The following is a 144179-nucleotide window of genomic DNA, read 5'->3' on the forward strand; positions in this document are numbered from 1 at the left end:
TCTAGCCTGTGACACAGCACGGAACTATGGGGTTTCTGGCAGGCGGCACTCTCTCGGCTACAGCGTGTTCTAGCCTGAGACACGGCACGGAACTATAGGGTTTCTGGCGGGCGACCCTCTCGCTCTGGACCACAGCATGTTCCCACCTGTAAGACACGGCACGGAACTATGGGGTTTATGGCGGGCGACACTCTCTCTCTCTCTCTTGGCTACAGCATGTTCTAGCCTGAGACACGGCACGGAACCATGGGGTTTCTGGCGGGCGACACTCTCTCTCTCGACTACAGTGTGTTTTAGCCTGTGACACGGCACGGAACTATGGGGTTTCTGGCGGGCGACACTCTCTCTCGGCTACAGCGTGTTCTAGCCTGTGACACAGCACGGAACTATGGGGTTTCTGGCGGGCGACACTCTCTCTCTCTCGACTACAGCATGTTCTAGCCTGTGACACAGCACGGAACTATGGGGTTTCTGGCGGGCGACACTCTCTCTCTCTCTTGGCTACAGCGTGTTCCAGCCTGTGACACGGCACGGAACTATGGGGTTTCTGCAAGCGACACTCTCTCTCTCTCTCTCTCGACTACAGCGTGTTCTAGCCTGTGACACAGCATGGAACTATGGGGGTTTCTGGCAGGCGGCACTCTCTCGGCTACAGCGTGTTCTAGCCTGAGACACGGCACGGAACTATAGGGTTTCTGGGGGGCGACCCTCTCGCTCTGGACCACAGCATGTTCCCACCTGTAAGACATGGCACGGAACTATGGGCTTTCTGGCGGGTGACACTCTCTCTCTTGGCTACAGCATGTTCTAGCCTGAGACACGGCACGGAACTATGGGGTTTCTGGCGGGCGACGCACTCTCTCTCTCTCTCGACTACAGCGTGTTCTGGCCTGTGACACAGCACGGAACTATGGGGTTTCTGGCGGGCGACACTCTCTCTCTCTCTTGGCTACAGCGTGTTCCAGCCTGTGACACGGCACGGAACTATAGGGTTTCTGCAAGCGACACTCTCTCTCTCTCGACTACAGCGTGTTCTAGCCTGTGACACAGCACGGAACTATGGGGTTTCTGGCAGGCGGCACTCTCTCAGCTACAGCGTGTTCTAGCCTGAGACACGGCACGGAACTATAGGGTTTCTGGCGGGCGACCCTCTCGCTCTGGACCACAGCATGTTCCCACCTGTAAGACACGGCACGGAACTATGGGTTTCTGGCGGGCGACACTCTCTCTCTCTTGGCTACAGCATGTTCTAGCCTGAGACACGTTACGGAACTATGGGGTTTCTGGCGGGCGACACACTCTCTCTCTCCTCTCTCGGCTACAGCATGTTCTAGCTTGAGACACGGCAGGGAACTATGGGGTTTATGGCGGGCGACACTCTCTCTCTCTCTTTGGCTACAGCATGTTCTAGCCTGAGACACGGCTCGGAACTATGGGGTTTCTGCGGGCGACACACTATCTCTCTCTCTCTCTCCTCTCTCTCTCTCTCTCGCGCTCTCTCTTCTCTCTCTCTCTCTCTCTCTCTTCTCTCTCTCTCTCTCTCTCTCTCTCTCTCTCTCTCTCTCTCTCTCTCTCTCTCTCTCTCTCTCTCTCTCTCTCTCTCTCTCTCTCTCTCTCTCTCTCGGCTACAGCATGTTCTAGCCTGACACACGGCACGGAACTATGGGGTTTCTGGCGGGCGACACCCTCTCTCTCTCGGCTACAGTGTGTTCTAGCCTGTGACACGGCACGGAACTATGGAGTTTCTGGCAGGCGACACTCTCTCTCTCGACTACAGCGTGTTCTAGCCTGTGACACGGCACAGAACTATATGGTTTCTGGCGGGCGACCCTCTCGCTCTGGACCACAGCATGTTCCCACCTGTAAGACAAATAAAAAAATAAATAAATAAATTTCACGGAAGAACCCATAATTGGGGAAACCCGGGCTAAAATAAAGCAGGATTCCCGATTGACTAATAACGACATCACCTATTTGCGCCCGTGCGCACTCGGTCTAGTCTCGCATGGTTCGGACCGTGGCAAGTATCGATGCCATCACGTTCAAATCCCTGCCGGGGGGAAGATGGTTTCATGCTGGGTATCATCTTTTGATAATCCTGCTGTAAATAACAGAAATATACACCAAGGTGGCGCTAGCGGACAACAAGCTATTATCAATAAGCAAACTAGCAATAACTAGGGCATATGGCAATTAGCAACTAAAATGTCCCCTAAACGCTTCCATATGAATCAGCAGCAGTGAATTGGCAGCACCAATTGAATTCTGCGGACTACAATCAGAAAATCAATTCAATACGGATTTTATCACTTCCAAGTTGTTTGAGATCGCGGAATCATTGATGCAGAAACCCGTTATCGCTGCTTTGCAGCTATATTTCTCGTTCCTGAAGATGAATATTAGAATATAGTCGAAACGTAGAATAAACTGCGCAAATCTGAGGAAATATTTTCAGTCATAATATAATTTTGTCGTTATAATTGTGGGATTCTCTACGTGTTTTATCAAGGGTTATAGTTTCATTTCTCTTTATGACAGTTAGATTATTTTGCCATTTTTCACTATCATATCAGTTTATATGATAGTTATTTCATCCTCCGCAGTTTAAGTATTTGAAATTTTATCAGTGCTTCAATTTGTCGGATTATATGAAGTAGCTCTTTGACGCTTGATTGATGGATTACTCCAGACTCGATTTAGATCCTTATTTTTGACATTATTAACAAGTACAGATTGTGAACCCATTCAGGGTAATCTTAAAGCAGGTCACACATTAGCCTCAAAGCCGCTGCAACAACTATGCAGTGACAATTTACCAGCAGCATTGTAGGCGAAAAATTTTCCCGCACACTAGCAACAACAATGCAGCTTCAAGTGCTTCTTTGGTCAGTGTTAAAGGTCAAGTGGCCAATTAATCAATAATATGATCGTGACGCATGCACATAGAAACTAAATCCTGCGGCACTAAGGCAGAATTAGGCGCACCCTTAGGCGAACTTGCGGCTTTGCGTCAAAGAAATGTAGCATGTTAGATATCGGCAAAACACCTAGAAATTGCCCCCGCATAAACCAGGGCCATCACCAAACCAGGGCCATCAACCAAACAGTGAATCTTAGGTCACCAAACCAGGGCCGTGAAACAAAATTTTAATCTTAAATCACCAAACCAGGGCCGTGAACCAAATGTTGACACTTTGGTCACTAAACCGGGGCCAGCAACCAATCTTTGACACTAAAGTCACCAAACCAGAGTCATGAACTAACTTAAAACCTTAGGGACCGAACCAGGGCTGTGAACCAACTTTGATTTGGTCACCAAACCAGGGCTGTGAACAAAGGACTCAAGTCACCAAACTAGGGCCATGAACCAAACTTTGACTCTTAGGTCAACAAAACAGAACCATGGACCAAACGTTGACTGGTCCCCAAACCAGAGCTGTGAACCAAACGTTGACTCTTTGGTCACCAGACCAGGGCCGTGAACCAAGCTTTGACTCTTTGGTCACCAAACCAGGGCCGTGAACCAAGCTTTGACTCTTTGGTCACCAAACCAGGGCCGTGAACCAAGCTTTGACTCTTTGGTCACCAAACCAGGGCCGTGAACCAAACTTTGACTCTTTGGTCACCAAACCAGGGCCGTGAACCAAACTTTGACTCTTTGGTCACCAAACCAGGGCAGTGAACCAAACTTTGACTCTTTGGTCACCAAACCAGGGCCTTGAACCAAACTTTGACTCTTTGGTCACCAAACCAGGGCCGTGAACCAAACTTTGACTCTTTGGTCACTAAACCAGGGCCGTGAACCAAACTTTGACTCTTTGGTCACCAAACCAGGGCCGTGAACCAAACTTTGACTCTGTGGTCACCAAACCAGGGCCGTGAACCAAACTTTGACTCTCTGGTCACCAAACCAGGGCCGTGAACCAAGCTTTGACTCTTTGGTCACTAAACCAGGGCCGTGAACCAAACTTTGACTCTTTGGTCACCAAACCAGGGCTGTGAACCAAACTTTGACTCTTTGGTCACCAAACCAGGGCCGTGAATCAAGCTTTGACTCTTTGGTCACCAAACCAGGGCCGTGAACCAAGCTTTGACTCTTTGGTCACCAAACCAGGGCCGTGGACCAAGCTTTGACTCTTTGGTCACCAAACCAGGGCCGTGAACCAAACTTTGAATCTTTGGTCACCAAACCAGGGCAATGAATGAAATGTCTAAAGCTATCAAAGTCTATAATAACACAATTAACTCTGTTGTCTTCACGAATCTATATTTGAGGTTGAAATGATTTACGTGGAATGGAACTAATGACGTTGTTAATGTAAGAATCATCTGTATACAATATTGTATATCAGTGCTGCTGCTGCTACCGGTTTTATTGGCGCTGTGAGGGATTCTCTAAATCAACAAACATGTTACTGTCATCGATTTATTGCTGCTTTTCTCTACAAGACATATAAATTTGACATATAAACTTGATCCTAGTTGGAACTGGTGAGTGCCGGTGAGAAGACAAATGATAAAATATGAAAAGCCAATAAGAAAAAGCCATATGAAAAGAAAAATATGAAGAGAATGTAAAACAGTATAAAATGCTGGTATAAAGAGTGGAGTCCGAGAGCAATTCGATGGTCTAGGTCCTGCTGGCCTAGATGGCGGGCAGGGGTCTATTCCTACCTCGACTCAAAAGCACAGAGAACAATATGAAGAGTGGGGTCCGAGAGCAATTCGAAGGTTTAGTGTCCTGCTGGCTTAGCGAGCGGGCAGGGGTCTATTCCTACCTCGACTCAAAAAAGATTCTGTGCGCTGAAACAAAAAAGACTGTAAAAGAAAAGAAAAATGGCAAATGATGAAATATGGCTGTATTTTATTCGTTCCGCTGGGTTCAAGTGTAACTTAAAAAGACAATGAAAAAGATTGTTTTTTATCTATTTTGTAACACGTAGACATAGGCAGTTTATAAACATTGATTAATTAATCTTATGAAAAGGATTCCATAAAACAGCTTGCTCATATAAAGCTTCTAACAGCAGTAGTAGTAGAGAGATAGAAAAGTCTAATCTGACTATCAACTGTCATTATTCCACAATGGTTTCATAATGAGAATTATGACATGTAGAATTCGTGAAGCAACATGAATAGCCTTGTTAGTTTTTGATCTATCCGAATCGGCCATCATTCTTGTCCTTGGTTTGTGTTAGCCCTCCACACAGCATTGTAAGTGTAGATGTTTGGTCTGGTTCGGGTGAATCCTTTATACCTCCCACCCTCACAACAATGTTAAGTTTAGTTTCTTTTGGATAATGGTTTGGTTTGGATAATTTAGAGATTAACACCTCTACAACTGAAACTCACCATTTGATAAACGAAACCTATTTACAGCAACATTCCATGAAACTTAAATTGATGTGGACAATCCCCAACATAATACCAGCGTATAGTCATATAACCACTAATTGGACGGCTAAGAAAAACTAGAAAGGAATATTTTGAATAAAGTATAATAAGAGTCAAAGTATGGTTCACGGCCCTGGTTTGGTGACCAATTGAGGAATCATCTATAGAAATGAGGCCTTTTTTTTTCAACCCTGTGATTAGTGTTTGATCATTTGGTATTTGATCATTTGAATTCCTCCATCCCTGAGTTATGTGAATGATGCAATCGATTAAGTATTTATATCTCTTAATTCAAGTGATATGATCGTGAAAAATGGCAAATCGTTTTTGAGGTATTGTAGACAAGAGTGATGACATAGGAGGAGACAAGAGAGTTGAGGAGGCTTGATGGGAGGGCATTGAGGGAGGCTTGGTGGGAGGGCATTGAGGGAGGGCTAGGGGGGAGGCATTGAGGGAGGCTAGGTGGGTGGGCAGGGAGGGCTTGGTGGGTGGGCATTGAGGGAAGGTGGGGTCTGGGAGGGATGGGGGTCTGGGAGGGAGAGCGGGAGGGATGGGGTTTGGGAGGGAAGGAGGGCGGGCGGGGTGGGGTTTGGGGGGAAGGGTGGGAGGGATGGGGTCTGGGAGGGAAGGAATGAGGGTGGGTGGGGTGGGGTGGGGTTTGGGAGTGTGGGAGGGACGGGTCTGGGAGGGCGGGAGGGACGGGGTCTGGGAGGGCGGGAGGGATGGGGTTTGGGAGGGCGGGAGGGATGGGGTCTGGGAGGGCGGGAGGGAAGGGGTCTGGGAGGGCGGGAGGGAAGGGGTCTGGGAGGGCGGGAGGGAAGGGGTCTGGGAGGGTCGGGAGGGATGGGGTTTGGGAGGGCGGGAGGGATGGGGTCTGGGAGGGCGGGAGGGAAGGGGTCTGGGAGGGCGGGAGGGAAGGGGTCTGGGAGGGCGGGAGGGAAGGGGTCTGGGAGGGTCGGGAGGGATGGGGTCTGGGAGGGTCGGGACGGGAGGTTAGGTGAGTTGAAGTGTTACAATGTTTTAGTTAGACAGATGGGAATTGTGAAGATGAGAGAACAAATCACTGTCAAATCACAGGATGGAGTAATGCAGTGATCTATACTCTATATCTGCACACTATGTTACATGTATCTGTAACTGTTCAATCGGTCCAAAATCTACAGCAAAATTGTGAACACATTTATTGTGACGAAGGAACATAATTGATAACAGTTGTTGACAGTTGTTGTTAACTGTTATTGACAATAGAGACCAGTTTCTGATTGATTGAAAACTTTAGAGATGTTACTTATTGCTGCTCTGTTGTCACTGATTATTGTTTCTTTTTCTTTTCAGAATGAAATAAATGCAATAGAATCTACTAAGTTATGTTCAAAGCTAATGACGGATTTCTCTACAGAATTCTCAGGAGTCTCTGTCGACGATTTGAATTATTTTCGAACTAAAAACTGCTGTTTTAATCTCATCTGATGTTTTACTCTCATTTCAGAAATACACAGCAGCAGGTAAAACCTGTTTGGAAATATATCATCAGTATACATTATCTATCTGGTTATTTTTCATATCACAGCAGTTTGAGGTGAGTTTTCAATCATTTAAATCCTGATCGAAGTTGAAATTATCGATGTCTTATGTTTTTCATACATATTTTCAGTGGATGGAGCGATAGAGGTTTTAGTGCCTAACAGCCGACCTCAGATACCGTTAGCTTAAAACATTGAGTAAAATGGTGAGATATGGTTTGAAACTGCTCTTATTTCATGACAACTTCATGTAATGTATGCTTCTCTACAACATTTGTATTTTAGGGGGCAAAATGTAGGTGAACCATTGCAAATCTGCAAACAGTAAACATTGTGTTCTACAAATTAAACACAAGTGGTGAGTGCCAGAATTTACAACTCATAAGACCTGGTTCAAAGTTCACCTCAAACATATTGCTAGATCCTCCTCACATGCATCCTGATAATTCTGCAAACAAGTGAGATGAACGCTGTGAGCCTCAATCTGAAACAGCACTCATTTCATAACAACTTGACTGACAATTGATAGCATTTATGCATTTGTATTTTAGGAGCCAAAATAAGCGGAACCTTTGACAGAATCTGTGAATGCTAACACTAGGAATTCACTGAAGATTTGTAAATGATGGACATTATTTAGATCCTCTCAATTCATAACAAGCATCGGTAAATATCTCTGCAGATTCCAGTCTCTATAAAACTTGCTACTGTTAGACTAAATGTATGAAGTCATTTCCTGATAAAAAGTTTTTCTTTTATGACCATCCATTTCCATAAATAGAACGAATGACTTCTGAGCGAGAAACATTGGAGAATTTGAAATCGTTCTACGAGATTTAAACACCATAGAACTACAGTCAGTTATTAAAATCAGTTAAGGTGAATTTTCAATCACTTCTATCCTGGTAAAAGTTAAGAAATTATGAAGTCAAAATTATGCAACTTTTGTACTTTAGGGGCCAAAATAAAACTGAACCTCAGCTAATATGCATACAGTAGACATTGCAATTGAGTGCTACAAATCAAAACACAAGTCAGAAGTGGTGAGTTTTATTTCAATTGATTGGTGTAATTTGTGGTGATTTATCAGTTATTAACTTTATTTATCATTTTTTGTCCGGTTTCAATAGATATGTCTTCAAATCAAGTCAGGAAAATGTTTTTGGTTTCTGATGGGTCAATTTCAGCAGAAAGATATCAATGCTTTTTGTACATTTTATTTTAGAGTATATTCTATTCAGACGTCTCAGAAATCTGCATATACTCAACATATGGTAGGTTTTCAGTCTAAAGTACACGAACAAGCTACATTTTCTATTTATTTCACTAATTATTTTCTAGTATAATTTCTCTCTTTCCAGAATGCGATGCACCACACACAAATTGCAGCTGGAGAAATTGAGAATATTCACCTTCAAATATTGAAGAAGCTCATTGTTGCTGAAGTTGCTGTTATTTCTATAAGAAGCCAAGTAATTTTCTCCACACGATTCAACCTGGTTTTCGCTTGTTATAAAACTTTGTATTTCAATTATTTGTAAATTCTTTTTTTGTTTTTCAGTAAATCCCTAGTGCTCTTAACTTAATGACATTATGGCTCTTGGAAGTGAAATCCTGCTAGAAATGGAAATGCTATGGTACAACACTTAAAAGACTGCCATCAGATAAACATAAGTTTGAAAATGGTTGGTTTTCTAATAGTATTTAGTCTTAATTTCTGACTGTTAGAGTTTTGTAAATACGATGCTAGTTGTACTCATGGTATGATTTTTTCGCAGCGTGAAATTTGTCCAATAGAACAGTTTGAAAGTTGATCAAAGATTGAATAATGGTGTTTAATTATTTGGAGTTCTATAAGGTAACTATAAAACTCTTATGAAATTCCCAGAGTATCTGAAATCTGTGTCGCGAGATAGACTGATGATGATGAATTATAAGCATTAGGGGTAGGGCAGGGCACTGTCTATGTCGGTTCGGATTTAAGTAAACTCTTAGTCTTAAAATAAATTGTTAGAATTAATAAGAATAATGAACTTTTATTTGTTATACGAACTGGAATATTTGTGAACTCTTGTTGTGGTATATTTGAGCTGTGTGATGCCATGAATTATAAGCAATAATGAACTTTTAATTAGAAATATTAGTGTGATACATTTGAAATGGCCAAAAAAGTGAAGTGGCCGTGGCTGCCACAGCTGCTACGGTCCTGGTCTCTATGGTCAGAAATTCATGCCAGAAAACATGGATCATGCAATGTTATGATTAAATTATTCTCTTATGTATTGTAGGCGGTTTCTGTCTTATCGATTGTAAAATCAGTTGATGAACTGCTTCATCATGTTACGACCAAGCAGGATAAAATATATGGTTGCCCTATTTGTCCCCCAAGCATATTTAAACCAACATTTCTCAACCGGACCAAACGGTATTTTCAGAGTCACATTCGAGCAGGTGTTCATGTGCAAGGTAAGTTCCTAGATATCACACATGAATGTGACACTTTCAGGTTATGAGATTAAATTTTTGTTTAGGAAGACATGACAAGCTGCTCTATGGTCAACAATTATGCCTAGATCATTTTCCCTTATTTTTTCTTAAAGAGCCTATTGGTTGATTTTCCAGGTGAAATAGTTTTAGCCTGCCATTTACCATGCCATTCAAAAGACAGCTCGCATGGTCACTACCACTGCCCCTGATGCAAACGGATCATTCGCAGAAAATCTGACTTTACGACACATGTTCTGAAATGTGAACACGAAAACTTACTAGGGGATATTCTGTCCGAACGTGCAAGACCCGTTGTAGAAGCTCCATCCGAACGTGCGGGACCGGTTGTAGAAGCTTCGTTCGAACGTGCGAGTCTGTCGTAGAAGCTCCGTCCGAATGTGTGAGACCTGTCGTAGAAGCTCCATCCCAACGTGCGAGACCTGTCGTAGAAGCTCCAGCCCAACGTGTGAGACCGGTTGTAGAAGCTTCGTTCGAACGTGCGAGTCTGTCGTAAAAGCTTCGTCCGAATGTGTGAGACCTGTCGTAGAAGCTTCATCCGAACATGCGAGACCGGTTGTAGAAGCTTCGTCTGAACGTGCGAGACTGTCTTAGAAGCTCCATCCGAACGTGTGAGATGGGTTGTAGAAGCTTCGTCCGAACATGCGAGACCTGTCATAGAAGCTCCATCTGAACATGCGAGACCGGTTGTAGAAGCTTCGTCCGAACATTCGAGACCGGTTGTAGAAGCTCCATTCGAACATTCGAGACCGGTTGTAGAAGCTCTGTCCGAATGTATCTTGTTTCACATAGTCTTCATGGTGCTGGACATCCAATCCACGTGCTGATCAAGACAACAGCACTGGCGTTACTTAAATGTGAAAGCGAGAACTGTCAAACTGCAGCAGCAACCAGCACACGAGGTAGAAAGTCGATCAATTCATGGAGACCGAATGACCGATATATATTCATGTCAGTTTATAACGGAACTGTTCATAACTGGGCTTGTTTTGGTAGGTGCATTGTGCAATATGACATAATTAAAGACAAGATTATGTGTAAGTGTTGCTCAGTAATGCGAGGATGTGTTCATAAGACTGTTGCGAAATGGTATTTGAGGCAAGCCGGCATAACTCATACCACTGAACCCTATACAACAGATACGCAAAATAGGGGTATTGACTCGACATATCCACCACGTGAGATCAGTGTAATGGTTGATTATATTAATACCAACAAGCGAATTCCAGCAAATATCTCCCATTACGATTATAGTACCAAGGTTTGGGAATTCAAACCGAAAGAAACGCAATGTGCATGTGGGTCAAAATATTTATGTGAGATGTTGTATTCAATGAATGGGAAGATTGTGGATAAAACCACAATACAAGAAGGTATATTAATTTACACACATCTGTGTACTTGTTCTGTTACTACGTATATATTATTCTGTAGGCACTAATTTAAGCTCATTTTTCTATTTTTTCAGATGTCATGGTATTTGTTAACCCTTTCAGTGCTGACTAATTAATACCCTATAGTGCTGGAGAAAATTTGAAAATTCTAAAAAATTCCACCCTAGTGTGTTGAACAATGGAAATACCACTATAGTGCGTCTACACCGCAGTGCGGTGTATCGTTAGTTACTAGTATTTCACTATGTTTGACACTTGCTGCCATTTTTCAATAGAGATAATTACAAGTTACATCAATACACCGCAGTGCGGTGTACTAGCAAAATCCATCACTGATTTATACACCGCACTGCGGTGTAGACGCACTGAAAGGGTTAAGCAATGTCAGGATTGCTGTACCTTTTATAGATACCAGGAATATACAGATGGGGTACATAATTTCAACGACAGCCTCTTCTTGACTCTAAGACTATGTCTAATGCTTCGATCAGGCTTGAAGGTAATATGATTATGCAAAATTGGTATTGGGCTTAACCAATCAATGATTATAATGACCCACATTTTTTCCAGGAACTGAATTATATTGGGTTTTATTTCAGAACCACTCAGCCATCGGAAGGGTTACATCGATGATTGAAGATATGTTAGATGCTACCCTACATCATCAGAATATTTTAGATGCGTATTTACACTTTGAGGCGCTATGTGAGCATAGCTATGACTTCTTGTGTGTTCAGTGTGGAGACCACCCTGCCATATTAGCGTAAGATGTTTGCAAAAAGGTTTCATTCAAGTTAAATGGTATGTTTCCTTTCGTTCTATGATTGAAATTAGAATATTGGAAGATGTTATTGTATGGTGGTGTTTATGTTTTTAGCGAGTGACTTAACTCCGCCTGCAGACTGCCCGGAGGTTGTAGATATGGACAGATTTTATTCTGCTCTCGGTAATGACGTAGTGTCGGCTGGATTTCTGAAAGGTGAGATTTGTATGTGAATGATGTCTGTGGTGTTCTTTATTTGTTTCTTTTGATTACAGTGGGCAATTATTTCTCTTTGGTATGTTCCAGGTAGCAACCGACCAAGTTTGCAGGCATCATTTAAACACTGGGCACTGTGGATCGGAAAATCGAGGAAAGATGATGGGATGGCTTACAATACTGAATTTGTTAAATGCCATCTTTTAGAAGACATACCACAGTGTGAGGAGCATGACCTTACTGCTGAACACCTGATAGCGTTCATGTGCGATAAAGAGGTAGAATATCCTTGGTATGTACAAAATGCAACTAATACTTAGTTACCATAACGCAAATTATTTGCATCTGGAATGTATTTGTCAATTTGCTTTTCAGTTTAAGGCTGATGATGTCAAGAAAGTTTGCAAGAGTTTAGTACTTAAGTCAGTTCCTTCAAAGATTAATGATAATAAAAATATTCAAAGGAAAGTGTTCGGCAATCATCAGATGATTAAGAGATTTTTAAAGCTTTGGGGTGCATCTGGTGAGCAAATTATTGAATTGATTAACAATTTGAATTGCAATAAACTTCATTCAAATATCTGTTCTGCATTATGCTTTAACAATTGTTACATCATCTGTAATTCAACCTAGAGCTTTGTTTTCAGGTGGCCTTCTGTTAGCTACATGTCCACACAACATCGTTTATGGGATGAAAGTTCTTTTATGAGGTGAAAGCCCGCGGGATCATGTCGACATCCTACTAAGTTTGCAACATCAACCAACGATAGTTTTATGTGATATGGCCCCAATTATTGCCAAGCACGGGAACAGTCGTCAACCTAATATGTTTCGGCCCAACAATGGAAGGCTGGCACCAGCGAATGAACAGACAGTTAAAATGGCGAAGGAGGGACGATTACAGTTTGATCTACCATGCGTGACGTATACGGCTGGTGTCCACAGTACTGGTCATCCTGTTACCGGTAGTTCAAACAAATATGTATTATTCGACCGTTTCCATTAAGGAAACTGTAAATAGGATTCAGAGTTACTGAGGCGCATTACGATTGTCCCTCAGCTAAATGGATGGATCAATTCTCAATCTCAGGAGCAGGTGAATTCATCAATACGGCGTGACAATTACTTCCTGGATTCGCTGGGACCAGGAAAACAGGTATTCATGACAAGATTAATATTGCACCTGTGGAATGAAAAGAAAAACAGGGTTATGACGAAAAAAATGGTCAAGAGATTCGGAGATGTGTGCTTAGATGAATTGGAACGTCCATTGTTTACTGACATCGGTCATTTATCTTTTCAGATGCAGCTAGTGCTTTACTTGATTTAGGGTTAGATGTTATCCATTCTCAGCGAGTCGATGATGCCGCAACTGCATTACTCAATCTGGCCTCAATCGACGAACATAAATCAATGGAAAACACGAGTTCCAAAATCAGGGAATCAAAAATGAAACCATGTAACATAGTAAAGAATGTGTATTCCCTTAGAAAAGACCCACAAAAGGTTAGAAATATGTGCTTATCACTCACCCATATGTAATCCGTACCATCTTACTGTTATTATTATACATGTAAATGTTTTAATCTACAGGCGAAGAAAAAGGATAGCTTTGTGTACACGGATAACTGTAAACCCAGAAAGAAACTGAAAACATGCTCGTCAACACGGTAAATTAGAAAATTGGGATTTTACTCACTGAAAATATTCATTTTTTAGTTGTTTTGTACATAGTTATGTATTTCTTTCTAGTGTGATTAAGGCCACAATGCACCAGGGTAGTTTGGGCTGGCAGATGCAAGTTTTCTCTATTCAAGGACAAAGTGGGGACCAATATGCCATTTGACAGGGACCAGGAAGCCATCTACCTTGAGATTGATATACTGCCACTTACTTCAGACTTCTGCAATTTGAAAGTTTAAAGACAAATGAAAATTTTTATATTGTGCCGGCCAGTACAGACCGGACCTACTGTTGTTCTGTTTGTAATGGTTTCATTGACAGTGAATCATGTATCCATTAAAACAATGGAGTCATCCCCTGATTCGTCGAATCATGTATCCATTAAAACAATGGAGTCATCCCCTGATTCGTCTCATTATGCTGTGCCGTGATTTTTGCTGTAGATAGCCTGTTCACAAACTCTGGCGTAGAAATAGATGATTAGAACCCGCTATATACAGATTTAAAAGATTAGACTAGAATCAGAATCGAAATTAAACTTGCGTAAATGAAGAAATAACTAGAACAACTTATGCACAAAATAACAAACCTCTCAACCTAAGCACTTAACACCCCGCGCTCTACTTTTTCAATTAACTTTTTCTTCCTATTCCTCCTGTTTTAGTTATTTCTTCACACCTGACGATGGTTTCTAGGGAGACTCCAAAACGTTGTGTCTTTTAATTCTTTTAGATTTGTATATAGTGGGTTTTGATCTTATTTTGATTTTTACTGAAAATTGAAATTGAATATTAATGATGGGCTTTCTGAGATGGATCAAGGGCATGAGATATTTTACACACTCCATGTAACTGCATTAGTTTGTAATTGTTTCTACCTCAAAACCCAGTTCCGGGGATGGGTTCCACTGTTCTGGGCATGTTTGTATAAACTTGTATAATACAATAAACCAGCTTAATTCGTATCTCTTGGGACCGTGGTTTTTTTCTACGAATTAGACATTATACGGATTATACATAATTAGTATTTTCTATGAATAAGTGTAATTCGTAGAATTAACTATTTATCTATCAATTCGTATAAACTACGAATAAAAGCCAGCTAAAAATTTTTTCCACTGGCATTGGAACAAACGCCACGGCCACGGCCATTCATTGTTCAGACTTGACTGACTGACAAGTAATTGATAAGCTTGCCAATCACTGCCAGCAATGGGATAGAATTACGCGTCGTATTTTCTTTTGTTTTTAAGAAAAGGGACCTTGGATAAGGCTACGATTTACGAAGTACGAATTAACCGATGGAGATTAAAGGGAATAATGGAGGGAAAAATCGGGACCCGTCTTTTTTATATGAATTAGGTAGTTATACGAATTAAGCAAGGTTGACTCTATTGTAAATGGGCTTATAGTCCCCACAGTCAATAAAAGTTGACAAATATTGACAGGTTTTCTTTTATCTTGGGACTTTGTTTTGTATGAACTGTTGTGATCACTTTATTGTTGTGTTGTGATCCTGTTATTTGAAATAAATGTATATTTTCTCTGTTGTTCCATTTCTGATTCAGACGCCAGCAGTTTCATAGACTGCGTACATGATAAACCTTGCGTAAGCGATAAACCTACATCCCATAGGTTCAGTTTCATAGAAAATGATTTACTCAAAAGATATTCATTGATCAGGAAAATTGAAATTGAATCGAGTTAAGTTTTCTAAGGAACTGAGCCGAAGGTCCATCAATTGCGTTTGAACATATTTTATTTTGAAGAAAAAATCCAAACATTGATTCCTCTATACAGTATGTTAAACGGATCCTGTGGACCCGGTTTCACTAGCATAGTTTAACTTTATCCTAAATCAATTTAGGAGTTTATTGTGAAAATGGACCCTGCAGGGAATGAAATACTCAATCGGTGTATGTGTATGAAACTGCAGGCTACTAAACTGATTAAAACTCCCGCATCATTGACCAATTCCTACCCGGGGTACAGTTCAGGTCCAATCTGTCGCACATGCAGCACAGTGCGCGATAGTCGCAGTTTTCAAGTGTCCTCGAAAAAATATTGGTTTCGGGGAAAGATAAATGAGAGGCACGCTATCTGTGAGCCATTGAATATTAACTGCCTTCCCACTAGGCCTAAACCATAATGCGAATGCAGGGTCCGATCTAAGGAAGAAAGCCACTTGCCCATATTCTGAAATTCCTCTAAAATTGACTTGCCCTATACAGTCCAATTACTGTCAGCACAATCATCTAATATCGATTGCGAAAAGGCTTTGAGAAATAAAATGCGCTAGCCCAATAGGCAAGTGGTAATGATGACCAACTCGTCCCGGACAATCAGATATATGCTTAGATCGGACCCTGGAATTGGAAGCAAACTGAATGTGAAAGAATTGCGTGGGTCTTTGCCTTTTTAAAGTTGATGCCCTTTTTATTTCACTGGTAGTCGTGAAATGGCCCTGGATCCGCCCCTGTAGTTTCACAGGTATGCGATTAACTCCTTTATCAATATTTAAGATGGGCAACCCCATAGTTGGTTCGGCAAACATAATCCTCCTGCTTGTTCAAATAATTGAAACCTGATATGTGAGGGTTTCATTTATTCTTACTCTGGGCTAGGCTCCACAAGAAAACTTCCATATAGATTTTGATTTCTTCATTTCAAGAGTTAAACCGATTTGTGAAACTGTACCCTGGTATGCGAGGGTTTTAATTAATCTTAATATGGAATGCGAGGGTTTTAATTCACCCCGGCGACCCGGGGTCAGGAGCTATAATCTACCTAATCTAATCTGCTCCAGCCCACCCCATCCTCGCTTGCCAGAGGTCCGGTTTAGCTCCCGATCTCGCTTCAAAAATCGGCTTTCCCTTCTTTTGACGTTGAAGATTGGCCAGCTCTCAAATTCCTACAGATCCGATGGTTGTAGTGGTTATTGGCGCCATGCGCATGATGCGTACGTTCAGGCGCGGATCTATTATGAAATATGAAAAAGGGTTTTTTAAATGCCCGCAGGATGAGAAAAAAGCACCGTTTTGCTCCCAGAGGCAGTGTTTCCAATGGTCCTCTTGAAAAGAGTTTGGAAAAACATCATTCTTTGTCCTTTATAAAAAGAAAGTCCTTCCAGATTTCATGTTTATCTATTTTTTGTCGCGAATTAAACAGTTTGAATGGGAATTGAGCTGCAATATGTATTTTACTGGGTGAAGGTATTGGGAAAAATGCTTCTATGGGTCCTCATTTTACTGGAAAGTACTTCTTTCTCGGTCAAATAGTCCTCCTTAACTTGCCGGAAAAGGGGCCGTGCATAAAGTACGTACGCTTGACTTCCGGGTATTTTTAACCCCCCTCCCCTTGAAAGCATATTGTACGTTTTTTTATAACCCCCCTTGCGTACATACTTTTAGGGGTAACCCCCCCCCCCCCCAGTAAAACAGAATTTTCAGGAATAATGGTTTAAAGAAGGCAAAATCCACCCTGATTCAACAGAGTTCCTGCTGACGTTGATCAACGATCTTCCATGGCGACGAAATGAAAGACTGAAAGTTGGGAATTCCCGAGATCCAAATATAATATATTGAATGCAACAAACCCAGGGAGACCGGTTTCGCAATTAAGGCTGTGTTTGCTGTACATTAAAGGAAGACGGGTTTACCCACAGACATAGATGTTTATATTAAAATAATGATCACAATAAAAATAAACTATTGTTTGTTTTATTCTACTACCTATTGAATATAATTATGAACAGATGTATCTATCATTTCAACAAATTTATCTTACACTATAAGATCCGTTTTTATTCTACTGGTTCGGTTTTTACTCGTAACCCCTACAACGTATTAAATTAAACGAATAAGAGTTCATTCTGCATCCTCGCAAGGGTACTGTAATGTCCAATGTGACGAAATAATCCAACAAACTTCAAGTAATATATTCATTTTATTTTCACTAGACACACTTAGGATCGTCGGCAAACGGGGATATTTGTGAAATTCACATTATGTTTCGTGCACAAAGTACGTACTATTAATATTAACCCTCCCCCCTTGGAAAGTATGTACGTTTTTAGCTGACCCCTCTCCTCCCCCTGTACGCTTTTGTACGGATTTTAAGAACCCCCACCCCCTACGGACGTACGTACTTTATGCACGGCCCCAAAGTCCGTCCTTGTCAAAAAGAAGAGTGAGAGATTGTGTTATGCAGTACCGAATAGAGCTGGGGTTTTTTAACGAAATCACGTTGCTAAATAAAAACAAATTCCATTAAATTGCTTGTTTTGTCTATTTTAACCTTCGAAAATGAATGATAAATTACGGCTTGTCTCGTTAGTGCGTTTGATACGATTGAAATGGTTGCCAGTCCCTAAGACCTGTAACCAGTCTATGATCTAGTCAGACCCATCGTGCTGAGGCGCATGTTTGAAATTGGTTTCTATAAAAACCGATTTCAAACAAATGCGCCTTTGGTTCACATGTATTGAGAGTGGAAACTGATCGATTCATTAAGCAGGTTGAAGATAGGACCTGCTTAATTTGTAAGACGAGCACCCCCTGCACTTTTTAATGGCATGCCTTACCCTATCGATGCCCGGCTACCGTCATTGATGCGCTCGCATCGTTCTGTAATTTTCTCAATCATTCTACGGAGCAAAATTACATTTAACCAGACCATAATTGACATGAGTCTGGTTCATCGCTTGAATTAGGTTATCGACGTAGCTAAACAACGATACCAGGAGCGGGTGTTAAATTGAACATGGCTTACACAGTTTTACAGGAGCGATCTTTGGAAGGCGGATGTTTCAGAAACGTCTAATCGAATTTTGCCAAACGAAAGGACTACATTAGTCACGCGAGCGTCTTAGTACACCGTATCATGGAGCGCCGTGAAACCGGCCACTCTCGGGACTGGGTGAACCCGAGTCCTTATTCTCAAGTTGTAACTGGGTCCACGCCGGGGACCTCACGATTCCTGCTAATTCTTTTAACCGCATGCAGCCAGTTTTAGAAAATAAATGTTCACGCCGTTAATCAGTAATTCAATATTCGATAAACATCTATTGCTTCCTAACACTTTTTACTGTTTTGCTTCTATGGATTATCAACTATTTGAAATCTCTACCCAAAAATAGCAATAAGATTTACAAATTTTCGACAAGCACGAACCCGTTGTTCACCAGAGGATCGGACCGGCAGTCATTTGAATTGAATCCGAAGCCGCTGACGTATTTTATTGCAGTCCACATCAAAGCCCAATCCGTGTTTTAATTCTGGTGACTCACAAACACTTCCGGGTTCTAAGATTTTACTAACGCTTTTTTGTTGATTTTCTCTTTGATTTTTAAGTTATCGAGCGTTATTCATACCGTGAAGGGATTTTTCTTACGGGTAAGATGTTGTGCAGGTTTCTTACGATTCTGATGTTGATGTATTCCGCGTCAGAAATAGGTAAGTAATCATAAGTCGTAGCTTTCCGCTGCCTATTTTTGATTGCATTCAAAAATGAGTAAACCGCACCCAACCATTTATGATATGAATTTATAGATGCAGCTCAGCAACAATCTGCCATTACTAAAGAAATAGAGCAGGAAACGAGACGTGCTGGTGATGATGGACAACTCGAATGTACCGTCACTAATCCAGAACAATATCCCGTAAGTCATATTCATAATTCAGTCTGGAGACTAGAAGAAAGCTAGGTTGTCGAACAACAATAAACTTCAAACAATCACTAATCAGGGCCCAGTTTACAAAATAGTTGAACTCAAATTTGTTGTAATTGCCGTTGATTACTTCATATATTCTTCGATCAGGACAACAATTCAAACTTAACCGTTTTAGCCGCTTAACCTTTTTCATGAAACTGGGCCCAGAGCTTCAACAGAAGAGAACACTCAGGAATCTCTTCCCCCGAACAGATGTTAGATCAATCAAATCTGCTCCGGTCCGACACGACACACCCCTGCGACACTTGAGTACGCACTTACGTGAATTTTTGATATCGTCGGAAATCCAGACGCGGTGCCGGCCCCAGTTGCGGCCTCACTGCATTGTTCTATAGACCAATAAGAGTGTTGCGTTATGACATGTTTGGGCTATTGTGACAATCCTCTCGTTGCAGATTATTTAGTATGAGCAGCACTTTCAAAATTCTCTTCAGCTCAATACATTAGGCAAATTCTTATTACTCTTATCCTCAATAAAATACTGACAAACTCGAAGAATTGTACTGACAACATCTTTCTGAGGTTGGCAGCTCTGCTTATTTCAATACGGTGACTTTTCTCCATGGTGGAATCCACGTTGAACAAGGATGGCCACTAACCTCTGAAAATCGTAGAAAGTCTGAGCAATTTCTTCGCTTTAAGAAAGTCAGGGAACTAGATCGCGCGTAAAATCAAACATTCAAATTTATTTTCTATAACCTCAATTGTTGCATTATGTACGATAAGTCAGTTTTGCTCCTTTGTTCCATTATTTGCCACGATTATATCGAGTTTATTGAGTTAAACTAATAATCATTTTCAGTTATTTTACACAAAATTTAATGCCTCTTGTCCTTTCCTATCAGGTAATTAAGTTCGACTGCAATTTTGTTTGTTTATCCAAAGTGACCGCTGAAGTCCTGTCTCCTTCGGCCATAAGGTCAATAATACAGTTTTCTTCAAAAATTTACAGGTTTTCTGGATTCACATGGCGAACAGCGGGCCGAAATACATAAGCGCAGACACGACAATAACGTTGGCGAACTTCGACGTCGGGAACGGTCAATTGAAGTACGAAGTTCGCACGCAGAGAGTCGATTCGAATACTCTATATCGTCTAATCATCAGGGCTCTGAAAGAGGAAGATGCCGGCAAGTACCGCTGTCAAATCGGAGTCCCCGGCACTGATCAACCGTATAAAGACGGTATACTCGTAGTTCAAAGTAAGTTCAGAACAAATGACTGAAAAATCATCTAAAAGGGTGAGCGGCCACTCTATACGAATTCATCATTCTCCCCCAGCAGGGATTTGAACCTGATTCGATCGCTAAACTCGGCCGCGGCACGAAACCCTGTCGCACTAGACCGAGAGCGCAGGTTTGCCGCACGAAAACTTGCAGCGACAATCAGATTGACGGTTGTATATAATCGCTGAGGCAAATTTCTTGGATAAACTATAGCTGGTAAAACCTGGGCTAAAATAAAACAGGATTTCTGATGGGCTAATAATGACATCATCTAACATGCGCATGTAGCTGTGCACTCGGGCTAGTTAAGCAGGGTTTCTGACCGTGGCGAGTCTCGATGCGTGCCATCAGGATGCAAATTCATGGGAATCAGATTTAAGTCGGAGAAATAGATAAACTATGTAGTATTCAGCTAACGAAACAATAGAAAGAAAACTACTGTAATATTCAAATCTTCGTTTTGATTAGATTTTATTTCATGACATTTCGATCAATTTTCTGAGTACTAAAGATAAAGGACAAATGATCAAAATGTTGTGAATAAAAGCTAAATCGTGATGAAGATTTTGATACGTGTACCGCTATTTGCATTCCTATCGTTTGAAATAGATTTGCAATGATTAAAAACTTAATTCATCCTTCAACACAGTATAAATGGATATAAAAATGATGGTTTATTCAGACTGCAGTTTCGCGGGGCGTAATGTGTTCAAAAGATTAAAGAGAAATATCCCAAAATGATTTATCCTGGACTCTAATGAATACACTTTAGTTCTTAATTAGACATTCCACTGTGAAAGGAATGGTAAGCGTTACGTGTCAAATGTAATCTCTACCCTGCTGACATTGGATATCATTATTCCTTTCAGGGTCGCCGAAGATCGACGAGTCTCGCACGTCGAAAGGACCGGTTTATGTGAGAGAAGGCGAGGACTATAATCTGACCTGCGTAGCTGAGGGAACGCCTCAACCGAGAATCACGTGGACTCGTGTTAAAGGAACTGCACTTCCAAATGGTCTTTTCAAAGTTAAGGTAAATGGATGGTCATTTTATTGATTGTAGCTTTAGAAGACAGAGCTGCATGCCGTTCCTGATTTTCACAGTCAACCCCCGATATACCGCCCACATCGGTGCAGAATGATTTGGGCGGTATAGAGAGTATGGCGGTATATCGGGGGTGTTTTACTATGTATTTATATATCTGCCAACAGGGGCTGTTGGCAGACCTGCGAAGAGCATGTCCTTATTTGTAGCAATTTTTTTTTACTTCGTCGTATGTCGAAGAAGTCTTCTTAATGGTTCTGGAGACCTGTCTGGAATGAACTCGCTCACAAAATGCTGTGCATGTTAACTCGTCTTTTGTGCAATACACTTTAATTACGCAATTAGCGCCATTTAAAACTTTACCAAACAAAGATGAAACGGTGTGAAGATAATTTCGTGAAACGCTCCAATTATGCATTAGCTACGTTGACCCTCAACCTGCCCAGCGAGGCGGGACTTGTTCCTTTTCCCAAACTGTCTGGAACTTCCGATTTTCTCGACGAAGTCTCAAGGTTCATGGACCTCTTGTTGTTTTTTTTTTCACGAAATTTATGTAAGAATCTATTTACCTATTTTCAGGGTAATGTTTTTGCGCTGACTAATATAACATTTGATCACCGTGGAGTCTACCGGTGTAACGCCGATAATGATGTACGACCACCGGCGCAACAAGATATCGAAGTAAAAGTCTACTTCCATCCGAGGCCTTACCCGTTCAGAACCAGCGTCGGACAGATGCCTGATAAAAACTATAAGGCTGAATTGGATTGTCTGGTCGAAGGTAGGTTCATAAATCTCGACTTCAGGATTCCTACTACTCCTTGATTACAAATCTAAATTGAAGAATTGTTTCCAAGCACCTTGAACCACCTCTAATTTTGAGAAATCGCTCTAAAACTCCTTGAATTTTGTGAAATCGCTCTCATTTTGTATTGATATTCGTTATATAGGATTCCCCGAACCGGAAATCCAGTGGGCGTACCTCGAGAACGACTTCCGAAAGATGATTACGAAAGATTCGAAACACGATATTTTCGAAACGAAAGCGAAAGGTCCATCGAAAATGAAGGACGGCGACATCTGGTCGACTTTGGTGATACGTAATGTCCAGTCCGGCGATTATGGTACCTACATATGTCAAGCAAAATCGAATCTGGGGACTTATGAAACACGTATTAAACTCTACTGTAAGTACTTCATACTAAAACTATCCATTTGTCAAGCTCATTTGTCAGTTCCTTCATTGGTCTCATATAACACCGCCCAAGATTTTTTAGGTGAATGGGTTGCCACCAGTTTCTTCATTAAGCTAATCAGATGCGCTGTTTCACCGGCAGATTCACTAAAACAACGCATCTGATTGGCTAGGTACGTAAACATATGTATGTATATGGTTGATGGTATATTTTTCAGATACTCCGACCTGTCAAGGAGCGTTGTGTCCGATGGAAACTGTTGGTTTATCGAGCAGCGGCCAGACAACAATTTCTATTCTCATGTTGCTCGCCTCAATCGTTTCCAGCCTGCGTTTCATGTCCGTTTAGAACCCGGCAGTCTAGTATTCTCTAGTTTTTGTACACTCACGAATGAAACATTGTCACCGGTTTTGTTTTGTTGGAATGATGAAAGTATTGTATTTATTCATTCCCAATGGATCATAGGGGATCTGTGGGTAGGCCAGATACACAGTCGTGGAAAACTCTCTGAATTCCAGTAAAAAAGAGTATGGCATGTGTGAAGATTTTTTCATGAAACAATCCAAACATTGTACCTGAGCTTTAGGCCAGTACGTTCACTGGTAAGAGTTGGGTAATACCAAAAATTCATTTAGACTAATAAGTCTTTATGAATTTTTGGTAATACTAATATCGTAAGAGAACGGATACCTTTTTGTCAATAGTCGCATTCACACTACATAACTACATTCTAAATTTACTAGTCTGTTCCAATTTAGAAGCATTCACATGGGTGAAAAGTCCATTCTAAATTAGTCTGTTCCATTTTATATTGGACTGATTTAGACCGACCAAAAGGACCAATCTATGTCTGTTCAAAATATTAGAATGGCCTTCTCTCTGTTTGAATAGTTTGAATTGCCTGTCAATCACAGTGATGTATCTTGCTGGACCAATTATAACGGATGATTTAAAAACTGTGAAGACATTGGTCCTTTTTCAGGTATGGGCCGAATTAGAGCAGACAATAGTGTGAATGAGGCTATTAAATGATGATCGTGGCACTCCCGTCAAGTATGACTAACAACCGTCTGTGCAACTGGCCCATCACAATTTTCAATCATTACCGAAATCAGGTCTATCAATTAATGATCATTGTGATGATCTCATATATTATTGTGAATATAGTCTGTATATACATATACCTTAATTGCAAGGTCTATTGATTATTATAGATTTACACACTGATTTTTGTATTTTACAAATGATAGAAAATTGATACTTTACGTATATTTTAGAAATTACATTCCAATCGGGTAAAATGTCTACGATTACATCAAAATTATTTTATTTGTTTGTATAGTTATTTCATCGTGTAGTTTTTGAAAGAAAAATTTGAACATTCCTGTCAATTTTTAGAACAATGTCCATGCATCTGTCCGTCCTTGGCAGCTTGTATCATATAGTTTCTTCTGCATCGGTTTTCGCAGATACCAGAATGTGATGAAGCTTTATTTATAAGCCATATTATTAGATTTTCCTTGTAAATTAAATTTGGGTGTTACTATTATCTGGCAATACGGAAAACATTGAGTCTTGCTCGTCACTTTTCTGTAAATTTATAAATTGAAGATTAGGAATTGTGTTTTACAGCGTATTTTAAGTTCATCATAACTCATAATTTTTCAAGCCAATGACCAGACTAAGACAATCGTTTTGTACTCGTAACTTGTTTCTGTAAGTGAGTTTTGAAGTTCCATCAATCTAATCATCAGATAAGAACATATTCGGTGAGAAAATTCTTCTCCAATATAATAGGCCCAAGATTACAACGCGTACTGCCCCTATTTTTCTGCATACCTTTTAATCTATACTGGTCAGTTTAGAATGCCATAGAATGCCATTTTCAAGCTTTAAATGTTTTAATTAAATTCTATATAACAACTGAATGTGTGGCTATTCATTTTATAATGTATGTTAAATGCAGTTGGGATATTTACGTATTTATTTCGCATATTTTACTTTGTATAGACTACTTGCATTCCATTATGTTTTACGGTGAGCATTTTATTCCTATAATCCCTCCGTATGATTTTTCAAAAGGATCCTCTCCGATTGTGAGGGAAATCCAGTATAAGATATACCTTCATTCTTTTACGTATCGAAATCTGTCCAATGATGATATCTTGTATTTTATACGAATAAATTATTTAATAAAAATAAAGCTATTATAACAAATATGTATACGTCGTGGTGTTTTTGGTTCGAAGTTGTATAGTGTTTATACAACTTTCAATGATATTTGCATTTTCATGGTCTACTTTCTTTAAGCAAGTTTACGAAGTAATACCTTTAGTATGATGAAGCTAAGCCCTGATTTGTGCTTTCTTTTCACAAAAATATCAAAATGTGCTGATAAGTGCTACTGATGATTAACAAGTTATCTAAAAATAAGTTGATTGAAGTACACAAGTGAGTGTAGTTACTGTATTGATCAAGGCAATTAACAAAAGTGAAATTTATTGGTCAGTTAAAATCCCGGGAACGTGCAAACAACAGTGTTAGTAGAATATTGACTAAAAGTGGTCTCAAAGATCTGTAATAAGATCTTGTGAATAATATTTGATATGTTTTAATTCTACCTGTGGCATGTGAGTCTGCCGCTTTACCTGATGCTAATACATTCGCCGAAAAGATAGTTCTATTAAAAGTAGCTTGGAAATAGATTATAAAAGCAAATTTCCCTTAAACAAAACTTTGAAGTTGAACAAATTATGCATTTTAATCTAACTAGTGTCGAGTAATGAATGAAATCTGCCTTAGAAAAAATAGCTATATTCCTCACATGCCACAGTAGAACAATGCGGCTGTGCTAGATCGATTACGATTACGATTACGATTTATTTACACTCCAACCATTTACATGGTATATGGAGGAAAACTATTACACATGTATATACAAATATTTACAAAACAACACTAAAGTGATTAAAATTTAGAGAATGAAAACGTAACGAAATATATATATACATCAACTATTTACAATACTATATATACTATTGGAGGGATCTTAACTCTTTAGTGCTGCCCCTATATATAACGATAGCGGAATTTCTGTGAACTAAAATAGCAGCTCGTATTTTCCACCGGAATCCAATCTAATAATTGAATGATATCGCCATATTCTTTTAGCTAAATATATTCTACTTCATAACCACAATGTAACTGTTAATGGGGTCACGAAGCCGGACAATGGAATGGTAAAAAGGCACAAACCTGGGAAAATGATTCCCCGGCCGCGTTTGATAAGAAAAAACACGCCGGGTCAATATCTCTGGGTCTCAAAAATAACGACTATCAGATTTTCTGTAATCCTTCAGTAATCGACCTTAAATCATCACTTGAAAAAGAGCGGCCCCTGGTTAACGGTTACCTGGTATTGAGTTCCCTCCTCGCATGGTGACATAAGAAGTACAAATATCTTCCCACTTTATCTATTGCAAAGTGATCTTGAATATTTGGCACATTAAATTCCACCCCTTTCAAATTTGCATCATGCTCAGAATCGGACCAAGCATTTGGCCATGGCAAGCATAGATGTAGTATTATTTTCTAGGCCCTCTAAAGGCTACTCGGTCCAGTTGCATTTTGGAGTAGGCCTAACAATTATCGACTGAATGATGTCCTCATTAGTTGTAAATGAATAGATACATCAATAGATTATTGATGGCAGTAAATTATAACGAAATACTGAAAACGCTGCCATTGCACCACAGATTTTCGCATTTGCCCCACATCTTCCATTACCTTCTGCTGTAGTTAGACACGTCACTCAGAAATGATTTTAATTGCAGCCCGGGTATAGAAATGATTTTAATTGCAGATAAAATCTCCCTTTTTGAAAAATCTTTGATTTCGGAGATGGAAAAATTCATTTTAACTGCAGATTTTACGATGTCAAGTCATTTTTGCCGAAACGAATTAGGGCTATCCATTAGATCGTTTGGAATTCAGACTATAGTAGGAGCCACTGCTGTCAAATAGAAATAACTGAAAGCGCGTTATAACAGTACCAGTAGACACAGTTCTCGGTATGGAGCCATGGTGAACCCAGTAAAACCATGCTATTACGCCGTGATCAATGGATTGGATTTATAATTCTGTTGATCTCGTGTACGATCGGTAAGTAGATTAAGTAACTGAAAACACGATAAATGTACATTATCAGAAAAAATAGCGGTAGAAATCTAACACAAGGAATTATACACTGGCAATTTTTTCTCTGAAAAGAATACTTCAATATTTTTTTGGTAGTATACGACATTTTTTGCATCAACCATGAAAACAATTTTCATATAAAAAAAGGTCTCTTCGATCGAAAATTACCTTAATTAACACGCGGAATCATTCATATGAAAAGCTATCGTTGTTATTCATAGTATTGCAGAATAAGACATGGAAGAACTTTAACGAATATTCATCAGATTTTTCACGCATGCTTTTAGTAATTGATACAATTATACAGATAAAGTAATCGCACTTCTAGCAGCCGACATTTGATGCTGTGTTTAGTGGTGGTCGCTGGAATTTATTCAATCAATTGAAGTGTTTATACCCATTTGTCAAGAAAAATCTCGCTTATTAGTTGACTTGTATATGTATAACGTTTGGTGGTTTGACTGTTTGTTCAAAAACATGTAAACACGTCCGGAGGAATGTTGTACGATTGAGCACACGAAAAAACAAATGACTGCGGATGATTTTTCCGAACCATCCGACCAAAAATGATGGCACATTATTCCCACGCGCGGAATGTTCCCTTTAGATTTTTCGAAAGCCTTTAGGAATTTTTGTAGCAGCCAAATTTGTGATTATTACCCCGGGTAAAGATCCCCTTGTTTCTACTACGATGTTCAACCGAATACTGACTGTATGTTTCACATCCTGACATTTTCGATTGAGAAAAAAAGACTTTTGGTTTGTTACGTACGTCCAATGTATACACTTCCATTGCGTGCAATCGTTGCGTGGGGATACAAGCTCTGTTCTCAAGAACAATTCAGTTGTTTCAATAATTACCGGTATCCGAAATATCTTATTGATGTTACGGACGCCGTGTACGTATCTCTCCAGACAGAAAGAGAGGCATAGAAAGAAAAAAGAGACGAAAAACAACCTTGTTGTTTATCTGGCAAATAGTTCCTAAGTATATTTCTCACATCCCAACGATGAGCTGTGTACAAACGAACATTACTGAGTTTATCCGATGTTATTAATAAAACCTCGGCTACAAGAGTGTCTATAGTTCAAGGAATTGCCGGGGCAGTGGGTTATTTGATTTATGCTTTTCATAATTGAATTTTTCAGATTCTATAAATTTCTGGCTAACGCGCGTGTTTTGCGTAACAACTCAGCCGTAGTCGTCTGCACTAAAACACGTGGCGGTTGTTATCCGGGAAACGAAGCGATCGTCGAAATCTTCTCCACATAAAGCCAACATTAACCATAAGCCTTCGATTTTGTGAGCAGGACACCAAAATATAAGAAAAAATAGAAACTTTAATGTGCCTTGAATAAGAAGTAAGGTCCTGTGTCAATGTCTGGATGCCTGAATGATACGATACAGTGAATTTTGCTATATATTTCGGAGAATTTCGAATGGACCAACCTTACTCCGGCATCAGTTTCGAATAAGAATTCCAACGTAAATCACTCCATCCAATTAACATAACAAAATAACGTATACGGCGATATTGAATATACATATATTATGCCTCGGGGTATAGGTAATAAAGTGAACTCTCTCTCTCGACTTGGGGACAATTTTCGCCAATTGAGAGTAACAAGTAATAATTCATAGGTTGTAAATTATCCGGCTTATTATCTATAGACCTCATTTCCCACCCAGTCATCAGGGCTGCGCTGTTACACCGCAAACTACACGACTCGTAATAATCGGCCGTCAATTTTAGTGACAAGCATTGGCGGAAATTATGCCTCCAAATTTTTGCGCTTTGAATACGCAGTTTTCTCGTGTATCTTCAGTTCCGGGGTTAGTTCGGTGAAGTATTCGAATGCTACACATTAGTTAGCTATATAAATATCGATCATCTGTCATGAAGCAGGAAGACTTTATTTTGTTACTGAGAAATTATCAGTTATTTTGAAAACGCGGGAGGTCGGAGTATGGAATCTAACATATTTTACAAGAACCCATGGTGCACAGAAAATTGAGTATCTGATTATTTTGTGTCTGTTACGACAGATTGATGCAAATGACGCAAAGAAAAAATGGGTTTAGGTTAAAAAAAATTGATACATTGTTTCCATTTCCGCGGAGGTTAAAAGTTGACCCGGCCGGCCACCTAGGTATAAACCCTGTACATTTCTTTTTTTGAAATCATGATCAAGCTAACAGACCTGGAAGCTATAGAATTTCATTGGAGTTAACAAAATGACCCGACCGATTTGGAGAAACAAGATGTCGTTTTTTAGCCTTATGATATGATTTTGATATGATATGATATGATATGGTTTATTTTCATGTAAATTTTTTACAGAATTAATGAATAAACAAATATTAAAAATGAAATGATATTAAATGAAGAACTTCTTTGAAGCAACATTCTTACGCGTGGAGAGCTATAGACGAATTTCCTTAGTAACTCCCTCTTACGTATATAGCCATATGGATTATACTAATCGATTTAGATATATATATATATATATATATACGTGAAGACATACCTTGATTAGCGTTTACATACAGGGTACACATTATATACATACATACACAAATTATTACGATATTATAAACATTTATAATGGGTATAGCCCCGAGCTTAAATGAATAGACCAGACACAACATAGGGTCGTTAATAAAATATTTGGACAAAGTGCCTAATACAGTCTGTATATACATGTATCATATATCGTCGTGTTTGCGTTACCAGATAACGTTGTTACTGCGCTAATTAGATGCGTTTTCGGTTTTCAGGTGCCACTTTTTCTAAAAATAGACAATGACAATAGATTTTTTCAAATCGCTTGATGTATATATACAATTAAACTTGTTACAGCACTGCCGAGAAAACGGTTTGTGAATGTGGCATTTTGTGTAAGTGTAATCGAGAAATCGTTAAGAAAATCGTGTAATTACAAAGAATACTATTACTTATCGCGATTGAATGAGTAACACCCCAAAATAGATACATAAACAATTACACAAAATAACGAATTTACACGGACTGAGAAAGAAAATGATCTTTAACGAAGTTTATATCGCCAAATTCAAAAGGACGATACACCCACTTAACGCGTGACAACCCGTCGAGTTTACAACGCGCTGCGTGACAGAACAAAAATGCATCCCGGGGCTATCTGAGCACGAAAAATATGTTAAGGGTTTCAGGAACAATGATTGACTCAGAGCGTAAAATCAAAGACAGTTATTTCGCAATTCAATGGGAACAAATACGAAGAACATACGGTATGCGCGTAGGAGACAATCAATATCCTTGAAGAAAGAATTTTACAGATCCAAATTGACGATATTGAAAACTATCTCACTCGCGTCCATACGTGTATTAACGATTCAACTCTAAAATTCAAAAATTAAGATTTGAATTTCTTATGCGTTGAGGCACAAAATCGTGCGCTACATTTCATATTAGTTTCTGGCGATAATCAACTGATCGTCAGATCTACATCCCAACGCACACATAGTGTAACGCGGAAACTCAGAAACACGGAAACAAACATGTTTGATCTCGAAAACGTTGTTCCCGAAACCATGTTTCTCGTTTCTCGTAAACGCATCCGACACAGGGAAACGCTAGGAAACGTATATTCATATCTCCTGTTTTCCTGTTTCCTCCTGCATCTGCGTTTGTTGATCATTCATAATTCATTTCATTTCAAAAAATGAAAAAATACGAAACCTGAAATTTACTCCGGCAAGGTTCGATCTCGAGTCGGCCAATTAGTGAATGCAAGGGAAATAGGGAAATACTACATGGGAGCATGGAGCAATTAGTCAGAATGATTTCCCATTGTGGAAGTCACTTCAATGGCTTGTCATTTTTTCAGTTGGAGAAAGAATTCGCCGCATAATTAGTATAATATATATTTATAATCGATAATATGTACGTTTGTTTTTTTTTTAGGGTTATGCAACGACGACGCTAATGGAGGCAAATTCCACGGAGCGTATCAAACGTTATGCAGGGTATGCAGAAATGCGAAATCGTTCGAAGACTGCGAAAAAACAGGCTCTTATATAACCTGTCCCGAAAATAAGGTAAATAGTTTGTAGAGAGTTTTTTTTGTAGATAATTTCAGTAAACTATTGCTTAAAAGATTTAGATATCGTTGTATGTCATATCTAGATTTTGGTAACGTGCCATATCAAAGATGTAGTGTTAGATACGAAGGACGGGTGGCGCCTAATGTTAGCGTTACTTAGATCCCCAGTTCATGAGATAAAAAAAAGGTGAAAAAATATCAACAAAACCAGGGAGGCAGGTGGGGAGTCGGCCCTCCCCAAAAATTTTGGAAAACGTAATAAATTGTGGTCTTTTTGCAAATTTTATTGTTATATAAAATAGAGCTGCCTTTTTCGGCGTACTCTGTCTCCCACAACCCCCAAAAACTACAATTTCTATGTACGGCCCTGAAAATGAAAAACCCCGCGGAACTGAGTGCGTTCAAACACACTGGCGTCTGTGATGCTCCTCGTTTTATCTCCGGATATTTTGTTGGGAGATTTTCTACTGACCGGCGCCTCTGGTTCGCTCACACAGAAATTGATGTCCCCCGTGTCGACCTTGGCGACTGATTACTCTAGGCGACGGTAGACACGAAGCAGGTGCTTTTATGATGGCGTAAGACAAATTACAAGCTCGCCATATTTCCGGACAGAACAGAGTGCTTACATAAACAAATGCACGTTTTTCATTCTCAGACGACATGTATGACTGATATACACGTTAAGGCAAGCGGCAAATTTATCATCAACAGAAGATGTGTTCGTAAAAAGGTTCGTTCAGTTGCATTAAATCAGACCGAGTGTATTCTTTTTTCACAAAACTAGGCGGTAATTTGAAATTGTTGAGATATTTTCCCCGTATCGCATAAGTTGAATGATCGCTCCCCAAAAAGCAGACGTCCGCGGATTGAGCCGCGTATGGTCTACAAAAATTCGACATCATTAGAAATCTCCCATGTATTTTTACATGTAGTACAAAATAATGTCATACACAAAATAAACTTCATTACGATCTGCGCGGACGACTATTCAGTTCTCCATCTCCATTGGCGACTAAATTATAAACGAGACCCGCGGGATTACTTATCCACGGATTCGCACGCACGCAGACGCACAATATAGATAGTCGTCACAGTGAAAAAATACATCATGCACAAAATGAATGTAGCGCTGTTATAGATGATCCATATCAGAGCTATAAAAGTTATCGCAAAATGGGCAAAAATGCAAATCTATATGGCATCAAAACTCCACTAAAGCAGCGTTAGTGGCTGTCTATAAAAGACGTTCAAATAAAATTGCATAATGTTGACCCCCTCTCCCATGTCCACAGAATTTCACTAAACCCCTGCCTCTGTCCATAGGACAAAACGCAATTAAAGACATCGGATATCAAGTCATGTAAACTATTCATGTGAACTATTTCTCCCCTAATTCGAGGTTGCAGTCATCATCCATGTAATGCAGGAAGAAGAAAGATGTCCACAATCAAACAACCCCGCTCCTCCTTGTCCACAAAAGTCAAAAGTTCACAAGCCCCCTCAGCCTATTTCATGGGCATCCCCTTAAACCCTAATTAATTTCGATTCGTTGAAACTTAAGTGGAATTGAGCTCCAGATGACCATACGAGCCTTTTCATGATTGTTATGCTATGCTGCAATACTGTTAAAGTCTGTTCACAGTGTTAGTTTACAAACTATTCGTTGTACTTTTCTGTTGCAGTATTGCCACAGGAAACGTAAAACTAGTGACACGGAATGTTCCAGCGGTTATGTACGGAAACAATGTAGATTCTGTTGTCAAGGTTACGACTGTGATAGAAGCGTTCCGAAAATACGACTACCAAGTAGGTTTTAAGTGCACGCATCAATTGCCAGGGGTGCGCTTACGTTCAAAATATCGAGTTGCGTAATAATCTTGATTTAGCTCAAATTGGCCGTACTGGTCTTATGGCCAGTCGCAGATTATTAGTTACTGGTCGTTCATTCTATCTTCAGGGTCAAATTTAAGAGGTTGTCTCGGGGGTCCGCTCATCCTCTCGCAACTTGCATCTTTTCGGGTGTATTTCGTCGAAAATACCCAACACCTAGGGTAGGACCCACTTGTAGCCTTGGGCGTGGCTGCTTTATCCGAGAAATGCTTTATCCTTTTCTTTTTTTCTGGAGCCCGCACCTTCAAATTTTCCGAGATCCGCCCCTGATTTTGGAAATTCTAAGTGAAACGGTTTGAAATGTTCCCTCCGCAAAAATCATCAATTCCCACTAAATCTGAAGCTGTCGTGCAAGAGATCATTAAGTCGGCGCTCGTAGTTTATTTCGGATATTGTAATTTAACTGTCAGATTGTATAAAGCGAGTGTATATCAAATCATGCAAATCTGTATGAGAACGACAGAAAAGCAATTCCTTTTCGCATAGTTATCGGCATTTTCCATGAAGAATGATACTCTCGTAACAGTCTCTTAAAGAGCGGGAGGGTTAGGAGTGAAGGCGGTTGAATGCGAGGTAAAGGGTCTATACTGTAGTTCACGTGCATCGCAGCGTATCATTTGGCTGTAAGCTGAAAACTAACATGGAAATCTGACGTAGGAATCAAGATATTAGAACTAAAATGAGTTGCTTTGTTGATGCGCCTCTCTGAATCGACGGTGAATCCGCGCTCGCATGCCACAAGTAGAATCTTTCATTACCAGACGATTGCACTGTCAGGAAACGACTGTATAACACATACGTAAAAGTAAATGATGGATAATATACTCTTTTGTGCGCGTATTCGGCATTCCAATATTTGTTTTACGTCAAGCTGAATAGCAAAATTGCCCACTCAATAACTACCGATACTCCGACAACAACGAAGGAATTGGGTAACATTTCCCATTCATATTGATTAATGTAAATATTTGAGAACATACACAATGTTCAGAGTATCATCTATACATATAACGCGTCAAAAAATATATTTCTATGAATAAAAGTGCGAAATATGCCGTCTCCAGGCCAAAGACTAGGTTTAACTCTAGTTCATGGACGTATAAACTAGAATTTCTCTGATTTTATACTTCGATGGGTCACCTAAGATAGTCAGGTTTCTCAGTATATTCGTTGTATTGGTGTGAATTAGTTGAGTCCATATTCTGCCGACGTGCGTAAACGAATAAGATAATCTTAGCTAACCCTCCTTATATTTGTAAATGATAACATGTTGAAGTTTCCATAAGTGTCATACCAAACGATTGGTTTCGGTTAGCGAAGGAAGGTGATTGACAAATATACGTCGAACTAACGGGTAGACTCTTTAACGGGGTTACGGTGGCCGATTCGGGCCGCGCCAACATTTTTGAACGAGAAAATACTGGAAAAAAACTGATAACGAGAAAAATACGCCATACAATGTAAATATATTTTGTCTGCTTTTACAGAAGATTGCGCAGCGTGGGGAAATTGGACTCGCTGCGATAACGCGTGCAAAGGCAGAAAGCGACGGAAGCGTGACTGCACGAAATACGAAATAACACCTGATGGGAACATGATACATTTCACCCCCGTCCGACCGAAATTATTACTCAACGATACGTTCAACTTTATCTCCGATAGTTATATAATGACGAAAAAGAAATTAGAAAGACAAAGTGAACGGTGTTGGCATCCGTTAGTGTGTAATGGTGAGTTCAGGTTTTTAAGTTCAATTTCGAACTTATTTCACGGAAAGTACATGGCAGGCTATATACATAGATAATAAATTGAACAGCGGTGAGGTGAGACAGGCCTATGCACATTCGTCGAAAATAGTGTGGAAAAGGGGAAAATGATAATAAATATAGCTGCAAAGCAGCGAAGAGATTTTCAGCACCAAAAAAAACAAAAAATAAGACAAACAATTTTTCATCAAGTACAATTATTCAAACAGAGAAAGAAAAGTAGCATTTCGTATGCGCACTGCACTCAAAACTGATTAAGAAAATGTCATGGAATAGTACAGAACCCGTTGTTTATTCTTAGGAACAGAAGCCAACGCACCGAAAGCAACCGAGGAAAGTAAGAATTCCCAAGTCAAAGACGACACTCAGAAGGCGGTGAACGAAACCTCCGTTCTAACTGACAAATCAGAAAATTGTCTAACTTTGTAAGTTTGGCTTGATTGCGTTAAACACACATTATTCTTTTCGATTTACATATCGCCCCCGCTGTATACGCGAGATGAGTTCTTAATGATGTTCTCTACTTCTTAATGATTTTCTAGGAAAGGAAAATCATTGACGGATGGTGGAACCAATGTTAATGATAATTCGACATATTCTACGCTTTGTACGGGTGAAGTTACAGAGAATCGAAAGTCGAACTGTTGCATTTTGCTCGGTAGCAATCTTGTATTTAAAGGTTTATTTGTAATATGGACTGTCGTTTATATCCTGTTGTAAATGTTCGCGTCTTGCGGCGTTTTATGTGTACATGTTTTAATGTATTTAAAAAGATATGATTTTTATCAATAAATAAAGGATTTACTGAAATCTACTCTTTGCGCTAAAAATCATTCTGGACGGAGCGAATATTTATCTACTCTAAAATGCTTTTTCGCTTTTCAATGGACGCACTAGGGATTTCGATTAGTTGGGAGTAAAGGGGGTTCGAACCTACGCAAATCTACGAGACACGAACGATGAAATACTCGACGAGAACCGATGCGTTCTTGTATTTGTGTTGTCGACCAAAAGACGATGGCGTTTAGTGGAGGTTTTAATGTGAAAAACATGTAATATGCCCGCCTTGTCAAAAATTCTTCAAACAATCTACGAGGACCTTCGAGTTTGAAAAGGATGTCGATGTTAGTAATTGAAATACGATGGAACAGGGTGGAACTCTTCCAGATGGTAGTTGTCGAATATCTCCCATTATTATGGACCCTTAACTCGCTGAACAGATATTTAATTATTGTTCCCAAATACTTCAGCTACATATATCATACATAGCGTCAGCCGCTTGACACTCAATCCGTCATCTATTCTGGACCAATGATGATCACAATTAATAAACCGGGTTCAAACTTGGGACACCCACATCATCAACTCTCAGGTTCAGTGATGTATAGTGGGACATCCATTTTCGTCCTCTATCCATCACCGCACCACTCGTGTTTCTTTTGCTTTGAATGGTGGAAGAATAGCCATACTCTGACGCGGAGAACAGATGATTAGTTCAAATCTACTTTATACAAAATTCAATTGAATAGTACTAAACATTAAACTAAATTAACAAAAAGGATGTTTTAGTGAATAACCAACATTTTCATGCTATTTTCTGAAATATTTTGTTGAAGCACGAATTAATTCACCATCCTCGACTGCCATGTAGCATTCCCACCTAACTCCACGACTTAACTGAATAATAACCAGTGCGCAAGTTAAATATCTCTCCAGATCAGAAATCGTAGAGAAATACAAAAACCTCTCGAAATAGAAACAAGAAGCATTTGAAATACATCTATGAATTCAAAACTGTTCAATTTACATTTGATTGAATTAGTAAATAAGGCAACGTAAATGATTTTTCTATCGTTATCGAACTTGTGTAGAAACGAAAGAATATGGTTCTACGTCTATATCATATTTGTTTGACAGTCGTTTCTATACGAATCGATGAACTTGGCCCATAGATACCACATGCCCATGGCGAGTGCCAGAAAAATCCGATCAAAATTCTAGGACTAGAAACAATTTGGAACAAAATTTAGCGAACGACATGTCCTGTTTGTATGGCCATTTTATCCTGTGCGCGTTTGATCAGGTTAACAGGTACGGATCCAAGCTGGATGAAAGGGGGAGTTCATCTCATATGAAAAGAGCACTTTTAAGTCGTGGTCCCGGTTCACCGGCGAGCGCTGCAGACACAAAGTGCTAGTAGAGAAGTCTGGGGCCCTCCCCGGAATGATTTTGAAAATCCAGGTACATTTTTTTGCAATTTTAGTGCATATCATACCAAAATCAGTACAGGGGCTAAGAAGCCTATATCATTTGGTTTTTCAAATGAGTTACTTGGTCAGAGAGGGGAGATTTAACCCCCTCCCCTCCCCCTTTGGATCTACCACTGGTGTAGTTCATTAATAAAATGCGCCGAGATGATCCAAAATGTATTTTGTATAGTTAACCCATGAGACACCGTCCAGACTTGGAAAGTGGTCACCTGCTCATTAGGAGACACCGGCCAGAAAATCGTCTCCTACGCATATGAGGACAGACAGACACACTTTCTTTTGGTCTCCTATGCCCGAGATAGTCCGGTCGGTTTATTTTATAATTGGCTCACGAGAATCATTTGATAGTTCAGCAAAATTCCAATAGATGGCGAAAATGTCGCAATTAGTAGCTATCACCTATACTCAAATCAGGACCTCTCTGGATCAGTATCAGTAATTTCTGGGTTCGAATCTGGGACATCCATTCAGCATATGGACCAGTCATATTCACTATCGATAATAATGATTGATCCTGATCGTTTGATCCTTGGACACCGCGTGGCAATCATCTAATCTAGACCACACAGATTCTGAATCAATAAAATTACTGGCTTCAATCATTGCAAGACGTCCTGGTTCATCCTCTCTCTGGACCAGTGGGAATCACAATCAGCAATGACTAGCTTCAAACCTAGGTCACCAATATTCTCCTCAGAGTCTAAACAAGTCGAAACTATCCTTCATTTCAGTGAAAACAGACAAATTCGTATCTAAGTTCTGATAAACAATATGTATATTTCTTTATTTAAATTACACGCATTATTCCTAAAACTTCTACATCCGCATGTATAATTAGTTTACATGAATACGATATTCTGTAGTAACAATAATCATTTTTCAACAATAGAACCAACCACTCCTACTACAAACATAACTATCCTTTAGTTAAATCAATAGAGATGAAAGGATGTTCTTGACCTCCTCCCTGATAGACACTACCATTAAGGATTGCCACCCTCAAAAATGTCCTATGACCTTATATGGCTAAAAAAAAGTGTTTCTCATTTCTGCTGAGCTTAAAAGGTTGACCTGGCCAGCCGCCTATCTACCCTGTACACAACTTCTTTTTAAAATTTGAGTCATGATCATGATTTTTCTTTAGCCTTATACTGCCTAACAGCGATTTACTCTATAGACACTTTAAACAGAAACATAGCCGTGAAAAGATCACTAGTGACATCATACAGGGACTTTAGGCAGCCATGCATTCAAGGAAGGGTCTAATAGCACTTTCTAAACAAGTCACAAAAATAACAGAAGTGATTGATGCGGCACGCTTTCAAGTATCGCCAGGCAGTTGATCGAGCATTATCGACGAGATTGCCGCTTGAGTCTCACTTGCCATAGTCATAGCAACAGAACTGTTTGGTTGTTGTATTACATTTACACCGGCAGCGGGGGCCGCTAATCGAACAGTCTGACCGATACCGGGTGGTGGTGTTATTATCCGAGCGTACACGGGTCCAGTTTTTGATTTCGCCGCGCCAGATGCCGGTGGAGACTTGCCCTTCGATGGTAGAGGCGGAGTCGGCACTTGACGGACAGCTGTCGTTTGGCCACCAGCCTGCGTAATGAGGAATGTTGTCTGAGCTGGTTTACCTCCCGGCTGCGTTAACACCGTTTTCACTAGTTGAATATTCTGAGCTGGCTTTCCTCCTGAAATATCGATGAAATGAGACATATTTTAACTCCCTCTAGTGCTGGAGATAATTTGGAAATTATAAAACATTCTAACCCTATGTGTTGAGTAACAGGCGTATCGCTATAATGTGCCCTCACTGCATTGCAGTGTATTGTCAGTTACAAATATTTAAATGTTCGACAAGTATAGCTATCTTCATCAGAGATAACATCTAATTACTAATTACATCTAAACGTCAAAATGCGATGTAGTAGCAAAATCTATCCCCGATTTATACACCACACTGCAGTGTAGACACACCGAAAAATATTTTTTACTATGAGCCAGATTTTCATTATGTTTACAATAGACTCCTTACTCGGAAACAGTCCAACTCACAAAACTGCCTTTTTTGTGAAGATTTTTCACTTTCAACCGATTCTGCGCAGGTCAACTCGTTAATGCCCCTACCTGAGGTTATTTGTTGAGGTCGCACTAGTTTAGCCGCTTGTGCCTGTGCTGCTGCCTGTTGAACCAGTAGGTGCGCTGGTATTGCGCCTCCCTGACTCGACACCAATTTAACACCCGTTGATGCGGCCGCTGCTGCAGCTGGTGGATGAAAACGAATTGTGATTAAATGGATTATCGACTTTGTTTACAAGTCAAGTCGAGCAGATACGCAATTAAATGAGATGAATATATGAGAATTCAGCCAAAGATATAAAGTTCTAGAGTAGAAGGTTTATATATCGAGTGATATTTTGGCTTAAGACTATTATAGCCATCATCAGGCGCTCTTGTGATGGCTAATAGTCTCTTGCCAAAACTTTGCTCAATTTATGAATCTTCTACTCCAGAACTTCACATCACTGGCTGAATTAATTTTTTGTTTACAACATTTATCCATATCATTCTAAAGCAAAAACTGACCTTGTTTTAACGCGAGGCCGCTTTGACCAACTTGATGAACAACCAGACCACCCTGTCCGCCTTGACCGACGATCTTAGCTCCCGGTGAGCCAGGGGGCGTAGCCGTGCGGCCGGCTTGTAATATTTGACTAATTACTCCCGATGCTGAAACAAAAGTGATTCATATTCAGCATTACATGCTGCTCCAGATTTAAGTGGGGTCTAGTTTTTATCTCGTAAACTTACCCGAACTGGTTGAAGCTGGAATCGTGGTGCCTCCTTTTGTAACGACGCTTATTTTGCCCGTAGATGCTCCGTGTATCCCACCCGATGTCGGCTTACCACCGGCGGATAACGTCAGAGTCTTATTCGTGCCGACCGACATCGGCTTTCCACCAGTCGCCATCGCAACAGCTTTCCCTCCGGCGACGATAACGGGTTTTCCCCCAATTGACATGGACAATGGTTTACCACCAGCCATAGACAGCGGTTTTCCAGTGGTCGTCATGGACACAGGCTTACCGCCGACGACGGACAGCGGCTTTCCAGTTGTTGCCATTGAAACAGGCTTGCCGCCGACGATTGACATGGGCTTCCCACCGATCAGAGATACTGGCTTACCGCCGGCAGCCATTGTTACCGGTTTGCCGCTTATAGCCATAGAAACAGGCTTCCCACTAATCATAGAATGCTGAGACGTTGCGCTAGTAGCCATCGTTACGGGTTTTCCTCCTGAAATAAACAACTCATACTTTGAACCTCTAGCAATTGTTCTAAAAGAGAGAGTGAGAGCCAATAGTGTAATAACAGAGTATCCAATGATCATCAGATACGCATGAAATGAATTAATCTCCGTTAACTGAAACAATCAATAGGCAGGAACAGTTCTCGGGCTCAGGCTCCAACTCAACTCAGAAATTACTATGCCTTAAATCCCATTGCATTATGGATAAGATGTATCTAGGGCCAATAGCTTAATTTTGTAAAGGCAAAGAATATATCAAGACAAAGAAAAAAAAGTTTCCGTCGATGATAATTTTTATCAATGTTGACTAAAGGTTAATTTTTCAAATATTTGATGGGTGGGATGAAATCTTCAATTTCATTTCACAAAACTTTCCCTAAAAAGTTGTGAGTCAGCACTTATACCGTAAGCGAAGACTTTATGAGTAGTTAATGCTGTGTCAAATTTCAAAATCTACCTATTTTGATTGTCTGTAGCTGTTGGCCGTGTTTATGCGTCGCGTTGACGGTGTTCGCCAGTAGATTTCCCATCGTCACCATTTGCGGCTGTTGTTGCACCAGTCGCGCCATAACCGGTTTGGAAATCGGTGGAGTGCCCGGTTTTGGATTCGTCGCTGGTATGGAAGTCACTTTCGGACTCACGGCCCGACCCGCCTGAAAGAAACGAGGGTTGAAAGGTACATTTAACGATCAGAGACCGGGTCAATGTTGTTTTAGGTTTAACGCTTTTACAGGTATCAAATGGCAGTCCTGAATGATGCAGACAAACTGAGGGTTGACTGTGATTGAGATGAAAGATAAACACCAGACATAAGACATTTTATCACCACTGTTAAAGGTGGATATCCAGGCTGCATGCTTCATTTGTGAATGCTTTAAGGGGGAAAGCATCAGCGCATAGGACGAGAACTCCACAAGTCGCCCGTAGCAATCAACGAACTTCCCTCTGGCAACAGTACGCCAACGGTCTATGAATTGAGAACTTACCTGTGATTCATTGGTGGAAGACAACACTGTCGCAGATTTTGAGCCGGCGCTAGAAATGACGACCGATTCCGATTGCTGAGGCTGTTGTTGTTGTTGCTGTTGTTGAATGATACTAAATGCTACAGGTTTACTACCGGCTGTCAGGTGTCGTGGGCTGTTTGGCTGTACGAACGTAAATGCCATCGGTTTGCCACCGGATTGATTAAACATCAGACGTTGACCTAACATCGTCGCTTGCTGCAAAGCTGCCGCTGCGGTCGCTGGCTTACCGACTTGTACGCTAGTCGGCATCAACCCTTCTTTACTTATAGCTTGTGCCTGCTACAAGAAATAGAAATTTCATTCAGTGAAGGTAGGTTTGAGTAGAGTACAGTAAATTAATCCGCATATTATTTGTGGTTCCCTAAACATGAATTTATGTAAAATGCGATGTTTAATCTATTCTCATAGACCAGATTATTTTCATCTTTTAGTCCCAAATGATTCACAAAAAGTCAGTCATTTTGGCAGCGAACAAAACAGAAAGCTTTCATCAACAGGGTGTGGCCCCTAACATTCACTTATCTATGAATTTATATAAAGTGATGACAAAAGACTCCCTGAGTGAATCTGCAGGTAAATAGGTGAAATTATTCTCAAAATGTTGAAATTAATTCTTAAATCTTTCATGAACTACGTATTGATAAAGAAAAATCTCGTCAATAACATATCCAAGTTTCCAAGGTTTTCAGCTAATAGCAAAATTTGTTCAGTTTCCTGATTTCTGAATCTTGAGTTCGCTGATTTCTAAAGTTTTCCAGGTCAGTGGCCACTCTGATTAAATCGTCGATCACAACTCACCTGTAATAATCCAGCGACACTAACTTTAGGACTAGCAGACGCGCGCGACGTTGTCACACGAGATGACGACGTAACGCTGAGCGATCGACCGAGGGCCGGAGCTCCGATCAGCGCCGATACACGCGGCGTCGTCGGTGCGCTCAATATTTTCCCCGAACTGGTGGTGGCGGGTGGTAGCGTTTTTACAGCGGCACTGGCACTGGACGCGGCCATGTTTAATACGCTGGACACCGAACGAGTAGGTGTCAGTTTCGTCAGCGACGTTACCGGAGACGACTTGCTGATTTGTTGCGACAGTAAGGCTGTATCGAGTATACAATCGGCATCTTTCTTCATCTGCAAAAACAGAAGATTGAGCAATAGTTAACCACGCTTAAATCAGAGACATTGCCAACTTAAGACTTTTGACTGGGATTAAAACAAAATCATTTTCTGACTTTCCTATCCGTAACATGAAATTTTGCTTAACTCTGATTAATTCTGCCAGTCTCAGTGCGTCCAGGTTAGGCAGTTTACTGTAGTTGCCCCTGATATTACAGTTAACCTCAATTGATGTGGTTCACTTGATACTAGTTCGTTCAATCCAGATTAAACCAGATAACTAATATACAGTTATGTATCAAGGATAAGAACAAAATGCCTATCAACTCATCCAGATTAAGTGAGACGAATGCTTAGACAATTTGTACCTTCGGTGGTCTGGGTTGTTTTTGAGTAAGGGCCTTCTTGGCTTTTACGGCAGCTCCTTGGGCTTGGTGTATCCGTTCTACAGAAAATTTAAAACATATAAAGTCAAATGTTGTATCCACTCTTCCGACATAGTGTGGCATGCAAGGGCACACGTCGCCTCGCCGATCTTGATTTCCAAGCTTAAGACAAATTCTTACCGAATTCCGTTTCAATGCGATTTCTGTGTAGATAAATCCACAGTTTTCGATTGACGTCGTATTTTACACACGGGTCTTTCTCGTAGTGCAGCCGATCCAAAGCACCGCTAACTACTGTATTTATCTGCAGGAACAAACGAAATACCGGGGTAAAACTAGGGGTACAGAGGTGCTGAGCCTTCTTGGAAACTGGGGAAATGCTCGACCCAATCGGACAATTACGATATCCAACACCCCTGGTGTTCATTTACAGAAATCAATGAATTTCAGAACAATCACAGAACAAGACATGGGCTGCCATTTTGGTAACTAATCATACATAAGTGCCCATATGAGGCTATTTCAACGTCCCCTAAAGGAGAAAACAATATGTTCAACTATATACCAATCCAGCAACTGTATCCTATGTAAGTGCTCGGTCACGAGTGGAAGTCAACAAACTAACCTGAGAATCTGTGACCCCCGGTGCAATGAACAGCGAATCTTTCAACAGTTCACAGATATCGCTCCGAGTTCCTTCCCCATTCGGCAGACGCGCCGCAGCATCCCTGACTGTAGAAAAATGTAAATGATAATCACCTGATTAAATCCGAGGAATTTCTTGGTTTAAAATGTCACCATTTATTCATTTTTATTGAATATCGTATTGATAAAGGGACGCGTGGTCAATTGCATTATCCAAATTCCCTGAATTTTCCAGAGGTTCCCCCAAATTTTCTGATCCTCTGATTTTAACAGGATAGAGGCCACCCTGATTTTCTTTCGTATTAAAATCCAAGTGTTCTTCTTTTACGTACCTAGAGTGAGTATGGTTACGTAAGCCGGTCGATCGCCGATCAGCAAAGCGTGTTCCCGCGCTTTATTCATAGCGCCGTCTTTCGTATAGACGCCTTTCACCGGTCCGACGACCGCCTCGTAGCCGTGCATTCGATACGTAAATGCTTTGTGCGGATTCTCGAACCGTTGTTTCTCTTGTACGCGGAATATTCGTCGTTCGTCTTCCGTTGTATGCCGTACTACGAAAGATGTCCGTCTGCAAGAAAATTTCATTTTTTTCTGAAGACATTTTCAAGATAGTCTGCTTTGATATTTATCAGGGTGTTACCGGTTTCCCTACTTCATTTTCCATAACTTAAACATAAATTTTCCATAACAGCCTATAACCTAGAACAGGCAATGCAGACCCATTCTAAGTAAATAATTGCTAATAGTCAATACCATCAACTAAGTGCTTTCATAAAGTATAAAGTTTGTTATCAAATATGTAGTAAGACATTTAGGTATAATGCCTAAAATAGAAGGAAAATTTCCTTTTCTGCCTTTGCCTATCCGTACCATAAACAAAGAAAATGATATTTCCATATCATTTCCCAGGCCTGGTATTAATTCCCATTTTCAAACTTTCCAAGACTTTCCAAACCACGTAATAACCCTAATTTGTTAATCATTGGATCGAAAATTTGATCGGGGAATTCATTCGATTCATTGTATCATTCTCATCAACTTACACTCTAGGTGGTGGAGGTGAACCTTCGCGATTATCCGTCAAGTCAGATGAAGCAGCACCTTTCAGCTGCATCCAATGCCGACACAACGGAATCAGCGCGGCGTCATCATCACGGCCTTGGCCAATCCATTTCCACAGTTGGGCCCGTTCCTTATAATCGACCAGTGGAACAAAGTTATCCAGAGTTAAGCCTGAAATTAAACACGAACACTCAGCGTTTGAACCCATCTCCTCCTGATAGAATCTTTCTAAGACTAGTAGTAGGAGCAAGGAAATTGAATCTTCAAAAGATCTGAATTCCCTGTGTTTCATAAGTAAGAGGTTAGATTCCTTGATTTTCCCAGCAGGAATTTTTTAATCCTGATTTTTCCTGATCCGTACAAACCCGATCTTTTTAACGAAATTCTAACTTATGTAACCAGAACTTCTGTAATAAGATCAACGAAAGTGCAGACTCACCTAAAATGTCCCCGGAGAAGAACTTGAGTGCCGGACTGACCAACTCCATCCAATTAATATCCGTCGAAAACCAAGTATTAGTCGCGCTAAATGCCGTGTCCTGCCACTGTCTTACTTTCTCCTCCAACTACAAAAATAAACGTGACAACATTTTATATCTGTAGGTAAACTAACACGCTGTAACCCTCTCAATAGTCCTTCACCTATAACATTTTAAGAAGTACTCTAGGCGATGCGCTGTGAGCATATGTACCCCCTAGGCCTAAGTCCTCACACATCTTCGGATATTTGTCATTGGTCTATCTATTTGAATAATTATTGCACTACATATAATATCTGTTGTCCACTGTCCTATATTTTGACGCTATGTATCCATAAACTGTAAAGTCTGTCAAGACATTTTACTAAACAAACCGTATTTAAATATCATTATTATTATTATCATTATCATAATTATTTGTGAAACATACTTTTGCTGTCGACACTCTGCCCTCCGGCGCTTCGCAGATCAAATCTTTCAGTAAACTGAAGAAGCATGCGTGTTGTCCGTAAACGAGCGGTTTCACGCGCAGTGACGCCGACGATTCGTTCGTAGCCTCGCTGTCGTATTCATCGGCTTCCTGTTTGACGCCCTCTAGTGCCGTTGCTGCGAGACTGTCCTCTTCATCGTTATGAGACGAAGTTGATGCCAATTTCTCTTTGATTTTTTTCCTTCGAAATGCGTCTTTCGTCCGCACTCTCTTCTTAGCCGTTGAGACATTTGCCGTCCCACCTTAATCAATAGATCAAAAAGCAATTGTATGTACTCATTTATTGATGTAATCCTCCAATGCCTCATGCAGAAAATATCCAATGACATCTGCTATGATCAGTGGAAATCAGAAGCTAGGTCGGGTATACCGTACCACCCAACCTGTCCAAAAGTCTGTGAGATTCGAGAACATTAGCAGGAATCACCACGTGATGCTTTTAAGGCTCAGGTTGCAACACTTCCCCACTTAAGGCTTCCTCCACAGATTTAATCTGGAGGACGATTCAGCCTCCCTTTTGTGTTGAGCAGCTGAGGAAGGAAACAATCGACCACCTCTTTTCCTAACTGTTCAGAACACTGACTGAAAAGCGGACATTCGACCCTCAACTGGGTCTTGAAATTATCCTGAAAACCCATAACAACGAACGGACGTCATTGTGCGAAATAGTCAAGGAGAGACGACGACGGATCCATGCTAGGGCCATGCTGCCGGATGTATGAATTTTCAAGTTTCAAGTACAATTTAATGATATATTTAGTAAAAGGAACAAGGAATCATGAACTCAATAGTGTCAGAGATTGCGTAGACCTACCTTTATCAGCGGCGGTGGCTGGTTCGGTTGTAGGTGGTGTTTTCGGTGGAAGTTTTTTGACATTGTGAACTCTTTCGATGATATCCTGTAACGTAATACCGGTCGTATCCAGTTCCGGATGTTCCTGAAAGTATGGCGAACGAAGTGAACCGACGACGATTATTGCGTTATTGCCTATTTCAACTCACGAAGAGGATTACAAACTCCGAATATTCAGTTTATGAATGATATTCACCTCCATGTCTATTTTACGTTTTTTATGTTTGATTAACATGTTCATGTAGTCGTCGTCTGTGACTTCGAATGGACTGGCGGGACCGGAATCTAGTAATATTTGACAATACAGATGATCGGATAAAATTTCTGATGAAAGCGAGAATCATCGTAAAAATTATCAAAACGTTTTTAGACGAGTCTTACCGGACAAATCACCATTGATGGCGCTTTGAGGCATTAATGTCGATACGACAGAAGGAGGGGTAGCCTCGACGCTTGGTTCTGAGTAAAGTTTCCTCTTTTCACCAGCAGATGATATCAGATCTGAATATGAAATAGACAATTGTGAACAGCATTACTTTGGTAATACTGCAGTCAGACCCAAATAGTCCAGCTTTCGCTCTAATTTCGTACAGTCCACTTAAACATGGATGTAAATATATACATGTATAACGTTTGTAAAATGTTTGATCATATTATTACATTCTCAGTGCATTTACTGTTAACAAAAAATGGATTAAAACAATTCTATCCAGATCGAAAACATATTTCGGCAAACCTTGTATGAGGTGTTCTTCGTCAGATGATGTGTCTGGTTCCCCACATTCTTCACGAAGTTCATGTAAAATCCTGGAAACCAACGAAATAAGTCATTATAGTTAATGCATTATAGGGTTTTTTGCCAACATAGAAGTGTCTACTGAAGACATACCTGAGATATTTTTTGCGAACGCGTTTCTCCAAACCGAGCTCTTGAAGTTGCGGAGGTGGACGGCGAAAGCGTAGCGGTTCGTCGTTAGGAGTCGTTTGTCCGAGTTGACTGAATATCGACTGGATAGAAAAGAAGGTATTTCTCAAACAGTTTTCATAACACTGAACCGAATGATAATAATCTATGAACAACATAAGAGTTCAAATGCAAGAACATTTTTCATTTAACCACATACATCATTAGTAGGTCGCAACCATAGTGGATTTCAAAACATTTCTATACTACATTTCCACTGTTTCCAGTTCAACTAGATTCTTGACTTAAACAGTTAACTTTCTAAGCTTGAAATTCTTAAAACCAAGACTTATATGACATTAACTAACCGACCATGGTTGGTTGCCTAACAGTTCATGAGACATATGGGGCCCTGCATAAAGTACGTACGCTTGACTTCCGGGTATTTTTAACCCCCCCTCCCCCTTGTACGCTCATTGTACGTTTTTTTATAACCCCCCCCTTGCGTACATACTTTTAGGGGTAACCCCCCCCCAGCAAAACAGAATTTTCAGGAATAATGGTTTAAAGAAGGCAAAATCTACCCTGATTCAACAGAGTTCCTGCTGACGTTGATCAACGATCTTCCATGGCGACGGCAAACGGGGATATTTGTGAAATTCACATTATGTTTCGTGCACAAAGTACGTACTATTAATATTAACCCTCCCCCCTTGGAAAGTATGTACGTTTTTAGCTGACCCCTCCCCTCCCCCTGTATGCTTTTGTACGGATTTTAAGTACCCCCCACCCCCCCTACGGACGTACGTACTTTAGGCACGGCCCCTATCACAAATCTGTTAGGCAATGCTGACCATGGCGTTTATTAAGATGATTAATGATTACCATATGATTTGTATTAGATGGTCTTTTGGTTTGCTAATCTAAGAGAGCCCATCTAAACACCCATCGCTCGACAAACAATTCCAACTGATTATAAATTCCTACCTGTCTGCACACGAGTATTTCTTTCAATAACTTAGTGTAATAGCGCTGTTGTTGATAGTGATATTCTCGGAGTTTAGCTTTCTTGCACAATACGGAATATTTCGCGATATCCGGAGAATACATGCCACCTATAATTACAAAATATCAGCACAAAATAAATGCAATTTCACAAAAACCTTCAACACGGTGACCACTTTTATTTGACTCGCTGTTCTCGCGACCTTTCCCTGCACATTGTTTTCCTCGACTTGATCTGCTTAGAATACAACCAATTAACACTGTCTCAAATACATAAGGCATAGACTGCGTGATTTTACGCGCAATCCATCAATCTCAACAAATGTCCTTGCCCTTTTAGCTATTTTACAAAATTCCTAGACTTTACTAAAAAAAAAGAAGAAATTTCTCCGACTTTTCCGGGTAAGTGGCCTCCCAGTTAAATATTGCAGCAAAGACAGACTCCCCCTCAAGACCCAGCATTACTTAACAGAAGGAAATACTGCAAAACCGACAGATCATTTGGTACTGATAAAATTCCTCGGAATTTTGCAGGAATCCCGATAGCCTGGATTGTTGTATCCAGACTATGGTTAGCCTTAGTATATAAAGGCTATATTTTAAGTTCTGTGAAAAAAAAAACATTTGGATCTTTTACTTGATTTAAATTCATCTCATATCAAACTCACCACGCAGATTTGCATGCATAGCCTGGACTGGATTTCCGAACTTCACATTTTCCCAGTTCAATAACATTCTAGGCATGAGTAGAAGAAATTCAAGAAATCAATTCATCAGGAAATATTATTTCAAAGTTTACAGCATTTCGCGTTTATTTTGGAGAAATATATATCGGAGTAACACTCACTTCACAGTTGTATTTCGTTCCGATTCGTTGTTTTCCGGGAAATCTGGAAGAAATTTCTGTAATCGAAAAAGAAATTCTTATTGAATAATAGGATCTATGATCAAAAATCTTTGTAAGGCTTAGTCATTTCCCAAACGAAGAACAGCAATGAGTTAAGCCTGTATATCTTACTTCTAGGTGACGTCTCTGTTCAGCTGTAAGTACCGTGTCCCAAGTTTTCTTGCTAAGAACCTCCTTAAAAACATTATCCTGAAATAAAGACACAAGTGATTAAAGAAAAGCACAAACTTGAAGCAGGATTGATAAAACTGAATGGAGCGGGGATGGGGTCCTGTTACACATGCAAAAAGGAATAATGCTTTCATGGATGTGGACCACACGATGGCTGCTGCGGAAGCAAGGCTTTCAATCCCCCAAAAAATTTAAGCTCAATTTTGGTGTAATCTTCTATTTCTGGTAGGGGCAGCAGTAAGGGGCTGGCTGATTTTCAGAGGTTTGGATGAAAAAATGAAAGGGATGGCTGCCAAAGGGATGGCCGCCCCTCTCAAACCTGTTGTGGAGATTACTGGTTTTCGGATGTGAAATAAGTCCTTCAAAATTGGCCTCTGGATCCGCCCCAGCACCGTTTAAGACAAACTTAAAATAGCAAAAAGATTTTTTTCTTACGTATTCAAGGAGTGCTTGTGGCAATTCTACAATTTCATTGCCAAGTAGACATTTCTCCTTCTCGCTGTCAGAGAGACAAACCTCCATCATCTACTAAAAAACGGATTATTTGGAATATTCAACATAGAGTTCTATTCGATAAGACAAAACGAGAAAAACACAAATAACACACAAATAGATTCAATAAAATATTGTGAATTTTGATTGATTGCCGAATCGACTTATTTTACAGAATTTCAAACGGTAAATGGTCAAAGTTCTTACCTGTAACTGATTTCAATCTATCTGTTCTGCTATTATCAATCGTGAAAACGATATAATAAATAGATGTAGATAGTTTAACAGTTTTTTTCTGTTTTTGGTTCCCATAAATATGAATGTGCGGTATACAACGCGTATTAGATATCGGACTGTAAACCACCGGGCTCGGAACCGGACTCAGACTCGCGTGCCACAGTAAGAATTAATTTCTAGTTTAGGCCTATTTACAATCAAATAAATAACCATTCCAAAAATAAATTAAACTCACTGAAAAATGGCTGATGTGATAGAATGCTTTACTAAGGGGATCCGTTATAAATGGAGTATACGTATTGAATATATATTACGCAAAATAGATCAGAATCAGTCTACCTAGTGTACGCATATCGTTAATTTGGTTAAATGACCACAGCTATGTGCGTAGATCTAACTTAATGAATAGTCTCCTATTACATGACTGACACCTTGACGAGCGGTGTACGGTCTCAGCGAGGAGTCCATGACTCCACGAGGAGAGAGCTTTCCATTGCTGTGCCGGGGTCTCCTGGCCAGGTTCAACCATACCAGACAAGTCTAGGGGTTGAGGCCAGACGAAGATCAGTCGTTTCCAAATTTCTCAATCTGCCACAATTACGTGTCCATTTTTTTCTACATGTATTTCGTAGTATCTCAACCTACTGGCATTGTGTTATCGGTAGGAAGATATGATTGTTGTCCAAGAATATTACACAAGTACATTATAAATACACTATAGTTGATATGATAGAATGCTTGATATACTTTGTGAGATATATACATTCTTTGATGAATTGTCGTCAAGCGTCGTTTGATTTTCAAAGGCCTGATTTTTTCGGTTTTTTTATTAAGAGATAGTAATATTACGTTGGAATATACAATTTGTTGGAAATTATTGTAATAAGTATGACTATAGAATGTTGACGTTGTTGTTGCAACATTTTCACGATTAAATCATGTAAAGTTTTTTGGTAATCCCAAGTTATTTGTTAGTATTAAGCATGATTTAAACCTCTATTTATGATAATGAAACACGAGTTTTACTGGTTTCATTGAGTCTGGGGTTATATCCATGCTTAAGATTAAGTATAAAGGTGTTCCAATAAATAAAGTGTGTTCTTAATATAGTTCTTTGTTTTGAATCGGTTCCAAACAGGACCGCATTTAGGAGAAATAATGGATACGTATCCGGGATACGCATTAAGTGCCCTTTTCTCAAATATTTTATTCCTATATGCTATACGGAACTGTCCTTTTTCTGGGTTCTCTGCTCCCTCTCCCTTGCCACCTCTAAAACAAGAATGCTAGACTGAGGTACGGCCCTGGGTGATACTTCTCCGCAGTCGGATGCTTTTAGCTGCCGGGTTATGATTAAGTCTGATCATTATTTTTTTTTAAAGTAATGTCGGTCGAATCTGTGAACTAACTTTTCCCGCGTGCCACAGTAAGAATATTGAGCCGTCGAGTTAGTTCATATATTCGCTGTCAATAGAATATATAGCGGCAGCACCTGATAGTCAAATGAATCTTGACGCAGTTGTCGGCGTTCCGGACTCTTAACTGCCTATACGCCCTAATGAATGTAACCCACCCTGGCATATAACTCCTAAACATTCTATCATTGCGGTATAACAACGTGCAATCATAAAGGTCTGGCTTATGTCGACAAGCGACGCGACGCCTACCGACTCCTACCCGGATGCCTGAGACTCAAACCGGCGATCCTCGCAGCCGGCCGCTTTGACCTTGGAGACTCCAAGCTTTGACTGTCCTCCGATTCCCAGTAACCTACGGGCAATCATCTCAATGCGATGATATTGAGATGATCGCTCGTAGCAGCAACTGAGCTCGACTAGCGGGATACGAGATCCGCCCAGTTGCTCCCCTGCTTATGTTGGTTACGATTACAGGCAACTGCACCGGCTCAGATGGTCACGTGATAAGCGTTTTGAGAATACATTTAAATTGTTTGGAATTATTGGGAAATGCATTTCCAGTTGAAAAGCAATTTCTTTTCATTTTTGTCCAGATACTTAGCCAAATTGTATTCAGCAGTGCCGATCATCGAAACTACAGGTCTGAAAGGAAAGTTATCTTTATAAACTTTACATAAACTTAAGGCTTAAGCAATTTGCCAACATTAAGTTTCATTTTATGATGCATTTTTGATGCATTTTTTACATAAACTTAAGACTTCAGCAATTGGCAAACATCTGTCAAATTGCCATGACTGTCAGGTCTCGTTTAGTGAAAAGAATTTCAAATCTTCTGATTCAGATTGCAAAATTGGAGAAGCACTTTTTATCAAAACTCAACACGTATTTCGTTCTGTCTAGTTTTAAATCAGATGTAACCACGTATTACATTTTACGTCTGCTGACCAAAGCGATAACATGTTGCTGTTGGGTTTTGCTGTTGCGAAGTCTGGAAGATTTATCGACGGACTGCTTGAGTTTGGTGAACACGTTTATTATCTTGACAGGAGTGATTTTATTGGTCCAATTCTCAAACGCCATGCAGGTATGGTGCAATAAATTTTCAAAATGATCAGAAATCAACTAACGATGCTGATAAGTTTAGAGCGATTAACAGTCGTGTTCTTTCCATTAAAGTCTAACATCATTTGCACTAAAACAGCGTGTAACGTGTGTTTAATGTTTATAGTTATTCTGACTCTTACCACCCAAGGCTGGCAGTATTTCACGAGAGATATTAAACTAATGAATGCTTTTTGTCCATTTAGACGAAACCTGCTGGTCGTAGTTTTTTTTTATAATCCAATTTATTAACATCAAACTGATATACGATACAAAAGAAAGACACCTGTCACACGGGAATAACCCATTATGGACAGGTTGTGGTGGCTCGTCGTAGTGCGCCCCCTCCTCGAATTAGAAAAAAGCAATGAGCCTGATACACTTATTAGGCATACTTGTGCCATTCTTTGGTATAGCTCTTGCAAATATAATTCTAGTGTTTTTCTCTGAATAAAGCGTCTAAAAGACGCTCGGAAATGAGCACTCAAAAATGAATGATAATCAAGCTATAGTACTAGCGGTTTCGGTAATAACAACTTTCGCTTTATTCGAAATGCCAATAGCCGGTCACAAGTTGCTTAATAGATTTTTTTTCTATTTCAAAGGTTTTATCCCAAATCTTAATTTCTACTATGCGGCAGCTCTGTTTGTTCAGCTTGATTCCTCTGTTAATTTTGTTGTTTATTGTTTGTCAAATGGGCAAAAGACCCGTGGAAACAACGGATGTTATTCAAACTTACTTCAAACTTACTTGAGACTCCCTTTCTAAAAAAGGAGATTCATCTTTGATAAAGTTTTACTCTTGATAGATATCTGAACGAACATGTTACTAGAATGAAAATAGATTAAAAATGGATTCATAACTAGCGTGCCACAGTAGGGACGTCAGATCTAAGCTGTTACGTGCTGCCCCATTACATATCATTGGCGGTGACATCCTCCCTCTGCAGGGAATCGAACCTGATGGCATCGCTACACTCAGCCACGGCACGAACCCCTGCATCAGTAGACCGGGTGCGCAGGTACATGCGCAGCTTTCCGAACGAAAACTGGCGGCACCAATCAGATTGCTCGTTGTATAATCGTTGAGGCAAATTTCAAGGAAGAACTATAAATGGGAAAACCCGGGCTAAAATAAAACGGGATTTCTGATTGGCTAAAAATCACATCATCTGAACTGCGCATGTATCTGCGCACACGGTCGATTATGGCAGGGTTTCGTGCCGTGGCAATCTCGATGCCATCAGGTTCGAATCCCTGCCGGGGGAGGATGTGGCGGTGATTATGTGAACTAACTTATTACTCGCATGCCACAGTTAGTAATTCTTGCTATTGGATTAGTTCGCATATTTACCGTTAATGTTATATATAGGGGCAGCACTTGATGGTCATGATCTGACACCATCTGATTGCAGGCCGGGTCCACTGATGCAATTCTTTAAAAATCTTTCTTGTCATTTTCTACATCAACTAGACGTGAATCAAATGATTACTCTAACCAATTATGACCAACCCCTCCCGGGTCAGGAGTGATGCGTACTAAAAACTTTCTAGCACAGTATCAAAAGATTGCTTTAGTCCATGCAAGAGCCATTAGAAGTGGGGGTCAAGAAGAACACACATTTTAAAGCAAATAGTTTTATTTCCAATGGTGACAATTCGTTTTGCTTGGGACAGTATACTATTTTCAAAATAACTTATTTCTCGCGTACCATATAATAATTGCTAATATTATCGTTGCCATTGGTAAAGCATCTTTTCTGATAGATAATTTTGAATCTAAGATGTTTTTTGTTTTGCTGGTTTTCCACTGAATATACAACGACAGATGCAAGTTATCAAAGCATAGATAACAATAACAGAAAATACAATAGCAACGAAAGCAATAGCTATAAGGTCTAAAAACAGAAATTCAAAGATAGACATCTTGTTCGCCGGTGTTTGCAAATGTTCGCTGCCATATTCGATGACGTGTTCGACCCATCGAGCAGCTTTATCCCGTGGCGGTTCCTCCATACGGAACAACTTACTCATTCGTAGCACGTTTGCTTTGTACGTCTGGACTTCGATCACCCGTCGGATTTTCGTCACGAGATCATCGACATCGAACTCGATCACATTCATGCATTCGGCGAAACCTTTTACTTTCGCTCGGAAACAATTGTAATGTTGGTCGGCGTGCATCGGAAAACCAATCATAGGTACGGCATTATACAATGCTTCGGCCTGTCCATTAGTCCCGCAGTGCGTTAGAAAAAGTTTTGTATTTGGATGCGCTAGGAGGTCACTTTGCGGCAACCAGTTCAACAGTTTGACATTTTTTGGCACAACGAACTTCTTCTTTTGAGAATCGTTGAGGCTAAGTCGCCAGACTACTTGTTGCGGTATCTGACCCAGAGCTGTAAAGAATTTCTCCAATGCGTAATCGGGCAGAGAACTGAATAGAGATCCGAATGAAAAAACAATAGCTCCTTGCTTCGAATTGTCCATCAACGATTGTAGGTCGTTTGAAAGTAATTTCGGAGGTCGGGATGCCAAACCTCCAACGTAAATTACATTTGGCATTGACATACGTGCGCAGTCCATGTATGGACTCTGGTTTTGCAACCAGATTGCTGATTTCATTGCTATATCTCTAAGCGAGTTAATCTCCGTGTGTCCTTTTCTGTGAAGGAAATCGATGAACTTCTCCTCTTCGACGAAAAACTCGGGCAATGAATGCAGAATAGCTGACCATTTCAGTATTTCGAACCTGGTTTGAATATTGTTGCCTTCGTGTAGAAGCATACACGGCAATACCGAACTGTAAGGATGCATTCGTAGCATGTACGTGTAAAGTTGAGTGCTTAAACCTGCGAACGGAATCCCGAGCCTGAACGGAATGATGTGATATGCGAAGAACAGACTGTCACAGACGGCGAAATCGAATTTCATCGCTTTCAACTTGGCAAACAGCTTTTCATCGGTTACAGCGCTGTACGAATCGTAGTGAAGTTTCGGTTTGAACGCGCTCTGGGCCATCTCAGCTTCGTTTTTCTGCGCAAAAATTCCGGATCGAATTTCTTCTTCCATGACATCCGGCTGAGCCATCGTCGCATTTGGCGAGTAATAGTGTACATACTTAAGTTCTGCGAGGTATTTCAACTGAGGTGGTTGTTTGTAATGCGTGTCCGTAAGGATGTACACTTCGTGGCCTCGTTTAATTAAACCATCTGCCACGGCTGCATGCTCAGCTAGGTGACCGCCAACAGTCATCGGCATCATTAGGACACGCGCACCATTTACAGCAACATTGCTTAGCGACAACAACAACAACAACAACGACAACGACAACGACAACACGGCAAACATCGAAATCCTCATCTGAAAATTCATGAATATTCCCCTTATTAAATTCTGTGTTATTTCGTCAAGATATGAACTAAACTGAACTGAAATGCCCTTAAGTATTGTCGTAGTAGACACGACCGAATGAACGCACTGGACTCCAGTTTGGAGAATTAATTATGCCTTTGTCCCTTAAACCATTCATTATCTGGGCAGAGATATGTAGGGCTACTGTAAATCTAAGATTTCACAGATTTACTTTAAAGCCTTTCAATAAAACTGTAGAGCTTAATTAAATGCAGATTTACTCACACGGAGCAAGCAATAGCAAACTGTTTGTACATCTACCAGAATATCTTACAAAAAAAGACAATTTAGACATCTTGAGCGATGTGTAGCTGGTGAAAATTATTCTCAACTTACCTTGCAGCCCTAGTTCACTCTGTACACTATTTGCATGGAATAAATCCACACTAATAATATAGCATTCAATTCATCGACTATTCTCTAGTCTTAGAAACGACTATTATCGTAGAAACCACAGGTGTCAAAGGTGTTTTGCCAATACCATCCATATGTAGTAGAGCATGTATAACAATCGACAGATAGTTAAGTTATTATTAGATTTAATTGGGAAATAGTTGTAGATACTAGATTTTCCACTATACATAGTCTAATCGTTTGTAATGCCTGCCAATGATCAGGATGTATGCCCGACACAATTTACATTGATAAAGTCTTGCCATTCTTCAAATGCCAGGTCTTAGTCCTATAAGTGGCATAAAGAATTATTGTATGGATTGTACCAACCTGAAATACATATCTCAAAAAACATATCTTGCTTGGAAAACACAATGTCCTCAGTTTCCTTGGGATCCATTTTTAATCAATAAATAAACGCTATGTAAAAGAGGATTCGAAAATTGGTTCTATGTGCTTTTGGAGGTTACCAAATGTTAACTTGCAGTGGCGTTGTAGTGGAGCGACTGCAGCCGCATAAGCCGTGGCAATTATCTACTGTTTGACGTTTTTCTCTTTGAATACTATGTTTTTGACAAAATATCATAATCTGTCAAAAATCAGCAATTGGTCATGGCATTCAAAAATTGCTTGCAACACGCCTGACTTGGGTAGTAGGTACACAGGACTATAAACAAATTGTGGCAGCCAATCAAGCTGCTGCAGAACTCTATCAAAAAACAACACAAATACATTAAGAGAATCTTAGATTTTAAGCATCAGTTTCATCATTTATTATTGAAATGATAATACCAGTTATACTATTGTGTTAGTTGGTATAAAATTCTTTTTATTTACACGCTTATCTGTTTCTCAGATGACCCATATAATCATCGTTGTCTTATCAAATTTGATGTGGTGACGTAGGTAAATGCTTCAGAGGAGAAATGCTCATTTTCATTGTAAAATTTGAGGAAATTAGGCTAGCACAGGTACTTGTTACATAGAGCATGCCCGCAATATGGACACCTTGCATGCATTTGAGTCATAGCACCAGCTTCAACTAGCGGACACAAAAACATGAAATAGTTCTAAGTTCCGATGAATAGTCATCTCGCAATTGTTGTGACTGAAAATGAGCATTGTTAAAAAAAAGACTAGAAAGTATCAACAACTAGTACTTGAATTATCATAGGATTGATGATTCCTTTAAAATCAGCCTTTGAACTAGAATATTCATTCGTGACTAGAGCCATGTGAATCCGCGTTGAGACAATGAAAAATCTACTGCAAATTGCATGAATGCGTGTCTATGCGAACTGGTATTCATCACACAGGTGTCAGTAGCGTAGTGTAGCATAGCGTGGTAGCATAGCTGATGAAAATTGATTGGCGTAAAAAATTACATTCATATTTCAAATATTCCATCGAAATCGTCGTAATTAAAAATTGTGTAGAATACTGCATCTTACATAGAGCTTCATAATAGTTTATAATCAAGTTATAGCCTTCGAACCTTATCAAAACGATATATGTTTATATAGTTGTTGACAACCTTTTTTCAGTAGCTCTGAACATATTAAATCTGTTTAGTGCATATGCAATTTAAAAACTACCTCTTTGGTGTTGTTTAGTCACATCGGTGGTGTGACTGGGCAAATTACATCGTTTCTGTCACTGCAGCAATTCAGATACTTTTAACCATGTCATGTAGCATGTGAAATAACAATTTAATACATAGTTAAACAACTCCATTTAAAAATCTTGATTTTAAGGGCATACACACGTATTCATAAAACTCTTACTGCTTAAATCCGAACTGGTTAACAATTGAAAGACATATAAAAAACCTTTGGCCCATTTTCTCAACTTCACAGCATAATTCATCAACTCAATCATCAGCAAATAGTTGGCACAGGACCATAATTATTCAACTTATTACAGATATAATCGATTACTTTTCAAGACAGGTCAAGGGCTTGCTATAGTATGCCTATGCTTACATCATAATACAGTCAATTGCCAGAAATAAATGTGTAAAGATTGCATGCAAACTTGCATTAGACATGAGAAATAGTTGTACATTAACAAATATTCAGACTTATAGCCTATGTCAGTAAAAGCTTGCTTTCATAGGGAGAAGGGGCATGGTTATTGCATGTATGGCGAGGACTTATTCTCATATGGTATAATGCAGGATACATGCCTTTCAAAGAGCTAAAATCCACATCAACACGTGAATCAGTGCATACCACATAAGCATGCCGAGCACAAAGCGGGATGGTTCTGCTTGGCAGCATTTACGAAACTACTTACAAAAATTAATTTTCTTAAGCAAACTGCATTTGAGATGTCCCTAAAAATGTTCTTAAGCTAATACGTTCTGCAACCCCAACGCTAAAAACCTATATGACAACGATATAGAATATCCTCTGATACATCAACGAGGTATAAAGATGACCAATTTTACCCGTTTTGAATTGTTTTCAGCATGTAAAGCTTCGTATTACTTTCGTACACACATTTTAGAAGTTCTCGCAGCACAAATGCCCTATCGCTTTAGTTTTAAGAAGAAATATCACGCAAATGCAGATACACAATGTTCAAAGCTTAAAATACACAATTCTATATATATATAGATATGTACATAGTATGTACATGAATGGTATATTAGTTTATCTCCATGCACACATCATCTTCATCGTACGTATTTCCAAATATTCAAGAGGTCGTAATTTTCCAAAAAAATATCTATGTAAATATCCGCTTTTTAATTGTTGTTCGCGTAAATAATATGATACATTCCCGCGGCGTTTTTGGTCCATTCTAGAATTGTGTGTAACCCTCGGCGCCGCTGAAAATCACATCGATCCAGATACGCATCGCTTCCGGACTCGGCGCGACGAAAAAGTACGTTCGATCCCACGTTTTTACGCAGAACGTCAATTTCGGGTTGGGACTTTTCACCGTTTTCATGTGATCGACGAACACGTCTTCGATCGATTGAAAGTATATTCCGCCTTTCGGCTTCGCTTCGTCTTTGTCGTTGAAATAGACAAGCGTTCGTTTCATGCGGTCGAACAGGAACCAACGTTTGTGCCACGAACGGAATTTGCCGCCCATTTTGTTCAAGTATCCGCGACACGTCGTCGGCGTGATCGACACGTGCGTGCACAAGTCCAGATTGTGTCCGGCGGATTCGATGTGCGCTTTCAAATCGAAGCTCGGATCACGTACGGGAAGATACCGCGTCAGAGGACGAGACTGAAATAAATGAAGAAATCGATGATTACTAATGATGAGTAGATAGATCCAGTTTAAGTCTTTAGCCAGTTTCATACAATTCCCAGAGGCTGATCCACGGGGAACTTATGTGACGTCCATCAAATTTTTTTGATGAGTGTCTTTTTTCATCATGTCTCTGAAGACAATTGATGCCTTTCAGTGCAAGAGTACACCTGATATCACCTTTTTCAAAATGGAAAACGAACTAATTTTAACATAGACAAACTTCACAGAAAAATTATGTTTCATGACAAACCTGTTTGTTTCCTTTTTCAGTCTGTCGTAGTTTAACTTCTTGTTGTATGATTTCCTCTCGTCGCGCCATCTCGTCCTTGAGCTGTTTCTCTAGTTCTTCCCGCCGATGTTTTTCCGCTTGTAACGCTATAGCATTTGCTTCCTGTCCGTGCACCTAAAAAATAGCAAATTGAAATTACGTAAGACACTTTGTAACAATCAAAAGTTTCCCACTTGTCTGTCAATAAGCACAGTATGTAATAATCTAGAGAATGCATATTTTATGACAATTTTACATCTTCCAGTAAAGAAAACTAGCGCAAACCTACTAAAAAACCATACAAATATGACAATCCAAGCTGTATGATGAACATACATGGCAGTAGTATGAGACCAGTGCAACAGGCAAGCAATCAACCGATTCGCATAGAAAACAATGCATTATGTATGAATTCTCCTGAAACATTTCAATCAATGAACTCAACAACTACTGTTACATAAATGTTAATGGGGTAACGAACTGTAATGCATGCATATCTAGGTATAAATGGCCTTAAATAGACAGCTGTTGTCTCCACAGTTGTTATTGTTGAATATATACGTTTATGAAGCATTATTTTGTCTACAATTTGTTGTACGTTTGATAATAGATATAAGCTAAATATCAATCATTTCGTAGAATCCCAAAAAGATTTTCAATTGAACGCTGCCAAGTCTGGTATTCTGATAAGAACCAATGGTAGAGCATCAGTGATGCGGATTTGCACAATCCCTATTCCAGAATTCTGAATACGAGCGTTAAACAGGTGAAACTGGATAATTTTGTACATAAACCCGAGTCCCTCTCTAATAGTCGTCCAACACAGATTTCGAGAGCTCTTTTAATCAATCTTTTGTCTCCGTGAGAAAAGACAAGATCAAGTTTCAGTCTGTCTCCATCAAATATAGATGAAATTCCGAACCTATAAACGGCGTTTACTGCTTTTGCTTTCGCACAACCTTACCTTCTTTCTGGCCATTAACCTCGAACGCAATGATTTCCTATTTGGCCAACAACCTGCCATTTCAAGCCTCCTTCAATTATTCCGGTGAAATGCACGCTATTTATTAATGCACAATGAAGCAAAATCCGAGCATTCAAACACAGGCTAACTGATCAAATCAACCTCCAGTAAAAGCCGTGCCATACAATTTCGATCAAAGCACAAATCCACGCACAAAGACTCGATAATATCTCACTAGCCACAATATCTGAAAGTTATGCTTAAGTCCTCTATGAAGGTACTACAAGACTGACTGACTGTCTGCGTAGTAGTGATCCCTTTAGTTAACTCCCGCCGGTGACAGCTGCAAGTGATCCCACCAATTCCTATAGATCCATATTCGATGAGAGCCAATACCTGGCAGCAACAGGTTTCAAAACTAACCCGTTCCAGGCACTAAATCCGAACTACCCTGATCGAGCCCGCTATCTATAAACTAGGTTCGAGCACATTCCAATGATCGCTCTCATACCTAATAAAGACTTTTATATCATCTCCTATCTCTTTCCATGTACAATTGAAACTATACCAACCACTTCTCGGAAGAAGATAAACATTTCCGACCTTTGTTGTTATAAGTCTTCAGAGCTATGTGCACAGGAAACGCGCTAAGATATGTATGTGTGCGTAAGTGTTTAGTTGACATTCGCTACATAGGATATCCTGATCGATGAAAATTTCTAAATGATTTCAATCACGTCATGAAGTTTAAACAGTTCTCGTCGTGGAGTAAGCCACCAAACTAGTTAGAATGTCCAGGCAGTGGATTTTTCAAATTTCAAAAGAATGAATTATAAATCTCTAGCACTTATGGCAATGGATATGAGCTTAATGATTCCGAATGACATTTCTATACCTTTTATCTACTTATTGCACATATATTCTTATACTGTCACCTCCAACATGAATATATTCCAATTCAACTGAATTCTCAATCGAATCCCGGTATCAGTATGCATCGCATCTCTTTTATTCTGTACAGAGCATCTTGTATCGTACAAGTATCGTACTGTATTGCCAAATGAACTATCGCTATCCTCACCGCAAAAGCATTATACTGCGAACACCAGCTCAAAACACCTGCAACTGAGTAAAACTTATACACCACGCCAAACCCAAGGTAACCAAAAGCCAACACTCACATAGACTAAATATTTAGATAACCACTTAATTCTAAACTGATCCTATACAGTGTTAAAACCTACGTTCTATGAACACAGCATGGCAAGGCTTAATAATGGCACTTTTGGATCCGAGCTAATAGAATTTCTACAGCCGACTATTTCATTATTTTTGCGTTACTCATCCTCCAATGCGCGCAACCCCTCTGGGACAACGCATTACTGTCAAGTACAATAAAAATATCCGTATCTTTCCGTATTCGGATACTATCGATGTCATTTCATCAAACGGAATGAATCTTACGACAATATATGCAGATGTCAAAACGTACATCATCTCGATGCAGTTTGGGAATATGAAATTTTCTGAATTAGCAAGCGACGACACGATTGCAACTAAGACAATCAATCTAATGCAATTTCTTTGTAGGTAATTGGCAAAACCTAACACATTAGCATATTCTTACTACCGCCCAATATCATCTTAATTTTACCATAAAACTTGCTGTTTGAAATCCTAGCGATCACCAGTTCTGCGCATTGATATAATCTATGCACATAGTTACACCACTAGAATCATCATTGAAGCATTGATTGAAATAAATACTAATTTATACCCAAGAGGACAAGGTCATTTCAGTTGGTGACACCTTTGAATTATACCAAGCTGTGCAAAACATCGGTCTCAATTGACAGTATGATTGTTTAGTTTGTATTGAACTGTGGTCTGCAAAGGTTTGACAAATTAGTGTCACTCAATAATGAGTCATTATTGTGTATTTTGTAATTGTGCTGTTATTTGTTTGCAGTAGTGTAAAACATAGATATGAGAATACATTCATTATCAGGGCAAATCAATGAATCAGCTATATAACTTTTAGAAAATAGGAAAAAGGTCATATCTACGCTTTTCATTTGTTTGGACTTTGCTACCAAAAAATATGCATTATGTTATTACAAATAGAAACAAGAAAACTAACTCGAAAAATGACACATATATCGATTAGTATTGTGGACAGTAAATGATCTAATATAAATTATATGCAATTAGGGATCAATAAAGTTATTTTGAATATGAATATATCGATCATTGAATTGAATTGACCGGCAACCAGTCCAGCCCTTATGTATATTGATGACATAATGCACATTTCTTTCAAATATAATTAAAAAAATTTTTCAAAATTACAATAATTTATGAAATATTCAATTACAAAATAAACGCCAAAATTCGCAATCATAATTGTTATAATCATAAACACATACTATGTGTCAATGAGTGTAAACATTATTGTAACATTTTTTACGGCGTCAAAAAACATCCATGGGATCTCTGAATGAAGCATAGTTCAAAATACAAATATATACCAAAAAGTGACCAAAAAATATGAGTTTTTCAACAGTTATATAACAGAAATAAACAGTACTGGATGTGTTAACACCCATTTCAATTCACTGATTATCTTAACTTCTGAACTCAAAGATTAAAAGCTAATATCAAGCTAATGCCACGTAGCGTAATTCCAAATATTCTCAAATCCAACTTTATTGATTATTCAGCATAAACAGGCGTAAAACAAGTGTTTTATGAGAGAAGATGCGCAGAGTCATAAATTCCTAGACATTTATTAGTTGCGTAATCTAATATATTGTGGTGTGAAGGTGAATGTTAAACCAGATAGTGTGTGTTTTTATCACTTGTTTACATATACAACACACTCCTCAACAGGTGTAGCTTGTTCACCAAAAAAAGCACTAAGATCGTAAAAACTGTTCTTCATTAAGAAAAGCCAAGAATACATAGCTGCATACAGGTATCTGCAACCCAGACTCAACTCTTCAGACATTCGATACTTTATCACCGTTTTGTTCTTCGATCGCCAGGGCTTCACCTGGACTTCAGACATTTTTATTTGCATTGATGAAAAGAAAATGGAGTAAAAGCACCAGACATTCGAAATTTTATCACCCCACTTTCATAAAGTGATCGTAAAGACTTTAAGTCACAATAGTGAATGTCTGAAGGCAGTGGTTCATCGTTGCGGGTAACCTGTATTTTGGGATTAGAATACAGAACTAAATCGTGCAAAATAAAAAACATCAAGCAAGCTGTGAATTTTGCAATAATTCCTGAGGGTTAGAGGTGAAGAGGGCAGCGGTGAAGTGTTCATGTTATACGGTTGTGATACATTACGTATCTTTTTTTGGTTATATAGATATGTATGTATATGTATATATATTATATAGTTAGAACTACAGGTACCTGGGTCTCCAATAATTTTAGTTTTTCAGCTTGGGCCTGGGCTATTAAACGTTCCATTTCCAAAATTTTGTCATGGGGGTCGTCGGAACTACTAATACTGAAATAAAGAATAAGAACACAACACAATAGAAAAGTGTGCATGCTATGTTCACGGGGTAGGGGGTGGTAATTCTTACGGTATACACGTGGGAGGAAAGACACTCAAAGGCTCAAAAGCGCAATAAGCTAAAACTATTAGCATCATCTGGAAAAATAGTGAAACTGAATTGTGCGGGACTTATAATGATGGACCAAGATCCGGCGTTGTGACAGAAAATCAGTTATTTCAACTCGTTTGTAAAACTCATGATCACAAGCGTGGAAATGGATCCTGATTTGCAGTATGAAATACTTAAACTGAATACATTGACATAATAAAAGAAAGTTATAATATGGAAACGACTAAACGACACAGCAGTTCATTCCCTTTGTTTCATTTGAATCTTTTCTCCCAGGCCATGCTACCGTTTTTTTCTGTAATATGCTATTCTGTTAGTAAGTCTGTAAAATGATCATGTTTTTGTTTATTTTTACCTTGCTTTACATCGTTTAGGATCTAGGTTTTGTGCCAATAAAAGGTTATATTCCTAGTGAAGGACTTGAACATGGCTAACTCAAACATGGCCAACATAAGATGCAGTGAGAAGGATGCAGTAGGTAGAAAAGATTTCGCTCGCAAACGCTGGGAAAGAACTTTTTTCATTAATCGAGTTGAAAACTACCTCATTTCTTTCTCTGACGGAGTGTCACTGCTACTTGCGATACTCGAATCCTCTGATTCAAGGGAATTAAAGCTTTTACAGTTTGTCTCGCGTTGCTTGCGTTCTTCCCACTGAGCCCGACCTTCGGTCGCGGCGCGTTGTTTCAACTCGTGGAGACGTTTTTTCTGTTCTTCGATCACAGTATCACCTGCAATGAAAGCCAAGTGAACTCATCGAATCTCATTCTACTGATTAAAATCGTCTAAAGATCTCAACAAAATAATTCCAAATTTCCGATAATTGCCTCTTGGTTCAGTTTTTGATGTCTTTTGAATGATAAATATTTCAAAATCTGTATAGTATAGTTTGAAGTTTTATCAGCAGATGGCCCCTCAGTGGCTCTTGCATCATATTATATGGAGTAGGTAATTTTATGGTCGAGTTACGCTATTATTAGTTATTACTGGTTGTTCAACGCTTAAGTAGATCTTGTATTATCCTATTATAACAGTCATTGCAACCGAAATATTGCCGGCATCGTAAACATAACACTCATTTGCGCTAACAGGCTATTCTGTGGTGGTAATGAACACTGGTTTCTCAAATAATCTGCCAGTTTTCCATTTCCAATAAGAGCATATTGCCTATCCGCATCCAGAAGCAATTGGGTGCCTACCCTGATAAAGATGACACTCAAGTAGAGAAACAGCTGAGGAATTACCGGTACCTCTCCACGGAGACATGACTGGGCTAGGGCAGAATTTTTGGCTGGGGAATGAGAAAAAACAAAAGCAAACAAATTTGAGCAGATTGGAGCCACGATCACACAAGCGTTTTTGGACCAGAACAACCATTCACATGGGTGCCAAATGGACCCAGGTTAGGTCCGAGTAAAATTTGGCCCATGCCCAACTACATAGCGCGAACTCAGGTCTGAACTGGTCATTGCAGCTTTGAGCTCAATTTCATCGAGGACGCCACCACTCTATATATATATATATGGCTCCTGTGTGTTTGAAATCGGATGTACCTTGTTGTTCAAGGATCAGCAGTCTATTCTTCTCTACTTCTATCATACCCGCCGACATTTTCCTGTCGGGACTCATCGATTCCGATCGAATCTTTTCGATCAGTTCCGTGCTGCGATTGTGCGCCGAGTTTTCAGATTTCGCTGGACATTCATCGCACGACTGCTTACTCTGAAAAATAAAACGACGAAAAAACTCGATTATCGATGGAAGGTCTTATAGGTTATTCGCAGTCATCTCATAGCCGACGGCTACTAACATGACAGTCATCGTAGTGACTGGTGTGGTCTATACAAAAGTTTGGTAACATCTCAAATTGTTTCCAGGGTTCGAGTACGGTATACAGACGCGATAAATGGATTCTGCGAAAAACATTTCCATTATGCCACCGATGTGACGAGTTGATAAGATCTACATTTTTTCCGGAGTCGAGCCGCGATGGTATATATTCACAATACAAATCTATCAATCCCGACCAAGCAATTACGCGTACGAAAACCAGTGGTCAATGCCGGACGACGTTGCGACGGCACCCGCGGCTAAAATTGCCGGCTTGTACAAACAGGACAGTTAATTTGGCATCTCGTTTCGCGCTGCGCAGATTCACGAATGTTCGATGACCACCGCTGCGTTGTGGCCAGACGGAATAACATGCGAGATATTGCAAAATCAATTCTTCTAGGCGTCTTGGAGGTAATATTAGCAAACATTCGCACTTTCGGCATTCAATTTCACAGCATTCCATTCACAACGTGAGAGTCTTGACCGAAACCATGTGCAGATCCATACTATCTGTTACAGCATAGAGTAACAATGCTGCATCAGCCCGAAATGCGTATGGCCGCAATTTTGAAAATTTTTCTGGGGAGGATCCAGATTTTTTGTCAGAAACTTGATCCGCATTGAACAAGATAAAACCACAGTTTACATTCATGAAACATCCAACAAAATTCACATTTTCTTTTCAGGTTCAGAACGATTTTTGTGGTTCATATTACTAATCATATCCCTGAAAGTTTTACCACCGTGGGAAAGAAGTTTGTCTTTTTCTTTCGATTCTCAGTTGCACAGTCGGATATGTCGTCTGAATGAACTCCGCGCTAGACAACATTGTGAATCGAAGATCCAATCATCTGGGAATCAAATGTCTTCTCATTCTTGGCACGTTTTCCGTAACAGCAGAGGCAATTACTATACGCAACATACAGCAGCCGACGCGACAACACTAAACTAGACACAATTATTACGAGCGGCATTCTGTATTCATCACTACGGGTATCAAAAATGATTTTCCATCAACAATGACTTCCGACTCTCAACCGGTATCATTGAGACTTAAGATAAGCCAGGGCCAGCAACATCTCGAAAGCGCTATTGTCTGTCACGAACTGATACATTTTGAGAAGAACGTTTCAATGTTATTCAGTAATCAAGGGCAAAACTTCCACAAGTGTGCACATCAAATCAGTATTATTCAGGCAAACGTGTAACAAATAAAGAAAGTAGACATTTGATCCCTCTACGTAGACAGGTTTAAAAAGCTTTTCAATAATTTATGTTGATAATTTCTAATTTGGATTAACTTCAATCAAGCTGGGACAGCTCGAATAACTGATGACCGTCTGTTCTTCCCGCGTGCTTTAAAGCATAAAAGCCTGCAACACGATGCGACGACGAGTTTCTCGATCTATTTCTGGTCTTCGAGAAGGAAATCGGATTAAAAACAGTATCTGTGTTCATCATTAGTTGGAGCTTTTAAATTCGAGACGATGATGATGATGATGCAGCCATTGTTAATGTTCTCCAATACATCAAACGTAAGCTGATTATGTAATCAATTATTATCGTTGAAAACGCGCAGCCAAATGTTTCCAGTTTGCAATAGCTTTTAAAAAATTCATCTGTACAAGGAATGATTTGATTAGTCTGTTACGACATTCAACCCCTTTTAGATAGATTTTTAATATCACAGCCTAAAAGTTTAATATCGAAGATTCCAGATTAGAGATGATGAATAATCCTGTATGGCAGGTTTATATCTATGAGGAATTTTTTGAATAATCCTCAAAAAGTGTTGAGGTAGTTTTCAATACGTTTTGTACATATGTTTAACCCTGCAATATCGAGTAAATAAAATGAAGGTGCAGACCCAGGCATGTATTCTGGAAAATATAACAGCGATTGAAAAACTGACAATTCTACAATAAGATTTCCGTAAAAAGGTGCCCTGTGAAATAAAGCGCCTTCCTAATTCCTGTATACAGAGTCAAATGAGTACTGGATCTACTGCTGAAATTAAAGTATATATCAGCAAAAAATTGATATATGAACTATGTGATCAATCCAGGTTACTCTTCAATGGGCTGATCTCAATATGAATATATACATGAACTGTAAAACCTGAACAGCAGTTCCGGGCTTAGATAAGACCATGGACTCTAAAACGAGAGTCCATGATAAGACTAACACCTACACCGTACCTCACAGTCGGATGAACGTGAACTGCAACTGATCTCGTTGTTATTTTCTAGTTCACACGTCGTGCATAGATTCGATAATTCCCTGATGCGTCGCTCTGTCGACAGCAAGCGCATTTTTTCGCGACGGAAATCTTCGAGAAGCTTCTGTCGCTTTTTCTCCAGTCCCTCGATATCGAGTTTGGCCTGCGCCAGCATCTCCTTTTGTTGCTCATCAATTTGTTGTAAGCGGTCCTTAAAAAAAACTTAGAATGATTAGTATTTTAAACATTCACACAGGTACTATTTGCAAGATGACTATGGTTTGAAGCAGATACAGATGTACCTGGACCCAGTTATTTCCAAAAGAAAATTCATTCCCTTCACAGTTCATTTTGGATAACTCAACCCAATAATCAAATCTTAGAAACAGATTCCTTAGTTTAATTATCTTGGACACGTTATGGCAAGTGAATACTCCTAGTTCAACCAGGGGGCCTCCTTTATAGACTGGTATTATCTTTAACCCTGGGGGTTTAACTCAATTGAAAATTAATTGAGTTAGCCCCCCCCCCCCCGGGTTAGAAGATAATAACAGAAGTCTATAAAACATAATATTTCCGGAGTAAAATAAAAGGTTTCAATGTATCTTTCGTTTCATTTACTGTACCTCTCGAATACGATATCTATCGAGGAGATCACTTTGTTCCTTCAGCAGTTCGGCTGCGACTCTTTCGCGGTCTTCCTCAAATCTTGTTTCCATCTTCGTGAACAAAAAAAGAGTTTTTAATGTCAATTCAGTTCAAATGAGAATATAGCAACACTAGAAAATGGCTTTAAAAACAAATAAAATGTAGATGAGTTAAGTTCAAGTTCACAAACTTTTTTGATTTCATAAAGAATTCAGATTTTTTTTTCTAAACCCAATGGATAAAAGGCATGCAAGATGAACCCTCTCCCAGTTGAAATCAATATTGCCTTCCGCAGACATTCTTCGCAAGACTATATTCAATTAGTCGGACGAATTGTAAACACGAGAAAGGAGAAAATAAATATTAGTTCTTATGTTATTTGATCAGCTTAAAACATCGCGCGATGACTTCGGATTGTGAGGAACAAGCACGCTTGAAAGGAAGAGGAAGCAAGAGAATGGGGCGGACATAGGTAGGGAGGTCGGGAGAGGTATGGACGCATGGAGATGGAGAATGGACATAGAAGAAGAGAAGGGAGACAAAGATGGAGATAAAAGGGAGAATAGAGAGGGAGAATAGAGAGGAAGAAAGAGAGGATGAAAGAGCAGACATAGAACTGAAAATAGATTTCTAGTGGCACTCATACTAATACATGATTAGCCAATGTACCTCTAGTTGCTGGAACTCCAGATCATCGAAAATCTTCTTTTGAACTTCTAGTTGTTCTCGCAGCTGCGTATACTGATGCGTTAATGCCGGTTCTTCCGATACTTGACAGTTATCTAGTTGAAGATAGACAGTCTGCAGTAATTTGTCCAAGTCGTGCAGTTTCTGTTTCTCGATTTCGATCTTATCTTGTTCCTGCGAAGACAACAAAACAAAACTACAGCAACTATATGAAACATTCACGGTCAAAACCATCAATCTCCGGGTCATTTCCAATATCTCGTCAAATCGTCGTATAGATTCTGTCTATTTCCAAGGCAACATCATCTAAGACCATATCATATTTGGGAAATGAATTACCCTATAAATTGTATACATACATAACGAGGAAATTCTCATCAACATTCCCGCTTAAGGTGTCTATACCACTAACAATTAGCTGAATGAAAAGCAAATGAAAGCAGCTAGGAGCACCAGTATTTTGCCAGCAAAAAACTAATTTCAACAAATTATCTTCAAACGTTTCTACTGCAATGAATAATAATTATCTATGTAATAATAGAAGGTTGGAGAGAGAGCATGAAGAGCCAGGATGAATCTAGAAGATGGTGCGCATTATGGTCATTTCATTAGCGAGTAACGAATTAACATGTTTACCCCTATCAATCTACAATGAATCGAATCAGAAAACTCCTGTGAAGTTCATGCATATTCAGCGATACATCCACCGCCACACGCAAAAAATGACTGGCTATCTCTTTATATCAAAGAATTATTACTCGGATACGAAGCGAATTAGTTGAAATATAGGCCTATGTGTGTCTGTGCGTGCTTGGAAATCCTATTACAGAACAGCCGTTATGTGTACATACAGCGAACAGTCGGAAAAGGTATTGGAAAACTACATTATTAACATCCCTGTTGTTTTACGACGAGACGAGCTGAGACTCGATCCGTCGAGAGAGTCGACGAAATGGAATAAATTTTCATTACGCACTCCTCGATTTGCATATCCGCACACGGACTAAGGAACAAATATTTTCTATCTAACGAGAATGACACGCGAGTTTCCGAAGCCTAGCAAAAACGCAGCGAGAAATTAACCGTAAACATGAAACCGGCTCTTTAAGATTCGGTTCACCCACTGTCACATCAAAACATCGAAACGAACCTATGGCACAAGCGTTGCGAAAAGTAGTAATTGTATCACGTGGTATCAAAACTACGATGATAGGCATTGGATTATGTTAAATTTCAGTGAGTTTTAGGCAAAATGGTCAAACTTGTGTTAAAATAGCCCTAACGAATGTCGAATAAGTGTATTTGATTTTAAAACGAAAGCGTAGACAATGTATCGGATCAGTGGAATGGGATTTTTAACTGGAACCTTACTTTTCATCGTCTAACTGATATTAATGAGCTAAAATAATGAGCGAAAGATCCAAAAGAAACCAAAACTTGATTTCCCAAGATATACGGCTACCGGTAATACTGATAAGAACGGGATGTTTTGCAGAACGAGACGAAAAAGAAACGCGCCGAATGTTTGAATACGAGCAGGAAATCTCTGGAAAATCCTTCAGCGGAATCATTCCTCCAGGAAACTTCTGTCTACTTAGCTACTTTTGTTATTCATAGACGACCATGCCGTATTGCCCATTGTAATGGATAATCACGATTCTGGATATTTGACAAATTGGCCATTTACATCACCAGCAACTGAATGGCATCCTTGAGAAAGCGACATGGGTTGACGGAGGAGCTGACGTAGACGGAATGAGATGACCGCCAAAAGCGTGCAGAGACCACACGCCAACAACGACGCAACCAAAACGATCAGAATTAACCATTTTCGTCATGGTAGCTGTCGGCGCAGACATGTTAGCCGAGCGAAGAATTAATACTGAAGACAGCAATAATTCACCCCTGACAAAAGGCCAAACATTACTCTGGGGATTCGACAAGGAGATGCTAGTTATTTGCCATACCAGTATGTTGATTGTCATCATTATCATTGAAACAATTGAGATTAACCCCACCCATTGTACCAGGCAGTCGCCTGCCGGTTCAGCCTGGTTGGAAGATTGTTTAAATTAACCGGAAGCACAGTTTCCCTATTATGTACTTCGATATAAACAAACAATTCTGTAAATGCAACTGTTGATCAAACAACTATATCTGCATGTACTTTGATTTCCAATTTAAAATTCAAACCCCCTGTTTCGTTCGCGGCAGATATGGTTGGTCTGTAAGGGACACCAATCAAATCAAACGAAATCTTCCTATCAAATGAATAACAGCATCAATCCCTATTTTAAGATCAGAAAACTCTGCTGAAGTTAAATCCAAGGAACTGGTATCATCCTTCAACTTGCGATATTTGCTAACAAAAGATTTTTCTCTACTTTCTATAGATGAAGTATCTATATATATGAACATGTATGTACCATTTTGGGAATTGGACAGATTTTCAATCCAAAAAGACGTGACTAGAATCACAAGGAACTTACAGGGATGGGCAAAGCAGGTCGTGATAGTTCATTTACGCGGTATTCAATCAAATTTAATCAAATTTATCCGCATTTAAAAACCGGATATGAGCCAAGATGTTCATTAACAATGCACTCCAGTAAATATCCCTGCAACCAACAGCTGTTGCATTGTTCAATAAGGCACCGATAATAATGACGACGTAATACGCACAATTTTAATAATTCCGCGATAAAATTGCATTGTATTGTCGCCATCTCTTCGTTGTCGGTAATGTAAAGGAAAATTTGAATTCGATGCCGCGAACAGCTGGATGAAACATGATAATGCATTCATGCTGATATCGATATCAATATCAGTACGAAGCAGCTTAGTAGTGAAGAACGAAGATGTCCTTAAAGCCTGGCAGGTGAAACTAGCAGAATCTGCACTCATGATTCGGTTTTCCAACCATCGCATAAGGGGACACAAGTTTCTTGTTCAGCTACTCATAACATCGCACACAGCTATCGAAATAGTGTTTTGATAAACTGAGTTTCATGTCTCGGAGCAAGGGACACAGTCACACCTTCATGGAACAAACCAGAAAAATGTTTCGTGTTTATTTCATGCTAGGAGCGTGCTAGACTTTGTAGACATGCGCCAATGGGTTATTAGTTAAGTTGGTTACCCTGACATCAATTTCTCCTGGTTAAATATCCAGTTTTATTTCTGTTGCGAGCTGAGAAATTGCAGGTGTTTTTATAATGAAAATGTGCCGCGTAAGTGGTTTGCTTGGCAGCGCTGGAAGTGTAAAAAGTGTCGGGTAATCCACGTTTCGACTCTGAGAACAAACACATGTGTGCTGTGAAAGTAAATACTACTTTTTTAAGGTATGGAGAGGTTTTACACCAATTTGCACTCAAGTTTCGTCTGATACTTAGTTCCGATCGATCCGTTCCAAAATGTAATCCGTTTGATAATTTTTGGCCTAAAATACCCCCGCAATACTCTCCCCCTGGAAGCCATGGACCACATATCTGCATATCTACATATCTTCATTATGAAAATCTGTTTCGTTTAGAACTTAATCCTAAATCGTCTTTTTTCATGCATTCAGCACCCCCTAGTAGCCGAATGAAGAATCTTGTGACCTTGAAAGTTTTTTCACAGGGGCGTATATTTCCATAGGCTGCATATCTGCAACATATCTTTGTAATGAAATATGTTTCATTTACAAGGTGACCTGGAATTGTTACTTTTTCAAGTATTCAGCACCCCCTGGTGGCCACATGGAATATCATATGCTTATCATTCCACATCAAATCTGCTTCATTAAAAGTTACATGAAAGCCAGTAGTTTAAAAGGAAATCTCCGGACAAGATTGTGTCCATGGACGGACGATGGGCAAGCTGATTCCAGTATTCCCCTACCCCTGTATGCTGTTGCAGGGGTAGGAGGGTGGCGTATGGGTTATAATAACGAGTACATGCAGATTTCCAGCACAATGCAGCCACATGATGAATGTATGCAATAACGAAATTTCGAATTACAGCAAAATAACATGACCCAATCAACGTCGAATCTGGTTATCTAAAATAAATTCCATCTCATACACAGAAGCAACGTGGTCGAAGTGAAGCAATTTATTTGCCGGGTATATGTCGACATCATCGCGCAAGTCGACAGAAATGATTTGCGGCCATATGTCTAATGCCATTTTTGTAGCCGCTCGCTGTTGTATAAAGCTGACAATACACGGTTAGCGCATGATTTGATTTGCTGCGTTGGTACGCAATCAGAATAGTGTCTGGCGCAATACCATACGCCATATACCACCAGCGTACAGTCGGTACCGAGTCCGCTGACAGAACGACGCGAAGAATATACTCCCAGCTGAATCAGCGAATACGAGAATTTGAAGTCATTTCAGCTATATGCGCGTATACAGAATACAAAACTATGATCGACAGATCAGAATTCATATAGTCATATACATGGATATAGGAAAATAGAATTATAGGAAATATGAATGTTGACGTTAATACAATAATTCTGTAGTATCTCGTTTCCAATATATCAGTCACTGATGAAATTGAATCCATTCCATGGCTTAGTAGGTTTAGAGTAGTTTTAGTATTTTTTGAAGAAATATGACATATAAAGTAATAAGGGAGTTAATTTTAACATCCCTCATTTATTATGCCTATTTCAGTTATCGGGAGACCAAGCCCACTTGAATATATGTACCTGCCAACCTTTAAAAAGTGCTATCAGTAACTAATCCAATTTTTTTCAGTCATGTTGCATTGAAGTATCAAAGAAATTGTTCAAATTAATGAATAGCAAACAGTTAGACCCCCAGTGACATCTTTCATATTTCTGTACGCATCAAACAAATCAAATCAGTATTTCTCTTTATAAAATAGTAACAAATACTGAAAACCAGGAACAGTTGGCGGCTATGTGTACATCTACCAGGTATTATGTCACAGTAATTTCCGATTTCTAAGTCAGAAAATCTTATTCATCCAAGAAAAGAAATGAAGATGCTTTAAAAGCATGACATACAGCGAAAATATTGCATGTCAATTTCAATGGTGGAAGAACATGATATTTCAAACTTCTTTATATGCGTTGTCATGTGTCATTATAACTACCCGGGCTTCTAAGTGTGCATGGTGATCGAGGAAAATGTCAAGCATACAGTACAAAACCCATTTTTAAGTAAACATGCAACAAAATGGTGTTTCAATAATGCTTAGAATATAACCATTGATAAAACACTATATCAAAAATACATAAGAGTCCTCTTTATGTATTTTTGACTATATCCATGTAATGACAATAGTCTACTAGCTTGAGGAAACATTTCCGGACTTTACTTTAAGACAGAAGAGAGGTTAAGAAATGAATAGCTCTGCATCTATTTCCTAATTAATGAATCAAATATACTTGACCATGACTTGATCAAGGCATTAACACCATTGTAGGCCATAGAGTGGTCAATGATAAATTTTATTTCATTATGATTATAATAATATTGCCTGCTAATCACGACATACATAGCAGTACTTAAATAATCTTTATAAAAGAAAATCATTGTATATGTTTGACGACAAAGTAATATTCTAGTGAATCAAAGACTAGAGGCATTCATTACATTTGATCACACGGCTAAAGTGCGTACGCGCCAGTGACCATGTTTACTTCTCAGCTAGTCATATCTGTGGACTCTGGATTCGAGATTTATTCAGAATTACGTGTCAAAATTTTTTCGCTTTAAATTTCATGACTCCTTTCTAAAGAAAATTAGTCATATCGCGTCCAACACTACTCCGCACCCTCTACGCACTACAAGTATGTGTACATGTAGATTATTAAGGGATTGTTGCGTGCATATTCATACTGAGAGGTGACCCTTCACAAATCTATTCTTCTGTCTAACCTACGTTTTTATTTACTATAAAATAAACTGAAGAAGAGTCATGTTGATTTATTCGTAGGCGTCACAAAAGCATTTGAAAAACCTGTCGTATAGTAATAGGATTAAGGCTCAATGCTGGGTAAAAAAAACAAATACAGGAATAGGGAATTCAAATAAGTAGGCCGACAGTGTGCTACTTTTGGTAGTTTGACTTGAATCTTTAAAAAAAAAACTGCTGCCAATAACTGAACTATTATGTCATGACAAGAATTTTAAAAAAATCAAACAAGATTTCTCAACGGGAAAACAATAGAACCGAGGGTCTACTTCACAGACTGACTTAACATTTCATTTAAGTGTCACTCCTACTATAACTTATGAAACTTTAATTTGTTTTATGAAACAACATTCAGGACTTCAGATAAATAGATAGATAGATTCAAACGCAGATAAATGTGTCAAAAAGTTCATCAAATATTTCCCCTGGAATATTTCATTCTGGAACAACTGTTGTGATAACATTTGGTTGGGTAAACTTCGTCACTTTCGATTTTCTGTTCAAGGCAAAGTCCAATCGGACATGGAGCCCACAAACTGGCAGATTTGCAAAAAGATAATACCAGGATATTGATGAATCATACGAAAAGCCACATAAAAATTTCATGGCGTACAAGAATGCAGCTAATTCACATTGTCAGAATAACCCATACTTAGTATGGCAATTTTTTCCAGGCTAATAGCAACTCACCAATATATAGAAGTTATTGATAAGACTGACGAGTTCTTCAATGTCTTTATCCTCCATGTTTTTCCCGTTTACAGCTTATACATAAGTTATTTTCGCCGATAACAATGCAGCAACGAAGCGGTAACCGGAATAGTTGCTAGTTTCTGGTTATTCTAATAATTGATGGTTATGCTCTTTGTGTAATTTTTTTTCAATTTTCTCCCAAGTCTCAGCACTAAAAATAGATCTGCATTGCTTAAAACTGTAACCTTTAAGATGCTAATTTAATTACAGTTGCCGGCTCATTCCGCCATTAAATCTAATTAATTTCCTTACGTCTTGATCAAAAAAGCTTGTTGTTGTTACGCGTTGCGCCGAGCTGTACCCGGCGTTCGATTCATCAAAGGAATATTGTATAACGTGCGTCTGCAACCTTCAAATTCCGAGTTGGATTTCAGGAAAAAAATGTCGCTACTCGCAGTCTTAACCGAATGAACAGTTGTTATTCACGAAAATCGCGTTAATCATGAGCGCACCTATAAGATCCTGCGCACTTCCTGTTTCATCTTGTTGGATATATGTATATATGTAAAAGGTCCTAACGCTGAAAACCGTTCACACCGAACGCCACAAAATGATTAATCATATCAAAAACGTCCTTATTTACGGCATACAAATATATACACATAACCAACGCATATCCATACATTCCCTCTACAGTCCGTATGATAACGGCCTTAATCACCGGCAAAATGAGGTCAGTTTTCCTGGCTTCAGTTGAGGCCTCTAACGGGACGAGCTTTATTCAAAGCTGTTCATAGATAATTGAATATAATTGGCAAATTGGCCTCTTTAAATGTCTAATTATAACCCGACTTCACAGGAACGAGTCAACGGTCTTATGTGTAACGAAGCGCCTTTGATTTGTTCTTAGAACGTATATCTTTGTATACGCCGGAACATTGTTGCTTATAAGTCGCGCTTTGTTCGTCCTCATTATAAGAGAGTTGAAATGAATGGAGGAATTTTTATTTTACGATGAAAATAACTCTTGTCGCAGACCAGATAGACTGAATTTCTGAGATTGGTATTATCCCGTATTGAAAGTTGACGATGATTCGGATGACTTAGATTCAAAGGACTTACGTTATTTTTTTTATATTGATATTTGTCGCAGATTTCATTTATGTCGGAATTAAGAGCAACTGTATATGTAAATCATGTTAAACTGAAATTCATAAAAAGATCAGTATAATACAGACCAATCAATCTTGAAATCGAATCGATCATTCAATCAATTAATCATGCTCCTGTTTAAACTAATAAGAACGAAGCAAGCAGCTAATAAAGGATTCAATAAATTTGATTCAAATTATGATGAGTTGCTTATTACGACAATCAGCCATCTTTGAATCTGAAATACTGTATAATCAGCAACTTGACTCCAGACAAGTATCGAGGTCTAAAACTGTGCTCGCAGAGAAGACAGAATGGGAACAAGCTTCACAAACCCTGCCGTCAAATCAACTTCTCTCCAGTGAAAATTGGCTCTGAATTATCCTATGTATCACCTGCATCACTATGTATCTTCCTGCATTTTATCACGGAGAGCCATTTCAAGCTAAATAATCATCAAGGCATTTTAGTGGGCAGGTGGTACTGCATATGAAATAATAATATAACACTCTCTAAGTCGCAAACGAACTGACTAATGTGAAATATAGATAAAGCTATCCGGAGAAAAATTCATTCTCTATTCAATTATCCCGATAAATTACGTTGATATACGTGACTGTATTCCGGGGACACGCCTTGATTCCTATTCATCCGGAAACAATAGGCACCTGTCTTCTTGTACATCATTTACAATCGCAATTCCACCACCTGAATTTCGATGATCAAAAGTGAAATTCTATTCATCGAAATTTCTTTCATCTCTGATAAAGTTTTCGCCCTATTTTTAAAATGGAAAAAGACCCATACCACATCTATCGCGCCCATGAAGATCCTCATCGAATGCGCAACGCTCGTGACTTAATTTGCCAGCTGACCTATCATATATAAACATGATTTCAGGATTTATGGTGTCCTTTACGTGATAGTAAAGTGTCTGAAAAACATTGTCAAATTGTTCGAAAATGGATAAGTAAGGGGCGGATCGGGTTGAGAATTTTAAGGGGAGGGTGCAGCCCTGACAGGACACTGTTACTTGTGGAGCAATAAACTGGCCAGTAGGCAAGCACCAGGGTTCTGAAACAACACCGATTTTGTTGGAATTTTCTGCTGTTCGGATCAAAAATGGCCGATTAGAAAATTTCACCCTTGCACCCCTGGAGAATGAAGACACTATTCATTCCATTTGATCAATTCAGAGAAATGGTTCTTAATCATATCAGAATCATGCTTATTGATAATTGCAGGTTTCTGATTATTTATTCATTGGATCAAGCTAATAGCCACATGCCGAGGTGGGATATAAATGTGCATCAACCGATGAAGGAGGAAGGCATGGCCCTCAGCGGGAACAGTATCAAACAAACGTGCATATTCAATATTTCCGTTTGGAAGCGCAGAATTTGGAGGAAATTTCTTCAAAACAATTTTTTCTCAGAAGCCATATCTTGATATCATAGTGAAAAGCGAAGAAACCTTTGAATTATTTTCATATATCTTACCTTCAGCCTCCTCTGTTGCAGGCAGATAAAAACAAAAAATAGGTTTTTAAAAATGTGTTTGTCTATAATAAGCATTCGTTTGTATCAGTAAAAACGCTTAGTTTCATCCTGTACATCATAATCAAAAGAAAGAGGTCACTATGGCAGCCATCACGGATACCATCGATATTTGGAAACCGATGGAAGACCCATCATCACCACCACAGCGCTTACGAGATCGATATTGAAAATGAGTTTTTCAATAACCATTATTAAGGTAAGCGCTCACCTTTTCCCGTTCGATGGTTGCTATGTCGATTTGTTCCCACTGTTTATGTTTTAATCCGTTTATCGTCTCCTGGTCGTGTTGAAGCTCCGACATTTCCAGTCGGTGTTCACCTTCCAATAAAGCACGTTCGACCTCGAGCTGCAATAATTAGATAGTCGATTAAGACTGAGACACTTAAGAAGATGATAATGAATATTGCAATCCACGCAATTGAATGAGCGCTCAGCAGACAGTAGCACAGGGCTGCCAACCTCTGAAAAGTACTAGCAGTAACAAATTTAATTTTTTTTTCAGTAACATTTAGGAAAGCAAATGTTCAAATTAATCAGTAATCAACAGTAAGACCCTCAGTAACATCTTTTATATTTCTGTATGCATCAAATCAAATGTACAAATAAAATCAGTATTTCTTGTTATAAAGAAGTTACAAATACCGAAAATCCAAATTGAATCAAACGTATTCCAAGCTCCTTTAGAATTGAATCATTACGATAGACCCTCCATGAAAGTCAAGACCCTCCCTAATTCACTATGACATCATCAAATGACCTACTGGTGATTGGATCTTTTCCCAGCTATGTTTTTATGTCTCAATAAAAGTAGGCAATTTGGATGACTTCACAGGGGGGATTATTAAGAGGCGACCATTTCTAACGGATCATTCGCTGTAATCGAGATTCAACTCAGAAGTAGCTGTTATGATGTATGACTGAAACTGGTTACAGAGGGACTACCATTACTATAGCTGCGATCGAGCAAAGCCAAATTTGTTCACATGGGTGCTAAATAGGCCTGTGCCTGACCAAAAAGGCCAGACAAGGCCCAAGGCAAATTCTAGCACGGGTCCAATGGGTCTGCAAATGGTTCCAGAAGTGACTCACTTCATTTTGTTTAAGGATGGTTTAGTATCAAGTGAGTGGTTTACGAGTGATCGCGCTTTCTAATTGGCATGAGCTAAATTTGACTCGGGCCTGATCTGTGCTAAAATTTGGCCCAGGCCAAATCGTCTCTGTGCTTATCATACTACTCATATAAATACTATTGGAATCTTGGTTCATATGGACACATACTTCGCGTATGGCTTCCTCTTGTTGTGACTCGATCTCAACGATCAGTTGTTTCAAATGCGAAATCTTATGCATCATTTCCGTACGATTTCTACACAGTTTCATCACAGCCTTCTGTATATCGGACTCCTGAAATAATCATACAAAACAATACATCATTTTTTACTTGAGTGGAGTTTGAGCTAAAACCTTGAACTCGGCATGTTTTCAACCTCGTAATAATACACAATATCTGACTGCTCAACAATCGATATACCTAGGTATCAAGTATCTGCACACACTTTTTAAATGCGTTAAAATATAAACGATTTGGCAGAAACCCAACGCGTGAAGTGCTTTCCTCTTGTTGTGGTTATAATCAATATGAAGATTGTGCAACTGGGCATTTGCTGCTAACTATGTACAATCTTCTTACATTCAAAGGCATTCTTCTAGATTCAAAGGCATTTATGGCTTTTGTAACATATGGAGTGCAGGGAGTTAGAGAATATGTCGTAATATCAGGTATTCACAGAAATGTGTATCTCATCTCGAATCTCAGTTTCTACATCGAGCCGTATAATCCTACCTCTATTTGATCAATGGATTTGCCTTGCAAAAGACTGCTTAGATCTCCGGCACCTTCGCTCGATACGGAAACGTCACTGTTGCCATGTCGCGGCGACCGGTGTAACCGCGGTGATCGCGACGGCGAACCGTGTTGTAGGCGGTGCAGTCGCGGAGACGTAGCCGGCGATTTCGGAATGTTTACTTTCAGTTCGTTCATGACTTCCAGTTTGTCTTTCGGAGGACGATGAACGACGGCCTGCGTTCGAATCTGAAAAAACAATTTAAGGGATATGGTTGTTTCGCCCACAATATAAATTCAACAAACAGTTCTTATAATTTACGGTCTGACGTTTCGGGAGGATTACTTCCAACCATCTTCAGAGATTTATTTGAAAATACGATTCAAATAATTATTTTCAAATATAAATCTCTGAAGATGGGTGGAAGTTATCCTCTGAAACTTCAGAACAAAAGGAATAAGTTTGTTGAATTTATATCATGGGTGAAACAACTATATATCGAGATTGAAAATAGTCTCAACTATCTACAATAAAAGGGATCTTCGAAGAGCACAATCTTTTTGAATAACAATGGAGCTATAATTTACATCAATGCGCAGAGACCCATTCAATTTACAATTCTAAATGCTACATAATACTGATTCAAGTCAAGACACAAAAATCTGCCTGAATAAAAAGCTCTGAATAAGCGGTCACGCATAATTAATTAGATCGACAACAATTTCCCTTTTTCTGAGGGTTTTTATGGATGAGTTGCGTTCGTGGTATGGATTTTCTCTTGATTACACACAGCAAGGGAAATATTCAATTGATGACTTGTGGGGTTTTAATATTGACACAGGATCAGCTAGCCGTATTCACAATAGTCGGCTGAATGCACTGTGCATGCTTCATTAACTATTGCTGCCTTCTAAAGCCCCTATGACATCATCAAATAACCTACAAGCTCAGATTGGAAGATTTCTAAGCCATGTATCTGGAAGTGTCTATTGATCGAATCGAGTTGTTTTGGGATGCAGCTGCAATCTTTAAAGGAAGGGTCTATTCAATAACGAAAGTACTTACCTGAGATGGCGACTTCGGTGGTGCATCGCTGGCTACGGGAACGATGATATGACAGTCGGTACTTGTTGAAGCAGTGGCGCCCTCTTTTGTTTCATTATTCCGATGCGATTTAGTTTTCTCCGTTTTTGGTTCAGGCACCGCATCCTGAGTGGTGACCGATTTAGCATTACGGCGGTCGACCGATCCGAATGCCCGCTGTCCCATCAACGGCGATTTGGGTATCTTATGCCCTTGTAGGTCCGACTGTCGAAACGACTGATGATGAACTTCGACTTGAGTTTTATTACCGTCTTTAAGTTTTTGCGACAAAGACGCGATATGTTTGTGTTCGGATTCGGGCGTCGGCGTAGATTTCGTGTCGGCTATCGCCGCGTCGCAGCCGCCGTTATTGAAATCAGACGAAATGTTCGTCGGTCGACGTTTAATCGTGCCCGAATCCGAACTACCGAATTCGTCATCCTCAGACGCCGACGACGTTGACCCTTGCCGACGATGTTTGAACTCGAAAACGGTGCCGTCTTTATTCGTCAAACTCGGAGAACCGACTTTGTTAAACGAGCCGTTGGTTTTGATTGTTGTCTTCGTCCTACGCTCGAGTGAATTCGCGATATCCGATTTTTCTTCGTGCACGGCTGCGTTCCGCGCGATGATCTCAGACGGCGGTTGTTGTCGCTGCGGCTGTTGTTGTGTTTCTTTTCGACCCATCGTTTTTTCGTATTCAGCGCACATGTTCAATATCTCTTCGAGGCGTTGCTTTTCCGCTCTCTCGAGTTCCTGTTCGTGTTTTCGCGCACGGACGATCACGCGGTGTTTCTCCGACAAATCAATCTGACTCGACGTCAGCTCTGCGGGATCCAGACCGATAACGGAACTGCGACTCATTTCCAATTCATCCACCGAACTGTAACTGCTGTCAGCGCTTTCGACGTCACCGTTATTGCGTCTGTCTATTAAGGTCACTTGATTTTCAGTAGTTTGAGGCGACGGTACGTCTGGCTCCGGTTTTAATTCATCAACCGTTGACACGTGATCCGTAGAAGTCTCTAGTTTACGTTCTTGTTTCGCCTCTGCGGGAAGCTCGGGCAAAGCTGTGTTCTTCGTTTTTGAATGTTTGGCTTGGCCTTTCATTTCATGACTTTTACCTAAACTCAGATTCTGATTGGTAAGATTAGGTTTCGGTTTTAACGGGGGAGGAGCGGGAGCGGATTTACTTTTGTCTTTCGACTCCTTCGAATTAGGCAGCTTGGGTAATGGGCGCGAACTGATTTCGGAAATGTCTTCCGTCGGTAGAGGCGGTAACTTTCGAGTTGGCGACGTCATTTGCTTTCGTGCCGGTGATTCTGGCAACTGACGAGTCAGCGATATGACTCTTAGCTGAATGTCATCGCTCGGAACGTCGGGTAGTTTCCTCGTAGGTGATTTCACCTTCGGCGACGGCACGGAATCGTAATCAGACTCGAGGCATTGTTGCACGTCACTGACGGGTGATATGGGAACGGCGTGTTTTGGCACAGGCGGCGGCACAGGCGACGCGCTCAAATTTTTTCGCGTTTGATGATTGTCTTTCGAACTTTTTCGCGAACTGTCCGTGCTGTGAACGGAGCTCGTACTGCTCGTAATCGAGTTCAACGATGTTAAACTACTGGAAGTGCTATGCGGATTGTCGCCGTTCGACGTTATGGAACTATTATTGCGTGCGTTCGATGAACTCGACTCGGGTCTTGCTTGCGGCGCGTTGTTAACCGATGGCGACGGCGTGCGAGGCCCTTCGACTATACCACACATCGACACCCGCGTTACAGCAGTATTTCTCGTGAACAGTTTTTCGCCGCTGTGTTTTGCATATAAATCACCAGAAGATGCGTCCGTACAAACCTGTTGTTGCTGACCGAGGTCTTGATTATTTTCACTAACAATAGAACTACCACGCGATTCCGATGACGAATTTGTATTTTTCGGAGACTTTTGCGAATTACTGGGACACACATTTTGCGGCGTTTCTAAATTCGCAGATGAGCCTCGCTCTAGAATTTTAGAATCAACTGAATGCGATGGTGATTTGGCACCGACTTCCAATAATCTTTTTGTACCCGACGATTTATCCTCGATTTGCGGGGCCGTTCTACTACGTTCGCTGGCTTCCCACGGTTTAACGCCCTCTGGTGGAGTATCCGGCCCGTTCATCAGACTGTTCAGCGGACTGTGTTTTATAATAGCCATCTCTTTTTCCACAGACCGCCGCGGCGACGGATCGCGTTGCATCATCGAGTCTTTTGTTTTCATCCACTGTTCGAAGCGCGATACTTTATCGGTAAAACCGACGTTTTCCAAACTATCACGATGCACAATAAAACCGATATCGGCCCCTGTTAACTGTTCTCCGTACGCTGCTTTCACATCTAAACGCGGACTCGCTCTGTTATCGCTATTACTACTAGGCACATTGTTGTGAATTATCACTTTTGTTTGGTTTGTGGATTCAAAAACGTTATCACCTACATTATGAGCACCAGCTTTAGACTCCGGCTGATTTTCAGTTGCATTTTTCGATAAAGCGACTGTCCCGACGAATTCAGATTGCGTTTTAGCACCTTTCGTAATCATCGACGGAGACAAAGGTCCATTTTCAGCGATTGCCGGTTTTCGATCGGCTTCATCGGCAATCTCTTCTAGTTTTTGTATTTCTCGACGTTGATTCGCGTTATTGGACAATTCTAAAAAACAAAAATCAATACATCATCAGAAATGTCGCTGAAATATTTTCATCTAACCCAGCATCAATCGATGAGAACAATTTGTTCAAAAATTGTTAAAAAGTAGGACAGTAAATCTGCAATTAATATTTTTTGAAACCGCTGCATGGTTTCAATGATTTTAAACCAGTGCATACTAAGCATGCGACCACTTCATAGTTCAAGATACCGTTATTGCAATGTCATGTTCAAATAGACGCTGTTTTTACAGGTACAACAACAGTTTGCACAGCCTAAAACACTTGGTTAATGGAAATCGAAGCTATTTAAACCTCGATGTGTATTTCTGAACATTTCGCCGTTAACATGGAAACTATTGGCCGATTCCGTAATGATTCATTAATCATGGCGTCTTAATTCGATTCGCCGTCCCCGCCGTCGTAGAAGTTGATTGGCACGGCTTGGTTTATCGCAACTGAAATTCAAAACTCCTAAGAGTAAAGTAACCGGGCAGACGGAATAGCGATGATTTCTTTCAGTTTCAGGCAATTAACGAAGACGACTTTGATGTCGATCGTCTGAAGTGAAAATCGAAACTAAACACAGGTCGGTTTTACCGTAGGCAAGGCAGATGAATAAATCTCAATTAACTTCTTCATATTCCCTCATTACTCCGCTAGAAATGGCAAACGCGTAGGGGATGGAATCACGGCATATTGAATCGGAAATCATCTATTTGATAGGTTAGAAATGTACGAGCAGATCTCTGAAGTACCATCATACAATATATCCTGAAAACCGTAGAAAATTACTCGGCCGAAAATTATAGACCCGAAATTGAACCACAGCCCTGAGATCGTATCAAAGAATGATGGTTTATTAATATTTGCCCGAGCGACTCTTCGCTGTCTTCTATCAATGATATTAAAACCTCATATCAACCAACGACCAATTTATCGAGGTAGGGCTGCATAAATACTTCGAGATTCTCTTCGGAGTAGTAATGACGAAAGTGATTCGCTTCAACTAGTCGAAACAGCGCTGCTCAAATAAAAACCGTACGCAAAAGTGAAATCGTTGAGTAGGTTACTGCTTATATCTTCCAACTTAACCCCTTTGATTGATATTAGCTGATACAGCAAATACTCTTGCTGTCTGCATCCCTCAGACATAGAGGTACATACGGATTCCTTCGGGTTACGATTCACAAAAACTGTCTGAGCTTAAAAATGCTTGATGAGTTTTGTATCAATAGTATTTACGGACTAAAGGTGATAAACAGGACAAACATCTCAAGAATCCTGAGTCTAGACTTAATTTCAGGGTTCCAATTCGTTTTGAAATCTAATCAAAACTAGTTATGCCCATTGGCCTAAAATACCACCTGCAATACACTCTCCCCCAGGATGCCATGGACTACATATCTGCTACAAATAATTGCAAAAATCTGCTTCATTTAGAAGTAAATCCAAAACCGTCTCTTTTTCACATATTCAGCGTCTCCTGGTGGCCAAATGAAAAATCATGTGACCTTGAAAAATTGCACAGGAGCATATCAATCCATGGGCTGCATATCTGCAACATATCTTGAAATATGTTTCATTTGCGATGTGATTTGAAATTGTCACTTTTTCGAACTGGTGGCCACATGGAATATCATGTGACCTTAAAGCTTTGCCCAGCTTATCATTCTACCAACTTTATGTCTGCAACACATCCTCATTATCAAACCTGCTTCATTTAGAAGTTTATCTGACATCATGTTTTTCATGTATTAATCGTCCAAGAAAACAAATATAGCTGCCAGTCAGCCATCTTGGATCCAGCCACAAAATAAAACGCAGGTGCACAAGTACATATCAAAACAAACGTGTGTGTAAAGTTACAAGAAGAGAGCTGGTAGTTTAGGATACCTCCGGACACGATCGTGTCCAAGGATGGAGGACATATGAGCTGACACAAGTTTACCCATACACTTCATTGCAGGGAGTTTAATTGTCGCCCACCAGGAAGACAAATCTAATTCACAACTGGTGAACTGACTTGAACATATCAAAAACTAATAGAATAGTTATCTATTTAATTTTGCGAAATTCCACATTTTATTTTAAGACTGGTGAAATGTCATCCGCTAATCCTGACGCGACGGCTGTAATCATGCTGACGCCAAAAATGATAAATACGTATTTGATACGTTTTCACATCATACAGCGACGACGGCCGATACGTAATCGCATTCCATGATCATTCACGTTCTATAAAGAAAGCTTAAACACGCCTCTGCGAATAACTATCGATTTCGAATCGGTTTTAAAATCCCGACAACGTTGACAACTATAACGCAAAGCGATTCGAACGAATGGCAATGTTCTCTCAATCGGTTAGGTTGGAATTGAATAAATGTGATACGTCACCGGCCGCGAATGACGAAGGAAATTATTCCTCGTCGTAAACAGATTTCCGGCAAAAAACTAACGCATTTAAAAGCAAAACCATCTGCTTTCCGCTCGAACAATTTTCGCTCGCGGCGAAGACATCGTTTCGCCATTTTCCGGGTATCAGTTACGAGAGAGCGCGGCAATGTCTATACACGGGCGCTCGATCCCTTTGTACGCAGTGTGAAGAAACTTCCTGAGTGTCACTATATACAGGATATTGGCTATGAAGTTATAAAACGGTAATGAACCTGGCGCGTCTTTTGATGCCTACGAGTCGTCAAGTAATACGGTTGAAGTTTGCGGCGACAACCGAAGGCAACAAATTCGATATTACTAGAAGCTAGTTTTTCAAGACCATATCTTGGCAGTCGAAAAATACTGCTAATTGGAAAGGCTTCGCTGCTTACGACTTTCCCGCTTCTTGCATTACGTACGAGCCTTAACTAACTTCGCCGATCAGAAAAAGACGATGCATCAAAGAGACCAATTTTTATCGACGACGATGGATGAAAAAGTCTATCACTGGGAAAACAGATATGAATCGGTATAACCGCGCTGCCGCCGGAAATAGAATCGCGACGTTCCACGAGGCCGGGTCGCCACCGTATCTTGATATTTCCTTCCGGCTCCCGCAATACAGACCCTACCGACGAGCACAATTGGGAAATTTCACGGCCTATTACTGTTGACCTATCGTGAGAATAATTCATACAAATGAATGCCGCCGTCGACGTCGTAACGCGGGTGCATAGTTTACAGCTCGTCGGTAGCGTGGGTTCGGTACGTTTGAATCCCCCGATGATGCAGAAGTTAGCATTTATCAGACGTATGGCGTGTCACCTGAAGATGATAGATCACAGCATCTCCAGGGGGATGCAAATACCGTTTTCCGACGCAGGTCCCGCACAACCGGAGCAGGAAATAAAATGACTTCCTCGAACGAACCCGACGCGACCATTTTATAATGAGAGCCTCTTCCATAACGTTAACTTACTTAATTCAGTTCCTGGCCATCCATCAGGTTATAAAGGTGATGCTAGATCTTGCCAGTAACACAACAACGAATACCAAATGAGGCAGATGTCGTGGATAAACTATAATTGGAAAAACCCGGGCTAAAATAAAACAGGAGTTATGATTGGCTAATAACGGCATCATCTAAGGCGCGCATGTAGCTGCACGTTCAGGCTAGTGTGGCAGGGTTTCATAGCATCAGGTTCGAATCCCCGCCGAGGGAGGATGCTATATCGCATGCCTTGGGCTGAAAGTTACCCCACTCATGGCTAGAGTGGCCTCAAAAGATTGCATCCCAGTCAAAATTGACTTATACAGCACACGTGTTCTCTAGACTTTCTGCCCCACGAGACCAAACTATGTTGAGCAGAACGCTTACAATTGATGAGAAATAATTCATTCCTCAGACAAACCTAAACACACTATTCGAATAGAAAATTGGGTATCGTCATCGTCCGTAATGGAATTTGTGTCATGTGATACGCGGTACAGTTTCACGCCAGATTTTCTGAAAAATTAATTATCTCTCGAACCGCGCGACGACTGTAAATCGCATAACGAGAAACTTTTCAATTATTCGTCTCGCGCAACGAAAAAAACTTTTATTTAATCAAACGTAACGCTAAGTGGCTTTGTCACTTAAACACGCGAGATAATGTGGTGACACCCGGAAGCGCGAGGGGGAACTTCGATTCATTATATTCGCTGTCTCCAGCCGCGGGCCCGTAAATTCGTCGCTTAAAAATTAACGATTCAAAGTTGCCATTTTGTAAAGAGGAACATACATGCTTTATGGATTTCTCCTCGGGGTAGTACGATAGTTACTTAATGTCTGGGATGGCTTTTGCTCGATTTGGCTTGTGACTTTTTATATAGGCTTTATAGAGAATGGTTGCACTTCAATAATGCAACGTTTTCAATATCGCCCAAAGAAACAGCTGATTTAACTGAAAAACAAAGTAGAATTTCGTACTCGGTTCATGAAGACTGGCGATGGTGAAACACACGACCTAACGTTGCTCTTGGTATCTCATGTTGTATAAGTGATTGATCAGCCTGATAAGGACAATATCGCTAATTGCGCGGATGAACTTTTATCACATTTCCTGAAATTCCCTTCAACAGAAACGCCTACTGAATAACGCCGTCATCAGCTATAACCTACATGTCAGTCCGATGAAAAAGAAATGCTTAAGCCGACTAATTGGGCTGCAAACCTATCGACATTAACAAGTTGACAACAAGCTACGTTCAAAAATGCATGCACTGAAAAGTAAGTGGTGACAAATTGGAGAAGGTTTCAGAAAGTAATGCAACACATCCTAATAAACCATATCTGACATTTCGAAAGAGGCCAAATCCGACACGCGTTATCTGTATATCCTTTTGAAAATCATAACTCGCAATTCCGGCCGACGTTTTAGTATACCGTTTACTACAGGTATGTTCTGATGTCCTCATAACCCGAAAAGCAATATAGATAACGATAAATACCGATCAATAACTATCGAAGTGATTATAAATTGAACGCCGCAAACAGTATTGATAACTGATAAGTGAGAGCGGCAAGCGGGAATGCGACTAGCAGATCTGTCAGACACTCTCTCCACCTCCTCCTCACGCGCCGTTTGCTCTATATTCAATTTCTTTATATCGATCGTTTATTGCTTCGGATGACGATTATTGAGAATTGCGATTTTCAATTCATTCAATCATTCACTTTCGTATTCGATTTATTCGGCGGCGAATTAGAATGCGACCCGCAGCGTGCGCGCAGCCCGCTAAGCCCGGCGGGAGCATTGTCTCGTCCGTTATTAGCATCTCAATGATCGCATATTCGGAGTCGATGCTATGAAAACGCGGTTACCCAGATCCGAGACAACAGCGTCTCAAACAGTTGGGATATAAACGCATAATCCACATCACTCGTGACTATTCAAACTATTCATCCAAGACAGAATTCATTATTCAAAGTGTATGCATTTATACATTTAGAAACACAGCCAGTGGCTCAACGATTGGTTTATATTGATGGATCAGACCAGAATCGGAATTCGAACTGATCCAGATTTCCGAAAAGTAGATTCGTTAGCCTAATTCGATTTTTTTCATTTTTTTCATTCTATCATTTTTAACAATCTGGTTTGCCTTGTGCATAAATTCTCCCCAAATCATCATTTATGGCTCTCTTGGCCAAGTTTGCCTTGCACGCTTTTCGTTCATATCTTCGACAGATATCCACGCGATCATTAGCTAATTTCAAAGGCAGCAAAAACATCCAATGCATATTGAAAAAAATTAATCGCTCTTATATCTCAATCCGTCCGCGTGGATTTAGTCTGATGTCCGTTAACCTTCTTGATCAATCATACGATGAATATCCGTCGTTATTTGTATTTTATTGATTATGTTTGATGGTAGACTGAACGATATTCGTGCCAATTGCTCGGTATTCGCCGAGGATCACGATTCCGGAGCTGCCTCCACTTATAGTTGCGTGGATGGTGAAGATAGTCAGCAATGATCTGCTGCGCCATTATTCAGATGAATGTTGTTACACGGCATCGTTTGTGGGTGGTGTATGCGGGGGTGTATCATAGGGGGAAGGGGGTGGGTGGGTTTGTGGTGTTGCGGGGGAGTGAACACCTGTCCTGAAAGTGACCTCTTCAAACTTGACGCAGTCATCGGCTGAGTGCGCGAGATTATACCGGACATTATCAATCGAGTCATTTATCTAGGGGCGTGGGTGCTGCGTTAGAGCTGCTATAAATAATTCACAATACTGCAGTGCACTGAGATTTAAAAAGGTCGCGAGAGGCTTTATCAATTATCAACCGCATCCGATTGTGGTTAGTCCCCGGGTGAGGTGGCGTGGAGCGCCGAGCGGTAGCCCGCAGCGACTGTAACGACGACGACAGTCATTAATGAAGTAAAGCTATGTTTTATTCAGTAGGGTGCACACCATTCTCTATACCCATACGTGTTATATACAACAGGTCATTAACGAGTTAACTGTCATCAATTTCATCACAAGCAAGTGTCTCCCGACCAAACAGCAAATGTATATAACATATCACTAAGCGAAACGAGAATAACCAAGTAGCATCGATAACTGAACATGACAAACCTGACAAACCGTCAGTTTCGGCACATGAATGTATTGCGTTTATCCAGCTATTATTATGTACGAATCAATTGCTTGTTGAGGCCGTTAAAGAAACAGTTCATAAAGTATGTTTATATTTCTGGTTGGAAATTTGACATTTCATTGTAAATAACTTTGAAAACATGAGCACATAGAGGAGGGTTGAAATCAACTATTGATTATGAGCGGTTTGATACCAAAGATACCAATGAAATAATAACAATAATAAAAATAATGATAATAATAATAATAAGTGCTTGTATAGCATTTTTCCATAGAAAGTATGCACAAAGCGTTCATCTCTCCAACAGGTGCCATTAAAAAACTTTTTAACTGTGTTTCAAAACTGTCAGGGGATGGAGAAATTCTAACTAAGGTTGCTGAACTATTTCAGTTTTTGGCCGGAAACAGTTAGTGCAATTCACAACAAATGAGATTGAATCTTGTAGATCTCGTAGATCGGGTTTGTGTAACAGAGTTCTGCAAATACTGATGCGCTTAACACATTGAAGCACATTGAAGGAGAGCACATTGAACCCAAATACTGGTTCATCATTTTATTATCGAATCATGCGTATATAATAACATGTGTTTTAAACAGATACCGCATAGCTTTTCATTGGTTCATCAGTGTATATCGAATATTGAAAAAAAATATATATCATTTCGCTGTGCATGTCAATTACGTAAATTCATTTTTCAGTTACTACGCGATGTTTTGCGCGAGGAAATAATGACAAAAAAACTCCCCTCCATATATCCACGATGAAGAACGGCATTACCGAACGAAACATGAAAATCGATGAAAGACGATCGCTACGTAGGCTCCTTCAACCAGCGTCCTATATCGGGGAAAGGCTCTGATATCAGTCGGGCAGATCTCAGGGAGAAGCGTTCATCAATATTTGCTATTACAAGGTCGAGACGTGTTGCAACCGATCGATGGTTCGCTCTTGATGGAAATGCGAGTGTTGAATGTAGTGCGACGAAGTGAGGAGATCCTCCAGAGGGGAGAGGAGAGGGCGCCGAGAGAGAGAGAGGAGACGGGGAGGAAAGGCATATACAAGGACTCATCACATTACACATCATCGTCGATAGATGCACGGCAGTAGTTTCATTCGGGTGACACATCATCAATACAGAATGCGCTAAATAATTCAACCTCGTCTCACTTCAGTTATCGGAGTACTTACATCGATATAAAACTTATTAACATTACAGCTTAAGTCGAAACCCAATTCGATTAATTTTGACGAGGAGCTCACAATGTTCATAGAACTATGGCCAAAAACTCAAAAAGATCTGTGTAGCTGCTGATACAGAGTAATGATAGATAGTAACTAGTTTTAACTGCTTTTTGGTAAGTTTTCTTCTGGTACAGTGTAAGAACTTTACTGTAAACTTAATACAAGTCATAGGCGACAACAGTTCTCGGGCTCAGGCTTAAACTCTGCCATTCCCATGTCATCTTCAAGGCCATGTTGCTGAAAAACAGTTTTTGTGCCTAGTTCTGCCACAAGATGGCGCACTGGGCCCATTCTTTGCACTGCATAACTAGACCCCATACTCACATTGTATCCAAGTTTCATCAAGAACGACCCACTATCAACAAATCAATGAAAGACAAATACCCAGACCCACAGACAGACAGTAAGAGAATAAGGGTCTCATGAAAGCCCATGGATACTTGCCCTTTTCATTTCTTTGTGATCAAGTCAAAGTCTGCCTCTGGATTCCACCGCTGAATATCAACTAATGTTTAGAAAGTGAATCCCAACAATGGAACTTCCATGAATGTTGCCTGACCTTGGGAAAGAATATCCGACTAAAACCACCTACTCACTCACTGTAGTCGTGGCCTTGACTAACATCAAGCATCCTTCTACCATGGATTCTTTTGACAAGCGGCTGTTTGTATGTGGGCGACGTCAATTAAATGAGTTCATTGATCAAATCAGGCATCAATGCCAGATTGGCTTGACAGCTTCAGTAGATCAGTCTCTTGCAACTGATCATCTGATGTATATAAAGGTGTTCATTTTGGTAATCTGATTCGAACTACAGTAATAGATGATCCAAATCAGGATTTTTATATCAATTTGATTTTCTGTTTCAAAGGTAGGCCTACCTACTGTTAATATTCCAAAGTAGACCTATGTGCCTGAAGACCTTTATCAGCAAGATGCATTTCGTGTAATCAGATTGAAAGTAAATTCAACTTTCCATCAACTACCGCATTCGGTATAAAAGTCTTCTTTCTATGTGACAGTCAATATTTCAGCTTTATCAACGCGCTGAACAATATACCACCTGAGCCGTCTTTGTAGAGATTTCAATAAACCTAGATCGATGAAGGCCCATTTTCTACACGGAATCAGTGGATGGCGTTCGGATTAAGTTATATGAACTCTGGTTACAAACAAGGCTGACGGAATGCGTGCTTTAGAAAGATTGTACACCATCCAGCCCTCCGTATATGTGGAAGATGGTCTTATTCAATGACTGTGTAATCAGATACGAGAAAGTGAGAATTGCACATACCCGATGATGATATCTCTCTCACAGAAAGATTAAATATCCATTCACAAGGTGCACTGCTACATTAATCCCGTTGATGCAAAGCGATCAGCGTAGAATGTACCGTAATATAGGCTGCACCGCGTACTACATGCAGCAGCAGAGCAACAGATGCCTGCTACAACAACTCCCATCATCCGTAGTCGTCGTTGTTGGTTGTTGCGGTGAATAAATCAATTCAAACCTCAATCGCTGACTGGCGAATCTAATCAAAACTGTATTATAAAGCTGATGAAATGTCCTATCTTCTTTCACTCGTGTATCCGCGCAGAAAGGTGGCCGAACATCGCGGTGTCTATAACCGTATCACACCTTTCTCAGTTCACTACCGTTCACGTTTTCTGGATTTTATACGTTTTTGATTGCCTTGGTGCGCGGCAGCAACAGCGCCGAGAGTATATATACACGCTATAGTAAATTATCTAATAGTTAATATAGACAGTACAATGAAATATGCCCTGCGGCACAGCTGATTGCATGTAAACATAATACTCTTCAAAATCGATCAAATTCTTATTTTGCGCAATATTCATCTAGGACATACCGGTAACAGGGCATAACAGATACGTTGTGCGCAATATTCATCTAGGACATAACAGGGCATAACAGATACGTTTCATCTACCATTTCAAAGGCAAATTTCCATTGGGAGCACAGCTTGCCTTTCTACACTACGACTGCTCCGAAAAAATTGAAACCGAATATGCCGTCATGGAAAATTCTATCAGTATGGAACCATGCAAGTAATGGCCAAATCAGTGAAGCTTTATTTTAAACTTATACTTGGAACCCACTATCTAAATGAACCCTTTGAGTCGGTTATACATTTCTCTTTTCTTTTTTTTCTGTTTGGTGTTTTGCTTCCTATACATTTCCTTATTACTATTTCATAGCAATTTACATAAATCTGTACAATGGTTCCCGCTATGAAAAACCCTGAAATTAGTCATTTCCATTTCGCAGCTTCATAATTTATACATTTTGTACTGATTTACAGGAAATAAAGTTAATAAAGTAACAACGATAAAGTGTTTTTACTCGTCAAGAAATTGTCAGCGTTTCTCAGAAACTGTTGCTATCTTCGCTATGGATCTTTCACCGCATTGACGTGGCTGCACAGACTAATCTAGTGTCAAAAAATTGTATTGTCGCTCAGTAAGCATCCAGGGCTTATAGTAATAGAAGCTTTCAGAATTATAACACTTGGATAGATGAGAGCACTTCACCCATGTAGCAACGAATGTTTCCAGTACATGTGAAATAAAAGCGATTTTATGTGTTCAGTGAAAAGATATATACGGTATACAGCCTTGTGTTATTGAATTTGTGCAAACAAAAAATTGTACATGGAACTATGTAAAATTGTTAAGTCACATGATCTAAAAGTGCAAACGCGTTGTCATCCACTATTCATAATTGAGGCTATACATGTGTTGTGGTGACTTTTAGAATACAATTCTTACAACTTTCTCATAAAAAGATTTGCAACATGAATATTTCACAACGAATAACATACTCGACAGATTTAAACTGGATGGCAATATTGTGTAAGGGGGTGGTGGTCATTATTATTAAGGCCCAAATATATCTTTATCTTTATAACTAGTCATCATGATATGCAGAAGGGAATGTATACATGTGCATTAGATGCTACGCTGTGTGTGCATTATTTTCAAATACATATTCAATTGGTGGGCCTATATTATGGATGAACTACACCATGACCATATTCATTTCATACCAAAGTGACATACTAAGCAGTACTGTAAATACTGTAAATCAGGGATGGAGCCGAGTTCATTACTGGCCTTGGTCATCACTTTCATTAATGCTACTATACAACTAGGTAAAACCTCATAAGTGACTTATTAATGAACCATTTAGATCTGCTCAATATTTCTCAGAGGATGTCCCCCCAGCTATTCCGTCCATGTTTTCCCATCCATTTTGTATCACAACCAAATGAACTTCATCGGTGAGTTCAGTACTCTTACAGGGCTCAACATAGGATATAACTATTTTTTGAGTTGGTTACCATTTTTCAACGATATTTTTCAGTGACATTTCATCGAAATATGAAAGAAAATGTTCAAATTAATCAGTAATCAACAGTATGACCCGCAGTAACATCTTTCATATATCTGTATGCATCAAACAAATCGAATCAGTATTTCTCGTTATAAGATAGTAACTAATACTGAAAATCACTAACAGTTAGCAGCTCTGTAATATCTATCTCACAGTTAAATCCAACTATCGACTACGAGAATGGCCGTCAATTCTATGGGTCTGGTTCAGTGAAAAATGATACGATTTTTCCATGGAATCATAGAAGAAAATTCATCGCATTACTGCTTGGACTGCGGAAGCTGCAGTGGTTGCAGAGGCGTATATCGGAAAACCCATTATATTTACGCGTTCGAACATTTGTCTCGGTGAAATGAAGTGTTCTATTCACGTCATAATTCACCTGGACACACGCATTGCATACGAAAATGAAAGCCATCAATTTCAGTACACAGGGGAAGATAGAAGGTGAACGCGAGCAAACATCGCGATCAATGATCAATGCGACCACTTTCCATCTAGACTTCAAGGCAATCAAATGAATTTGATAAGTCAATGTACATAATGACTAGCTATGAAATGGTTTACCTGCTAAGCTTCTGTTAGTTTTTTAATATCCAGCATATAAAGAAAAGATGCTCCATGCTCAAGTATCTAACAGTTTTAGTACCGTTATCACAAGTAGTATTTTGAGTGGCCATTTCGTCAATAGTTGTGCCGAAATGATTAAGAGTAATGTTTTTGGATATAATTGGCAATAATTACGAATCCAACCACACACTCTCGTCACGATATCTTTGGACCAGTATGCGAGTTGGATGGTGTATACTTCATATATAAGGTTAAGAAAGATGTCTCAACATACATATACGAATTGAACAGTTTTACCGGACTCAGTCAGACCCAACTTGCGCAGAGTCTGATATCTAATCGACACGCACATACACAGTTAGAAATGTAAAGAAAAAATTCTGTATATTCGACCAACCATCCAAATATATCTATGCTTCAATTTCCAATTTCAAAATCAAACCAATCAAGCATAAAATGAAATCGATCGAATAAAGGGGAAATCATTCTAAATGGCAAGAAATGCAAAGAACTCATACAGAGCAAGGTCCAACAAAAACGACACATTTTTAGAATTTTAAATAACCGATCTTGAACCCGAAAACCTATTTTAAGATGACCTACCCATATTTGCATATGTATATATATATATCTATATCCCGCTGAAGACGCTAAGCTATCCTAACTCCATCGGCACTCCGGTCGTGTGTTATATTCCACTGCGTCGCGTCTCGTCTATGCCGCTGTCGCATGCGTATGTGAGGACGCGAGGAAACGACCACGACGAGTGGTTCGCATATACTCATTCACAGCAGCAGCACGCATGGAACGAGCGAACGAGACACAAGCAAATTTACGATCTTGTCCGTCATCGTCATCGTCGTCGTATAGCCGCAGCCGCATTTCTCGTATATACACGATACTCAACTGGGCATCGCTCAGATATCAACATCAGCCCCATCGACTAGTAGAGAGACGCTCGAGAGAAAGAGCGCGCGCGCATGGATTAAGCGTCAATGACACCGGAAGAAGATTCATCGGTTCGCGTGTATCCGTTAATCCGACTACCCGATGAATTCAAAACTGAAAATCTTCATCGTCGCAAAAGAACACCGCACATCGTCAGCGTCGTGATGCAACGTCCATATATATATAATATATATATATATATATATATATATATATATATATATATATATATATATATATATATATATATATATATAAGGGAATGAATATTTGATGAAGAACTGGGCAGTCTACCGGTGTCATGCGACTAACGAGACAAGACAGAACTCACAGCTCGTTATCCGATCCGTGATATACATCCGAGCATTTGATCTCTTCGTTTAACTTGAAATCAACGATGGAGACAAAACATAATAACAGATACAGTGATTCTTTACTTATCTACAAGCAAAATGACATGTTTCGCTAATGATCAAAAGAAGCATTCGGATGATCCACATTTTGCTTATGATCAAAATGATCATAGCCTCATAAGATCTGGGAAATGATCCAATAGATCAATGCTTTCATCTAATTAAGATATGATCTTTAACGCATGATCGTAGTCAAGAGTAATCAAACCGGAGTTTGTTCTACATTTGAGAAATCAAAATGAAGGGCCTTTTTCATTGAAATGCGTTTCATCACCAACCAATCTTTTTTCCATATGACAGTGAAAATGATAACCTAGTATGACTAACAGGCTACTATCACCTGCCCCGATTGCACAAAATTCAAGGTCATTATGATCAACAGGGGTCGATCGAGCCAGAGGTACTTGAGAAACTTGTTAAGTCCATCAAATTTTATCCCTTATTTATTTGTCAACAAAGTAAATTGATAAATTTCAGTGTTGGAGTGCATCTAATATTCCCTTCTTTGACATCGAAGTGCCCATTTGGCATGAGACAAGTTCTTCAAAATCAGCCCCAGGTCAAAGATCTGGATCATAAATGTAGACTTGATTGTCAAGTTCGTGATACTGCAAAGATGACCTGACGTAACAATCAACGAATTGTGAGTTGATGGAATCTGATTAAACACAACTACGAAAGAACTATCGGGACTGCACAATGCCGGCTGTAGCCAAGCAACTTTTATTCCGTACAGTCCTCGGGAAAAGCGACGTCATATTCAGTGCGGGGATTACGCCGAAATAAGCCGGACTCCGGAGGGATAAGAGGCACTAACGGTACAATACCAACACGACATCCATTACTCGCGCGGTGTGAATAGACAATGGATGCATTTTTTATTCGCTTTTTGCGTGTCCGATTAATTCCCATTTGGATTAGAGAACTGATATTGCCGCTGCGAGACGCACCGCGCGAAGCCCATCTACCCCCTTCTCTGCTGCGCTGAGCTGATTACCTTAAATCTTCTAGAACTGTGCAGTGACAATAATCCACGACCCGGAGAGCGTTTTTTAAACGAAAGATCTGCCAGATCACAAGTCACTGCCTCCGGGATACAATCAGTCGGAATGTGTCTAGAGGAATTTCGCCAATCAGTGCGATCATCTGCGGCAGTTAAGATGAATTTATTTCTTTGATGACTGTTTTGAAATCTTTCCAATTATGCAAAAGTTTTCGATGATGTCTGATGATGCGATACTGGGAAAAATCGTCGATCTCGTCGCGTTCGAAAATAGAAATATGTGTCAATCGAAATAAATAACACAGAAGACTTCTAAAGTAAGTACATACTGTGAAAGAGATTTCTAGTCGGGTGTGAGCTAGGTTTACTGCAACTGGCGTCCAAGATGAATGAATATTCATCAGCCCTAAATTATCCACCATTAATTCTATCATAACCGGTGTTGATGCGGGAAGATGCAGAGGGATGTTTCTAGTGCTGTAATAACGCCGGGGACTGCATCTTCATCGCAGTTTATCTGTCAGCAATTAGTTTATAGCTCTCTAACTCGACGGAGCTGTCCGGCGGCGAGATTATTGATTCGCAGGCACGCTTCCCGTAATTTCGGGAGCATTGTAATTTCAGGAGGCGCTCGCTATGATCACTAGTTATTAATAACGACAATTAATTGATATCTGTCGATAAATACGAGATGTCATTTGATGCTAGATATCGTTCAGTGCTACTCTCTGCGTGCCTCGGAAAAGCAGAAATTACTTCATCACAATGAAAGTAATACGACGTATGAAAATCGTGGTTCGATCGAAAATTTAGATATTCTGACTTCGAGAGGTATTTCATTATTGTTGGAAGTAGTTGAGCTCTTTAAAAATGCGTAGAAACTTTGCTCTCAAATAGTAGTCATAGTCTGGTGTGTAGACGTGATTCGATGATTCAATGATCTGAAGCGAAGTTTAAGTTAGCAGTGGTCGACAGGCGTCACAAAATCCAAACCACTGACCCATTAAAGCCTGCCCCACAACGTTAGAGCTTGCCCTACTAAGAATCTTTCATCAGGTAAACATATCCCAGAACCTAAATCCTAATCCTAATCCCAAACTGGAATCCTAACCCTCTGTTCAAAAAGAATATCGCGGTAGGTTATTTACAAATAACACCGTTACGGGTTTAGTGTAATCCTAACCATTCCTAGAACCTACGATTAAAGGAGATACCAACGCGCACATGTAATAGCGATGATGTTGGAATCGGAATCGACATCAAATTGAGCATGAAATATGGATTTTCAGCATGAGACGCATTAAAGCAGCCGTATTATATCAGCTTGCGCGCCTTGTGCTCGTTCGCCAGATTAACATCATCATCGTTCCGCGAACCTATAACTGATCCGCGTGAGGTAATTTTCTCCATACGAAACCGTCTCGATGCGGACACCGAAACGACGACGAGGATGATAACGAGGACGATATTTTCATCATCATCAGCGTCATCATCATCATCATCATTCATTCGTGATAAGTGCTTCGAATCGACGAAGATTTTATTCATTTTATCGTGGCGCGATCAGTCGGTGGTCAACTCAACGATGTCAATAAAACCTGAGTGATCAAAGATAATTGCGTGCATATCGCGTTACTAAACGTGTTTGACTAACTGGTCGCTTTTTTGTGTCCACTGCATCGCGCCAATCGAAGCTGTATGATTCTATGAGGGGTTGCAGCATTTAGGCCCTCGTCTAAACCATTAGAATAAGCGAGTCGAGTAGTAGGGTTAGCTTTAATGGAGGCGCACGCACGACGATGCTCTGCTGGATCGATGTCATCAATGATATGACGAACTGAATCTAGATTGACGTCAAGATCAGCAACGGTCCTTGCACAAGATAGAGACAGATCAGCTCTCAATGCATATAAACACGAATACGCATTTTTGACTCGTGCCAAATTTGATTCATACCAGATTATGCCGGGCTATTCACACTGGGGTTTTTACATGCTTGTTCTGCAAGGGCCAAGTTTGGTCTGACCTAAAACGTCGGACAAAAGGCCTGTGCCAAACTTTAGCATGGGTTAAAAGGCACGGATTGAATATGACTCGGACCTGATCTGGGGCAAGTTGACCCAGGCTAAATCATCTCCATATGATCAGGGTTTATGGAGGCGCACCATGCATACGCGATGACATACTGAACCTAGGTTGACAACTTGATGATACACCGGTCCTTGTGCATGACCATCCCCAGTGTAAATAAGATCAATTCCCCAGACCAGCTCTCAATGTATATCTGAACCTATCTACTGAAAGTGTGGTGGTAGTGACAAAAATATGCGAGTCACATAGCCACGTCAGATGTACCTTAATTTATCTGTAACCGAGTTTTTGAAGACACTTCAGTCGGAGTTATATATTTACGGGGTAGCTTTTTTCGATACCACGTGGCGAGACCATTTGCGCTGTCAGTTGACGGTGACGTTGGTGCATCGTATATAGGTTTTTTATTTATAGATTTTTTATTCATAATCGCCAGCTATGGGATTTACATAACACGCCACATTCTAGTCTCTTGTCGGGATGACGTCGGGTCAGCTTCGGAGAGCCTATCTGCTCTGTATAATACGGAACTACGTCGTCATGAATACTAACTACCCCCCTCAGAGACCCTTCGCAGCGCGAAACGGGGTGAAGTACATCCATGTACGGCGATATCTGACAACAAATCAAACAAATGCTGAATTCAAGAGCCATAAAACAATGATTGCATTATACATATGTCTGGGAAGCAGTGCTTTTAAGAAGGTACAGCCCCGGTAACGACGGCTCTGATGATAATTATTCCATTATTAAGTGAAATGTAGATGCAGTAATATAAAGTGTATATGTCTTATTCGCTAGGACTGACATTGAGTCCTGCACGTGCCCGCAGGTTTGTGCGAGGTAGATATCTCAAAGTGTGCACAGGGCTTGACTGTTTCACAATTTTCAGTCAGTCAAAGTCGGTCAAAATGCAATCATTTTCTTCTACCGTTCTAGAATTATTTCTACAATTCCATTGGCTCATCTTGCTGCAATACAACAATATAATCTCCCGCAAGAACATTTTTTCAATACTGTAAATCATCAGAATAATAATTTTGATGAAAGCCATCTTCTCGATGACTTCTCATAGCAGATCAGGCAATTTATTGACTAAACGTAAATACTCGAACAGTGGGGAAACCGTGGTGAAGATGGCAATAAATAAGCTAGATGGCATGAGAATGTGATGAATAATTAAATGCCAAGTCATGCTGAAAGTCAATATCCCACTACTGTAAGGCCTAATGATATAGATCTTGGGTTTCTTCCTCCACAAATAATGTGTTGGTCTCCATCTCAGGACATTATGCTGAAGAAAAATTGTCAAATCATGTTTACATTGACCAATTTTAATAGAAATGGCACCAGACCATCAAAGCCTCAACAAGATCAGATACTTATAAAATCATTAAGCTAAATATGGGGCAGGAAATATGTTCACTGGCACTACCTAAGGACAAATTTGATACATTTCGTTGTCCTAACCACATATAACCTATGGAAACAGGGAGATATGAAAATATCTCGAAATTCTATGTTCAGCATTCAATCTTTTCAAACATTCAGGTAATTGGTGAGCACTGAAAGTACTGGTACTTATTTGTAATTCATACTTTACGACTTTTAACTGCACCATTTGCCGAACCTGGAAGACCTCATGCTCGCTAAAGTATTCCCAGTACCCTCTTCCCATTATTTATGCAGGAAACGCCAAATGATTTCATCTATTCGACTGTCACGGAACAAAGGTTTCTCTGAAGTGTCGATGTTAAATATTTATGATTTCCTCATCAACCAATAATAGCCAGGCGGGCATTACCGCAGCCACCAACAAAGACCATAAAAGCATCATTTTATCTCCTTTCACATTTTGTCTGCCGGTTATGTCATTTCATCAGAATTGATCAGATTGTGGATGAAAAATGCAAGCAACACATTTATCCACGAGAAAGACTTGCACTCAGGTGACACCCCATCCGTCAATGTGCTCTTATCTCATCTTCCATTGCACTTATATTAGGCCCATACTGAAATTTTCACATACAAGGAATTCACAAGCCTTGATCACACGAGCAGTATTGGCCCGTGCCAAATTAGGCCTGCGTGTGCCAAAAGGGTCTGTACCTGCTTGGCCCGACCAAAAACATCGGACCAGATCCAAACCAAATTTTAGCATGGGTCAAACTATCACATGTGAACTCGTTCTCTTATTAGGCACAAGCCAAATTTGACTCAGGCCTGATTTGTGCCAATTCAGTCCAATGTGATCGCCGCTATAATCCCAAATGATTCATAAATTTCAAGACCAAATAGGGATACTAGAGATACAATATTAAGAATAGCACACATAAAACAAAGGGTTAAACCCAATTAAACCAGCACACTGAAAACTGAGGGTTAAACTTCATTAAACCAGTACACAACACTCATACACAACTCCTTATTAAACCGAGTACCTTCAGGACAAATAACGTCTCTTCTACTCGTAATTAAATTTGGCAATGTCACAATAAACAATTAGTGCGAATTCATGCTATATCCGTTTGCATGTCATTGTGTACGTTTTCAGTGTATCAATGCTAGAGATGAGATCTCTTATTTCTATAATCGATCATGGCTTTCTTCAGTTCTATTCATCATAGGCTGGAAAAACCTTTTAGGCAATGCCTTAAAATCAAAGAAAAGGAAGCATAGGTTAATTCATACGGGAAACACCACAAAGAACGATCAACGTAATGCGGATGGACGTAAAGTTCATTAAAAAGATCTTCAGCTGACCACCATACAACTTTGCATACTCAAGTTCAGCTTAAATATTGTATGAATAGATTAAGTTTGGTACACTTTTATCATTGCCTGGTCCCCATTGAGTGATTGAACTTTAGCCATATAGATGGCAACACTGTAAAATAGCAATGCCCGATACAGACAGCTCTGGTAAACAAAAAGCTGCGGGATAGTTGCGTGCGTTTGTTTTTTTCTATTTCGTTCATACAATTTAGTCAGAACAGATTAAGAGTAATTCTGTATAGCGACACCCGCAGATATACCAGATAAAACAGCAACATGTTATCCGTGTGTAGCAGCAAAAGCTAGCTTTTCACGAAAATGCCACCTCACTCCATCGCTGCTTAATCTGCCCATCACAACATTCCAGTTCTTAACAGCATAATCTTTATGTGAAAATGGATGTCACTTGTTGGCTGTCTACGGTGGCCAGAAGTAATAGTCGCCTCCACAGATGATTAGCATTCCTGTGTGCACTTTTTACAGTCCTGAGGGTATGCCAAATAAAGTGGCTTTGAATTTCTTGAATGTTTCAAACCAATTCTAAAGCAACTGCTAATAAAAAAAAAATGAGCACCGGTGACTTTATTTACTCAGGTCAAATTTGAAAAAACTCTTCACACTGGTACCAACTAGGTCACTGGCTGTTTGACATGGGCCAAATTTGGCCTGACCAAAAACGTTGGACTCACCTCACTTGCCACTGCATCATTTGGAGAGCATTTGCAGTAACAAGTAAGCGAGTTAGTTGCAACTGCGCCGGCCAATTGGACTTATCTGGGCCAAATCATCTCTGTGTAATCGCTTCTACTGCATACATTGGCCAGTTTTCAGCAGTTCAGGTGATGCCAATAGTCGAGCTGGTATAAAGTAGAACAGGGTTGGGAGATTTTCTGATCATAATTTCAAGAAAAAAAAGATTTTAAGGAATCACTTAATGAAGAAAGCTGCGTCGTTTTCACGTCAGCAGGCCTAGCTACAAACAACCAGCAACTTTGCCTCAATCAGCGACTGAAATTGCATAGTTTATCCCTGTCGATGGCTATTCATCAAGTTAAGAGAAAATCTGTCGAACAAGGGATATAAAAATTTAATGCACTCCACTAAAAACAAAACATCATACGCCTACTGTATATAATGAATGATGGCATATACCATACATAATATAGATAACAGTTATCTAGATAATTAGATAATCAGCGACATATTCGGTAATTAATGTGCTAGTTCTACTAATTAATCACTCAGAATACAACGAGTTATCTCGTTTAATACGACTAGATAACCTATTTAATACCACGTATAGCACAACATAAAATACATAAGATGGAAGACAAAAATGTTTACATGGCAAGGAGAGCAACGCTTTTTATGCGGCCAATGTCTACAGAAAACCGGTTAGAATAATCATTCATGCATTCCTTGAGAAATCCCCCGCAGAATTAATTGGGCTTTTATTCGGTAAAACGGGTGCTTACCCTATTTTACATGGACCTTGAATGAAATGTCTATTTGCGAGAGGGTTTAACTTAATTATCAGACAATATACTAGAAAATGAGCGCTTTCTTCGCCATGGGAAAATAAACATGTCGGAATTCAGTGGTGTATTGAGATGGATCAGTGGAAGTCGTCGGCCAAAATGAAGATGGTCTTTCATTTTTTAGGCAAACCGCGCCTTTCTGTCTTTTTATACACAACTCAAAAAATATTGCGTCTTCATCTGGACTTCGAGTTTTCCTCAACTGAAGCACACACCCTTCTATACTCATTACCTTTTGGGACTCAGGCAAGAAAGAATTTTTTGAGGCGTTTCAACGAAAAAAAAAAAATTAAAAAAAAAAGGCAATCTTGGCATGGTAAAATCACTCAAGTGGTTTCACCCGGTCTTCAGTCTATCAATTGCGATATTAGTAAAATAAATCTTTTCATAAGATTGTCAATATGTTCCAGGCATCAGTGAGCTTTTATAAATAACCAGTTCGGACTCAACAATCTACAACTTATACTTTCTTATCCTCAAAATGTTGTAAATATTCATCGTACCAAATCATAATCGGTGAAAATCATTCGATTTGAAATAACATCACATTATAAAATTCTTACCTTGCATGAAATCGCTAAAATCTGCATTAATTTCAGCCATTAAAGCATCGATATCCATTGATTTGCACTTAGCCATTGTTGTTACAGTTGTTTCGCGTGTAGGAACGTTAACGATATCATATATCCATATATATGTAGCCGAAAATAATATTTACTCGTTGCGTCTGATTCGATTCTCACATTCTGTAGTGTGCCGTGTTCGTGCCATATTGTTCGCGGAATGCGGCAGATACGAAAATGTCAAACGCTACTTATAGGTCCAAACAGACACACAATCGTATATACTCCCACTGTGGGATGATGGTTGAAATGAATTACACGTGAAATTGCCATCATAAAGCAGGATTAAATCAAGTTAAATCCTTTATGAAAGATGAAATCAATTAACTTTTATCGCTAATAACAAGGTTTATATCCTGTTTTATGATGCAATTCTTTGTTGGCATTATGTTAAGTAATAATATTTAGCTAATGAAAGATGACTTCCTTTCAGAAGCGAAGTTGAACTCTGAAGATGGCCCCTGGCATCATTTTAGTTCTATCTAACGTCCTTTTTATCATCCAAATATCGAATGAACCCTTCGTAAGAACACTTTTTCGTAGTCTCCTTTGAACTTTTTTACAATTTACTATTTCATCTCTTGATTTGTATCCACTACAATTACGAGCTAGCGTCATACTAAAAAGCTGACAAAACATCATATCTCCCAAGACATTCTTTCTATTATTATCATAATACCGGAATTAATGCAATCCATATGCGGCGTGATTCTAGATTCCAGTCTTTACATAATCACCATTTCCCAGCACGCGTTTTTTTTTCATTTCAGTAATTGGCAATATCAAAAAAGCACTCCTACAAAGCAGTATCATTTTCAAATGTCAAGATCTATTCTTCAAGACTCTCAACGCCTTCTGTAGTCTAGCATACATCTCATGGCCAATACCTTCATAAGGAATTCAACTTCAGTGTATGATTTTATACATATAGTGCTAAAAGCAGTAGCCCTTATGGTAGAAGTATCAAGGCAAATGACTTCTAATAATGTTTAACCTGTTCAAATAATCAACTCCCAGCAAGTAATAAAGGTAAAGATACCGAAGTCATGAAAAAAGCAGCACTAGTTAACTGTCATGGAAGTTGTAACAGTATTCAGTAGAAAGTATTTCAAGTATATCGGACTCAAAACTCACAGCGACAATCACAGAAAGTGTTTGTTGTCGAAAGTTCAAGTGGTGTTTGTATTATTTGATAGATTCGTATTCAACAATTTATGAGGCGAGTAACAAACCTATTACATGAATATTTAACTACACAGCCCATACCTATGAGCAATATATCAGTCGCATAGAGAACTAAGATAACTAAAAGCTACTAACTGAACCTCGAGACTAAATCTAGCACGGATCATCCGTTTGGATTTATGCTTCAATAATTCATTTTATGTCGACGGAATCGTCATAATACAAACATGGGCCTATTACATCAAAGTCTTCAACATCTTTGATTAGATAAATAAAATACGAACTCTAAATCGATACCTCTGAATGAATATTATCTGGAAAAAGCGACACACGCCGGTTTTCATCATATCGTCATCATCATCATCATCATCGTCGATGTCGTTCACAATACATACCGGTAAGAGAATCATCTCGAAATAAAGAGCGAAGAAAACAGACGGACAGACGCATAAAAGAAATAGGCAACATCGAAAATCTAATCAAATCAATTACGGCTTCGTATCGATTCAGTTTGCGAGCGAGTGAGCTGAGTGTGTGTGTGTGAAATATGAAAATTAATCAAGTTTTCTACGAATGCCGAACTGCGTTTGTCAACTGAAATTCGCCGATGATTGTTTTTCCCATTGGAAACTTTATGAATAATTACGCGTGCTGCCAGATGTAATGAATTTTCTCCCCACATACGCCGTACGTTCTCGAGTCAGTCAATATTTCTTCCGACCGACGACGAATGATATATTCATTTCAAACATGGAATCCGTTTGAAAATCTTCGTCAATGATTTTAAACGCCGAGACGTCGATGCGACTCGCAGGCCCAGTTTTGAGAGAAGGTTTAAACAAAATCTCATCCATTTCTAATTCAAACTACTCGCGCCATATTTGACCGACGGATTTAGTTTCAAATGCAAAAGCAAAACAATCTTTTTCCACAGTAAATGATCATCGATTTAACTGCAGATTTCTTCATTCTTGATGACGTTATGGTTAAACATCAAAAGGGACTTGAATGTAATTCATGAATACAGTAAACCGCATCTAACTCGGACAAACTGGGACGAAATTAGCAAAGTCCAAAGGATAGGAAAATACGTTAGGCAGTTAGAAAACTTATTTCGTTTTTGTCGGGAGTTTGTTAGGTTGGGCATGTTGCAAGGTTTACTGTAAAACCCCTTGTTTGATAGTGTATTCAAGTGTTCACAACTATTTGAAGTAAAACATTACACAGTTTCTCAGAACGCTATGCATTATTTACTGAAATTTTCCGGTGCTTACGGCTTCTTCGACTTCCGCAGTCTGTGTGGTACTCTGCGAAGTCCCACGAGTCTACCCCTGCAGAGTCGATCGAATCACTCATATCTGAAATTGTTCTCCTTAAAACAGCAAGTGATAAACTCTCTTAAGAGTTCACAGCGAGCAAACTCGTCACCAAACAGTTTTTATCTATCAGCCCGCGATGCTCTCTCCCCGCGGAGTTCAAAGCCGACAATTTTAATTCTGGGTATACGCGCGTCGTGCGGCGCGCCAGTAGGGAATTCTCGTGCCGGGGAAAGTGATGAAAGAAATGATGTCTTCCTGTTTGTCAGAAGAAAAGCGCAAACGACTCAAACGAATAAAGGATGCTTCAATTATGAAAATTTGAGAAACTGCTTTAGTTTTAGAGCGCCCTAACCGAAAAAAGGTATGCCCCATTCAATATGCTACATAGTGTCTATGAAAAAGATTGGACTCGATTTATTTAATTCTCTACTCATTAGTTTGTAGGGGTACTTAGGTAGGAAAAGCTTCTGAAAACTTTTCCTAATTTCCATTTAACTACTATCTGATCATGGAGCAACGTACCAGCTGGTACCTTCATTACATACAAATGCTGGGAAAAAAAAGTAACATTATTGACGATCATGGATAAGAAAGACTATGATCATACCTGTCGACATTAAATTGAAGGGCAATGGGACAGTAGAGCAAACTGGCATTATGAAGGAAAACCAGATATTTTTGAATGGAGAAAAAAAATATCATAGGCCCCTCACAGGGAGACAGAACAGACAGATGTGGAATAACAAATGAATGGAAATCGTTAATGATATACAATACCAAGACATATGAACTGAGAAATGAGGTGGACAGGGACAGCTGGTACTGACAATTATCAGGTGATGACGAATTGAATACTCCATCAGCCTGTGCGCAATTTAAGTGTTATTTCAGTTTCAGGTTTATACGCATATGTGAACGAACAAGTGAATAAGTACTTCATTATTGAATTTGCTGTAAAAAAACAGCGTTTCGCTTAATTTCCTTTTCATACATTCAGTCATAACCTACAACGAAATGTCGATAAGGTTGTACTGAAATCATCGCAGTTGAAATGACATCGATAAAAGGTGGAAGAGACATAGAGCAAGAACGGCAAGAACGAGTGGGAGTATATGATATAAACAACCTAAAGATGATGTCAATACATCTATATGAATTGGCAGGGCAATTGCCAAAATGGGAAAGTTATCAGAAATATAGAGGATGAAATTTTTAATATTTTCAAGACTATGCTATTAACTATGTAGATTAATGGTTTATCTTTGGAAGGGATGATGCACGCAACGAGCGGAAATTGAAGATATTAATCAAATGAAAAAGTCGTGTATCATCCTCATCAACGTTCGCAATTTTCATCATCAAACTGACTTTATCAATTCAAGACTCATCCATCTAATATAGGCGAAGTCTGAACTCGGGAAGCAGTGACGTTTAATTACAGCAGCAATTCTGTTTAGTCTGAAAACGCATTTCCAACCAGTTCACACCTGATTAGCAGATTTTAATGTGTTGTGCAGACATGATGAGGAAATTAAATTGCAACAGGCATTATGAATATTGCCTGAACTTTCATCTCAAACTTTTAGAGGAAATTCAATAAAATATGTGATTCTATGATATCTTCAAGACATGCTATTTGAGCTGACTGAATGCTACAATTGACAGTCAAAGTCGCTGTTTATGAACTGGTAGTTCGAATCTACTCAAAATCTTTCAAAATATGATGCATGTATTGAATTTTGTATTTTAGATAATTTCGCTGACACCAACAGTTTATCGAAAGCCTTCAGTCATATAAAATAATGTGACTCCGTGTATGGACTGGCTTTGTACTCAAAATCAGCAGTCCAGTATTTTTAGACTTTTAGATTTGTGAAAAAGTATTTTATCTCTCAGCCCACACAAGCATATCTACGAGCTTCACACCAATGTCTGTACCTATTTACATATTTGCTAGTACTTGACTTCTGGAACACGGGCATAAAAGAAGAATATTTGACAAACGTTTTCAGAATACATAATACTACATAAACAAGTTACTATTATTGGATATGTACATAAACAAACAACACCTGTACGTGATAAACATAATAGACACAGGTATAGATCTGTACATATTGGATATGAATATTCCCTCCAGGGCTATATCATGTGTACACAGGTGCGTTGACTATGATACTCACTGTCTTGCTACCTTACGACTTTCAAAAAAAAATCTTACTACAGTCAGGTGATATTTGCGCTGTCGTAAAAATGATAAGCGCTCGGGCGTCTACCTTGCTGCGAAAATCCATTTCCTAATGAGAAAACAAATTCGATTTCGAGCCTGTTTCCTTTTAATCTGCTGTCGCCAAAGAAAAAAAGATCTGAAAAATTCCCGCATTACTCTTAAAATTCTATTCTATGAACACAACACTTAACCGCTTAAACTCTGAACAATGCTAGTGGTTACGAGCGATGATTGGTATGCTTTGATGAAGGTATGAACAGTCGACTATTCCCTTTCTATGCTATTATTACCAGTATTTCTCCCCCTTTCCTGCGACCGATTGACCGATATCTAAGAGCCTTTCATCTTTCTGAAGAAACCGAATCCATGAAGATCAAACATTCATCAGAAACTACAGTAAGATCTATACGCGAATGTCCTATCGAAGACGATTAACATTAATAATTCCCCCAGCCATATGTCCCCTGTGCTTTATCAAGTCGAAATCTTAACAAAAAAAAACAATAACTGAAATCTTTTACATAGGTTGCGTAACGATTCGCAAAAAAACTTTTCAGGGATTAAACATTTCTTGAATGATCACAATAAATCTTTTTAAGTGCTATTTGTAATACAAGTATGATATATGGTTTTGTGTCTCACTACGCCTGCTATAAATCTTATTCTAAACCTCCTCTATCAAATATGTGAGATGCATCTAAATCTAAATACATACATGAAGATAATCCACCAACGATACATTAACCAGCCGAGCGATAAAACATGATTTCTAATCGGTGTCCGAAATGAAATCTGACTTAATAATCCAAGTATCGAAACGGTTATCCACACATTCCGCTGGCAAGTGACAAAAACGCATTTAAAACTGATAATCCAAACAAACGGCAAACGCGAAATTTCACACGCTCTCTCTGGAGGGCTGGTATACCTTTAATGTGTGAGCACAATAGACCGACAAGCTAAGAAGCTTTAGATATAGGTAGGTACTACTCTCTCGGATATAGGTGGCCCGACAACACACATGCGCTGAAGAACATATGCTGTTCATAAAACACCAAGAAAACAACATATGATGCTATAACAGTCACAGGGAACAGCTCAGAAGCTAAGTCTCAGGGCGTTTCGCATTGCAGGAGATAAGATTATTTCTTTTGGTGAGAAATGAACCAAAACCAACAGAAATATCCTAATCTAAAGTGTATTACTTCATGCCTTGCTTACTGCTAATTACCTACTTACTCAATTAATCTGTTCTCCCTGTACATACGAATACCCCTTGTTTTTAGATATTCCGATGATCTTTAGTGAGAGTTTGAAACGTTGGCATCTAATTTTTTGGATTGATGAATTCTTGGTTTCAAACCTTCGAATCTGTACATAGTGGGTTTCTATTGTGTCATCTATTGAGCTTGAGTGTGTGGTTATTCCACTGTCATCATCAAGTATCGATGCAACTAAGAAATCATTCCAAAAACTCACCCAGTTTATATTAAGAGATTACTGTATTACTACTAATGATTAATTAGCCTATATGATCAATAACAAATGAAATTGAATGCAATTTTGCTGAAAAGCAGAAGACGATGACAAATCTGAGGCCAGCGGTGACATAGATAATGAGCATTACTCCTGAAAAATGTCGCAAAAGGTATATTGGATGATGGATGAGGGTTTTCCAATTAGAACTTGCTCTATTTTTGACACCGGGATGGAAAATCTATTCATCGTGGATTTTATGGCTGAAAATTTGGTTTAAGAATTAGAATTAATGGGATTTCATTTTTTAGAACGCGGGAAATAGCACACATGGCACTTCTATTTTTTTTTAAGCGGCCATCACAAGCATTTGATAGAGATCGAGTTTATCGTATTTTCACTTTTTTCTTTTTGAAACTACATGCACATAAGTGACAAACATGAGATGTAAGTAAATGTGAATGGTATAAGATTTGTAGCTATCTACTCAGCTTCAGCTGATGAAAAAACCGAACCCTACGTAACAGGATCTATTTCTGTCTGGAGAAGAGATCCATCAATTAAAGTGAAGAACCAGGGAGAAACTGGTGCTGATTTCATCACTTATCGATGAAATTCTCTTGAGAACAGGTTGTCAAGTGTAAACTAACAGAAACGAAATCAGTTTCAGGGGACTGTCAAATAATTCCGGTACGAACATGAACATTTGTCCGGATACTGAAAACCTGAGCGAAAAAGCTGAAAATATGAAATTCTCCCTAATCTCAGGTAAAAAGTTGACTGGGCGCTGATGACTGCTATTAATTACTGCAAGCAGCTGCAGTAACTAGAAAATATTGATACATCATCGCTTCATGAGTCACTTCAGAGTCATTAAAAACTTTTACAGTTTCTGAGATGTGATTGAAGAAGTGAAATAGTGTTACTGCATCCAGATATCAATGTAAAGCTGATCTGCTGGCATATCTACAGCACTTCTACCAGGCCAAGACAATCTTCTTCACTCACAACAACAATATTTGCTTTAACAAAGATGTAGTGCTAATGACCCAACTTCAGGACTAGCATATTTTCGTTAAAAACTCATACGACAAAGTTGTCTCCATAAAAATTTATCACGAGAGTGAGATTTCCATCCTGTATGCACGTGCTTGTCATAACGTAAGCTGACTTCAAAAAGTCACCTTTCTTTTTATGAACCAGTCAAAAGTCACCAACTTGTGTGCATATTTCTTTTGATCGCTTACCAAAAAGAAAAAACCCGATAACAAATGTTTGGCTTGACATAAAAATAATCACCATGAATTCATACAAGTACATCGCGACGCAAAGCGTTCAGACATGATCTGCTGGCCCGTTGTTGTTCCCAGAAAAGTCACATATATCAATTCTCAATGCGGCTAAACAAATAATACAGCAATAAAAGCGATTTCAATCATTTCAGACAGGACAACATTAATATCAGATATGTATCGTATAGAAATAATATCAATACGTCGAGATCAGACTAATTGATGTTATGTAGAAGTGAAATCCACCATCATAAGAAATTCTTTGAAGACGGGGAGAAGTGATCCGCCTGAAAGGTCAGGAACAATAAGTTTGTCCTTCTTATGATGCAGTCAAACTCCGTCTAACTTGGACATTGCCACTCGGACTTTCGACCAACTCAGACAAAAACAAAATCATTTTGATGATTTCCTACTTGTAAACATCACGTTAAGAATATTATATGTATATATTGGATATTATATTATGTTGTTTCTCTTTTTCCGTTATTGTTTTATTGTTCACACTTTTTGTTTTTTCGTTTTTTTCTTCATTCTCAATCATACACTCGTGATTTATTATGAATAGATTGATTTGAATTTGAATCAACTTATCTTTCCTATCCTTAACTTGGACTTTGCTTACCTCAGACAAATTTTGTCTGTCCCAGTTTGTCCAAGTTAGGCGAGGTTTATTGTAATTGGTTTCACTTATCAAGCTTTTCTACCCTTTTGCAGAAAACCCTTTTGTGATTCTCTTAGTTATTATCATCATTTCATATTTCCCACTTCTTTACGTTCATAAAATTCATCTATCAAATGTGGCTACAAATGTCATGAAACACATTGCAAACGCTGACAGAAATATAACAATCTATGTGAACTTGTTGGATCCCCTTGCAGTAATGCACTTCAAATTAATCTTGCAAAAATAAATGCTAATAGCACCGACTACAATAAAGGAGTCGTCATCAGTTAATAATAAGTCCATTCTGCAAATACCTACAAACCTTACGCAACGACCTTCAAATTCTTCTGTGTTCAAAAAGAGAATTGCTCCAATAATGTGTCATAAAGAGGATTGCTCTGAGAACACAACCAGTAACATTTTGCGAAGAATTCTCTTCAATTTCTCAATGTGAAATATATGCACTATATATGAAGAAAACATGTTATCGCTGCTTTACAGCTATATCTATTTACTAATTTCAGAGATTCAAGTTGGAATGATACCACAAGCAAGAAAGAACTCTACAATCAGAAACTTCTCCCAAGACCAGTCATGTAGATACTGTCATGTATTTTGTTGATATTTGAAATTATGAACCGACTTCAAAGATGATGAATAGCCCTTCATTGGTGAATTCGCAAAAAGAGGCAGAATGCTTTCACGTCAAGTCGTATGGTAGAATGAAAATAGCAAGGAGGGGGTAGCTTATCTGCCACAAACACAGACTAAAGTGTTTCCCACCAGTAAAACAAACTCTATATCTGCATCAAGTCAATAAATCTAAGTGGTTCTTATGAATTTTTGGTAAGTAACGTCTGAGAGTCATCTGAGCAGTACAGAAGCCATTTTTTCATCTTGAGCTGAACCAAAAAGTTAACGTCTCGCTTGTTGCAAGATCGCACATTTCTTCCGGTCTATAAAATCACTCCCGATTGGTAGTTGCTGCAACCGGGGATCAATCGTCACCCGTCTAGGCTAAAGCTGAGCAACAAATCAGATCAGTCACAAGCGAGGCGAGTACCCCACACACAATGAAAACCAGACAGTTGTGCAACTGCACGTAGTATGCCAATTTCAATATAAACATTACGTGCATTGGCGGCAACTAGGATTATGTTATTTAGCAAAAATCTTAAGGCCATCCTGTAAGTCAGATATCATTTTCTTGCTTTGCTTTAGTCACATGAGCGTCAGTTGTGCCATGTGTTGCTGATTATGGAGGGCAAATATTGCCAAATCTGAGTACAACAAGTTGCTGAAAAGTAGAGCATGAGCAACAGACCGCAACTGGAGATAGATCATTGTTCATCAGTTGCAAGCTGCATGCATCAACATATTCCAGTAACTGGTTGGATGGGCTCACTGTTACTCCAGCAACTGGTTGTCCCCAGTTATCGATGTACGCTTAGCTTAATGTCTTAAAATATGCTAGTAAATAGAAAATTTCATCAAAAAAATGATTTTTCAACCATTGTTTTACGATGGCGTGACTACAAAAAGCTATATCAAATTCTTCGAATAACGTGACTATTGCATTTCGTCGGTACTAACAATGCAGCACAGTAAACAGTCTTTTATGACCCTGAATTTGTTAGTTTAACGGGACAAAGACCTGGCTATTAATTATTATTGTCAATACGGCACTGTCAAACATCCAGATTTTTGTGTCATATCGAGCATTAACCCAAAGAAGAATTGGCACCATTCATTTGGTCCTTTCTGCAATGTGCACACGCACTGTCTGAGGTGACAGCGCCATTTTTCTAAAATTCCGCAAAATTATTTCAAATATTACAACAATACTTCAGATGATGACACATCGCAATTAGACAGCGAAAAAATAAGAGTCCACTAACTATTCTTCTGAAGCCCGAGTTAATATACAAAAATGATTTTAGCTTACCTTGTAACTCGGAGAGACAAGCAGCCGCAGTGAAGGACGCTACCTCCAAGTCCATTTCCATCTCCAATTCGTCCATGTTATCCTCAAGCGAAAGTGACATCTTCAATAAAATATCTCTTAATGCCACTCTGAACGGAAGCAAATCATCTATTCCATCCGAGCATTACTGATACCACACAACTAACCGGTCAGATATCCAATGATGACCTTCGTAGCACAGCTCAGTGTCCTTTGACAAGCCAATACTGATATACAAATTCTTCACTGAACGCTTGATATATGTATAATGAAGAGATGTATATGTTCCGGCTTCCTTAATTTGTTTTATTGCCAGCCAATTTGATCAGTAGTCGGAGTTGCAGCTGATTATGGCGACTACATGAAATAATGTAATGTCACTAGTTCTTGGCGGCGTATAATAATAAAGTGTCGTTATTCCATCGTAGATTTCAGAAAATCAGATTTTCGAATCAGCGTTTTGTTTAAATATTTCTTTTAATGCGCTTAATAAATCCACAATTCAAACGAAGCTCTTGAAACTCAAATACAACGAGCACTCTCGTGTACACAACGGAAGAAACTCCCTCGCAGCACTTTCCCTGGATAAAGAAATTAAAGACCTAAGCAAATATTTTGGACAAACCGCGAGAGTCGGAATTTGAATTGAACATAGCACTTCACGCGATTTACCGATCCCCTTGTACTAATAGTTATGGGATTAAACAAGATAAAGCGTTTTATTGGGAACGTGTCCAACTGAGAACTAATTAACAGTAGCGATCATCGTCAGGTGGTTGCGCCTGATGATGATCTCTAGTGTAAGATCAAAAGGTCGTGTCTTCTTGAATTAATTTTTCGATTGAATGAATTCTCGATTTTAAAACTTTTTGTCTGTATATAGTGGGTTTTTATCTTACTATCAGAAAACCTATTGTCCTGACCAGCGATAAAAGACTTTTAGATCCTATTACCTCTGAATGTGAAATGGTTTGAATATCCTGACATCAAAGTATAACCAAATCCAAATACCGATATACCCACGTTCAAAATCAATCCTCGTATTTAGTCATTCAACGTTTTATATTTCAATAGAAACCCAGATGTAGTTAACTCAACAGGAGTAAGATGATCAGACTGATGCCACATTCAATCAATCACACAACGCCCTCCTGTTCGGTCCAAATTCCGAATGACATTTTTTGCTGTATTATTTCAGCTAAAATTTCTTACATTCTTCTCCGGCATCAGGGGATGATATTGCTATAGGCCATTATTTATACTCCTAGCCGCGGAATGCTCATCAGCGAATAAACACTGCCTAAATAGACATTCATCAATATTCATCAGATGTTTCATGTCCAGTCCGTTTCCAGAGAGAATGGCTGCTAACGCTGGAATAAATTCCTATTAATTAAGTAATTAGGGCGAATTATTATCTAAAAATAGCTTTCAAAACAGTTTGTTACGAGCATTCATATATACCACAATATAATTCCATAACAGACAATTCATAACGATGCTTCAATGTCATTTTCCTGAATGACATTTGAATGTTTTTTTTTTTTAACTTTCGCAAATATCAACTTTCAAATCTACGATTTCTAGTTTCTATTTCTATAACCATATGATCGAGAACATCAAAGTCAAATGCTTTCATTTCTTTGTCAAATTAATTTGGAGTTCAAGCAATACAAAGTTACATCATCCATATACTAGCAAAGACCCTGTGGAAACCACAGCGTTCTTCAAGCCAGAATTTAAAACTTTTCAATTCATTTTATAATGTATCTTATTTTATAAATTCATCATGTTTCAGCTAAAACCATTAATTTCATCCTAATTGCTGTTTACCCCAACTAATGCTGACCATGAACTAAACTTCGCAGTATATCGTACATCTTGTAACCAGAAAATCGATTCAGCTTTAAAAAACCTGTTTGATCCCCATCGGCGTTAATCCTTATCTAACAGATGGCATATCGGATATTTCTTCGCCGTTCGATAACATGCGAATCCCACGAAATCCTATCCTTCATAACCGATCGATAGTCCTTAAACAAAGTTGAACCTTTCGTCAAAAATCTCAAGATACGATTTCGTTAATGTCGCAAAAAGCTGCCAAAATATCTAATAGGTAAAGACTGTAACCCTATCTTAAAGCTGCAGATTTTCTTTACTGAATGCAGACAACCAAGTTCATGAAGAAAGTAGATAAGATCCCGCAGACTGTCCAACATTACGTCTGATCACTTACATCATTACATACCGTACAAACAGCCAAATAAAAAACACTTATCTCTTTATGACAATCTAACTGCTAATAATTGGATCATTTCTGTCGAAATTGATGTAACCCGAATAACAATCCCTAGTCTTAATCATCATTTCATAAAATGTATGTAATACATATCTATTGTTACCGGAAAAAGCTTCTCGATCGGTTCACAGTTTTTGATAACAGCGACGAAAAGTAAGCCAACCGAAGGATGGACATTTTTTCTTCGAGGTGAAAATAATGGAAATTTTTCGCTTCGTTAAAACGTCTCGTGCCGGAGAAACGTGTCGGATTAGCCGAGATTCTGCGAACTTGACTGAAATCATCGCGATGAATGATCGTTCGATTTAACGAAACGTCAAATTCCTCACGATCGATCATCTTACGTATTACGGCTTCTACGCGACAACCTTCAAACCGTCGGGCACGATTTGCAGCACTTGACGTAGTTTCTAGAGCGATCGGATCTAAAATTACGGGCCCAATCTTAATGTCATACCCAAGGTTCATTCACCTATTCATCAATTCAATTAACCAATAAACAGGTTTTATAGAATGGTATTGAATTTAAACAGTAACCCTGCGACTGCCAGCAACGATCGTGTGGCAATGACCCCTATCCCCCTTGAAACTGCCTCACGACTGCTAGTAGCATTACCAGTCACGATGTGTTGCACATGTTCTAATTCCTGCAATGTGACCATCTCTTCCAATCGTAGCCGATGCACATCATCACTGACAATTGAGGCGCAGTCGACCTATGCGCCTATTTGTGACCAGTCATGATCTATTGCGTCCCAAGGCCGATCTACGCCCACCTTAAAAACTGGCCACAGTAACACCTTTCTATTTTCCATTTACATCTCTATCTGACTATTTCGAATCATTATCAGAACCATTATCAGAGATATGGTCGATGATTTTTATCTTCCACTGACTATTATTCTATCCTTCCGTGGGTGAACAAACGAGAGGCGATGGTCGTAAATACGAATGTTACAAAAACAGGCGTCTAATTCACCATAATATAGTAAGCGCGCATAATATCATATATAATTATACTATAAACATATCTATGACCTTGAATAGGCCTCGTTATTAGTGATCTATCTAAAAAACCAGACCTGCCTAGTTTGATAAATGGTGTTTTTCATGAGAATATACCTTGGTTTGCTATATGGACAAGAAAAGCCAAGCGATTCCTTCGTCCTGTCCTGGTCGCGTATCTGTTTGAATGCAGCTATCCAACTAACTTACATACTACACATTTGATTATAGATTTATGGTTTTTCCAACCAATCGTGCTTTGCGTTTCGATACAATAGAAAAATTCCTTCTAAACACTTGATTTGTCGAAATCGTTATCACCTGGGTCACTATCTCCGTACTACGTATGTTAAACATCATTTTCTAAATAGGTGAAAAAAGCTATTTCGTTATCAAGAGAAACGTTTGATGATATCGTGACTAGAATTCTTTCGACATTATGTTCACACTAAATCATTTTACAAACGACTTTAAGGTGGCAATAAGAATCTTAAGGTGCGGGAATTCAGATGATCAACACTTCTTTTGACATAGAAATAATTGTTACACGCACTTTTAACATCACCCAATTACTAGCACAAGTTTGTCACCTAATCAACTCAATTAGATAGCAAGATTAAAGGACAATTCTTACTTAAATCTCACAATTTCTGTGATGCCTGTAACTAATTCCAAAACCCTCTGGTTAATCTTAACTAATCATCTCACTTATTCCTTATTAATGAAGCTATAAGACAAACTAACACCATATTTGAGGATTAAACAGATGGAAGCAAGATCATTACTTTGGACTTAATATCATTTCCTTTATATAGCTCTATACTTCCTTCATAGCTCTTTACCTTTCACTTAAGCCTAACAACTATAGAAGTCTAAATATACGGTGATAAATATTTGCTCAGGATGTAGGTGGGACTATTTTCAAGAAAATGTTTAATTGCTATTCGTTACTAGGTTATGTTTTCAATGAGGACTTCAAACTAAACCATTTAAAGCTTAAACTTAAGACGTGAAGCTAGTCCCAGGTTCTAAATGTTATATCTACCTCCAATTTTCAGGACTCTAAACTCATCCGATCTCACATTCAACGTTGACAATCCACAATAACACCGGAGATGAAAATTCCGTAGGTGATAACTAACACAATAACAGAGGGATCTCAAATATCTATTCGGCATTTGCTGTCCATCTTCGCAAACCAGGATGCAACATTATCACCAAATAACTCTTCTCTCAACTTGAAGTCATCAACTTGACCCCCCACCTCTCTGAATGTCACCTCTCTGAATGTTGTTTCCAAGTATTCCGAAAGCAGCTGAATTTCAACTACATTCATTTACAGAATGTAGCGTTCATGGACAACGTATTCATGAACCATAAAAGCAACCTTTATACGTGACAAGAATTAACGATATAAAAGTACATTCTCCATTGCCACTCGAGAATCATCCAATCCCAAATCATCTGCCGGGTGTGTAATGAGAGAGAAATTCCTCGACATTTCGATACCTCGCATTCGCTCACCCTATCACAAAAAAGCTCACGATATACGCGGAAAAATCAGCGCGTTTCAAAACATCTGCCAGCATTTCCAACGACGAGAACGACGAAAAAAGAAACATGCCTTCGAGACCCCGAGGGCGCATTTGTGGTCATATTCTTCAGTCGAGTACGGCATACAATGTCTTGTTATGATCGCTTCGACGGCTTTTCAAGACATATTACACATACGCGCATACGGAAATCTATTTTACCATTTACTTTGTGAATGACGACACAAGAAATATTTTTGCACAGTTTTCAATGATTGAATGGTGAAGAAATGTTCTATTTACGTCCGCAAAAAGTAGCGTCCTTCACGTTCTTCTCGCGTCTATTTTCATGGGTCAGCGAATCTTTACGGCGAAAAAATGTTAAGGACTCGAAAAGCATTGCTGTGATTAATTTGAATTGTTGACATGATCTCTATAAACCATTTGCGAATTCGCGATATCAGAATGAAGTATAGGCCCGGACTGACAGTTGGATTTGAATTCAAGAAGAATTGATTTTTTTACTGTGATCCTAAATATGGTTATGCAAGCCCCAAAAAGATATAGGATTGACTTTTCTACTCAGTGTTAGGTAAGGAAGCATCTCAAAATTTCAATAGGTCACTCAATTAGAATAAATGTCTAATTGGTTTTAACCCCCCACTCGATGAATCCGCAGAAGGCCTCAACCCCCCACCCCCTTCCGCGAGTTATTCTAATTGAAGTAACTATCGAAATTTTGAGATTCTCCCTAAAGTTTTCATCAAAGATTGATTTATTCAAGACAATTTAGATGGGTTATTGGAAAAAAAAGAAGCTCAAGGTCCAAAGTGCATTAACAGTTGCACAAACATCATGAAATCAACGGAATATCTAACAGAAATACCGGGACCTGCAACATTACCTCTACGTGAACCTTTACCGTTAGATGATATCTACTAAGTGAAAGTACGTGGATTACCGAGGATTAACGCTTATCCCTATTTTCCGATGCATTTCCGATCGTTAATTCCTGATGACAATTACAATAGTAGATATTCATCATCAGTTGCAGAGGGTTTGAAGGTCTGGGAACGAAGGCGCAGCTATGTCTGTATCACCGCAAACAAAATAATTGGGAATTAAGTTATTCGCTATCTCAACATATTTCAGCATATTCATCAACATCAACAATGGTTCAAAAAATAAAACGGCAGGTTTTTCAATTTATGTTGGTCAATGAGGAAACCAGCGCAAAATAAGTAAAATTGGAAACGAGCAAGCAGAATTGAGGATGATAGCTGAATAGCATGACATGTCAAATATGAAGACTTTCTTTTCATTAGTCGAACATCATTCTTCATCTTCGTTAGATAACGTAACTTTTTCATTAACACTGCGATTCATTAATCTTGTTAGAATGCACACAGCATTCAGTCTGTTGTTGGTCGTTAAACGGGCCTGTATAACGGCCCAGTAGGAATCATTATCAACCTCAATAATGACCTGGTCACAGCCTTAATTAGGATTACAATTGAAAGGAATACCACAATATTTCTCCACCCTAATAACCACCTGATTAGGCCATGGCTTTTAAGTTAAGGTCATTACTCCTTGGACTTGAATAAACTTGGTGTCATGATAGCCTCATAATCTTGCACTTAGAAATCCATTTTATAGTACATACACCCTGTGGTTAAGTGATTTAAATGCCCAAAAGGCCAGGTGTTTCCGTATTAATCAACTATACAGTAACAATTCTACAATAGTTTGATTCTGGATTTCCCATTAAGTAATGATCAATATAACATGTTTATATTGAAAACTAAAAACAAATCATAAATTTCACTTAGTAGGGATATAACGCTGCTTTAAAAGGGGAAACGCCCAGAACACTTACACCCTCCATCTATCTACCCAGTTATTGTCAGGAGTTTTTTGTCTATATAATAGATAATCTTATTAGGTAACTGGTAATAATCCGCCCCCAAAAAAATGCCAAAAGGTAAAAATCCCTTGGTTAATATCCCCAATTCCTCAAATTCCCCAAATTTGATTTCACAACAAAATTCAAAAATTTTTTTCAATATTCATTTGTTGAAAAACTTTAATAGATTTCAAAACTCTACTATATGAGTTTATTTTGTAAATAAAGTGAAAAAACTTTTATCAGAACCCTAAAACATTTCATCTTTCACATGTACATACACATACATATATCGTCTTTCACATACAAACATGAGGCAAAACGAAAACCACAATCACGTCATTGAAAAACATTTGAATTTTCAGTTTGAAGTACATTGAATTAATCATCATAAATTCTTTTAACCATGAGATTCGTGACGAATATAAATGAGCGGTCTTCGAAAGAATGGAGGCAAAACAAAAACCGAGCCAAAATTCCTTATATTATGATTTCTAGGCCCCAGCAATTTGTGTCATGGTTTGTGCCATCGAACTTTTGCCGATCCCCTTTTATTCAACTATGACTGCCTCGAATAATCCTATTAATCAAATGCTAATTGCGCTTGAAGTTTATTAAGTACTCGAAGGTATGGCTTCAGTTTTAGGTCAGTTAGGCGAAGCGCTGATTCTACCTTTGCATGTTTTGTTTCTCTAGGTGTGCAAAGTGTCTTTGAAATTTGATTGTAAAAATGCCGAAAGGCGAAATGCAAAATCTCTCAAGCGATGATGGCACAATACATCTCTTCCGAGCGACATTCCATATTAGTTTGCTGATAACAAAACAGATGGCAGGACTGTGTTGTAATTGCGGTACCGAAATACTGCATTCAACTGAAAGATGGCCTCGCTGATTGATGACTGGAACACGGCTTGATGTGTATTCGATTTTCATCCAACGCAAATATCAATCATTAGTCAACGAACAAATATTACTGAAATGGCCTGAATGTGTTATTGAAATTCAGTCGCTCAGGTCAAACAGGATTATCACAATTAATTCATGTGAATTAACACATATGCAATAAGCAATACACACTCGCACATGAGGGTCATATAAGGATAGAACTGGTTTCTGAACTCCTGAGATATCAAACAACTCTCCATTGCAAATAGAAGTCCAAGAATCTGAATTTTATACATTAGAATCTATTAAAATGAAACCACAATGATTCACAACTAATAGCCATCATCTGGTAGAATGACCAGAAACCTGATGATGGCTGTTAGTCATTTTCATTAATTTCATCATATGAAATTTGAATTGTGGGACTTCTTCTTTCAGTTAAAACGGATTAGAATGTTTCATTCGACAACTATCTGAAGCTGATGACTTCCGACCGAGCATTGGCCAAGCACAGGGCCTAGATTCTCGCTCAGTCAACAATTTCCATACGTACACGGGAGTTGGATGATGCGTTTGCGGGGACCATATGCGATGCGGCACGCAGTAATACGAACGGGTAAATAATGAGTGTAACAAACAGCGAACGCAATCACCATTAATTCAACACCCAACAGCACTTGCAGCATGTTATTACTACCTGCAGACTTGGTTTTAAGTGATACATTTGTTTAGTCATTGCTAACAATGTCAACCATTACAGAACGGGAGAGACAAACAAATGAAAACTTTCCTCGTGTGTCGGTATATTGGTTATTGGGGTAAATCGGGAAAATTGGATTTGCTCTTGATGATACATTGGCCTGTATCTCCACAAGTGCTGAAGGTTGTGGTATACATGTACTTTAGCCGCGATCACATGTAGATGATCTGGCCCAGGTCAAATTGGCACGGATCAGGCCCGAGTCAAATTAGGCACTACCTAATTAGAGAGCGCGTTCAAACATAAACCACTCACTGCTAAACAATGCTTAAACAAGGTGAGTCGCTTCCAGAACCAGTAGCAATTCATAAGCAATAATTTGACCAATGAAAATAGTTGTTCCAGGCATAATTTGGGACATACCAAAACTGCTTGTGATCACAGCTTTAGTTAATCAGTATCTCAAAATGTACTTTATGTGCTAGGATTGAATTATCTTTTTTACGATCTCCAGTATTCAACCAAATTAAACAGCATGCCTTTTCTGGAAGAAGGCCTACACTTTTGAGGCAGTACCATGGTTTATATTAATGTTCGTATCCCAACAACCACTATTTCAAATACAATTGTATTTATTCATCAGTGTTTATCAGTCTTTTTTCAGGTTTCACGACAGACCATTTTTAAGCATGCGATTTCAAGGCGATTCAGTATCTCCGGTTTGCAGCCAATTCCACGGTCGTAGCTGACAAACATTGTAAAATGACTTAATCGTGACTTCCAGAGTCAAAGATGTCAATACGGAATCATATCCAAAAGAATTGTAGCCTTGTCACGATGATTGATGCTCCTCAGCTAGTGTCCAGAAATGTTGTGGCAAAAATATCTATAGCGTCTCTAAAATATAATTCTGGAAGTTCTAAAGAGTAAATTCATCTAACAAATTTCATACTTACGGGGAACCACGTACTGCATCGGAGCCATCGAAATTCTTGCGTTCGGCAGCGCTTCTTTCAGTCGTTGGGCTTCTTTCGGATGGTTGAATCGGAAATAATTCGAACGTCCTAAACATATCATAGATCCTGCAAGAAAAAATATCAAACTACATCCAATCAAACATTGGTTCATTGGTATGCATCTAAGGTGTCCGAACATCCTTTTGGATATATAGCCTTTATGGCTCTGCTCAGACTCCTGTCACCTCATTTTCTGTAATCTATTTTGTTATTATTAATTTTGTACATATTGTTGGTGACAAATAAACTACTATACTATACTATACTACAGCGAGTTCCAGATTTAAGTCAGAAGATGAGAAATTGAGAAAAGGCCTAAAGGTTTCGCGCCTCACCAAACTGGTATATAGTATACCTTGGCTTAATCGAGTAGCTTTGGCGACTGGTATGCCATCGATGGAGCAAGCATTAGCGATTGGATGAAATGTGACAGTGTCGTTGATGTTTTCGATGTACGCGTGTTCCTTCTCGATTCCGGTGCCTTCGACGACTATGTCGGGCCGATACGGCGCATCGAAACGACCAATCCTTGTGCGTCCTGAAATTGAAGAACATTTAGAGAACTAATAATACTCGAGCACACATATCTACATTATTTACGATATCAAGATGAATATCGTCAACGCGATCCTGATGCGCGAAATAAGACTCGACAAACAGTACAAGTAGACATTCTATCATACGCGAGTGACATTGAGATGTGACTCGATTTGTTCAAGCGACAAAAATAAGAGATTTTCCGAAGAGAGTTGAATGTCAATCAAGTCACTCGTAAGTTGTAAGTATTAGCTTTTATCGTTGTGTGACGGCGGAATAAATCGATGCAGCCTTTTTATGCCTAACAAGACAGATGCACCATAACGCGGCGCTTCTTCAATCTAAAAACTTCGCAGCGTTTTGTATAGATGACTGCATAATGTTATTTCTTAATCCGCTGCCCGTTCAGCCGAATAAATCGTTCATCAACAACTTGAATCCTGATGATAATATCTGATAGTCAGAGGTCATCTCCGTGGTGTCCAACTATCGCTCAAATTGGATAACTATCCAAACAAGATTTTATTGAAATTGGAGGGGACAAAACAAGTCAGCATGGTACTTCAGCTATCCAATGTGCTTGCATATCGATATTGCACACATTGCACCGTCGTAGTAGTCGGCAAAATTACCACAAAAAAATCATTTTTGCTGACAATTACAACTACAACCAGTAGTGATTGCACGACCAACACCAGACAGGTAATGACGACATTTATACACCATTTATCACCGGATCAAGCAAACTTTTTTTCTTTGAAAGCAACATCGGTCACCACTTCACTCGACCAGGCACGCTGCCCTCATTTCCATTGGTCACTAAAATCGAAATATCTACCTGACCAGGCACCTCGTTTCCATGGCAATATGCTAATGGTCATATGGTTATATGGTTATTGTTTTTTTTTTTTAGACCCCATGTTTTCACAGTAGAGGTGGCTCTATTTGCTGTGCTGTTCTACGGTCTAGCGCCACTCTCCGCGGGAGCGGGCTTTTAACTGAGGTGGTATGGACGGTGAGTGATAATCATACAATATTCATATGTGAAATCATACCATGCACTGATGAAAATAAGATTCATCAATATTCAATATACACTACCATTATTGAGAATGGTCTATATTTGGTACATCCCATTTGAGAATGGACCAAGTGTACACACGAGCAAAAGGTCTGTTCCAAACAGGCCTGTTCCATTCTAGACTAGAATCTAGTCTTGGACCAACCTAAAAGGCTGATCAATCCAAGTCTGTTCAACATTTTGGAACTGCACCAACTGCAAGCAAATTCTATACAACTACCACAGAATGAAGGAATGATGAATTCAGGATTAGAATAGACAATATAAGAAAATTAATATGCGTGAAAAGAAAATATTTAGTCTCATCAATTCACAGCAAAATTCTTCCCAAAATATTCATTTGTGCGTAAATAAAAAATTGTAATTGCTAATACTATCGAACTTTCCTGACACGTCGTACTTTTCACCGCGTGACGCCATTTATCCGCGCAGAAAATGTCAATAATCATTGTGCAAAGGAAATAGTCTTCAGTCGCAGTCGATTCGAATTCTCAATGCATATACGCGATGCTCTCGGGAATCAAAATCAGAAATATAATCATCGTAAAAACTATCATAACTGACTCCAATATTCTGTAGTTACCAGAATGGTTCAAAGTACCGCCCACGGTAGCCTACTCCTACACAGTGAAGTACCCCGCAAATCACTATATTTACACTGCTCCAGAAATTAACACCTATTTGTGCGGTGAAATCCCCCCCAGAAATAAGTATACCTCTCCTAGGTTAAATGCATAACATTCAACAAGAAAAATGAACTTTAAAGTTTATCAACAACTTAATATAATCAATCATAATTTTGAAAGACCAATATTGATGGCATAATGCACTATGCACTGTGATGGCAATAGTGATTATTGATATACTTATAAAAGCAATTTTGTAGCGTGTGACGTCAACAAATCTTCAAATCAGTGTTTGATATAGTCGGTAGAATTTCACCAGTCCCAATTTGACCGATTAGGGAAGAATTTATAGTTTATTTAGTTATTCTATCGACTGGATAATCATGGATTGATGAAAGAACAATCCGACACATTTACATTTCAATAAGACATTCTACCCATTAACAAACAACATAACATGGTATACTGAACATTTTATGCCGATGTTCTATTTGTTCCTAGGCAGAAAAAGACATGACAATACGAATTAGTTCATTAATGATTGCGTAATTAAGTGTAATTATGCAATCGCACAAACGTTTGACAGCTAATAGCTGTAAAAAATCTATTCCACGTTTTGACTGATGCGGTATTTTGTACCAGGCAATGAAATGATGACTCTGATGTAGTTTCACAGACAGGTCTTAGCATTTTTATTCAAATTAAGCCTTAACTCGAGGGTCCAGTTCCACAGTTCTGAGTTAAGATTTGACCCTGGGTTAAAACATTGAAAATGAACTAACTTTAACTCAGAGTTAACTCTAACTCGCAACTGTGGAACTGGGTCCAGAAGGTAAAACTGGTATACCCAATTGGCAAATATGCATGCGAATTTAGGAGGTGGTCTCAGCGTTCCGAAACCCTGCCCTCCCATCGAGGTTGCCCTTTTTAGTCAAAACAGAAATTGTAAAACCTGCAAATTTGACGCTCATCCTCCAAGAACTTACATCCTTCGACATAGATTTCTAAAGAATAACCCTAGATGAGGGAGCCCGCTAGGGGACTTTGACATGGCTGACATGGCTGCTTTATCAGACAAATGCCTTTTCTTTTCTTCTGGATCTTGGCCTTCAAATTTCCACCAACGCCTGCATATGAGTCTTGATCATGACAACGGACGTACGAAATGGCAGTGTGCGGACATCAAGGTAGGAATTCGAGGTCTCAAGTTTGAATACCAAATCTAGACAAATAACGAATAAGACCTGGTTCTAAGTTATAAGCCATCAGATTTCGTTCCGAAGGTGAAGTAATTGAAAATGAACTAGTTCTGACTCGAAGCGTACTTCAAGTGTGCCCTGCTAAATTAGCACTCTGTAAACCATCAACCGATCGTTCATAATTCGAGGAGCTTCCTCTCGCTTTTCGTGTGTCTCGCGTCTGATCTCCGCGCGTAACGGCGTTTGCGGCTCAACAAGCGGCGCTTAATTGAATCACGACGAAATCTTTTCGCAGACCGAAATCGATCCGTTCGAAATTCACTGTGACGGCGACAATCATAACTTCGTCGTCGATGATGACTGGTTAGACCGAGTTTTTCAGAATTTCGAACACGATTCTCCAATTTTCCGATACGCGCGATCTACGTGTATCGTTTTTCTCGAATATCGTCTTCTCGCTTTGTAAATAGTGGTTAGACTAACTCCGAGCGAGCGAGAGATCAAACCAATTAAAAGAGATGCCGGCGAAGATAACGGCGCTTCTCTCTCCTGAAGGCATCGAACGTCGAGAACGAACCGATCGACTGCGTTGAAAAAGCGACTCAAAGGAAATAAAACCGTTTGAAAAGACGAATGAAAATGTAAACGCTTGTGACAACAATGTTCAAAGGTTTCTTGATTTGCTGTTTCGTTTTCTGCCATCTCCCTTTTAACACGGATTGCTTACTTGCTTGAAATGAACCAACAAACATTCGATATTTAATAGATAAGGACAGTTTAAGACGTATAGCCGCAATCGCGGAGATGATTTGACCCCAGGTCAACTGGCCCAGATCAGACCAGATTCAAATTTGATCCATGTCTAATTAGGTAGCGTGTTCACATGTAAACCAATCACTCTCCAGCCTCTCTAGTCATTCCTGAAACGAGTATGCATTCAAACGCTATAATTTCACCCGTGCTAAAATTTGACCACTTGTTCGAGTCAAATTTGGCCTGGGTCAAACAGTCATCAGCCCATTAGGCAACAGAATTTGCCCAAAAATAACCATGCGATCACGACTGTGACCTGGGTAACTGGAGCCATTGCTCTTAACTTACTTAACCAATATAACGGCTCAGATTTATGGATGAATTCATCGCGCAGTTATAAGATAAGTCATCTCACGTTTGATTCGGCTGACCGATCCTCGTTTGCCGCGTTGATCAATTGATGATGAAATCACGACAACGGCGCTCTCTAATCCGATAAACTCATCCGCGTCCACGAAACGGGTCATTTCATCGATGCAAACTGACCGATCCAATTCGATAAACGGCGTGCCGCCGCGATCCGCCGGGATTGCCAATATCATCGTTAAGTTATGGCTTTTCGATTCCGGTCGGTTTGTGTCGAAGAATGGAATATCAACGCTTCCCAAATATCTAACAAGAAAACTAACTTGAAAGTTCATTGATGCCTCTTGACAAATAACACATATACGGCTTAATATTGCCGACAATGAAGTTTTATATAAACTATACGATAAAGTTATTTTGGATTTGAATATATCTATAGTTGAATTGAATTGACTGGCAACCAGTCTAGCCCCAACGTATCAAAAAGGTGATTATTGGAATGAATGAAGAATGAAAATTGTGTTGAATTGAATTCAAATGATGCGTGAATAAAACCAACTTTAACGAATAACATGATCGAAAATTAACATGTGAATATGCTTTAAAAATTTTCCAATATTTTGGTAGAGTACCCTAAGTAATTGAAAAAACCTTATAAACATGCTATTATAGTATCTGAATATGATGACATCACAACCTCGCATGAATTCAAAGATAAACGATCATATCAAGCAATCAAGCAACTAAGTGGCATTTAATTGAAATGTCACTCTTCTGTCTTCGCTTGCTCATTTCACAAAAGGGCAGAAAATCATTTCTTCAAAGGACGGAAAACGTATCAAGTGATTGATATTTCCATGAAGTCTGACTCAAGTATCCCGAACACTTGGGAATAGCTTTGTCGTGGTATGGGAAACTGTCGTGGTATTTCTTCAGTAAAACTCTGCGGTGCAAATTGTTTTCCTTTATAATAAATAGGGTGGCCACTACCTGGAAATCAGGAAATAGAGAATTTTGTTAGAAGGCTTAAGATCAGGGGAATTAATAAATTATTAATAGCCTGCATTTCAGGATCAACAACGGTGCAAGCAAGTCGTTTCATCCACGATGACTACGGCGACGTTGACCTTAACCTCGGGATGAATACTGTGTCGTTTTTTCTAAACGTCATCGAGGGTTAAGTCGGTACGCTGTATGCATATTTTTCAGACGGCGGTCGGTCGGCCGTACGATCGATCGGAATCGAGCGATGCGCTTCGTATCGATTCGATCATCCTCGGGACGAACTGTCTGATCGCCGGGTGGCGGCGGCGAAAACAATATATCGAAATTGCATCTCACGGCACATGAGATGCGGTACATACAATGTGTACGGTTGATCGACGGTGCAATTACTGGATGGGATACAGTCAAGTAGACATCAAACATAAACCACGATGGGAGGACAAAAAGAGTCGGTGATTGCACCTGAAGGACACGCGATATTCTGGTTTCAACTTTAACCAGGTACCATGCAATAATGGAAGGCTGATCTAAGTGTTTAGACTTGAGGCTGAAGTAGGTCGACTCACGATTGCTTGTACCATGATGTGATCGATTGCAACTGGTCAGAAAAGAGCGCGTAGGTCAACTGTGACGTGATCATTAGTGATACAATGCTATCAGTCGCAAGAGCAGTGCAAGTTGGTTACAACTGGGAGAAATAGTTGCGTTGCGTAGCAGAACGTAGAACCTGTATAAGACTAGTCTTTATGAATTTACTGTACAACTCATTGTGACTAGGATTTCTGGTAGGCATAAGGTTGCACAGGTCGATGGATGATTGCGATGCTATCGTCGCCGTCGCCTGCTCCTGCAGAATCGTGTCGTGATGATCCGTTGGCAATGCTGAACTTTGCCTGTAATTAGGATGACTGCCCTGACTTGTATTGCGAAGTTTCAGGCAGTTGCAAAATGCTGGTATAAAATGGACCACTATTTCAGAGTGACCAGTTTTATTTGACTTACATTTCCCTGACTGTTATTCCCTGACATACACGCTGTTTCCCTCACTTGATAATCCAACAAATTAACACAGTCTTATATGTAAGACATATACAGAAACTGTTTGACTTTTCCCTGATCTTAAGCCTTTTAACAAAATTCTCTATTTCCTGATTTCCAGGTTGTGGCCACCCTGTAATTTGATACAGTCCCTGGAGCTCTATGAACTTTTTACATTAGAATATAACTCTTCGGACCCTAGTTGGATCTTACCCCGGCCACCCCAGTTATGTTGTTGAAATATGATCATTGAAGGCACAAAATGACTATGAGATAAAGCCACTTGATCTCAGCAATTTTATTTTTGCATAGTGTTCATCCCATATATATCCACTTAAGCACTCATCCAGAATACTGTATTAACCATAAGCCTAGTTGAACAAGAAAGTTCAATTTCTTTGTCATACGATACTGGACCGATAATATTGCTGTGTATAAGTGTCTTATGTCCCTGGTAATTGTTGCTGAAACTAAAGCTTTATGTCTGTTTGCTTTGGAATAACACCGATAAGAACTGCAGATTAAATGCTTCCCAAAATGGAAGGAACTAAAGATATATGGCGAAGCATGGACTCAAGGGTCGATGGACGAAGCATTGATAGGCCCTGCAAGATGCTTAGTTAGGGGTGCAGAAGTGGGAGGGGAATGTGGCTACGTACGTTAGGTATGTGGTTATTTTCAGGTATTTAGCGTCCTCAAAGGTCATGTGGTAAGAATGCATTTATCTTTTGAAGATTGTATCCTCCTATGGGGGATATTTTTGCAAGAGATTTTCAGTATAATCTGCTTTACTCAGAAAAGCTGCTGAAAACAGCTATTTGCAGATATATTTAGTAACCAAATACATGGTTAAGGTGGCCATCTTGGACGACCAACATTATCCAAAATAGAACCTTTCTGGTATATCAAAGCAATACACTATACAGTTTTGAGATCCTACATGCAATATGAACACTATGGGCTATCATCTGGAAAAAAAGATGGACTGCTGATTTTGCAAATTCTGCAATGTGAGATACATTCTCATTTTCATTGGCTCCACAGATTTATCAACATCGATGCTGCTCTTACCGGGTCTAACGGGGAGGATGGTTATCGCTGTACTCAGTCTACCGCCACCGAGGCTCACTAAGTGTGGCACGTCGCTCTGCACTTTCACACCTCTTCCGGTGTCCGTTACTTCCAACTGATCCTGAAAAACACAACCAATGAGTTTGCGCTATTACCAACAATCGTGATGATTTAAATGACCTCCGGGCGTATTTCTGGCAAATCAGATTTTGACAAAATGGTTATGTTAACCTTATATATTTTTGGTGGCTCCTATAAGTTTTCGAAAGGAAAACACACAAAAAAATAACTCGAACAAGTGTGTGCAATCTCCTAGATAATGATACTGATGAGAGCGAGAAAGAACACAATTAGACATCGTTATACTGCTTTTAATTGAATACTTATTCAGTTGCCACTGGAAACCGGTTGTTTTGATGCTGATTATAGTGGCAAAACAGTCATTTGCACATGACTGTATTTAGCAGCATGATTTGAAAAAAGTTGCTCGCCTATTTTTTAACTAAAGACACCTACTTATCTAGGCAAATTTATTGTTTTAATATCAAGATAAAAAATCAACTGGCCTGTGAACATTGATGTTCTGTCTCAAGCATATCTGAGTTTCCTCTATCTAATTTTTTGGTAGCTAACCTTATTTATAGGGATACCACAATGGAAAATGGATAGTGAGATCATAATGGAACACAGCCAATCACAAATGATGCTGGATAATGACATCACCACAGAAGTAGCCAATCATAAACAGTGCTGGATAGTGACATCACTGCAGAAGTCAGCCAATTACAAATGATACTGGCCCATCATAGGAACCACAAAGGTTGAGGTAGACAGATGCTTTACCTCAAAGCAAAATAAGAAAATACTAAATCAATGGAGGCTCAGGTGTTTTATGATCAGTTACTTTCATCATCCAGCATGCAGGACTCAGTGATATAAGGCAACTCCTCATGTAAAATCGATGGAAAAAAAGAATAAAATGGATAGTGGGTGTATATTTTTGGAACGGAACTGGTAGCCATTAGCCATCCTGAATCTATTTCTATATATTGAACATATAAATATAGATTCATTGATGTACATATTTATAGACAATCATAAACTGCTAGTGGGAAATGTCTCTATTTTTATTCAATGTATATATCTCAGTCCTCATAACAGGCACTGAAGAATGGGTTGTCTGACTTAAAAGATGTATTGATAAGATTTTAAGACATTTGAACTCATCAATCAGGCTAGATGATCCGATGCAGCTCTTGACCATTCAGAATTAATGACCATTACTAGGCAATTTCATGGATGGTCAACTGATGAATATTAAGGTCTGTCCTCCTTTTCAGGGGCAAATCCAGATCTGGAGCTTGATGAACAACAAAAGGGCACAGCATATTCATTAGTACAAGTAAACGATTGAAATATTATCAGTTCAAGTACAAAAACCTTGAAGGTATTCGTCAATACCCAGAATGACCTCATATGTCCACACCTGCCTTGTCATTACCCGATAATTGCCAAATAAATCAATATCTGCCTGATATAGATGAGTTTTCCAAGCTATTTTTGTTACTTTCTTTGACTTCAATCGCGGCGTAAGCATTGAGACAAACAGAACAGGGATTATCGGACATACATAAATATGTCATGGTTAGCATCTGAATCTGATGTCATTAACGATCTTGTTCGAAACTTTTATTCTCCTGACATCGGACAAACTCGGTCAACTAGCTGAATATTATTCTCGAAATACTCACTACATTGACGTTATAGTCACATGGCATGTCCCCGCGGACTCATCGCGATATTGGCAGCTGGCTCCCTTGCGCGCCACTTTGCGCGGTGTTCTTCCTCGTCGAGTCGAAATTATCGATACTTCGTAAAATAGTGGACGTTTCATGCATAAGAAGAGCCACTAAGAAGATCTCAATAAAATTCAAGACACGCATAGGCAAACTCGATGTTATAAACGTTTTTCACCCGAGGTTCAATTTTTGATGTGAATACCAAACACGGGTGTCACTAGGACATTTGAAGGGGGAGAAAGAATTAATAAAAGTGGAACTATGCCATAGACCTATATACTTCATGCCGTATCTGCTGAGCATGAAAGTTAAACAACCATTTCAGAATTCTTGAAATTGCTTGAATGTTATTGTAGTCTAAATTTTTTAAACTCGAAGCTTGAGAGGGGCTTTTTCATGAGGCAAAATGTTTATGAAATTTCCGAAATGTGAAAAAATGCAGAACTTGGATTTAAAAATGGGGGTTGCCCGACCCCCTCTGATGACACCCTTCATCAAAACCAATATCAAAAACCTTTGAAGCAGGTCTTGGTGTGAAGATATACACATAAATACTGACCGAGTGTAAAATTGCAAAGAAGTGACTCTAACATTAGTTTACATGAATGGGTCCATTTTTGTTTTGGTTTTTGTTTATTCATTCTATACAAGGACCTTCTATAAATATCAGATTGCACCATTAAACATATCTATTCCACCCACGTGCGAATTTGATACTGCACTTCACTGGGATTGACACGTATTCATCTCTTCTTTTCATGCCGATGAAGGACATTCTAGTGTTCTTATAGAGACATTGCCTAGAAACTTCCTAAAGATGGATGTACTTATTTACCTGACCAGAACATTTCTCAGTCTGAGAAAAAAAAACGATACTATATCTGAAATGCAGGTCAGACGGGTAATCCGATCGAAATCAAAGCTCTGATGTATATGACCAAAGTGTCTGACGTTCCGGAAAAGATTTGATCAGGTGGATAAACAAGGAACTCTTTGATAAGCCGACGGGGCTTATCAGGATAAGCAGGATTGGAGCACAGGTTATTAAATGTTCATACTGCATCACCATCATTTTCGATAATTGCCATACCATTCTCCCGAGAGCAAGACGAGAAATCATTTCGTTTTTCCGAATCTTCCTATCTATTTTTATCACTTCACCAAAATACCACTTATTCGTGTCTAAATTTCATGCTTACTTGAACAATAAGTGGCATGTCTGATCTTGTGGTAATCATTCCGACTGATTACTCCGAAGTCTGATTGACACTGTATGTACCCTTAACTTTCATTTGGAGAATCATTATCATGAGATTTCTTGTACCTGATGCCAGCCATGGCTTTTTTCGCAATAAAACATATGTTCTAGATAAAATTGACCTTCTTCCTACCAATGAATACCATAAAATCAAGGCTTCTCAAACTCTTTTACCATCCACCCTGGCATCATATCTGCCTTGCTCAACCTTTGGATCTTGTGTCGGAGAAAAAAAATCAGTTGCCAAAGAACATGTCCTTGTGATTCTTCAGCAAATGAGCGTTCATTGCAGCACCGCGTGACACCAATATATCACACTTTTGCTCTTTACATGAAATGTCATGAAGGTTGAGACACACGCAGGAGCATCTAAAAACAAACAGTGATTAGCGATTTTTCTCACTGTCATCGTTGACCGCAAGCACTGCATGTGGTCACTCTGACACGAACAGAATGCAGAGACTCTGTTCCTTGATCCTAATAAGCCATATGTTCTTGATCCGGGCAAACATTCCCACTGGTGGCAAAAGGATCAAGTTTGATTTGGATAAACCAAAAAGTTTTGGACCAAAACTGTGCCAAATTTTAGCATGGGTCAAATTATTGCCCATGAATGCTAAATGGTTCCGCAAGTGACTCACTTCGCTTTTTCGCAGCATTGTTTAGTATCGAGTGAGTGATTAATGTGTGAATGGGCTATCTTATTAGGCACTGGTCAAATTTGACTCATGTCTGATCTGGGCCGGATCATTTCCCCAGTGATCGGAGTTGTTTTGTTCTCCTCAAATACGTTACTTCATATGTAATCAATCATAAAATTTTCTTGTTTTTATAACTATGTTATATTTGAGAAAATATATTCATTCATCGAATTCAAAAGGTAAACAACAATGTTAATGATAATAATGATAATGATGATAGATGGTTTTGTGAGAGTGTTCGCACCTACCAGTCATTGATTCGTCTATCACCGAGCATGATTGATCTCATTATAACGGGGCCCAATCGATCAACAACAACACTGAACGGCGAAAAAGATTTGCTTCCAGATAATTGGTCGAACGTATTGGGTATTGGGTATTTGTTTACGAGCGAGGTAGAGAGGAGAGAGAAAGACTGGGTGGTGAATTGGCCACTTACCTGCTGCACTGTGCGCACCGTGTAGAGAAATATGCAGCAGACCGCTGCAGAGTCATTTATCAATTCCTGTCAACTCTATGAAATTGAGTTGCCAGAATCATCATGATATAAATGAATATGAATGGCAGAAAGTCGGGAAGCATTCCTATAGTATAATTGGCATTAGTTCAGTTTCCGCTTCTTGACGGTATAGCAGTAACATTGAAAAATCAACTACACGAATGGGAAGCCCAGTGGGCGCCTGGTTGAAGTCATCGGTAGTTCACTGGTCCAGGTTTTTGGTGGCAACACTGTACTTGATCAAAAATAAAGGCAAACTAAAGCCAGGTCCACCGGAGAATTGTGAAAGAATAGCTTTGATCAAAAGCCAATTTGGCTAGGTTCATACCGTACTGGCCCGGATCAGAGCAAAGAAAGATTTGGCTTGTGCTTAATAAGAGAATACTCATTTGTTATAAAAATGCTATTAAAACGAATTTGTGGCAAGGCACTTCCAGAAATTTGCAGTCTGACATTTTTGGTATAGCCAAATTTGTGAAACAGGTATGTTCCCATTTTGCAGCAGAGTGAACGACTGGTCCAAAACTTGGCCTGTGTCAACAGCAACAAAATCACAATACACTTAGGGTGAGTCCGTAACTCAAGTTCACCAATCTCAACCAAAATTACAAATGTCAGGCACCGATGACTCTCTGTTACAGAGCACAGATTTTGGGATTCAGGTGATCGGTTGCAATAAGCAAATACAGAAAGGATCAACACCCCTGATCGATTTAACGCCTCCTAGCTTGACGGCGATGTTATGGAAGTTGGCGTTTCAAATTTACTCGCCGATCAAGAACAATATTATTTCTCTATCAATTACGCCAAAACAGCAGGCAGAACATGATTCAGTACGTCGTGAAGAGGTTTAGCCAAACAGCACGCGCAACTTGCCGAGTAAACGTAACGACGAGATTACGACTGCCGACGAGCACTCTCACCGAGCGACGGTGAGAAGTGAGCAAATTTGACGAGTATCGTCGGAGTATCTTCGCGCGAATCAACGGCGTATACGAATTTTCCTGCAAATTGGATGCAACAAGTGGTTATTGGGGGAAGATTTGATAGTCTAATTACATCGAATACTAGCGTTTCTGAAATGCTCAACTCGAACGAACCTACCACAGCCTACATGTTACGCGTCTCCAGCGGAAGCTGGGTGGTTTTTCCAACAAGAAAGAAAAAATTTTTGTCAAAATATTCCATTCAATTTCATGAGCAAAAATAGGTACGTCGTCAATAATAACTAGTTCCAGTACTAGGCCAACTCTTCACTTCACAACTAGGAATGTCTACAGACTAATATCCCCCCCCAATTGTTGTACAGTTCTAAAGGCCTAAGTTAGGCCTAACACAAGATTTACGACATGGATTGTTTGAAATTGCTGACAGTCGGACATATTTAATTTTTTCAAAAAACATGACAGGTGCACAACTACATGCCTCACAAAATAGTTGCACCAAGTTTCATCAAAATACAACCCTAAGACCTAGGAGTTGTGTGCACAAGAATTATCACACAGACCCCTAAGACAAGTTGACACCATCTAATATACCCGCTCCAGTTTGTTGGGACATGGTATAATAAACCGATAACTCTTGAAGTAGGTCAAATGAAAAGTAGAACTTTAGATATTGCCAAACTCATATAAGGAAATGTTTGAATTTATTCCCCTTCGACCATTAGTAAACACTCTTCACGAATAATTCTTTTGGCATTAATGTATTGATAAGATTCTGAGAGCAGACGATAATATTCTTAATAGCCTTTTCGTGCAGGCCGTACTCGCATTAAGGCTCTTTCGCCAATATATTGAAACCCGAGTTTTCAAATTCAAATTGGATTACCTGACTTACGAGGCAACTGTAATTTTAGAAAGCAATTAGGTGCTGCCAGCACGAAAGTTAAACAAAACATATGCAAATATATCAGACATAAATCTAGACGGATCCGGAATCTTCAGCGTGCAATGAATTCCAAAGTACGTTAGCGCAACGCTGACTTCTCTTTTTAATCGCCTTAACCCATCAACGCCGGTGAAATTATGATCCACTACTCTTTTCCTAGGATTAGAAAGGAAAACGGATTAAAATAAACCGAGAGAACATTTCCACTGAATGCTAATCAGCCACAGTTGATGCTAGGGGCAGACAACCTCATTGGCGGGGAGCCTAACCTGATGGCATCGATACTATCAGGGCACGAATTCCTGCTTGATTAGCCAGGTACATACAAGGTATCGCCAGTGGGTGGGGTCCCAACGACCCCTCACTAGTCATAATTTTTATTTCTGATTGAGAAGTGTAATCTAAAATTTAAGTATGCCAAAAAAGACAGAAATTTTTTTTAAAATTCAGATTTAAACCTCTCTACCAGTAGACTCGCGCCTTTGGCATTGCTGATTTCGAACTCCCCTTGGAAATTCCTGGTGATGTTAATTTCATCCACCACTTAGGTGAGGTCATTCTTCGCCAATCAAAAATCATGTTTTATGTTAGCGCAGGTTATTCTAGTAATGCACGTAGTTACCCGTGAAATTTGCATATACCTGTACACTTGCCCTAATAAGGCAGAGTTCGTGCCATGGCTGAGTCTTGCGATGCCATCGGGTTCAAATCCCTGCTGAGGGAGGGTGGGGGAGAGAGCATCCCAGGGTATCCAGATTCAGCCTACGCCACTTCCGGTATTCGCTTAAATCCCATTTCTACTACAGTAGCTGCAGGTCGTTTAAAAGGTTCCGACAAAGCAAGGCGGTATTTGATGGATGAAAAGCGAATGCTGGCTACGAAACATAAAACCCACTGGGGCTATGCCCTAAGTGATCTAAACTCAACGGACTTTTCTACTTGCAAGTCATGTATCATTACCGGTGGTAGTTTTTTTCAGCCTGATGCACTTTGATAAAAGCCGAGCGCCTGGCCTTTCCGCGAATTGAATCGCCGGCGATCGTCGCCTAAAAAGACGGCCATTTTCACAGCAATAACCGATGAATAAGTGCCATGCGACAAAACGTCGTAACATATCAGATTAATCTCATCATTTTTGTCATGCAGTTCGATTGAAGTAATAACAAGTGCGCCGGCAATCATATCCGCGTCGACAGTAATCATATCACTGAGTGGTCATTTTTACGGCTATTCATTTCGTTCGGGTGTCGTCCGAATATTGCGATATTTTCCGCGTCGCATCCGTACGTATCGCGCGCAGATTTATTGACGATAAGCTGCGTTTGTGAACAATGTGGATGCAACGCGAAACCTGCGATTAACGGAATAGATAATAATTTGTGTATCTTCTAATTACTATTTTATGTATCTTTTTAACCGTAGAGCATGACCGGAATTATCAACAGATGACTTTATTCAAAATTCGACATTTTGTACAGCATTTAGAAGCTTAGCTTTTTCAGTGGTGATGTTAAGGATTCTTTTTTTCGTTTGTTTAAGTGCCAAACACATAAGTAATCCAAAACTATAGATGGCAATTCACTTTTCAGTTTTCAAGGATGAAATAAACAAGAACTGCTCAGATAAATTGGCCTGGTTGTTTGACAAGGAGAAGGGTACAAAGGCCTCATTTTAGTTCCCAGCCGATGCAATGTTGATCTAACCAAGACAGGCAGAATCACTCATGCCAAAAAAGAATAAACGAGGCCAGAGCGATCCGATTTCCCAAATCAAATTTTGCCAAACCTGACAGCGGAGATGTTTGATGAGGATCGCAAAGAAATTGTCATGTAACCGGATGTCGATAAAGCCTCGAGACATAACTTCCCTAGTATTAAATTGATATAAACAAGCGGAAGAGTTATTTCATTGCGATCGGCTATGCGATGTCACGTCAAACAAACCCCGGTTTCGATATGCGGGTGGATGTAATCTACAGAATCGTTACTGAAACAAATTTAGTCAGCGAAACTGAATCTATTTTGGCTATTGTAGCCGGCAGCACAGGCAACCAGTCCAAGCCCAATGATTCTACATTCAATCTTGCATTAAGATTTAGGACCATATTTTTACTTCAAAATCGACTGAGCCCAGGGTCCAGTTTGAGTGTGTGAATTGCAACTGGTTCCGAAAGTGACTCAATTCGATCTGTTTGGTATCGAGTGAGTGGTTTACGTGTGAATGGGCTATCTAATTAGGCACGGGCCAAATTTGACTCGGGTCTGATCCGTGCCAATTTGGCCTGGGCCAAACAGCTTTATTTTTTAAACTGGATCCTGGTTTCAGATAGCATTAGTGCACTGACATCAGTATTTCTTTCAATAATAATATCCATTTCTCACATATACACATACATATAACATTACAAAGTATGATATCCTGGTGGTATAAGCATGTGTAATGTATACATGTTCGGATAAACCGGAAGCCAAATGTGGCTGTAACCCTTCGATGAAAATATTTCCCGCTTTTCAAAACATTGCAACTATAGTAAATACAGGAGGGATGGAAAAAGCCCATTGTTAATTTACGATACTACGTCTCACCTCCGGGCTCTTTCTTCGTGACATATCAGCTTTTGACGTGGAATTCTCAAAAAGCCTGGAAGCACCGGATTTAAAAGTCTTTTGACAGGGAAGGCACCGAGATAATGGAAGGTTTTTCTTCAACTCGTTACTGCTAGCGAAATCTTCATACACGTAACATAGCTTTACGAGAAATAGTTTGTTCGCTGTGATGTTTCGCAGCGGGTTCTAATTTCCATCGCGGATGAATTTGAAAAACATCACACGTGCACCTAATGACCGCAAACTGCAATCATTAGCATTTCATAGGAGAGAGATGAAGAAGGAAATTATTCTAAAAAAAAACAAACAGAAATGGCGCTCTTTAATGCGCCTCAAGACAGGCAGACTAGGAGCTTCAACTGTAACCAGTCTTATCTGAGGGATTGTATCAAAAACTTTCTAGAAACCAAAGTATCTTTTAACAGTGGATAAATAAATCATGCAGTAAATTGATGAAATTAATAAAAAAAATCGATGACACCCCATAACTATTGAGCGAAGTAATTCCTGCATTTAGATGAACTATCAGGGATAAGATATCCACAGAGTTGTCTGTTGATTTATCCAGCTAGTTTTCATCGCCAATTTTACATATACAAGACAATTTAATCGGTAAAATGCTGCACTGTCGTTTCGTATTCAAGCCGATGAATGTTTAGAAGCAGAAGTCAGCCAAGAAATGAGAAAAACGCTATCATTGTCTCACGTAGCTATCAAACAACGAGGGGCTTTTCACAAATTTCCCTCGAGTTCGGGACTAACGATGCATTACGCATCGTTCATCATTATAGTCGAATCACAGCATATCCCCGGCATTTTTTTCGCAAAAAAACATCGAGTGTGCTTTGTGACTTGCATTCTGAACATTATCAGCGCGCTTGTCTCATTGCGCCGGTGCATATTCAGAAGGAGCACTGGTAATGTCTGGAATATAGCCGCGATCACAAGGAACGACTTGGACTGTGTTAAACTGGCCCGGATCAGACACATGTCAAATTTGGCCAGTGCCTAATCAGAGAGTGCGTTCTTACATAAACCACGATACTAAAAAATTCTGCAACAAAGTGAGGTGAATCTACGAGCAATTATCTGAACAATTGCTCGTAGGGTGAATCAACTCCTGAACACCAGCTAGTATTCACACACAATCATTTGACCGATGCTAAAATTTGGTATAGGCCATGTCCGACATTTGTGGCATGGGCCCATTTGGCATACTGTGTGATTGATTCATCTGGACCTAAAATGCTCATGTGATCTTGGCCTATATGTCGCAGTAGATGGTGAAGCAAACTAGCCACAGACATGACATAAGCAAGATAAATATTTACGAACTTGATCTTGAATGAATAGCTCATCAGCGCAGGCCAACACTCTCAACCCTACCCTCTTCAAATCGGTCAAGGTTACTGAGACCTCAAGTCACAGGGATCCAATACCCTAGTTGAGGGCTTCATATGACTCTCAAGAGGAATTAATCGAGAATGAACTAATTTTGACACTGGAGTTTTGATCTAGTAGCATTTACTGATAATTTCTAACTGGATTTCGCTAGTTCAAGATTTCATTTTTTCCTGTAATTTTTGTGCGAAAACACAATCAAATTACCTTTCCAATCAAATTGCAATCGACATCACAATTTTAAAACCAGCTGACATCGGATTGCAGAAAGATGATATTACGAACGAAACTTTTTAATTTCCCACGAGTCGTTAAAATTGATGTAATTTGATTAATCACCGATGCTTTTTCATCACAAGCAGAAGTAACTAGCATTCGCTCAGATAATTGGTTTCATTTGAAAAAGTGTTCCAGCCTAAATCATCGCTAGAAGTCGACCACAAAATCGATATCATAAACAGATATTGTTGATACCCTTGGCAGACGTTTTTCAACTCTGTAAATGGTAATCAATTGTCAAGAGCATATTATAGCTAAAACAAGCAAAACAATCTTCTCTATACTATATTACTTATTCTGATTTTATGCTTCCTTATTCACTAGGCTATTACTAATGCTTCTTTATTCTATCTAACGTATGCTTCCTTATTCTCTGTAACTTATGCTTCCTTATTCTCTGTAACATATGCTTCCTTATTCTCTATACTTATGCTTCCTCAGTTTTTATAACTTATGCTTCCTCATTCTATATACCTTATGCTTCCTTATTCTCTGTAACTCATGCTTCCTTATCCTCTGTAGCTCATGCTTCCTTATTCTCTGTAACTTGTGCTTCTTTATTCTCTACAATTTATGTCGCTTCATTCTTTCATAACATG

General features: G+C 39.4%; 5 protein-coding genes across 9 annotated transcripts; 2 read left to right on the plus strand and 3 right to left on the minus strand.

The window, feature by feature from the left end:
• The first annotated feature begins 18780 nt into the window (after positions 1-18780).
• Positions 18781-24873, plus strand: LOC141907513 (lachesin-like). The gene is made up of 7 exons (XM_074797177.1): positions 18781-18930; positions 19027-19136; positions 20161-20410; positions 21304-21467; positions 22059-22260; positions 22430-22666; positions 22893-24873. Exons 1-7 carry the CDS (start codon positions 18876-18878, stop codon positions 23021-23023), a joined length of 1149 nt encoding a protein of 382 aa, XP_074653278.1. The 5' UTR covers positions 18781-18875; the 3' UTR covers positions 23024-24873.
• A 1861-nt stretch (positions 24874-26734) lies between these two features.
• LOC141907469 (uncharacterized) lies at positions 26735-35402 on the plus strand. Its single transcript, XM_074797118.1, has 7 exons — positions 26735-26836; positions 30820-30953; positions 31617-31691; positions 32644-32767; positions 34339-34581; positions 34919-35042; positions 35160-35402. Exons 1-7 carry the CDS (start codon positions 26776-26778, stop codon positions 35335-35337), a joined length of 939 nt encoding a protein of 312 aa, XP_074653219.1. The 5' UTR covers positions 26735-26775; the 3' UTR covers positions 35338-35402.
• Positions 35403-37674: 2272 nt separating this feature from the next.
• Positions 37675-50054, minus strand: LOC141906799 (uncharacterized). Of its 2 annotated transcripts, none has more exons than XM_074796180.1 (25): positions 49953-50054; positions 49689-49781; positions 49194-49271; positions 49023-49078; positions 48844-48911; positions 48158-48285; positions 47156-47274; positions 47003-47073; positions 46648-46767; positions 46463-46551; positions 46228-46351; positions 45354-45655; positions 44884-45010; positions 44426-44615; positions 43715-43950; positions 43363-43469; positions 42918-43041; positions 42720-42796; positions 42031-42366; positions 41191-41511; positions 40662-40857; positions 39706-40191; positions 39481-39624; positions 39022-39159; positions 37675-38585 (listed from the first exon to the last, which is right to left on the minus strand). In XM_074796180.1, the coding sequence occupies exons 2-25, from the start codon at positions 49776-49778 to the stop codon at positions 38209-38211; spliced, it is 4104 nt and encodes a 1367-aa protein (XP_074652281.1). In that variant the 5' UTR covers positions 49779-49781; positions 49953-50054; the 3' UTR covers positions 37675-38208. The 2 variants fall into 2 exon arrangements, with proteins under 2 accessions (XP_074652281.1, XP_074652282.1); XM_074796181.1 differs by having other exon boundaries at positions 49689-49778; positions 49953-50048.
• Positions 50055-54188: 4134 nt separating this feature from the next.
• Positions 54189-56405, minus strand: LOC141907411 (UDP-glucuronosyltransferase 2A1-like). Its single transcript, XM_074797042.1, has 2 exons — positions 56252-56405; positions 54189-55864 (listed from the first exon to the last, which is right to left on the minus strand). The coding sequence occupies exon 2, from the start codon at positions 55862-55864 to the stop codon at positions 54281-54283; it is 1584 nt and encodes a 527-aa protein (XP_074653143.1). The 5' UTR covers positions 56252-56405; the 3' UTR covers positions 54189-54280.
• Positions 56406-57052: 647 nt separating this feature from the next.
• On the minus strand, positions 57053-119621 carry LOC141907874 (uncharacterized). Of its 4 annotated transcripts, XM_074797627.1 has the most exons (15): positions 119550-119621; positions 116111-116709; positions 82084-84797; positions 81018-81266; positions 80453-80578; positions 79383-79520; positions 79115-79126; positions 69819-70010; positions 69128-69220; positions 68482-68712; positions 66004-66172; positions 64995-65181; positions 64234-64330; positions 59829-59981; positions 57053-59551 (listed from the first exon to the last, which is right to left on the minus strand). In XM_074797627.1, exons 2-15 carry the CDS (start codon positions 116208-116210, stop codon positions 59114-59116), a joined length of 4899 nt encoding a protein of 1632 aa, XP_074653728.1. In that variant the 5' UTR covers positions 116211-116709; positions 119550-119621; the 3' UTR covers positions 57053-59113. The 4 variants fall into 4 exon arrangements, 3 of the variants coding, with proteins under 3 accessions (XP_074653728.1, XP_074653729.1, XP_074653730.1); XM_074797628.1 differs by lacking the exon at positions 79115-79126; XM_074797629.1 differs by lacking the exons at positions 116111-116709; positions 119550-119621 and adding an exon at positions 105940-105987.
• Between the last annotated feature and the right edge of the window lie 24558 nt (positions 119622-144179).

Source organism: Tubulanus polymorphus, chromosome 6 (genome assembly GCF_964204645.1).
Source record: "Tubulanus polymorphus chromosome 6, tnTubPoly1.2, whole genome shotgun sequence".
NCBI lineage: Eukaryota > Metazoa > Nemertea > Palaeonemertea > Tubulaniformes > Tubulanidae > Tubulanus > Tubulanus polymorphus.

Bases quoted from the DNA above. Each gene is read 5' to 3' on its own strand.
- LOC141907469 (XM_074797118.1), top strand. From the start codon at position 26,776: ATGCTATTACGCCGTGATCAATGGATTGGATTTATAATTCTGTTGATC. The intron at 34,582-34,918 runs GTGAGTTCAGGT...GTTTATTCTTAG, and splicing joins GCATCCGTTAGTGTGTAATG to GAACAGAAGCCAACGCACCG. The intron at 35,043-35,159 runs GTAAGTTTGGCT...ATGATTTTCTAG, and splicing joins TCAGAAAATTGTCTAACTTT to GAAAGGAAAATCATTGACGG.
- LOC141907513 (XM_074797177.1), top strand. From the start codon at position 18,876: ATGTTGTGCAGGTTTCTTACGATTCTGATGTTGATGTATTCCGCGTCA. The intron at 21,468-22,058 runs GTAAATGGATGG...ACCTATTTTCAG, and splicing joins ATGGTCTTTTCAAAGTTAAG to GGTAATGTTTTTGCGCTGAC. The intron at 22,261-22,429 runs GTAGGTTCATAA...TTCGTTATATAG, and splicing joins ATTGGATTGTCTGGTCGAAG to GATTCCCCGAACCGGAAATC.
- LOC141906799 (XM_074796180.1), bottom strand. From the start codon at position 49,778: ATGATGGAGGTTTGTCTCTCTGACAGCGAGAAGGAGAAATGTCTACTT. The intron at 44,616-44,883 runs GTGAGTCTGCAC...GTTTAATTTCAG, and splicing joins CTTCTCCGGGGACATTTTAG to GCTTAACTCTGGATAACTTT. The intron at 41,512-42,030 runs GTGAGTTGTGAT...TATTTCTTGTAG, and splicing joins GTGTCGCTGGATTATTACAG to CAGGCACAAGCTATAAGTAA.
- LOC141907411 (XM_074797042.1), bottom strand. From the start codon at position 55,864: ATGAGGATTTCGATGTTTGCCGTGTTGTCGTTGTCGTTGTCGTTGTTG.
- LOC141907874 (XM_074797627.1), bottom strand. From the start codon at position 116,210: ATGTCACTTTCGCTTGAGGATAACATGGACGAATTGGAGATGGAAATG. The intron at 84,798-116,110 runs GTAAGCTAAAAT...TTTGTTTTTTAG, and splicing joins TTGTCTCTCCGAGTTACAAG to AATTGTCCAATAACGCGAAT. The intron at 66,173-68,481 runs GTACGGTGTAGG...TTTATTTTTCAG, and splicing joins CACGTTCATCCGACTGTGAG to AGTAAGCAGTCGTGCGATGA.